Source organism: Meles meles, chromosome 9 (assembly GCF_922984935.1).
Source record: "Meles meles chromosome 9, mMelMel3.1 paternal haplotype, whole genome shotgun sequence".
Classification (NCBI taxonomy): domain Eukaryota; kingdom Metazoa; phylum Chordata; class Mammalia; order Carnivora; family Mustelidae; genus Meles; species Meles meles.
Window position 1 is genome coordinate 72599673 of NC_060074.1, and position 144179 is coordinate 72743851.

Here is a 144179-nt window from a genome sequence, read left to right on the forward strand (position 1 = left end):
ATTTCATAATAAGGCCTGAATTTATTTTATCATTGTCAAGTAAATAGTATAATTTTGAAGGAATCTCAGCCTAAATTTTATCTTGCAGGCATTTTTCAAAAAAGAAAATATTTACATTTAAAATATGAACATTCTGTCAGAGAAAAATGAAATGCAGATAAAATGCCTTGATACTTTAATGTTAATAAAGTATATATTCATGATGACAGCTCTGTGTTTCCTACTTAATATAGGGATATAAAATCTAGAGACATGAAACTGTTTTCATGGTAGTACAGTTTTGCAAGAAAAGTGATTTTATTAGGGCAAACAATATTCGTATCATGCATTAATGTTTTATTTTAAATAATTGTGTGATTATCCTTTTAGTAACATATGGATTCCCTAACACTTCTGTTTTATAACCTCATCCTTAAAACTTTCAGTGGCTTGTTTTCTTGTATTTTCCTTAATTGTGATCTTAAACAGATCTTCAGTTTTAAATCTGTCAGTTGTTCTAATACAGATGCATAAATACATTTACTCCAGTTGGTTATTTATTCAAAGACAGCTTGTTTGTGGATACTGTCAGGACATCTGCATTTTATTGGATCTAATTTTTAGTAATAAAGACCTCCCACATTATAGATTCTTTCCAGTCTAAATTAGCCTGTGTGGGAAGCAAAGGAACCATCAGTCAGGGAGAAAAAGTGAATCCATATGGTGCTGATGAGTCTTGTTTCCCCAGCTACAATGATGAAAGAGTTGAGTATAGACAGTGCCCCCAGCAGATCCCAGTTTCTTTCTCAAAAGCTTTCTAGAACAGGGTTGGTGTCAATCACCAGCCCAGTACCTTTGGGCCAGTCCAGATCATCAGTGTGCTAGGCATCAAGCCATAGACACCTAACTGAAATTTTGAGGGCACACTCTCCTTTGCCTCTCATCTTGCTCTGTTTTTCTTGCATGTATGCCAAGTCCCTGGGTCTTGACATTCTCCTTCCACTTTGGGGCTCACCTTTGCCCTTTGGACTCATTGGATTTTGGATTCCCTGGTCCAATTCTAAGGCCTTTGGTTCAGGTTCCCACATAATCTCTATGATACGGAGAAATCTTAAAAAAATTCTGCAAGTGTCAAAAAGTAGTCAAAAATTTTATTCCAGCTTTTAAAAAGTGACAAACCAAACTTGGTAACAGAACTCCAATAGGTGACAGATCTTCACTTTCACAAGTTATACAAGTTCACTGTGCAGAGAAACAGACGGGAACTGAAAGCTTTTCTTTCAATTGCCTCCCCATATCCTGGAACAGTTCATTTCTCTTGGTCAATATCATTCACGGGGTAAGGAGGAGGAAACTGGGCATATTCTTTACTAACAGTATTATCTCCCTCAGCACAAACAAGAAAAACCTATTATTTCAACCCCTTGTCAACTCTGAACCTCAGCCAGTGAGAAGATACTGTTTCTTTTTCTTTCTTTCTTTCTTTTTTTTTTTATTTGACAGAGAGAGATCACAACTAGGCAGAGAGGCAGGCAGAGAGAGAGGAGGAAGCAGGCTCCCTGCAGAGCAGAGAGCCCGATGTGGGGCTGGAGCCCAGGACCCTGGGATCATGACCTGAGCCGAAGGCAGAGGCTTTAACCCATTGAGCCACCCAGGCGCCCTGAGAAGACACTGCTTCTTAATACATTGCTATATTTATGTTCAGGTACTTTTTTTGGGTAAATTTAAATTAGTTTAACAAATTTCCTAGTTGCAAAGGTGATGCAAATATTGATGATTTATTCTTAAAAATTTTATTATTTAGTGTAGTGGGTAGAATTGTATTCCCCCCCCCCCAAAAAAAGTATGTTCATGTTTCTAATCTCTGGTACCTGTGAATGTAAGCTTATTTGGAAATAGCTTTTGCAGATGAAATCAAGTTAAGATGAGGCCATACTGGATAAGGGTAGACTTTAATCCAGTGACTGGTGTCCTTATAAGAAGAGGGAAATTTGGATACAAACATACTCTGCCACGTGATGATGAAGCCAGAGATTTGAGTTGATGTGTCTATAAGTGAAAGAAGGCTAAAGATTGCTGGCAACTTCCAGAAGCTACAAAGAGTCAGGTAAAAGTTAGAGTCCTTAGGACTTCCAGCCTCTAAAACTGGGAGAGAATAAATTTATTGTTTTTAAGCCATTTAGTTTGTGGTAATCTGTTACGAATTTCTCAGCAGTGAAAGGGGGCCTTGGCTCACCAGATGATCTCTGAAGTAAGTTTCACTTGTAATATTTTATGCCTCTAAATCTGTAACATATCCTTATGTTTCCTCAATTGTATGCTTGTATAAACTGTATAAAAAGTCACTTATGGATTAAATGTCTCCTCCTTTTCCCGCCCCTCTCACCTTCCCCCCAACCCAAAGGGAGAAGTGTGTGAAACTTATTCTGCAAGATGAGCTTCTTTTCGAGTGTCCAGAATTGAAGGGCAAATTATTTCTCAGCTTAGGAGCTTCTCATGCCTCCTCTCTGCCAAACACCTTTGAATAAAGGAATAAAAACTAATGTCTGTCCATGGACTAATCAACCTAGCAGTACAGAGAAACAGAGGAAATTCAACGCAGATTTGAATCTGGGCTTCATCATACTCCCTGAGGAGGCAGTTTAAACTTTCTAAACCTGTTTCCTTATCCATAAAATGGCCATAACAATACCGACTTCTTGGTCGTTGAGAAGAAGACACGAAATAGAATGCTGTATACACTTTTCAAAGGGCTTGGTATGGTGCTGCTTAAACATATTACTTGCTGGGGCGCAGGGGTGGCTCAGGCGGTTAAGTACCCCACTGAGGTCATGATCTCAGTATTGTGAGACCCGGCTCGGCGCCCTTCCTGGCTCTGCAGTAGGGAGTCTGCTCCTCCCCCAGCTCGGGTTCTTGCTCTCCAATAAAGAAAGAATTCTTTAAAAAGGGGGAAAAAAAAACTTGCTTAGAAAATTCTCGCTTACAGAAAGAAGAAAGCGAGAAAATTCTCGCTTAAAGAAAACCTCCAGGATCCCTATTTCCACCCCCCAAGCTGGAGCCTAGAGCGATCGGGAACCAGAGACCCCACCCCGCGACCGCGAAACTGCCGCGAAGAGATTAGGACTCGGGAACCCCCGCGCCAGGGGAGGAGCGCGCCGGTGACGCGGGCGGAAGTGCTCTCTCTCCACTGTCAGCTGCGCCGGAAGTTCCTGGCCAGGCCTGGCGGTAACCTTCTGGTCCTCACCGCTTCCACCGCACCTAGGTGGGCTGTGCGAGTCCGAGCCTCAGCCGGGATCACGCCTGGTAGCCGCAGGAGACGCACGGGTTTCAGAGGAGGACGCCGAGGGCCGAGGGGTGTAGGAACCGCGGGCGCAAGGCCGCCCAGCAGACATGTCTCTAGTGGCGGAAGCCTTCGTCTCGCAGATAGCAGGTACCGCGCGTGGCCTCGGACTGCGGGTGAGGGCGGGGGCGGCGCGGGGCTGTCGCGGGGAACAGCGTGGAGCTTAGGGCTGCAGCTTTGCCTTTTGTGTCATTAGGTGCTGAACGCAGGCCTGGGGATAGAGGCGGGCACGGAGTACCAGCCTCATCTCACGGATAGTAAACTGACGGGGAGACACTTAGCCAAGGTCACACCGTAGGGACAGTGATACCGTCTTCCCCCTCGTGGGCGTACCTTGTGCTGTTGGGTCGGGAGGAGCTAGGGTGCGTGGAGGAGGCCCTGAGTTCGTATGGGGGGGCGTGGCTACAAGGGCCAGGTATTACAAGGCGGAGAGTGGCTGTGGCCTCGGTCGTGGGATCTGACGTTTAAGGTGGTTGTCATTGATGAGTTGCCCTTGTTACTTGATGTCATGTAAGGACCACCGAAGTTCTTGCTTCCTCTCCAAGCAACATAATATTGCTATTTGCCAGATCTGTAGGAATCGCCGAAAAGTCAGTCTCGGTATACTTTTTAGAAGCAACTTTGATTTGATGGACTGAACGTGGCTGATGTAACTAGATTTCTCTTTTTGAGTTATTTACCATAGTGAAAGAAATCAAATATTGTTGAGGAAGTGAGGAGAGTAGACATAGGTATTGTAGGTATAGGTTGATGGGTAATAGCTAATCTTTAAATGGAGTTAATCTTAATTTCTTGCAGGATTTTCAACATGAGTAAAGAGACAGTTACCAGGATAAATAGGTACATTTGAAATAAAGTAGTATTTTGGAAATGGAAAGTACTGAATGTGTAATAAAATTTGCCAAAATGTTTTTCGTAGCACTGCATTTGTGTGAACATACTTTTTTTTTTTTCTTTTTCACTTAAATACATTTTTTCTGGAAGAGAGAGAAGCTCTCACTAGATTATAAGCTTCATGAGAGTAGAGATATACTTGTTTTGGCCCACATTAAATCCGGAACACCTGTTAGTTGGTGCTCAATAAATATTTGTGACCTGAATCAACGAATAATCTTGAGATTTTAAACAGTGATTATTTCTGTTTATGTTAAAAGTTAGATCGTTGACTTAGGAGTGCCTGGGTGACTCAGTGGGTTGAGCCTCTGCCTTTGACTCAGGTCATGATCTCAGGGTTCTGGAATCGAGTCCCGCATTGGGCTCCCTGCTCAGCAGGGAGCCTGCTTCTCCCCCCCCCGCCCCCGGCCTACTTGTGATCTCTCTCTCTGTCAGATAAATAAATAAAATCTTAAAAAAAGTTAGATCATTGATTTAATTTCCATTTCTGCTATGTTAAAAAAAAAATCAACTATTTCACCATTGTAGGCTGATTTTGGTATACTATATGCATATGTCCCAGTGTGTGATTTCTTTTAAAGCAAAAATGATAAATGTCTTTTAAAAAACTTTTGATAAGTTTGGAATTTTATTTCAGTTAGTGAAATTTAAGAATTCCTAGGAATTTTATTTGTATGCCATCTTGGCTATTTGTATTTATTACTCTAGAAGGAGGCATTTAAAGATGAAAAATTCAATAGGTGGTGTTGGGACAACTCCTAAGTTATAACACCATAAGAATAAATTCCAAATGAGTTGAAGATCTAGATGTAAAATAAGGACAAAACCAAAGTGTAATAAAATAATTACGAGAAAGTACAGGCGATAGTTTAATCTTGGGTAGCAGAGGAGGCCTAAGCAAGACACAGAATCTAAAGTTTCTGGGAGAAAAAATTAGCAGATTTGATTGCAGAAAAATTAAAAAGCTTTACATGATAAAACACAGGTTTCCACAAAAATTAATGAAAAAGACAACAGGATCATGAGTAAAGGATAGGAACAAGCAATTCACAAATAGGGAAATGCAGATGGACAATGAAAACATGAAAAGATGCTGTCACTAAAAGTAGACAGAGTTTTCCATTTAGTCAAATGGGCAAAAGTGAATATGAAATTTTCTAGAACTGACAAGAGTATGGGGGAAAAAATCTATCCTCAGACTGCTGGTGAGTCTAAATTATTACTGCTTTTTGAGAACTTAATATAGTAATATTAATTAAAATACTATCCTTTAACCCAGAAACTTTTCAGGGAATTTATCTGATAGGAATACCATTAGAAGTACCTTTATTTCTTATGCTCCACAAATAAGTGAAACCATATGATAATTGACTCTCTCTCCTTGACTTATTTCACTCAGCATAATCTCTTCCAGTCCCGTCCATGTTGATACAAAAGTTGGGTATTCATCCTTTCTGATGGAGGCATAATACTCCGTAGTATATATGGACCACATCTTCCTTATCCTTTCATCCGTTGAAGGGCATCTTGGTTCTTCCCACAGTTTGGTGACTGTGGAGCATAAGAAATAATACGGAGGACATGGGGAGATGGAGAGGAGATGGGAGTTGGGGGGACTTGGAGGGGAAGATGAACCATGAGAGACTGTGGACCCTGAAAAACAATCTGAGGGTTTTGGAGGGGTGGGGGGTGGGAGGTTGGGTGAGCCTGGTGGTGGGTGTTATGGAGGACATGTATTGCATGGAGCAATGGGTGTGGTGCATAAACAATGAATTCTGGAACACTGAAAAGAAATTTAAAAAATAAATAAAAATTTTAAAAAATCCCAAATGGGGAAAAAAAAAAAAAAAGAAATGTTAAAGGGAGTTCTTTAAACGAAATAAAAGGGTGCTAATTAGTAACAATAAAACATTTGGAAGTATAACTTTACAGGTAAAAATAAACTTATAAGAAAGTTCAGAATAATCTAATGTAAAGGTGATGAGTTAATCATTTGTAAGCTAGTATGAAGTCTAAAAGACAAAAATAGTAAAAATATATAATTTCTTAAGGAATACAAAGATATATAAGATGTATATTTTGACATCAAAAACATAAAAGTTTGAGAGGATAAAAGTGTATAGTTTTAGAATATGTTAAAACTGAAGTTTTAATGAATTAAAACAGACTGTTTTTATAAAATAAATAAAAAAACAAAACAAACAACAAAAAAGTACCATTACTTGGGGCGCCTGGGTGGCTCAGTTGCTACGCGTCTGCCTCTGGCTCAGGTCATGATCCCAGGGTCCTGGGATCGAGCCCCACATCAGGCTCTTGGCGGGAAGCCTGCTTCTCCCTCTCCCACTACCCCTGCTTGTGCTTTCTCTATGTCTCTCTCTCTGTCAAATAAATAAAATCTTAAAAAAAAAGTACCATTACTTAAAGCGATATATAGCAGTATTCATTATATCATTAATTTTAGTATTAAAAAACCACAGATGTTCTAAATATATGTCAAATTATAGAATGTCCACATTACTACAAATAATAGAAATGTTAAATATTTTGGCTTGAAATTTATGATTACCTTAAGTAAAAACAAGTTATAGGATAATATATATACTATATGAGCCCATTGTTATTAAATAAATCCTATATAAACTTGTATATGTTTAAGCAAAGAAAAATAGAATTTTCAACTTATTTTAACTAGTAATTTCAGAGTAATAAGGGTAGGGTGTTGGTGGAGGGTAGAGTAGCTGCATTTCTGAATTATTCAAATTGTTATAGTGAGAATATTTTACTTGGGTAGTTTAAATGATTATAATTAAAAAAACTTAAAAGATTGTATTTGGGCAAGCAGTGAAATAAGGGGTGACTAAAATAACAATTTATATGAAACATGTTTGACTTATAAGTGACTATGAGTGTGACTCAGATCAAGCAACTATGCAGAGTGTTTTATTTCTGACAGTGATTTGATTTTCTTGGAAGAGGTCAACCTCAAGAGATTAGAGATTCGTATTTATATAGTCCTATTATAAATACAACAAATAATTGTGAATTGGTTTTTGTAGTTGAGGCTCTCATTTTTAGTGTATTGCTTATTATTTTTCCTTTGAGTGGTTGTGAGCCAACACACTCACATTTCTTTAGAAATGAGATATTTTTTAAGAAACATTTAAAGGCATCTTGCATCTCTCTGTGATATTCTTGAGAGCCCGTCTTTTAGGAAGACATCTCTGAACTCCCCAGCTTAAGGGAACTATTTTTGTCTCTTTACTACCAATGTATTCGCCTCCACGATCCCGCAGTTCTTACTCCTTACTGTACCTTAGTGGCTTACTCTCTTTATTTCCGCTGTTATTTCCTTAGTTCAGGACTTCATCATTTCTCGCTTGGATTACTATAGTGGTGTCTGAATTGGTTTCCATGTGTCTAGTCTGGCTTCTTTCTAATACAATCTCCACACTGCAAGCCTCAGTGGGCTTTTGTTTATGTTAATTTATTATTATTTTTCTAAAATGCAAATGTGGCTCCTCTTGTTTCAACGTCTTCATTAGTTCAGAACTGTCACATGGCATATAAGATCTGTCATAAGTTAGTCCATCTCTCCAGCCTCGTCTCTTGTCATTGTTAAATTCTCACTTTTCTAAACTGTTTTGTAGAGTTCATCTTTGGCACATAGTGTCCTCTTAAGGGACAAATAAGAGTTTGCACATTTTAACCTGTAAGTCTCTTACATTTTTTCCTTTCAAATGAGAACGGTTCTTTTTCTCTTTTTTTCTGGTTGTAATTATGATACATGGCCATTATAGACAATGAAGTAATCCAAAAGAATCTGAAGAGTAAAACAGCTATCACCTAAAATCTAACACCCAGATTAAGACTTTAAAGTTTTATCATCATCGTTAAAACTTTGGTGAGTAGAGCTAACTTGTTCTTTGCCCCTAAAAAAAACAACAACACATAAATAATACAAAACGTACATATTTTTTTGTAACCTATTTTGTTGTATAACATTGAGATGTGTTTCCTTGTCTGATGGAAGTACACATCATCATTTGCAGTGGTTACATAGTATTTCATTGTAATGAAGCAATCATAATTTATTTATCTACTCTTATTTTGGTGGTTTTTAGTGTGTTACATTAGTTTAGCCAGAGAAGCAGAAACTGGAGGATCTTGAGCTCTAGCTCTAGCTTTGTATCTATGTCTCTCTCTCCACACACACACACACACACACACACACACACACACACGGAATTGGCTTGTGGTGTTGCGGGGGTTGGCCAACCAAGGACCACGTCCACAGAGTAGGCAGCCAGGAAGGGGAGATCGAAGAGGAAGAGGCACATGTAGCAGGTGCTGCTTGCAGTGTATGAACTCATAGGCCCTCTGTTAAAAAAGACTTCCAACAGATTAAATCTGGCACACCCAGGATAATCTCCATTTAGATGAATGTAAAGTCAACTCTTTAGGGACTTCAGCAAAATCCCTTCACGGCAGCATCTAAATTAGTGTTTGGATAACTGGGAGAAGGTATTTATGAGCTACAAAATGGCTGTTGCTTCTCTTGTCCTCCCAGAGCCTGCTAGAGAATGTCCCTGTAGCTCACTATAACCAGAAACAGGAGAAAGGGAATTCTGGCAGCTGTAGTTCAGTCTAGGCAAGCTGATAGATCCTAAAGCCATCCCTGGTATGTATTATTTTTCTCTGATATGAGCAGTGCTTGCATAGACATATTTGTGGATCTACTGCGTAGTTTCTTTGATAAATTTCCTAAACTGGAAGAGGATTTTGAGTTGTTGTTATTTAATAATATGGAAAGGAAGGGTAAATTGTGATTTTGAATTTTCTTTTTAATTTTTGAATTAATAGCTTGGATCTTTAGATGATGATATGCTTGATTTAGAACTTTGAGGAAGGATAAAAATAATCCTGAGTATTGAATCATTAAAAAAATTTTTTTTTATGATTTTATTTATTTATTTGATAGAGAGGGACAGAGAGAGAGAGGGAACACAAGCACGGGGAGTGGGAGAGGGAGAAGCAGGGTTCCTGCTGAGCAGGGAGCCTGATGCTGGCTCGATCCCAGAACCCTGGGATTACAACCCAAGCCGAAGGCAGACGCTTAACGACTGAGCCACTCAGGCGCTACCAAAACACCCATTTTATTTATTTTAATAGTAACCCATTTTTAATATTTTAATAATAACCCATTATTTATTGTCAGGGAGAGAGAGCACAAGCAGGGGGAGTGGCAGAGGCAGAGAGAGAAACAGACTCCCTGTTGAGCAAGGAGCCCAGTGTGACATCCCAAGATGCTGAGATCATGACCTGAGCCAAAGGCATCCGCTTAACTGACTGAGCCACCCAGGCACCCTCAAAATTTTTTATAACAGCCTGTGTATTTTATATTTTCATTTGCTTGTTTTTTTTTTTTAATGGCAAGTTTTTCCAGTACATTACATGAGATTTTTATTTATCTTTTTAATTTTTTAGTCACTGGGGTATGTACCCTAGGGGAGGGTGGAATATCCCCTTTGGGTCGTGTGAGCACATGTGGAGCAGTCACTGTAGCCAAAAAGGATGGGATACTGTGGTGGACAAGCCTGACCCCCTTGTTTATCCCTGTGCTAGGAGTGGCTCCAGGCTTTAGGGCTCCACAGAGGCCCCAGACACACACAAAAGGAGAGAGAGGTGTTGAGCACCAAACAGCAGAAATCTCCCTCTCACTTTTTTTGTTGTTGTTGTTTGTTTTGCTTTTATTTTTAAGTATTCTCTATACCCATCATGGGGCCCAAACCTCCAATCCCTAAGATCAAGAGTCACCTGGTCCTCTGACTGAGCCAGCCAGGTGCCCATCAGTCATTTCTTTCATCTTGCTTTTTCACTTCTGGTGGACTATGGAGTAAGTGAGACCTGGCTACTTACTACATATGTGATCTTTATTTTATTTGTAAAATGGCAAAGATAATTTTATATATTTTAAAGATGATGAGAAAAGATACTAGTGCTTAGCCTTGTGTCTGACACACTGTAAGCACTCCATAAGTGTTCATTAATGTCATTTTTAGCTGTTTACCTTGTTAGTTTTTCTCTTTTACCACTCCCTAATAGAGTGAGTGGTGGTCTGTTTATTAGACATTGCCAAAACATTTTAGCCTTAAAAGCTTAGCTGATAATTATCTAGTTACTGATAATAAGAGTAAGCATCCCTTTTGGAGCCACCGTTCTAGATGATTTAGATATAAAATCGCTAATATTAACAATTTGATCCTGTTTGATAGATATTATTCTTATTTTATAGGTGAGGAAATTGAAGCTTAGGTAATAGAACATAAAGTTTAGGAACTGGGCCATAGGAGTAAGACAAAATTGAGTTCTAAATTCACCTCTGCCTCTTGTTCTGTGATTTTGGGCAGACTGTCTGGGCCACAGTTTCCTTATTTGTAAAAGGGGTAAGATTTTTTTTTTTAAATTTTATTTATTTATTTGACAGAGAGAGATCACAAGTAGGCAGAGAGGCGGGCAGAGAGAGAGAGAGAGAGAGAGAGAGAAGCATGCTCCCTGCTGAGCAGAGACCCCCCCCAATGCGGGGCTCGATCCCAGGATCCTGGGATCATGACCGGAGCTGAAGGCAGAGGCTTTAACCCACTGAGCCACCCAGGTGCCCCGGGGGTAAGATGTTTTATAACATGTTTCATGCATCTAGTTTACTGGTACGTGGTAGTTTCTGTTACCACTTTCATTGCCTGAGGGCCTTTGAGGTTGTTATATTTGTAATGTTACTCTTTTTGCTATTTTGGACAGCAAAAGTCCAAAAGTGTCTTTATTTCTAGTAACTCTATACCATTTTTCTGAATGACCTTATTACTTCCCCAGTACCTTGCTATACTTGAAGCATATCAGTTAATTTCATCATACTGTAATTATTAATCTTTTGAAATCAGTACAATATCTGTTCTGTTCTTTCTTTAGAAGCTCAGTAAACTATATAAAGCGTAAAAAAAAAAGACTTGCAATATTTCATTTATCTCATTGTGGGCATGTGGGTGCTTAATTATTTAAATATATTAATAACGTCATTCTAGGAGTAGCATTAATTTATATTATGATCTGGAAAAGTAGTTTTTTTATTAAAAAATTTTTTTTTTTAAGGGCGCCTGGGTGGCTCAGTGGGCTAAGCCTCTGCCTTTGGCTCAGGTCATGATCTCAGGGTCCTGGGATCGAGCCCTGAGTAGGGCTGTCTGCTCAGCAGGGAGCCTGCTTCCCTTCCTCTCTCTCTGCCTGCCTCTCTGCCTACTTGTGAACTCTGTCTATCAAATGAATAAATAAAATCTTAAAAAAAAAAAGATGTTTATAACATTTTGTTTTTATATCATCAATAAAGTATTTTTGATTTCATCCCTCTTCATGTTAAATACTAGGAAATGTAGGCTTTTTTTATTTATGAGAGAGAGAGACAGAGAGAGAGAGAGAGATTTACTTAAGAAAGAGAGCATGGGGTGGGGAAGGGTGGGGCAGAAAGAACGGGAGAGAGAGAGAGAATCCTAATCATCCTTGCATTTAGCACAGAGCCCAGGTCAGGGCTCAGTCTCACAGTCCTGAGATCATGACCTGAGCCAAAATCAAGAGTCGGACATTTAACTGATGGAGCCAGCCGGGCACCCCGGAAATGTAGACTTGAAAAGCAGTTCGGAAAGGTACCAGAAGCTCAAAGAAGTGGAAAACATAGTTTAAAAGTCCTTTGTAAAGTAGAAGTGATGCTGTTGCTCACAAGGTTTATTGAGAACGCAGAGAGTGATAGAGCTATTATATCTGATAGAGCTCTTATAACCGCATGCCTGACTATCTAATGATGATGATTGTAGCAGAAAATTGAAAAAATACAATGCAGGGAGCCCCTGGGTGGCTCAGTGGGTTAAGCTTCTATCTTTGGCTCAGGTCATGATCTCAGGTTGCTGGGATCGAGTCCCGCATCAGGCTCTCTGCTCAGCGGGGAGCCGGCCTCTCTCTCTCTCTCTCTCTCTTTCTCTCTCTCGCCTGCCTCTCTGCCAACTTGTGAGCTGTCTCTGTCAAATAAATAAATAAAATCTTTAAGAAAAAAGAAAAAATACAATGCATTCAATTCTTGTTCTTGAAAATAAAGATATGTTGTTTGTTTTACTTAGTATTCTGAGGATTCTCCAGGATTGAGGAAGGCACTGAGGAATTATTGAGGTTACTGAACTGGCCATCACATTCAGAGAATCTTCTTTCATTTATCTTTGTCATGTGAATGGTCTCATACTGTTGTGCTTATCACTTGGCACATGTAAAGGGGATATCGAAGGGACAGATGGAAAAGCAAAGCCAAAGATAAAATAGGTTCTACTTCAGAGTAAAGGCAAAGTACAATTTATTGAGAGCAATGTGGCTTATTTTATTTTATCATACTTAAATTTGTGAATAGGTTGGAAACTGAATTCTTAGAGGCAGCGTTTTGTTGCCTTTTAAAAAACTTTGATATGATGCCTTTTAAAAAACTTTCAAGTCAGAAAAATTTGAAAGTTTCTGATTCTGAAGTAGTCCATAGTTAATCATAATGTGAGTTTTAATTTTCTTATATGCTTTATTAACACTCCGTACTCTGAAATGTCATGATTTTTAGCTTTTAATTTAAAAGATTTGGTGATGGGTATCCCATAAAGATTTGCTAGTCTTATTTCTGTGAAGACTTTTGAGTTATTAACGTTAGCTCAAGCCTTCCATATTTGAGTGAAAATTGAAAGAAAATATCATCAAACTTATTTAACATTTTTCAAACGTTTTTGAATTTTCTTGATAAGCAGTTATCAGATGGACTGAAGATACCAAATGGAGATGAGCTATTAAATTCAGGCTTCTCATTTTTTGTTCAAAGACAAAAATTATAATATTCAGCAAATGCAGTTACAGACATTTATGTGTAGAAGTATTTGCCTTGCCAGTAAGAGAAATGCATGTTTTAATTTTTTATTGCTTTGTAAATGATCCCTCTATTCTTGAACACTCTTCTTATTTTTGTACGCTCTATAAATGAATCATGGTTTTGAACTTTTCTACATCAGTAATAAAAATGAGATTTGATTGGTTAGTGATAAAGAGGTTTCTTTTCATAAAAACAATCATTTTGTCATGGCAATTCCCATTAACTGTAACTGCGTTAACAAAATAGAAACTGTAAAAAGCATTTCATTGTACTTATACACTTAGCTGTGTTTTTGTGCTGATTATATATTTTTATCTTTAAGAACTTTTAAAAGCCAAAGAAGTTTCTTCATGACTTAATCCGCATTTGGATTTTCAAAAAAGTTTGTTGGGTATATATAATTCCAGGGGAGAAGTATCCTTAGATATTGTCTTGGAATTGGCCCCGTGTCATATTCTATTACCTAGACAAACTAGAACACTGACTAGAACTTCATACAAATAAATTATATCATTTGTTAGACAGGAAGAGGGGCTTAATTATTCCAGCATTTATTTCTGTAAGCTAATATTGGCAGCTGATGCGTTAATGATTTGGCCTTTTGTTGACCTCCTTTTCTTTTGATCATTAGTCTTTACATTATAGGGGAATGTTTTGGCATCATGAATGATAAGCTTCTGATTTCTTTTTGATAAATTTGAAAAAGATATGTGTTAATAAGAATGTAAAAATAAAAGCTACTTACTTTTTTTCATTAGACATTGTTATAATTGTAATTTTTTTTTAGGATTTTATTTATTTATTTGACAGACAGATCACAAGTAGGCAGAGAGGCAGGCAGAGAGAGAAAGGGAGAAGCAGGCTACCTGCTGAGCAGAGAACCCAACACGGGGCTCGATCCCAGGACCCTGAGACCATGATCTGAACTGAAAGCAGAGGCTGAGCCACCCAGGCACCCCATAATTGTAGTTTTTACTGTCCATCAGTTGAACATCCTAGTTTGGCTAGTCGATGAGAACTGGTTATATAATGTTAACTTCTTATGTGATAATTTATATTTATTTCTTAGTTGAAACTGTGAATTCTTTTTTTTTTTTTTTTTTTTTGAGATTGTGAATTATTCTTTTTTCTTGCTTGAGAGAGAGAGAGAGAAAACAAGCACAAGCAGGTAGGGGGGAAGGATAGAGGGAAAGGGAGAAGTAGACGCCCCACTGAACAGGGAGCCCGACCTACGGACCTACCAGGGCTGGATGCCAGGACCTGAGCTGAAAGCAGATGCTTAACTGACTGAGCCACTTGTGAATTAGTCTTGATGTATTTTCTTCTCAGACAGATTTCTTCTTTTTGTCATATATACTTGTACTGATTTTCCATACTGTCATTTTGTGGCTGTTTGGAGAAGGTAAAATAATTTTGATATTAAATATTTCAAAAGGGAGATAATGTTCTAGAAATGATAGAGTGCAATTTAAGGGCACGTGTAAAGTATTTCATTATTTACTGTTTTGGATTATCTTTGTATCATAGGTAAATGGCTTTACTGGTCTGCTTTTTATAAAAAGATAGTAAGCGGGGCGCCTGGCTGGCTCACTGGGTTAAGGCCTCTGCCTTCAGCTCAGGTCATGATCTCAGGGTCCTGGGATCGAGTCCCACATCGGGCTCTCTGCTCAGCAGGGACCCTGCTTCTTCCTCTCTCTCTGCCTTCCTCTCTGCCTGCCTGTGATCTCTGTCTGTCAAATAAATAAATAAAATCTTTAAAAAAAAAAAAAAAGATAGTAAGCTTTGAGTTTAGCCAGCATAATTACATCATTTTTTTTCTTGGATTCTTTTTTGCCTCATTTCCTGAATAATGTAGCAACTACCAACAGAACAGAGTTTCTGATGGAGGTAAGCCATTGTAGTCACTGGGTTCCAAATTCTGGGGACTGGAGGTCAGGGAGCCGTGATGTGGTCAGGAAGTTGGAGAGTGAGATTTCAGGAAGGTATATTTCCTTTAGAGGGAGGGTGGAAATGTCAAAATCTATGCCTGAAGTAGTAAATGGAATTTATAAATATAACATGGTCAGGAGTCAGTTTGCTAGCTGATTTAGATGGAATTCTGAGGCTTTGCTCAAATGGCTTAATATTTAGTTCTGTATTTAATGATAGATCTGTGACTAAAGTAAGTGTCCAAACTGTAACTGTTCAGTTACTATTGTAGTATACAGATCACACCGTGACTTAGGGATGTGTAACAGCCATTTTATTATGTTCATGGATCCTGTGGGTTAGTTCAGACAGATCACAGGAGAGATGGCTTGCTTCTACTTCATAATGTCTGGATCCTCACCTGGAAGGACTCTAAGGCTAGGGATCCAACAATTGAGGGCTGGAAACATCTGGAAGCATCTTCACTCGCACTTCTAAGAATTGCTGACAAAGAACTCAGCTGTGGTTGTCTTCTGGAATATTTATGTATGGCCTTTCCATGTGGCCTGGGCTTCTTGGAGCCTAGGAGCCTCAGAGTAGTCAGACATTTTACTTAGTGCTCTAAAGGCATGTGTTCATGGCCTACCAAAGGAGAAGATACATCACCTTTTATGACCTTGCCTTGGAAGTCTTGAAGCATCATTTCTGCCATATTCTGTTGGTCACAACAGTTACAGGTCTGCCCAGATTCAAGGGGAGGGGATTTAACTTCACCTCTTAATGGGCGGATGGGGTAGGTGGGGTGTTGGTGAAGTTCTAGAAGAACTTGTAGGACAGGTTATATTGTTGTGGCCATTTTTAAGAATGTAATACGCCACAGTGGACAAGGTGGTAATATACTGGTGCAGAGGGGTCACCTGAGTCTGTTTTAATTAGATCTGGGAATGGAGTAGTCCTGTTTACATAGTTCTAAACAAGATGGGGTGTATGAGAGGTGGGTGTAGGTAGAATGGTGTGTAAAGGTGGTAGGGTGTTACTGCACATTACAATATATTATCTGTGGAGCTCTCTAAAAACAAGCCATGCCTGTATTGTAAGGCATTTCTCAAACCTCATGCACACACTTGCACACCCTTTTTTCTCACCAAAAGCCTGTTACATGTGAAGGTCGAGGGCAGCTCTAGGACAAGTACATATATATATGTACTTGTGTGTGTGTGTGTGTGTATATATATATATATATATATATAATATACACATAATATATATATTTTTAGATTTTTAAAAAAATTTATTTGACAGAGAGAGAAATCACAAGTAGGCAGAGAGGAGGCAGGCAGATAGAGAGGGGGAAGCAGGCTCCCTGCTGAACAGGGAACCTGATGCGGGGCTGGATCCCAGGACCCTGAGATCATGACCTGAGCCAAAGGCAGAGGCTTAACCCACTGAGCCACCCAGGCGCCCTAGGACAAGTATATTTTTAAAACACTCCATAGATGATTGGGCTGTGTACCTCTTGTTAGGAGCCATTAAGCAATTTGGAGAGAAAGTGAGTTTATGAGTTTCCACTGTTGAATGTAGCACATATTATTGAGATGTTATCATTCCTTAATTTGCTTTGATGGTTTTATTTCCAGAGTTACAGCAATTATTTGTGGTCAGATATCTTTCAGGCTTTAGATAGCAAAAGACCTACTTGATTTCCTGCAGAATATATTTATTTGTTGATTACCTAATTTGTGCTAGGTCCCCTGCTAGGTGCTGAGTTACCTAGAAGAGTAAAACAATTCTTGCCTTTGATGAACTTACATTCTTTTGTAGGGCACATCCATTGAAATGGATAATTTCAATATAAAGTGGTGTATTTAATAGAAATGGTAATTCAGGAAGTCTTTCCTGAGCATGTTTTGTCCTTTCTCAAACTGAATTGGGATGTTCGATTTTTAGTAAACATCTCAGCTCCTCTCCCTGCCCCTCACCTTCTATCTGGCCCACTTCTGATTATATTTTGGACGAGTTCAGATTTTATCTCTTCTTGTGAATTCTTTCTTTGTCTTCCTCAGGCAGAATATGTACTTTTGGTTTGACACAAATGTAATAGTAATTATTGATAGATTTTGTAAGCTAGAGACTATATAAGGCGCTTACATGATTTATCAAATTTTATCCTTCCAACAGCCTTACAAGGTAGGTAATATTTCCCCTTTTCACAGGTGAAGTAATTGAGGCAAGAGTAGGTTAAGCAACTTGGTTAAGATCACTCTGATAGGGACACCTGGGTGGCTCAGTTGGTTAGGCCTGGGGTCCTGGGGTCCTGGGATCGAGTCCCTCATCGGGCTCCTTGCTTGTAAGGGAGCCTGCTTCCTCCTCTCTCTCTGCCTGCCTCTCTGCCTGCTTGTGTGTACTCTCTCTGTCTGACAAACAAATAAAATCTTAAAAAAAAAAAAGATCACTCCAATAATAAGCTGTAGAGTTGGGAGGGGAATTCAGATATGTCTGACTTTAAGACCTATGTTTTTCCTACACTAACTGTATTCGTTACTGCATTAAAATCATTTTTTAAAAAGATTTTTATTTATTTATTTTAGCAGTGGAGAGAGAGCAAGCGTGTATCTGTGCACATGGGGAAGGGGAGTGGAGGGGCAAAGGGGGAGAGAGAGGGAGACAAGCGGACTCTGAGCTGAGTGACTCTGAGCATGGAGCCTGTCACGGGGCTTGATCTCAGAACCCTGAGATCCATGACCTAAGCTTAAACCAAGGCTTGAATGCTTAACGGACTGAGCCAATCAGGTGCCCTCACTTACCTATTCAAAGTGGTTATATGTATCTCCGTCACTTGTTCTTCTCTCCCCAACCCCTTCTCCATGCTCTCTTCCCCCTTACCCACTCAACAAAGTTAGATCCGAGAGAGCAGTGATAGTTTTATGTTCATATTTGTCTTTTCATCATGTTTTGGTAGTTTGGTAGTTTATAAAAACCTACGTTTGTTTAGTTAAACGCATTTAATATGTATTTTCCCTGTCTGGGGATTTCCTATCTCTGCACTCTTCTTCATGAAGAGATTCTTTGATGGTTGGGCTATGTTATCTTTTTTCTTGGGTTTTGTTTGTTTGTTTGCTTGTTCTTGTATTTTGTTTTTGTTTTTGGGGAATCTTGCAGTTTTGCCAAGATTTTAGAAGGTATAATGACACACTAAATCCTCTGTCAGATCATTTGTTTCATAGCTAGCTGAAAGGGAGGGAGAAGGAATGGAAAGGGGTTGGAAAGGAATGATTACCTAGCTTGATGTGAGAGACTGAGTATGTGGAGAGTACTGAGAGTAGTAAGCACATAGTAGATATTTAAAAACATAGGTGCTATTACTACAGTGATTGTGTTTGATTTAAAGTAGTGGGAGAATTGTTCTTTAGTTTGAGGGACATCTATTTTCCATTTTCTAGGATTAGATTTGGGGAACTATTATACCTTGAATATTAACATTGTTAACATTGTTGAGGTCTGATACCTGTGTGGGGTTGTCTTCTCTGATTTTTTTTTTTTTTTGGCCAGAAATTGCACTTTTCATCATAACCAGCTGTTTTTGTATAGTTCTGCTGTTGGTCTCATACTCATCTCCATTTCTGAGAAAAGTTCAGACATGGTGTCAGTGTTTCTTCTTTATGAATTTCAGATTGCCATTTTTTAGAAGAGAATTCAAATTTTGAGTCCTGGCTACCAACTTCGTATCTATTCATAATCACACGTAGTTGGCCTGCTTTCTATTGGAAGTTAATGAAAAATGGCTGATTATTTTTATAATGTGACAAAGTCTAAACTTGACCATTTGAGAAGATGATGTGTACTTACTAAGAAAGGATGTAAGGTTTTAAATTTAACTTGTATTCGCTTTAGCCTCAGTTATTGGCTTGTTGTTGCTGTGAATTAGTTTTCTTGACCCTAGTTAACCTCCAGAAGTTTGTTAGTTTTATGAAATTGATCCTTGAATGCCATTTTGAAATTGATTTCCAGTTTCACATAGATAGGTTTAGGATGGCTCATGTCAAGCCTCATAATGACTAACTTAATTTTACTTCCTTTATTGATTACATCTAATGGGAAAACTATCATTTAACCACTTTGATTCCAAAAAAAGTGAGGCCTTCATTCATTAATCTTAAAGGTTTACTCTGGAATACTATAAAATTGCAACATGCCACTAAGACATGCTTTAACACATGGCTTTAAGCCATATGTGCAAATATTTAAGTAGAATAAGATGGACAAAAATCTTCTTGAATAAATTAAACCACACAGGCCCTCACTACCACATTCTCTGAGGCAAATGAATGAAAGCGGTGAAAAGAACTTAAATCTTCTATCAGGTATATTCTTTGTCCCAGCAACAGTCTTTTTTTGCGGTATTTACAGACCATCTGCTTCAGATTTACGGGAGTGCTTGTGGCATGTTTGGATTCTTGGTCCTCATCTCTACACTATCAGAATCTCAGAGTTTAGAATTTGGTAGAAATATACATAACTTTATGAAGTTCCATAGATGATTCTTATTAAGGGTTGAGAACTACTGTTGTAGGATGATTTTAATTACTTTAATTCTAATAATTAGTTATTATTGATTTGTTTATCTGTGTAAGAGGTTTATTTTTTTAACTTTTTAAAAAAATATTTGTTTATTTGACAGTCAGAGATCACAAGTTGGGGGGCAGGCAGAGAGAGAAGAGGGAAACAGGCTCCCCACTGAGCAGAGAGCCCCATGCAGGCCTCGATTCTAGGACCCTGGGATCATGACCTGAGCCGAAGGCAGAGGCTCAACCCACTGAGCCACCCAGGCGCCCCTGTGTAAGAGGTTTAAATGTCTAAGAGGTTAGCTGGTGATAGCTGTGTGTTCACTGACTGGAGCCAGCCTACCTGGGGTCAGACCCTGGCTCTTGTTACTTACTAATACTTACTAACACTGTGACTTATGTAAATTCCTTATGCTTGTGCTTCTGTTTTCTTACTGTAAAATAGGCATAATAATAATAGTGTCTACCTCATAAAGTTATGAAATAGTTAACATGTCAAGCACTTAAGTGCACAATAAACACAGTAAGAGAGCTTAAATTTTCTATTTACCTCAACTTTATTGAGGTGTAGTTAACATACGCTTTTAAAGTATATAATTCAGTGATTTTTTTAGGATATTTACAGAGTTGTGATTATTACCACAAATTGTAGAACATTTCCATCACTCCCAAAAGAAGTCCCTTGCCCATTTACAGTCACTTCTGTTCCCAGCCTGAAACAACTGTTACTCTACTTTCTATCTTTGTAGATTTGCCTATTCTGAACATGCCATATAAATGGAATAATACAATTTGTTTTCCTTAGCGACTGGTTTCTTTCACTGAGCCTAATGCTTTTGAAGTTCATACCTGTTATAGCAGGTATCAATAGTTGGTTCTTTTTATTCTGTTGTATAGATATACCACATTTTGTTCATTCATTCGTCAATAGTTGGTCATTTGGGTTGTTTCCACTTTTTGACTATTGTTAAAAATGGTGGTATGAACATTCATGTACAAGTCTTCCCATGGATATATGTTTTTGTCATACTCTACTCCTGGATGAATACCTAGTAGAATTGCTGAGTCATATGGTAATTCTGTGTTTAACATTTTGAGAAACTGCCAGACTTTTTATTTTCCTCCAAGCAGTGTGTGAGTTCCAAATTCTCTACGTCTTTTAAACACTTTTATTTTCTGTCCTGTAGCCGTTCTGTGGGTATGAAGTAGTATCTCATTATTGTAATTTTGACTTATATTTGACTGATGATATTAGACTCACATTGACTAATGACTAATGATACTGAGTATGTTTTCATGTGCTTGTTGGTTATTCATAGATCTCCTTTGGAGAAAAGTCTGTTCAAATCCTATGCTTATTAAAAATTGTGTTATTTGTCTTTAATTATTGAGTTGTAATAGTTTTTTCTGTATTCTGGGTATAAGATTTATGAGTCTTGGGGAATCTCAGCTGTTATCACTGTCATCACCATATCATTGTTTACCTAGATAGAAGTTTAGGTAGTGTTTGACCAGAAGAAGATAGATTCTCATTATTTTCTAGTTTCATTCAGGGCCTAACGTTGGGAGGGGGAATGTTCTGCCCTCTGCTAGTTTTCTTGAATTTTCAATTTGTTTGCTTTCTGTCTTCCGCTTTCTGAGTGGCAGGTTATTAGAACTGATTTGCCTTGCATAGTAATTCTACTCTGTCATGCATTCATGTACCCTCACTTTGGGTCATTTTAATTGTTCCTATAAAAGGGATCCCAGAGTGTTCCTTGACCCCTTACACCATGTGAGAACTGAAGTCAGAAGTCAGAGACTCACAAGAGGGCCTTCACCAGAGCCTGACCATGCTGGCATCCTGATCTCAGACTTCAGTCTCCAGAACTGTGAGAAAGAAATTTCTGTTGCTTGTAAGCCACCCAGTCTGTGGTATTTTATTATTGCAGCCCAAATGAACTAAGACAGTAGTCTTACCACCACTTACAGAAAGCTTACCTGCCAGTGTTTTTAAGCTTATGGAAGTGTCACCATGACATTACACTTCAGTTCTCCAACGTGAGCCATTTTTTGACATGAACATTGATATCAGACTATTGAGGTGATGGGAGAATGGTTTTAAACTCCATTTGTGGGAAGAGTCACTTCCTGCTTATACATTCTGTGTAATATCTTTAAATATCATCCCCTATGATGAAACAGTAGCTCAGGGGACATTGCTATTTAATACTTTATTGGTCTGTATTTTCTTGGATACAGTGTTATCTTTGAATTGTACTATAGTCTGCAGGTTGAATTGCTTTAACTCTAACACATAGTTCTTAAAATTCTAGTTTTGATAAAGTCCCATGCCATCATATTGAAAATCTACACATCTTAGAAATCCATTTTAAATGAAAGCTTTATATCATAACTGCCTAAAACTTGATAGGTGTCTGTGTTGATATCATGGAGATTATCAGCATAGTAATTATGTCAAACTAGTAAACATTTCCTTCTTTTCTCTATGTATCTTGTAGTAACTTTTTCGTGTTTGTGAGCTGCCAAATGCTTTTGGAATATTTCGTTATCTCAGTAGTATTGCTTTTATACCTTTGGCAGAAAGTCATCCAAATTTGGGTTTAGGTTATACATGTTTCTTATTCCATTTGTATAACACTGTCTAAATAGTCTTAGGAAGCTGAAGAGATGACATCTATGAGCTTTTGGAATGTAGTTGCCTAAGGATACACTGGCTTTGACTTCATTAGTGCACAAATGATAGGGTTGTGTAGAGTTATTATAGCATTAATCAAGTTGATGGATTGGAAATATGACAGTACTGAAGCAGCATGTAATATTAGTGCCTATTATTCTACAAATTATGTCTTCACCTACATTCATATGCCAGAAGAGTCATGTTGTGCATTAAGAATGCAGAACTTAAAAAACAACAACAGAGGGCACTTCTTTCCATGGCCCTTCTCTTGTCCTCTTAGATTAGATCATCAAAAAATAGACTTTGGAATTAGACTTCTTTATTAGGTCATAGCACTTTCATACTATAGAATACTCTGTATTGAATGGCATAGATTATCTGACCCTCGAATCACCGAATTTGATACTTGAAAGAATATTGCAGGTAAAATGTAGCATGTTTAGGGACGTAGGCCTATATATATGTGAATTTATGGGCCAGTAGTTATTTCTTTATAAGTTGTAATGGACTAGTAGATTTTTTTGTTGTTGTTGTTATATTGTATTGGTTAGTAAAACTTAAAAATAGTGGGTACCTTAAAAATAATTAAATGAGAAGCAAATATGCATTTTCGGGGGCTGTGGGTAATATTTTACCCTGTGTGCATTTCTAACACTAATTTATTTACTTATGCTTTCGTTTATTTTATCTTACAGCTTTCAAAAGTCAAATTTTTAATTTAAAAAATTTTAATTTTAATTTTTAAAAATTTTATTTATTTTATTTTAAAAAAAGGTTTACCCATTTATTTGAGAGAGAGAGTGTGTGTATGTACACGCATCAGTAGGGGGAAGGATAGGGGAGAGAACCTTCAAGCAGACTCCCTATTGAATGCAGAACCCCACATGGGGCTCCATCTCATGATCCATGAGATCATGATCTGAGCCCAAACCAAGAGTCAGACACTTAACTGAATGAGCCACCCAGGCACCCCGCTCTCTTTTTTAGCTTTGTTCTTCTCCAGCTTAAACAGGAGTGGAGAAAAATGTCTTTGAAAGTGTAAAAACACTCATTTGGATGAAAAAACTCCTGTTCCACTGAAGACTGAAAATTTAGGAGGCATCTGTTTGCTTTTGGTAAAAAGACACTGAATGTAAAATAACCATGGCAATTTTGCCTTTGCAGAATTGGAAAATAGGTAAAAGGCTAAGTAGGTAAGACAACAGAGTTTGTCAGATAGAAACCTAGCTATGAGGTGCTCTGAGCTTTATTTCTAGATGTTCTTTTATTTATATCTATAAAGTAGGAATTTTTTTAAATAAAAATAATAAAAAGTTTCATGGGTCTTTCACTGAGGAATGAGAAGTCATTCTAATTTGAAATAATGGATTAATGTGTGTCACTAAGTACCTTAGAGTAAGTTATGGTTGTGTTTTGGAAATGAAGAGTAGTTTCTTATTATGAAAGAGTTTCTGAAAGGTGGGTAGTTTTACTTTGAAACTCTTGAAATAAAGATATTAGCTTTAAATGATACTTAAAAAATCAAATCTAACTTAATTTGTATTTCATATTTTAGTATATATTACTGTAAATGCCACATTCAGTTTGGAGCACTTGGGAAGCCAAGTCTTTAATAAATAATCTCAGGACCATAGGATTTTTCACATTCTAAGGACTTATTGTTTAGAAAGAGAGATAAGATATTGACATAATAATAGAATAGAGTAGAAAGTAATATATGATATAAGACAAGTACAAACTGCTGTGGACAGTATAGATAAAAAAGAAATTAGATTTGTTCAGTTCAAAAGCCTTCTTGATGTAGGTGGCATTTAACCTTGGTGTTGAAAAAGGTATAGGATTTGGGTCTGTGGTGGTGCCTGGAGTATTCTGGACAGACGGGAAGAAGTTCAGCAAAGTCACAAAGGTGAGAAAATATGAAGTATGTAGGGGAAATTTTAGGTAGGATAGGAGGGTCTTGTTGTATCCCCCCCCCCCATTAATTTGTGTGTGTTCTTTCCAACCTTTTCTCATCAAAAAAGATGATTCACTAGAATAGAGGATGACTCATCTTTAAGGGTGTGTGAATGGCTGGGTTCCCTGCTCAAATGTCAGATAAGTAGTTATTTAATTAGAGCAGTGTTTTTCAAAGTGGAGTGGGGTGTGTATCCTCTGTGTTACATAAGATAATCCTTTGAAATACAAGAAGAAAGTCCTAGACCTTGGATTTCAATTTATTTTTTAACTTTTTTTTTTTAAGATGTTATTTATTTATTTGACAGAGACATATCACAGGTAGGCAGAGAGGCAGGTGGAGAGAGAGGGGGAAGCAGGCTCCCTGCCAAGCAGAGAGCCCAATGCAGGGCTCAATCCCAGGACCCTGAGATCATGACCTGAGCTGAAGGCAGAGCCTCAGCCCACTGAGCCACCCAGGCACCCCTAACTATTTTCTTTTTTAATGTATGCTTTATAATGTGCATGATTTGTTAGCTTAGAAGTACTGACCATATGATATCTAAATCTATCTGGGCATGAATGCCCAAATGTTTTACTGATGGGGATGTTAGATTTTAAGAAGTGATGGTGCCTGGGTTAGAATTGTAGGCTGTGGAAAGGGGAGTACTGAGATGACATGTCAGGTAAGTCAAGGCCTGGGGTTAGTCTTAGGAGGGCTGCAACAGTAATATCAAGTGGGAACTGTACATTTGATAGGAAGCAAAGAAACACATTTCTAGGTTTAGGGTCAGTGAAGGGGTAAATTTATGGAATTAGATTCTGCCAACAATTTAGGCAGCTGTTTGATATTTTTATATTTGTGTTATTGGTTGTAGTGTTTAAGTTTTCCTGGTCAAGTTTCCCTTTTTTGGCCGTGTTTTGTAATTTCCTTATCTTCTCTACTGCATTCTAAGCCTAAACAGTACAAAGTAATAATGGTACTAATAGTGGTAATAATAAAAACATTTATTCAGTCAACATTTACTGATTAGGTACTAATTCTGGGGATGAAATGGTAAGCAAAGACAAAACTGAACACTGGATTCATGGTGTTTATGTTCTTTAGGGGAGATAAACAATCAGCTAGTTCTCAAACCCGTGTAAAACTGTTGTCTGTGTTAAGTGGTACAAGGGACAGTGCATGCTGTCAAGCTTGTGAAGAGAGTGTTTGAACTATTCAGGGAGGGTCAATAAGGCTTCCCTGAGGACAGGACCGGCTACAGAATGTATAGGATCCGGTGCAGAATGATGACATGAAGCCCCTGTTCTAAAGAATTCCAAGACTAATGGCAGAACGTGAAACTGAGTGTGGAGCCCTTCTAAGCACTGGCCCTGTGCAGTTGCTCAGGTAGCATGTCCAGGAAACCGGCCCAACATCTCAGCATGTTTGAGCTGAGACACTGCAGGGGTGGGAGATAGCTCTAGGTCAGAGGATACAGCACAAATTTATCTCTGCGGCAGGAAGGAACATGGTGCATCCAGAAACTGACTGAAGGCTAGTGTGACTGGAGTGTAGAAGTAGGCGGAGGGGAGTTTTGATGAGGCCAGAAGGCCAGAGAGGTAGAGAGGGAGGGGTGTAAGGCCAAGTTGAGGAATCTGATCTCTATTACAAGAGCCACACCAACTGTTGATGGGTGGGAAGCATAAAATTTACTTTTGATGTGCTAATAATACCAGTATCTTGCACCTTGACAACATTGCACAGTAGTCTCTCTCGGTCCCCAATCTTACCAAACTTTTTTTTACAGAAAATTTGAGTTTCACCTTCTATATGTATTCCAAGGCTAGTCTTTCCCAAAGGCAAGTTTAAAAAGGCACTTCATACTGGGGGTGTTTTTGGTGGTAGAAATTGAAAATAGCATAGATGAGTCCTGAAATTTTATTCACTATTGAATTAGTTTATGGTCTAAAACATTTTAGGTCAATGGAAGTAAAACTAGTAAGGGATAAAAAATGTTTTAATATTGTTTAAGATGTTTCTTTTGAAATGCTACAGATTTTTTTTTTTTAAAGATTTTATTTATTTGACACAGAGAGAGGTCACAAGTAGGCAGAGAGGCAGGCACAGAGAGATGGGGAAGCAGACCCCCCCTGAGCAGAGAGCCCGATGCAGGGCTCCATCCCAGGACCCTGAGATCATGACCTGAGCTGAAGGCAGAGGCTTTAACCCACTGAGCCACCCAGGTGCCACGAAATGCTACAGATTTTTAAGGTCTGTTGTTAACACTATAATTATAAGTTCTTAATCTCCCTCTCTTTTTCACATGGCAGGAGAAAGGGGTGGATATTGACTTGCCTAACCTTGGGAAAGAGGAATAGGGAAGCAGTTGCATTTTTGGACTTTGTCTTTCCTGTAATAGTGTTCTCAGTAAAGAAAACTTCAGTTAATATTATCCAAACCAAGAAATAGAAATAGAAATGTTCTTTGTCATGTGTGGATAATAGTGTTCATGATTCATGGATTTACTTATGAAGGCAGTTAATAGAGTTCATTTCCTGGAAAGATACTTGCATGGTTGGTTTGTAGATCCATTTCCATGCCACACAACTTAGGATTTTCACTTTTGGCACTCTATTGAATAATACTCTCGCTATTTCTTCTCCCATGTCATATTTAAAATGTAATTATTTGAGCTGGTTCATGTAGGGGATGCACTTAAATCAGTGATGTTTGTATACTTTGAGCTGCTCATGGGTGAGATAGGTAGTTGATCATTCTTTGCATACTCTACCATTTCTTGCCTCCTGGTCCATGGATACACTGGCATGCCATGCTGCTAAACTGATACACACACACACACACACACACACATAATTGTATCAACCCAGTTCCTTCTCTTTTTATTTATTTATTTATTTTTTAAAAATTTTTTAAAAAATAATTTATTTATTTGACAGAAATCACAACTAGGCACAGAGGCAGGCAGAGAGAGGAGGAAGCAGGCTCCCCGCGGAGCAGAGAGCCCGATGTGGGGCTCGATCCCAGGACCCTGGGATCATGACCTGAGCAGAGGCAGAGGCTTTAACCCACTGAGCCACCCAGGCGCCCCTTCCTTCTCTTTTTAAATGATAGGTTCTATTTGTGAAGATAACCTCAGATGTTTTGGCAGATTTACTTTTCAAGAATTTATTTTTGACAGTAATTTCTGAGTTGAATATATTTTGTATTCTGGATCAAGGAAAACAGCCCCCTCCCACCTAGTTTCCATCTTTAGATTCTGTTAATAACAGAAATTTTAGTATTTGTAGGCAACTTCTCTTTTTGTGATCAGGTAGTAGGTCTCAAGGTTTCTTTATTTTCACATATGTCTGTTGTAATAGGTCTGGAGAATCCGTGATAATAAATTAACTTTTCCATGGAACACATAAATTGCTGCCCATATGAAACTCTGCGACATTGCTGAGTAGTAAAGTAGCTTCTGATTAATCAGAGAATACTTAAATTATATTGAGCAGATGCTTAATGCTAAGTGTATGTTATTCATTGTTTTGAAAACTCGTAATCCATGTCTAGTACATACAAAACCTAACTAACTGAAGTTAAAATTACTACAGTATTTAATTAGAACACCCCATTGCTTTAACAAAGTTAATAATACTAGGTTCAGTAAAACTTAGGTTAGCCAGAATATTTAGGGAACAGAGTGGTAGGTTTAATCAAATATCCCCCATCTTTCTTTCTACACACAATTAACATATGCAAAACAGAGTGGTAGGTTTAATCAAATATCCCCCATCTTTCTTTCTACACACAATTAACATATGCAAAACATGCTACAAGCATACATAGATGGGACACATCTGTGCCCCCAAGAAACTTAGTTTCAGTATCTTTGAAATTTTTGTTAATTTTATTCTTATGCTTTATTGCTTTCATTAGATTTAGATGCATATAATTGAATCTTTTTTTTTTTTTAAGATTTTATTTATTTGACACAGAGAGAGAGATTACAAGTAGGCAGAGGGCAGAAAGAGGGCAGAAGCAGGCTCCCTGACCAGCAGAGAACCCGATGCGGGGCTTGATCCCAGGACCCCGAGATCATGACCTGAGGCAAAGGCAGAGGCTTAATCCGCTGAGCCACCTAGGCACCCCTATAATTGAATCTTTTTAAAATTAATTGAATCTTCAATGATGTAGGATTTTACAACAAATGAAACTCATTGTATTGTTTCTCATATAGATGTAAACGTTATAGGTGTGCTGACCATACAGTTTAGCCTAAAAGGTTATTTTTTAGTAATTTGCTGATGTCAGCTTGTTTTTGTTTCCTTAACTTCTATTTTAAAAAACTATGTTACACAGGTTAACTGGGTTCTTAGTAAAATTCTGCTTTGTTAAAAGTTTACAGTATCACATAACATTTAGTTTTATTGCCTTTTTGGTATATGAATTGAAACTCAGTAGTTTTTGTTTATGTGTATAATATTATGAGCAATAGCATACAAAACGATGTATGGTGCATTATTTGCTCGAGGTTTTCATGGTATCCCTAAATACAAGTCTAATTTTGCATAGCCCGAACCAAATGAAAAGTGGCATTTATAATTTATAATAATATGATTTTGTTCCTTTTCATTCTGAAGTATGAGTTAAAGCAAATTAAAGGGTTCCTCCCCCGCACTCCCTGGACTGTTCAATGCATCTCAACAAGAGGTTAAGGGTTATGGTTAAGCCTGGCTCCAGGCCTAAAATTAGTTTTACTAGCTTTATTTTACATTGTAGGTACTTACTGGTTCATCGTGCTCTTTGACTTTGTTTTTGTGGAGTGGTGGTGGTGGGTTCAAGGTAACGGAATGTTCTGTAATACAACACGGTCCTTCTGTATGTTTAAATACTACCAGCTTATAAAGAAAGATGCATAGCCTGAAAGAGATATATTTGATTCTTTCATATAGTGTTACTTGTTTGAAAGTTTACTTTGTTAAAGTTTATAGTAAAGTACTGTTTCACTTTTTTTGATAGTGAATCAAATTCAGTATCTTATTTTTTAAAAGATTGATTTATTTATTTAAGTAATCTCTGCACCGAAGTGGGGCTTGAACTCACAACCCCGAGATCAGGAGTCACATGTTTTCCTGACTGAACCAGCCAGGCACCCTCAAATTAAGTATCTTGTAAGTAACATTTTGGAGTGTCTGTGTTTGGAGGCTAAAGGAATAGTAGCATATAGGCTGTTTTGGTTTTTAAATTTTCACTTTTGATTGGACAGGATGTCTTCCACCTCTTCTCTGTTGAAATTACAACAGCAGCACAACTCCCTACCAAATAATAAACCAAACAGGCATTTAAAAGAAGTTATCTAACCTACTTATACACGATACCATACAACCTAACGTGGTGTGATTGGTTGCCATATTTAAAGTAACCTTGGCAATTGACTTTGATTAAATGCTCTAGGCAAATCTTTGTGGGGTTATTGATACATTTTTGCTTTATGTACCTAATTATCACTGCCTTGTTTCCATAGCTGCAGAGCCTTGGCCTGAAAATGCTACCTTGTATCAGCAACTAAAAGGTAGGTACTTGTTCACAATTAAAAACGGCTCATATAAAAAAAAAGGCTCATATAAAAATATATCTAGGGGTGCTTGGGTGGCTCAGTCCATTAAGCATCTGCCTTCAGCTCAGGTCATGGATCTCAGGGTCCTAGGATGGAGCCCTGCATTAGGCTCCTTTGCTTAGTAGTGAGTTTGCTTGCTTCTCCCTCTCCCTCTGCGCCCCCACCCCTGCCTTGTGCTCTCTGTTGCAAATCTATAAATAAAATCTTTTAAAAAAAAATATTGTTACCAGAAAAACCACAACCCCTCAACATCATTTACTTCGGAGAGAACATAAAGAAGGGATTCTCTTGTGCAATTTGTTTACGAGATTTTGCCTAAACTTGAATCTGCCAGTGTAAACCAACTATTCATGGCCTATAAGGTCCTTAGTTTATTATTGACTCATTATATTGGCTGCTGTAGGCAATGTAAAATGATGTGGCTGCAGGAGCAGTTGGCAGATTTACTGCACCAGTAGCTGACACAGCAGATTTTTGAAGTCCTGTGGTAAAGTGGGCTCTCAGTGAAAAGGAACTGTTAAAATGTATAGGCTAGGATGGTTCAGGCTCCCTCTAGCAGCTCTTCATATATCATCAGATCACATTATGGACCCCATTTGGGGGCTCAGCAGCCTGCTGCAGTTGTCAGAAGACTGCAAAGTAATGAAGACTAATAGGCAGCGGCTCTAGTCTTCTAAGCATGGAATTTTTATTGCAGCAAACTTGTCATCTTTCTTTTGTGTGACAGATCTAGACACACTGTGCAATATTAACTGCAAGCTGGTTTTATATGATTTTGAATGCTTTTAACTAGAGGAGTTTGAGCACATACTATTTTACTTAATTTTAATGAAAAGAGGAGGAATAATATTTCTTGAAAAGTTGAAAAATGAATTTGTTTTTAAGTGAGTGATTTTAATTAAATATTGTTGATAAAATACAAAAAATGATCAAATAGTTTTAGAGGAAATAGTCTATGTTATGTACATATTGTGATAATTTAATCAAAAATTATGATTACCCAATTGTATTGATAGAGAACTTCATAGTTCCTGTGGTGAAAATCTATACCTTTTATTTTTAAAAATAGGAATAGTGTTTTAAAATAAAAATATTTACAAGTATATTTTGCTTGTTTAGCAGTCTCACTTTTGACTCAGACTTTTCCTTGTATTTTCACAGGGGAGCAAATTTTGCTTTCTGACAATGCAGCTTCTCTTGCTGTGCAGGTAAATATGCAAATAATGTAATAATTTTCACTTTGAGTTACAACTATTTTTTTTTCTCTGGGCAGTCTGTGATGTTATATATTTATGATCTTTCTGTGTGATTTACCATTATCAATATAACATCTTTTCTGTGAAGTGTGATTTTATCATGTAATATTTTCAGTTATTGTCAGTATATAAAATAAAAGTCTTCATTCTTTTGTTTAAAATCACTTAATATGCTAGATTATTCTCTTAATAGTTTAGCTTTTGGCTAGATACAATGGTATTGATTATTTGTGGTGATATGTTCATTTATGGACACAGTTACTAACTTATTTGTAAAGATTTATTTACCACATATTTTTAAGCATCGTTCTTTCACTGGGCTCATTCTAGTCGAATCCATTTGTTAATCTTAAAGCAGATATTCTCTTCTCTAGCTGTTTCTTATATATTTATTGATTACATTAGTGTCTCTTATTCCCAAACCACTTATTGAATGCAATAGCTCTTCACATTGTATATCACAGTTGTGTAATCCAAAAAACGGTTAGTGGTCCTGTAAACTTTAAACTGCACCACAGGAAGAATAGAATACCTGGGGATTATTTGCTTTAAAAACTAAAAAACACTGTATATTAACTAACAGGAATTAAATTAAAAACTTAAAAAATAAATAAATAAACCAAGCCCTTATAGATACTGCTTACAGGGCTCTGTATAACCTTCACTGATTCTATTTCCCTCTCTCTTCTCTTTCATTATCCTGAATTTGCTTATCATATGATGGGACTACAGATAACTTATGCATACAAAAAAAAGAACAAAAATAACTAGTATTGTAGATTGCTTTTTTAATTCATGTAAATTTAACAAATTGTATATGTTGTTTGATTGTGTTTTTGGTACTTGACTGTTTTTTATATTTGTCCATATTGATAGATATACCTCTGATTTATCATTCATCATTTATCAAAAATTATTTTATCATTTTTATTCATGTCTGTTATCCCACTGTATGAATACACCACAATTTACTAAAGAAAAAGGGAGAGAAATGCCTATGGAGATTATAGAATTAAAGTTATTCAAACATTTTGCATATGTAGCTGTTATTTATTTAGTTAGCTTACATAGTTTGAATCACAAAGAGGATTTTGTTGTGCAGCACTAAAAGATAACTTAAAAGAGAAACTAAGACATGTGGCATTTTGGAGATGGGATGATGAGCTTCTGGAGGACAGAAAGAAAGGCAAGAGAAAAGCTTGTGAGCTTTTGCTATGTTCTAGGCATGATGGTAAGCACTTGGTCATCTCACATTTTGTATTCAACTTGATATTCTCTGCATTTGGTTACTATGTCTGATAGCATGTCATTTAGTATATCTTTGCTTTCATTAAGGCAGGGAAAGAAGGAAAAGATGAAAAGATGGAATGAAGAAATGTATTTGGACAATAATTTATTCATATGAGTATGAGTATCTTTCTTTCTTTTGGATTTATTTTAAAGATTTTATTTACTTATTTATTTGTCAGACAGAGAGAGCACAAGCAGGCAGAGGCAGAGAGAAGCAGGCTCCCCACTGACAAGGAGCTGGATGTGGGACTTGATCCCAGGACCCTGGGATCATGACCTGAAAGCCGAAGATTGTGGCTTAACCGACTGAGCCACCCAGGCATTCCGTCTTTAGGATTTATTTTAAATCTTTTTACCAAAAATGTAAATTACATATATTTTATTTATTTACCCTTGTTTTATCTTCATTTTTAAAAATATTTTATTATTTATTTAAGAGAGTGAGAGGGAGAGCACAGAGGGAGAGGGAGAAGCAGACTCTCACTGAGCAGAGAACCTGACGGGATTTGAATGATCCTAGGACCCTAAGATCATGACCTGAGCTGAAGGCAGATGCTTAACCAGCTGAGCCACCCAGGCACCCCCACCCCTTATTTTATCTTTAGATACTACTATTACAACTTGTGTATTTTTTTCTTACATTAACTTTTGAAAATCAGAAATTCTCAGTTGATTTTATGCAAGAAATGTGGACTTTATACTGCCATTAATCTTTTCTTTTTCTTTTTTTGGTGAGGGTGAATTTAAATTTAGCTTTCAGATACTAATAATAAATTGCGTAGCATATCAGGTGTACTAGGTAAATGTTTGTTGAGTGAAAGATTTATAAGTATGGTAAAAGCAATTTCACCGAACTGAACGCACAAGCAAATTATTTGCTGTGTATAAAATAGTATTTTTCAATGTTTATCTTTGAAAAAAATAACTTCATAGCACAGTGAATATGTTCATTGATGCACTAATTCTTAACCCTTTTTAAATTGCCATTTTTGGGATGACTCTTTCAGGACCTCATGAAAACTGTAAACCATTTCTCCAGAAAACATTCCAGCACGCACACATGAAATAGACACATACCTCAGCTATTCTGCATATGGTTTCAGGGGGTTTACTGATCGCCTTGCTGAAGCTGTTTGGGGATCCGCTGTGAAAAATTATTGAAGTCATTTTCACCAATTATAAGGTATTTTGAGAAGGAATAGAGCAGTGGTTCATAACTGAAGGAGATTTCTACCCGACAGAAGACATTTGACAGTGTTCAGACATTTCTGGTTGTCATAACTGTTGGGGAGGGTGCTGTTGGCATCTACAGCATAAAGCCCTGGGATGCTGTTAAACAGCTTTCAGTGCACAGGACGGTCCCTCCACAACAAAGAATTACCCTGCCCCAAAGGTAAATAGTGTCAATGTTGAGAAGCCCTGGAATGAACTAGTTTTTAGTACAAACCGAGATCTCAGTATGTTACCATTAAAATAATAATAATAATAATAATAATAATAGTAATAATAGTAATAATAATAATGTTTTAAGTAATCTCGGGAAGGGAAGAAAAATTAGTGTTTTTATGGTTCCTATTAATTTACTTTCTCTCCATGGCTTCTCAAAATATAGTTGTAATTAATAGTAAAACCAGAAAAAAAGAGAACCTTTTAAAATGCAGAATTTGCTTAACCATTTCAATTTTTTTGTTATCCTACATATGTCACTTAGATGATAAATTAACCAGCATATATTAAAAATTCTTAGTTTTCTTCAATATTCTTTGACTTGACAGCTGATAGTAGCCATGACTATAAATGTGACTTTTCTAGATATCTGATGTAAACTTTATGGAGTAATTTTCTTCTATATAGTGGACCAGTATCCGTTTAGAAGAATCAGTTAAATGTGTAAAATTGATCAAAACAATGTGACAGGTATCCATAAACTGGATATTTTCTAGAAGATACCAGATATCAGGCATCAGATATTTTAATAGTCTGCCAGTTAAGCCACCAGGAAATTTAAATTTTACCTACAGCATAGACTTGGCATTTATTATAGTCCTGAACTAAGTGGTTAGATCTTTTTGATTAAAGAAACTCTTATAATTTCAGTTTAAAGGAAAATAAATTTTTTTTACCATGGCTGTTATTTCCTCTTAGGTTTCTTTTTTCCTCCTCATCCACAAAGTACTGGTATTAACTAGAAGTGTTTGTCTGGTCATGTAACAGTCCTGTATGTTGAATAGAGTGAAGTATTAGTATAGCATATTCCCCTGGTTCTCATGAGCAGTGTGTGTGCGTGTATGTATAGTGGTATGTGCATACATGTATAAGCAGTCTTTGTGTGTGTGTAATTGGGAAAAGAACTTGGATAATCTCTGTTACTGAACAGGCAAATCCACAGAAAAAGTGTGTTAGTGGTTGCCAGGAGCTGAGGAGAGGTAGAAATAGAAAGTGAGAGGTATTGGGAATAATGTAATGGGTACAGGGTTTCTTTTTGAGGTGATGAATATGTTCTAAAATTAGACAGTGGTGATAGTTGCACAATTTTATAAATATACTAAAAATTGAATTGGACATTTAAATAAAAGAATGAATTGTATGGTGTATAAATTATATGTCTATAAATCAGTTATTTTTTTTTTTTTAAGATTGATTTTATTTATTTGACAGATTTCAAGCAGGCAGAGAGGCAGGCAGAGAGAGAGAAGGAAGTAGGTTCCCTGCTGAGCAGAGAGCCCGATGTGGGGCTTGATCTTAGGACTCTGAAATCATGACCTGAGCCAAAGGCAGAGGCTTAACCCACTGAGCCACCCAGGCGCCCCTCAGTTATTCTTTTTAATTAAAAAATAATAATTCTTTGTTACTACTTTCACCTCCTAAACCTGAACTATTGTCTAACAGATATGTAATATATATAACGTTGGCCACATACATAGTTAAAAATTTTGGGGTCAGCTGGGTGGCTCAGTGAGTGGCTGAGCTGAGTGGCTCAGAAGCTGAAGCTTCTGCCTTCAGCTCAGGTCATGATCTCAGGGTCTTGGGATAGAGCCCCACATCAGGCTCTCTGCTCAGCCTGCTTATCCCTCTCTGCCTGCTGCTCTGTTTACTTGTGATCTCTCTCTCTCTCTCAAATAAATACATAAAATTAAAAAAAAATTTGTAGTAGTCCTATTAAAAAATGTAAGAAGAAACCGATGAAATGAATTTTAATCATGTTTTATTTAACCCATTGTATCCAAATGTTATTTTAACATGTGAACAGTACAAAATTGATTAATGGGATGTTTTACCTTTTTATATTAAGTTCAAAATATGTGTATTTTACACCTAGAGCACATCTTAATTTGCACTAGCCACATTTCAGGTACTCAGTAGCCACATGTAGCTACTTGTATTGAACAGCACATGTCTAGAGATATAGTATGAGCCAATACATATGAACTCCTCTGCAATTTTTCTGAGTAAAATGTCTTATTTTCTTCAAGAAGTTTATGACTTTGGGGTGCCTGGGTGGCTCAGTAGTTTAAGCCGCTGCCTTCGGCTCAGGTCATGATCTTAGGGTCCTGGGATCGAGTCCCATCCACATCGGGCTCTCTGCTCGGCAGGGAGCCTGCTTCCCTCTCACTCTCTCTGCCTGCCTCTCTGCCTACTTATGATCTCTCTCTGTCAAAAAAAAAAAGAAGTTTATGACTTTACTGATTTGGTATATGCTGTCTTTTATAGCAGCTTCCACAAATGAAATGGGAGTTGGTCTCTTCCAAATACAGCATACCGTAAACATTACTCTTTGTTCTTCCTCTGTAAAATGGAGATATAAAGAAGCTATTTTATTGGATGTCATGAGGATTGGATGTGTTAATATATATAAAGTACTTAGAAAAGTACTTGGCACAATGTAAATGTGCAATGAATGTTGGTTATTATTTCCTTCTCTCTTATTCATTGACGGAAGTGTGTATAATCAGTGTCAGCAGGAGGAATGGAAGCTTGCAGGCTTTATAATGCCTGAACACCTGGGAGTAATTAAAATAAATGTTAAGTTTAAGAATTTTTTTGGAGGGGTGGCTCAGTCAGTTAAGCATCCAACTCTCAGTTTTGACTCAGGTCATGATCTTGGGGTCCTGAGCAGAGTTGCACAGTGCAAGTGTGCTGAGCCCATGATCTTGGGGTCCTGGCATGGAGCCCTGTGTCAGGCTCTGCACTCAGTGCCCAAGTCTGCTTGTCTCTCTCCCTACCCCTCTGCTCCTCTGCTCCTCCCCCAACTCGTATCCTCTCTCAAATAAATAAATAAAATCTTTAAAAAAGAAGTTGGTGGGAGGGACATATTTGAATTTGTGTGAACATTATTAATTTTTGTAATCATTCACGCCATACCTAAAAAAATGTCAATATTGAATGCTTTAATTCAAAGTATTTTTTTAAAAAAAATTCTGAATAGGATTTGTTTTAAAAGTGAGTTTTTATTGAAGACTTTTATTTAAGGCATTCTACGGAGAGCTTTTATATGAAGTATCTCATTTAATTCTTACCATAACCCTGGAAGGGACTATTATGAACCTTATTTTAGAGATATGGGAACTGGAACTGAGCTTTGCCCAAGGTCATAGAGCCCACAGACTGTGGAGGTAAACAGACAGTAATGATTGAGTACCTATCATGTGCTCATTACTATGCTAAGCACTTTATTCCTATTAACTCATTTAATCCTTAAAACAACTTGAAGTTTAGGTGCTATTATAATCCACATTCTGCAGGTAGTGTTAGTAAGAACAGCAATAATAACTGAAACTAAAATGTACACAGCACTTACTCCATGTGCCAGGTCTTGTTAAATGTACCTTACATGTCATAGATAATTTTCACACACAGCCCCTCTAGGAGGTGGGAAGTAGTAGTAGTCCCAGTTTACAAAGTAGCAAGTTAAAGTGGAGAGGTTCTCAAACTTACATGGGTGTACTTGGCAGAGCTGGAATGCAAACCCAGGGAGTCTAGAGTCAAGAATTCATGCTTATAACACTTTGTTGCATATCAGTTTAGTCCAGGGACACAGATCTTTGAATTTTTATTCAAAAATAAGTGGACATTTAAATTCAAAAATCATTTCTGACATTTCCTAGCAAGTTGTATCTTCAAATTTATAGATTACTTTAAGACGTGAAAGATAAATGTGTCTCAGCTTTTGGATCTCTGAAATATGATAAAGGCAGTCTTACCTAAGTTTTCAGTTATTGTGAAGCTCAAGTTAGATAATAAATGAGAAATGCTTTTGAAAAAAGTGAAAGCAGTAGAAATAGCATTAGAAATACAAGATGATGTTGAATGCTGAATTAGTGCCTATATACATATTTTATGAATGCATATAATAAAATTGTTACTTTCTAGTAAGTTTTAGAAAGGATATTGTTTATTATAGGAAGTCAACTTACAAAGAAACCTGTTTTCCTTTTTTTGTATGGCTTAGTCTTTTGCAAAAGTCTGAATTTACTTTTAGAAAGTGTCTTGAACTGATGATAATTATTAGAATGCTGCATACAAGAGAATGCTACCTTTTACTTACTCAGTTTTTATACTCACTTCCAGTAAGAATAACATTTAAGCTCAGATTAAGGGAAATATCATCATTCTACTTAATATTCTCATTTTCCCCTTCTCGTGAATGAATACTCTGTCTTTAAAAATGAAAGGGCAGACAACAAAAAAACCATTTTTTTCTGTTGAATATGTTGTATCATTTAAAAAAGTCAGCATTTTTATAGGCCCTATTAATTCTGGGCCATGAACACTTACATGTCACATCTGCTGATAAATTGTTAGCTGACCCTTGCTTTTTTCCTTTTAGCAAATGATGCTTTTTAGGTAGACGTATTAATTAGCAGTTAAATGATAATATCCTCTTGTAGTGATGGGGAAGAGCAGGAGAGAGGAGGAACTCTTTCTCCTTCGGACGGTGAGTCACTTGTGCCACTGGAGAAATAACAGTGCTTATGAAAATACAGCCGCTGTAAACATGTCTTGTCATTGAGGTGGCTGCTGTGGACAGCTTACCTTGAGAATTGTAGAGGAAATGATTTTGAATTTTCAGTTTGGTTGGATACCTTTTTTTCTTTAAACAAGTTATTCATGGTTGTCTGCAGTTTTTTTTTAAGTGTCTGTTCAAACCTGATAAAAATCCAAGTAGGATGCCGCCAGTGTATATGTCTTAATAGAGAATTAAGAGACTACTCTTTTATGAAAAAAATTTTTAAATTGACATAGCTTTAAGTTTCATAGACTATAAAAGTTTTTTGAGGTTTTTTTCATCTCTTCACTTTGATCATCCTCTGCAAAATGATGCTTCTGTATTTACTTTCAGGAATAGAAGAAGGAAAGGAGCGTTTAGTGGCAGAGAAATTTAGGGAATATTTATTACATAGGAGACTTATAAAATCTTTTCAGTATTTTAGTAAAATGAAAAAAAATGGAGGCTGTAGGATGTTTTCTTGATAGCACTGAATTGAAAGTCTTCAGATTGACTGTCTTCTGTCATCTTTTGTATGCCAGCAGTATTAAAGAATTTTGGTGATTTATGCTTATAAAACTTGGAAGGATTTAAATACTTAGAAGATGATCTTCAGAAAAGATAATTTAAATCAAGATAATTAAAATTGAACTGAAATTGCAAACAATTTAACAGATTAAAAACATTTTCAGCATCAGTATTAATTCCTCGACATAAATGGTGTGGTATATACAAAACATTTAAATTTGTGTTACAGGATTTGTGAAAATGAAGCATATTCAAAATAGAATTTTGTGACTATTAGAGTTGTCATTTTTAGTGAATAGTGAAATAAAATGGTTTTGGAGGATAATGGTTTGCTAACATAAGTATCTAGTTAACATAGCAAAAATACACTTTGCTGCAGTCAGAAGAAATTTCAACTTAGAATATCAACCATATACTTTTCTGCTTAGAAAGTAAATAGTGAGCAGGATTTTAAAATTTGTTGCTGTTAAACAGAACAATGAAGACATAGCAGTAGGATGAAAAAATGACAGTCTATTTTTTATACAGAAAAGGACTAGAATTCTTCATTATTAGATATACAGTATCAGCATAATCGATCTAGCAGCATTATATTTGAGCTGAAAATACACTTAAATTTGAGGCCATACACTAGCCTGTGTGAACAAAACATCTTTCATATAGTTCTAAGATGAAATTACCCTTGAATGAATAGCATCTTCATTTATCTTCAAACCTCTTCTGTGCTCTTAGTGTATCTACTCTTTCAACATTCCACAACAAGAATTACATTACACCATTATACAAGAGTACTTCTGCAGTGTGAAATAGATTGGTTTGGAAAATGAACCTGGCTTTGCTATAAATTACATTCTCAGGTACAAAGGAATTTGTTATTTTGTTTAAAATAGTCACAAATATAATTAAGGTCTTAATTTATGTTAAACTACAAATATGGCTATTACTTTAACTGGATTAGGAACTTAATCTGTCACTTCAGGAATGATACCTAACACTTTTCATTTGTAACCTTAGATACATTATTTCAATTACAGTGTCTGCAGCTGTTTGATATAAAAAAATGAATCATTTTATAGGTAGATTTGTTCATGGTTTTTAATTTTAAAACATGCTTCTTCAGTAAGGTGAAAAATAATTCTTTGGTTGTCGTCACAGATTTTCTTTTGTGTCCTGGTAAAATGAGATATAAATTAAAATTCAGAACCATTTTCATTTTGTGCCCTGAAAATGGTATTGCATGCTTTAGAATAGTCCTTAGTGAATTCTTATGTGAAATATTTCAAATTTAATTATGAGATGAATAGAAGCTTTGTCCTAAAGAAGAAAACCCAAGGTCTGCTGTCTAAGGATAGCTTTACATGGTTAGGCTGAAAATTGCTTGTTCCCTATTAGAATTTGGATAACTTTGTTAATGGGATCTACATACTTTAGAAGCTATGTTTACAATCCCTTAAATTCCATACTATTACTCCGTGTGAAGCATTTAATCTTTTAAACATTCAAGAACAATTCTTGAAAATTTTGTAGTATTTTTATATTTTCATTGGCAAGCAATGTTGATTTTATTGCTTAAATGCAAAAGATTTCTTATGTATTTAACTTGTAAGACAAGTAAATGTTCATTTTGTTTTTGGAATAAAGAAGAGGAAAGAAGATAGTTGGTGCTGTTTATTGGTAAATAAATGATCCAGTATTGAGTTACTATTAGTTTATCAAAATGAATATGTTTTATATCCCTGCCACCTGCTGTTTAGCTTATCTTAAGAATTTAAAATTTGTTGGAGTTTTTTGTTGTTGTTATTTTTCTCAGTTGGGAATATTTATCTGTAAATAATTAAACAATCATTTATAAGAGCTCAAAAAAAGTAGTTTCCTTTCTTTACTCCCAAACTGTTCATTATTGAGTACCAAATATCTGACTGGTATTGCTTTAGGTTCTTGGATTATATGAATTGGTCTCTGTGACTGTTTCATAGTTCCTGATATTTAGTATTGACCTTACAGCTTACTTTGATTTACATTTAATTCTAAAAGGGAGAGCTTGTACCTTTGCTTATTCTGGTTATCTTTTTTTGTTGCTTTCCTTCTGAACTTGATTTTTTTTCTACAGCTGTCAGATGTTGATGTATCTAAAGTTGAGTCAGATATTCCAAAAGTAGTTATCAGGTGAGAGTTGTGTTAAGGGAGATCTGTTCTCTGATGTGATCTGTCTCATTTGTGCTCTTACTAGCATTTCATGTTTTTGATACCAAATTTGCTCTATTCGAAGCTATTTATGCTCATTGAATTGTGTTTCTGATAATTTTTTAAGTTAAATTCCTGTTGCTATTTTTCTAAAACAATATCTGCTTATTGATGTATGTCATTTTATTGATTTTTAAAAATCTGAATTTAACAGGAATTACATCTAACTTTTTAATGCAGTGAGCTTTGGTTCTATAAAATAACAAAATACTAATCTTTCTTGTAGCTTACAAGTTTTCTACAAATTTAGGTATGTTTTCATTTATTATTGTGAATATCCGTGGCTTAGTCATTGAGCAAATGTTACATGAGAACCTATAGTATGCTGAGGAGAAAGTAGTGAATAAGATGGAGGTGGTTAGTGTGTGCTAACAGAGCTTACAGTCTGGAGACCTTTTATCAGTTCATTTATCAGTTTCATCAGTATGTGTGACTTTGAAACATTATTCAGAAAGTAAAAATTTGTTAATATCAAAACATCTTGGGGCGCCTGGGTGGCTCAGTGGGTTAAAGCCTCTGCCTTCGGCTCAGGTCATGATCTCAGGGTCCTGGGATCGAGCCCTGCATCGGGCTCTCTGCTCCGCAGGGAGCCTGCTTCCTCCTCTCTCTCTGCCTGCCTCTCTGCCTGCTTGTGATTTCTGTCTGTCAAATCAATAAAATATTAAAAAAAAAAAATCTTTATTCACTTGTTTTTGCCTTGTTTAAAATGTTGTATATAAGGTACATACTGTGATCATAGAAATCATATTATTTATTCTTTAAACAAGTACTTTTGGTTATGTTCCCTTATCCTTTTAATATCTATTTAGGGATTTTTTTAATCTTATGCCCAATTTTACTGTTTTTGATTATAAAGGAAAATTACTTACCTTTTTCTCTTAAGGAGGTGTTAAAGGGTAGTAAGTGAAGTCACCTTTCTTTTGAAATCACCAAGGTTAGTCTTTCTTCCTTTGCAGATGGGTGGGTACATGAGTATTTATTACTAATATTATTACTGTTAATCTTAATAATATATTTATTGAACAACCATGTGCCAGATAGTATATAAGATGTTTTACACATTAGTACTTCAATTAATCTGCCTAATTAATTGTCTTCACTTTAGAAATGAGAAAGCTTATGAGGTAAAGGAACTTTCTCAAGCTAACAGTCAGTCAGCAAGATTCTGCCCAGAGATGTCTCACTGGGAGACTTAAGTCTTACTGTTCTGTTCTGACTCTTAATATTGAAAAAGGGAGGGGTGCCTGGGTGTCTCCATCAGTTAAGCATCTGCCTTCGGCTCGGATCTTGATCCCAGGGTCGTGGGATGGAGCCCCACATCAGGCTCCCTGCTCAGCAGTGTGTCTCCTTCTCCTTCTCCCTCTCCATCCGTGTGCTCACTCTGTCTCTCTTTCTCTCTCTCAAACAAATAAATCTATAAAAAAATAAAAAAAATTGATAAAGAGGATTTGTATTCTTCTACTTCTCCTTCTCTTCCTCCTCCTTCTTCTCCTTCTCTTCCTTCTTCTTCTCCTCCTTCTCCTCCTCCTCCTTTTCCTCCTTCCTTCTCCTCCTCCGTCGTTGTCGTCATCATCATCTTCTTCTTCTTTTTTTTTTTTTTTTTTAAGTAGGCTCCATGCCCATCTTGGAGCCCAACACAGGGCTTGAACTCACAACCCTGAGATCAAGACCTGATTTGAAATCAAGTGTCAGACGCTTAGCCACCCAAGTGCCCCCAAGGATTTCCATTTTTCAAAAGACATTCTAGTATTCTACTTAAACAGCATGTTTCTTTTTCTTTTCTTTTTTAAAAAGATTTTATTTATTTATTTGACAGACGGAGATCACAAGTAGGCAGAGAGACAGGCAGAGAGGGAGGGGGGTAAGCAGGCTTCCTGCTGAGCAGAGAGCCCAATGTGGGGCTCGATCCCAGGACCCTGGGATCATGCCCTGACCCGACGGGAGAGGCTTTAACCCACAGAGCCACCCAGGTGCCCCAACAGCATGTTTCTTAAGTCTATATTCTCTTAGGATCTATTAGATTATGCTAGGGACTTAACCAGGGACAATTAAAGAGTGGGAATATGCTGGGTCACCCAGTCTTAAGAGTAATGTATGGTGTGTATGAGTCAGCAACAGAAACTCGCTCTACTCTAAATGATGGTAAAGACAGAATCTCAGTGAGATGTGTAGCATTCTCCCTGTGCAAATAATGTAGTGACCAGGCCAGGCTTGTTGTTAGCTGGCTGTGTTTCTCTTCAACCAGGGTTGAGCCCTTCTCATCATTTTATGAACTGAATATTTTTATTTACTTCTTTGTTCATTTGTTTTTTGGTTAACATAATGCAATTCAAACAAGATGTGTGGTATTTCAAGGTTTTTAATGTTATAGATTCTATTTTCTTTCTCCTGTTAGCATGATATTTATTGTTTTTATAAAAGAAATTGATGATTTTTGGCTTTAAATATTTTATTTACTTAATTGACATGAAGAGAGAGCACAACAACCAAGGAGAGTGGCAGACAGAGGGAGAGGGAGAAACAGGCTCCTGACTGCAAGGAACCCAATGAGGGACTCCATCCCAGGACCCTGGGAGCACAACCTGAGCCAAAGACAGACGCCTAATGAATGAGCCACCCAGGCGCCCTGAGTTTTTGGCTTTGAGTTTAATCTCAGGGGCACCTGGGTGGCTTATTTATTAGGCGTCTGCCTTTGGCTCAAGTCCATGATCCCAGGGTCCTGGGATTGAGCCCTGTTTTGGGCTCCCTGCTCAGCAGGGAGCCTCCCTCTCCCATTCCCTCTGCTTGTGTTCCCTCTCTGTCAAAATAGATAAAATCTTTTAAAAAATTTCAATTAATTAAATTAAATTAATTAAAAACTTAATTTCAATTAAGTTTGCCCCTCCAGATTCTTTCTATGATATTTTTAGTATATTTCTTTGGAAATAAAGACTTGAAGAAACTAGATATGCATAATTTTTGAGACGTTTTGTTTTATTGGATTTCTTACTAATATTATTGTTTACCTTATCTTAATTATAAGATCTCCATGCTTATTTTAAATATCCTGAATATTGGACCATATGCTCAGATTTTAAAGGACTCTTAGTGACAATGGCTTCTATTTGTGTTACTTCTCAGTATATTTTCAGAAGATAATACTACTGTTACTGGATGGCTTCTCATTGCTTCTTCTTTGACTGCGTGTTAAATTGACATTTTAGTTTTTTTGTTTATTTTTTTATTTTAAAAAATGTAATTTTTTTTTTTAATGAGAGAGAGAGTGGAGTGGCAGAGGGAAAGGGAGAGGGAGAATCTCAAGTAGACTTCACACCCAGTGCAGAGCCTGATATAGGGCTTGACCTCAGAACCCTGCGATCATGAGCTGACCTGATATCAAGAGTCAGATATTTAACTGGTTGAGTGATCTAGATGCCCGTTTTATTGTTGTTTAATTATTATTTGAGGGGGAAAGAGAGAGAGCATGAGAGAAGGGAGTAGAGTCAGAGGGAGAGGCAGACTCACTGCTGAGCAGAGAGCCCTATGGACTCAATCCTGGCACTCCAGGATCATGACCTGAGCCGAAGGCAGATGTTTAATAGACTGAGCTACCCAGGTGCCTCCTTGTTTTTGTTTTTAATTGAAGTATCGCTGACAGATAATGGTACATTAATTTCAGGTATACAACATAGTGATTCCACAACTCTATACATTAAGTTATGCTCACCGTAAGTATAGGTATCATTCAGTACCATTGACTATATATTCCCTGTGTTGTACCTTTTATCCCTGTGACCTGTGCATTCCATAAGTGGAAACCTGTATCTCCTGCTTTTCTTCACCCAACTTCCCCCACCCCACTCTCCTCCCCTCTGGCAACCATCAGTTTTGTTTTCTGTATATATGGGTCTTTTTGTTTTTTTGTTTGTTCATTTGTTTTGTTTTTTAGAGTCTGCATATAAGTGATCGCATTCTTTTTTATGGCTGAGTAATAGTCCATGTTATGTGTGTCTTTGTGTTTGTGTGTACACACTACATCTTCTTTATCCATTCATATATAAGTGGATACTTGGGTTGCCTTCATATCTTTGCTATTATAAATAATGTAGCAGTGAAATAGGTGTACAGATATCTTTCTGAATCAGTGTTTTTGTTTTCTTTAGATAAATGTCCAGTAATGGAATTACAGGATCATATGGTATTTCTATTTTTAGTTTTTTGAGGAACCTCCATGATGCTGTTGTCCGTAATGTTTGCACCATTTTCATTCATACCAGCAGTACATGAGAGTTCCCTTTTCTCCATATCCTCACCAACACTTTTTAATTTCTTGTCTTTTTGATACTAGCCATTCTGACAGGTGTAAGGTGATAAATCTCACTGTGGTTTTGATATACATTTCCCTGATGACTTCATGTGTCTGTTGGCCATTTTTATGATGTCTTTGGAAGAATATCTATTCAAGTCCTGTGCTCACTTTTTTTTTAAGGTTTATTAATTTATTTATTTTAGAGCAGGTGTGTGCACAAGTGGGGGGAGAGGCAGAGGGAAAGGGAGATAGAGGGAACCCCAAGCAGACTCCCTGCAGAGTGCAGAGCCCAACATGGGTCTCCCTCTCACAACCCTGAGATCATGACCTGAGACAAAATTGAGTCAGACACTTAACTGAGTGAGCCACTCAAGTTCCCCTTCTGCTCACTTTTTAACCAGATTATTTGGGTGTTTTTTTGGTGTTAACTTATGTCAGTTCTTTTATGTTTTGGATATGGACTTTTCAGTTTTTAAACTTGGTGCGCTATAGATGGAGGGGACAGAAGAGATCAAAGAAGATAACTCTTCTTGGTTGTGTTTTTATTCTGCATAATAATTATGGCTCTCCCCCTTCTTTTTTTTAAGATATTATTTATTTATTTGACAGAGATACAGTGAGATCGGGAACACAAGCAGGGGAAATGGGAGAGGGAGAAGCAGGTTCCTCACTGAGCAGGGAGCCTGATAAAGGGCTGTATCCCAGGACTCCAGGATCATGAGCTGAAGGCAGACGCGTAATGACTGAGCCACTCAGGCTCTCCTACCTCTCTCCTTTTCTTAACATCTCAATATTGCCATACTTGCAGGAGAATATTGCCAAAGATTACACTAATTTGTAGGTACTTTTGTCAACTCTTCCACAAAAGAAATGGAGATGGCCTTTAAGGTTGGGCTTCTCAACATTTGAGTAGAGTTGCTTACATGGTTTCAAAACATACAACGGTGCCTTAGTGACCAGGTCTTTGAAAAGAGAGCAGAGTTGCTGCTAAGTGATATTAGAGAAGTCCCTATTAAAGACTCCCAAGTCTTTTGGGAAGAGACCACCAAAACCTGCTCATCCCACAGTTTTTCCTATTTTGGTAAATGGCAGTTCCATCATTCTGGTTGTTTATGTCAGAAGCTTTGAGCCATCTTTGGAGTCCTCTCTTTTTCCTGTATTCGCATCCAGTTGTCAGCAAAACCTTTTGGCCCTAGCTTAAAAATACAGCCAGAATCTGACTTCTTGTTCCCTTTAGCACTCTTGTCTTGATCCAGGCCACCATTATCTTGCCTGGATTGTTGCAGAATTCTAACTAGTGCTCCTGCTTCTCTTCTTCTACTCTACAGTCTAATCTCTATATAGTTGCTTGTAATCCTTTAAAATGTCAGATTCTTGCAGTCTTCAGCCCAGCACCTTCCTAAGATTGTTCGTCTCACTCAAAGTAAAGGTCAGAATCCTTAAAATTATCTGTAAGTCCTACATGATCTCCTGGTTATCTTTGATGTCATCACTTAACCACTCACTTCCTTAATCTGCATTGTCAGACTGGTCTTATTCCTCAGACACACCAGTTGATGCATAAGACTGCATCAGCTCTGTTGAACTTAGACTGCTCTTCTCTTAGATAAGATACATGGCTTGCTCCCTAACTTTCTTAAGGTTTATGCTCAAATGTTTCCTTACTGGTGAGCCCTTATCTGACCACTCTGCATATAACAGCAAGACCTTTGTACTGCTTTGTACGAAGGGATCATAGCAGGAATCACTATATATATTTTCTATTTTATTTGCTTGTCTTCTTTCTCCATTGGAATGTAAACTCCATAAAGGCCTAGACTTCATGTTCACTGCTCTGTTCTCAGTGCCTAGAACAGTTGTAATACATAGTAGCTGCTTACTGTATCAAGTATGTGGATGAATGCATAAATGCTTTCCATCCATTCTTCTACATCATCAGAATTGTGTCTTCCCATCCAGTTAGTTCACAAGAAGCTATGCATTGGGCCAAATAAATTAGCCTTTTGCAGGATTTACTGAGTTTGTTTTAATGTTTTGCTCCAGGGCTTTGGAAGAAAATACAAAAAGCAGTTCTGCATTTGGCATATGTTGTCTCATGTCAATCAGTAGCCCTTACAGAAGATTCCAGATGAGAAATGTCTTTTGGAGTTCAGTATGAGAAGTTCAGTTGAGGAGTGACCCCATTCTTTTTTGAAGACTACAAATATTCTATTGATGGAGTCACCGCAGTTTATACAATCAGTCTCTTATTCATGGGTATTAGGCTACTGTTATTATTATTGGAAGTGTAAATATTATAACTATAATAGGGCTTAGGCATGAATATTGTTACATATATCTTATAAAATATTATGTGAAGATGTTCATCTGTTTCTAGCAGTACAATTGTAGGGACAAAGGATATGTATATTTAGGATTTTTGTAGCTGTTGCCAAACTAACATGGGGTTAGACTGCATTGATTTATACTCCAAGCACTGGTTGAGTATTAGTTTTGTGTTTTGAAATTTGACTAAGCAGTTTTTAAAAAAATGTTTTTATTATCAGAAGTTTTGTTGCTTCATTAAGAAAATTCACATAGGAAAATTAGACATCTTTAGTCTTCGTTTTCTGATTTGATATATTTTCAGATTTTCATGTTTGTTCATTTATTGAGCTGATCATCATTATCTGGCACATAACTGTGTATTAAAATAGTAAATGCTAGTTTTAGAAGACAGAGGTATCTGAAAGGAGAAGCAAGAAGCATCAGAAGCTTGCCACCATGTTACTGAAAGATTGTTATAATAGGATCCCTGTCTGTATTCCTGATATCCTATTATCTACAACATTTGAAAGGGTTTTCCCGACATTTAAACTGCTAGTTTTATTATCTAATCAAAGCAGTGGCATTATTTACAATAACAACTTTTGAATCTAGGATTTAAAGTATTTGTAAGGGTTGAGTAGACTGGTGACAGATTGTTCTTGTTCTTTATACTTTTGGCTTTCGTTTTATTTATGTACAAATAAAATTTATTTTTCAAAATCATTTTTTACAAAAAAATTCTGAGCCATGGTTCCCAGAAGATATGATTCAGAAGTAATTACTGAACAAATAGAATTTAGAATCTTCATGTAGTATCATAGGTGTCATCTTTTGGGATTGTTTCTAGAATTTCTCTGATTTAAAAGTTCTCAATGAATGCTCTTTCTAAAGCATTCAGAGTCAAGAAAAATTTATAATCCTTTTGTAGTTACTTTTTTCCTTTCTCCTAATAATAGTTGGTGACATTATATATTCTTTTTATTTTTATTTTATTTTTTTAAAGATTTTATTTATTTATTTGACAGACAGAGATCACAAGTAGGCAGAGAGGCAGGCAGAGAGAGAGGGAAGCAGGCTTCTTGCTGAGGAGAGAGCCCGATGCGGGACTCAATCCCAGGACCCCAGGATTGTGACTTGAGCTGAAGGCAGAGGCTTTACCCCACTGAGCCACCCAGGTGCCCCTATATATCCTTTTTAGCTTGGGGTTAGGAATTTTAGAATCAAATTTGCTACCTTACTAATAGACATTTGAGTTGTTCCCAGTATTTGATTATTATGGATCAAACTCTATGAGTATTGTTGTACATATATGTTAATTACTATATGCCTTTTTGGGGAGTATAGTTCTGGGCATGGAATTATTGGTTGTTGGGTGGGCATATGCTTAGTAGTAATTACCAAACAGTGTCAAGATGGTTGGATTAATTTATACTCCCACCTGTAATATATGAGAGGCTCGTCACACACACACACACACACACACACACACACACACACACACACACACAGACACACACAGTCTACTGACCCACCCTGACCCCATCCCCAAATCTGGATACCCAGAGACAACCAATTTTCAATTATTTTAGCTGTATTATTTTTCCAGGTATTTACCTCTGTATTTTTAAGGTGCTTGTGTTACTATTACATTTAAAAATTTTAAAGTATCCATTGTATTCCACTATGAAATTCTCCTCTTACAACTCACCTTTCTCTCCTTCCCCATCTTCACAACTGTGTTCTCACTTTTTTTGTTAGATTAATACTAATATTTAGTATTTACATTATAATTAGAATGTAAATATTGATCTCAGTTGAGTAGCTCGGTGTACTATGCACATAATCTTTCTGTGTGCTTTCCCCCCCCTCAGGTTAGTAATTGTTTTATTTAATTCATTTGGGTAGTTTCTTTCATAAACTTTGATTGAACTATAATGCTCTCCCTCACAATGGTCAAATGCATCAGATACTTTTTTTTCTTTTTTCTCAGAAATACTGCCTTTGAAGCTTCTGTTCCTTCTACTCTAATTGGAGCAGTTCCTTCCTCTGCTGGCCTCAGAGCTGTTTTCTTATGACTGCTATTTACCATCATCCAGGGAATTCTTTTTGCTTTTTTTTTACGTTGGATCCCTTATTCTCTGGATCCCTATTCTTTCCCACTCCCTTCCCTCCCTTGGTTTATTTTTATTTTGTGCAGCACATTCTTCATTAGCTTTCTGAGAAAGGGTACATGGGAAATAAAAATTTAAAGACCTTGCTTATATGATACTGTTTTTATTCTTTCTTCATATTTGATTAATAACCTTGGCCTCATATAGAATTTTAGGTTGGCAAGATTTTTTTCTTAGCATTTTGAAGGCCTTATATTACCATTGAGCTTTCAGAGTTGCTTTTGAGACATGAATGTCATGTATTTGCTCAGTCCTGTGTATGCTTCACTTTTTATTTTTCTTTTTCCTGTTTCTTTTCTTTCCTTTCTCTCCCTTCTTTCCTCCCTCCTTTCGTTTCTGCCTTCCTATATGCTGTGATCAGATTCCTTAAACTCCTCATATGTTTGTGTATTCCCATATTAAAATAGGCATATCTGTTGTACCTACCTCTTGGGCAAAGCTCTTATGCAAGTACCTGGCACAGGATCGTAAGTGCTCAGTAAATATTAACCATTATAATTTTTCTTTGAAGTTGTCTTTTCTCTGCAATTTTTCTTTCCTGTCAGTTCCCTTTTTTTGCCTTATTTTGGCTCTAAGTTTTATGTTCGAGGCTTTCCTCAACTATCTGTTGGTCTGTACTAACAATTTATATTTACGAGTGAGGGGCTAAAAAGCTGATGGGGAGATGAGGGAACTTTTTGACATGCCGGCTTCACTGTGGACTGATTGCATAGTGAGCTGCTCTTTTTGTTGGCTCCTCCACCCCGGCCTAAACTGTCAGCATTTGTAGGACTTTTCCACAGTTACCTCTGGTGTCTTGGAGGGACTTAATTTGGTTGCCAGTGTGTGGGAGCCAAGGGGGAGAAGGGTGCTGTGGGTCTCTTCAATGTGTGCACTCTCCCTTAACCCTTTTCAGTGTGACAGCCCCACCACACCCACCCAGTGCCCTCTGCTATGCTTGAGACTTGGTCGGGAGTCTCTCTGGTTCTGTTTTTTCAGAAAATGAACCTTCTTTGTCTCCTGCCAGGTTGGGGGCAGGCTAGTTGTGTGATGCTTATACAAACTTTTAGCCACTCCTCTTATTTTTAGCCCTTTACCTCATCTCCACCTTCTGTGGTACTTGGTGCCTCCAGTTTTGGAATCTCCTAGTTTCTGTGATGTGGACGCATTGATTTTTTTTCTCTGCATACTCATAGGTTTCAGCTTCCTCTGCCCTGCTAAGTCTGTTCTCCATTCGACAGAAATGGGCAGACATCTCTAGTCTGCTTTGGTCACCTCTTGCCCTTCTTTGTGTCATTCTGGGTTTATTAGTTTTCTATTTCTTCACTGTTATTTTAGTAGAGGTTGTGTTTTTTTTTTTTTTTAAGATTTATTTGTATATTTGAGAGAGAGAGAGCACATGAGAGAATTGTGTGTGTGGTGGGGGAAAGGGGCAGAGGGAGAGAGAGAATCTCAAACAGACTCCCCGAGGAGTGCAGAGCCTGATGTGGGGCTGTATCTCATGACCTCAAGACCATGACTTAGGCCGAAATTAAGAGTCAGATGCTCAACTGACTGAGCCACCCAGGTGCCCTTATTTTAGTAGAATTTTTGAAAGATTGCAGAGGTAAATGTGTAACTTCAGTTCTTCGTGTTTAACTGGTTATCCATGATCTGGTATTACTCTTTTTTTTTTTTTAAGGAAATAAAAAAATGTGTCAACATCCCTTCAATGAGTTTTTTATGCATTTCATTAATTTATTAATGAAATTTAATTAATTATTTTATGCATTTCATTAATTTATTCAATATGTTGAAACTACATCACGCTTATTAAATTTAAGGGTACTGGGTACTATGTTCTATGTGTATGTATCTAAGTTTAAAAAATTCCTTACCTTTCAAAGAATAAATGTATTTATTGACTCTAGTTTTAATTTATTCGTTCTTAAATTTTTAGTTTTCACAGGTTAATAAATTTATCTGACCATTTTAGCAGTTGGAGTTGCTCAGCCAAGTAAACCCTATATTTGTTCTTTGTAAAATTGAAAATATTATGGTGCTTAATGCGTCACTGTCATCAAAAGTTGATGGATCTCTTGCAGAGTTTGTGGACACTCTATCTAATATTGTGCAGATTATTTTTATAATATTTAGCCTGGTCACTTTCAGATGATGTCAGCCTGTCTTGCTAAGATGTCTTTTATGCACTGATTATCATGGCTGTAGATCCATGTTGTCTAATAGAACTTCCTGCAATGATGTAAATGTTGTTACTTGTATTGTCCAATAAACACAGTAACCATTAGCCACATGGGGCTATAGAGCACTTGAAATATGGCTAATGTGACTGGGAAACTGAATTAAAAATTTTATTCAATTTTAATTTATTTAAGTTTAAGTTAAATAACCACAGGTGACTGGTAGCTACCGTATTGGACAGCACAGTTCTAGATTCTGATAGTATGTGCTAAGTTTTTGGCACAAATTATTGTATATTTTTGATCACTTGAATTAGTTTGGAATAAAGTATCCAGCCGAAGAAAAGGAGTTAGCAGAGTTATCCTAAATTTGCTTATTATAATTAGAACTACATTTTTTCTTTGGATTTACATAAGAATAAAAATATGAAGACTGCAATTTCAGAACTGAAAATAAAATGTGTTTTAGGTTGGTGTATCATGCTGTTTTATTTGGGGGCTGATAAGAGATGGAAAGTGAAAGTTGAAATTATTATTTTGGTACCTCTCAGGAATTTTCTTCCATCCTACAAAAGAAAGAAGTACTGTTTGACTCAGAGCCTGGTTTGGATTTAACATTTTTTATATCCTCAAAGACAGTCATAATAGTGTTCTGTTTTGCATTTTTAATGTTTGAATGAAAATATTGTGTTTGTGATATCCTACTTCTTTGTGAACTAACTGCAGGTTAATACATAAATTTCTTTTGAATCTGGGATTGTAGTAAATGTAAAATTAATCTTTGGCTAACTAGAATTATGCCATTAATTGAGGTCTGTGGTGAGTTTAGTGTTGCTAAATTGGTCAAATGCAATCAATTGTATTTTATTAAAGTGAAAAATTCACAGGACTGGAAACAAGGCTTTGATTGCAGAACATTACCATTTTGCTTAATATTTTTTAGTGAAATACAGCTTTTTGGAATAGTGGTTAGTACAGTTACCACTGTACATTTAGCTTAGCAAAATATACAATATTTAATATTCTTATAGTAGTATAATTGTTGACTAACAAGGGAATATTATCAGACATTTTAGAAGATAATATTAAGTAGTTCTTTCAGATTCTTTTTGTTCTTCTCTGAAGGCCTCAGTCTACTTTTATTCCTTCATTCTCAGAATGTGATTTCTTCTCCAATTTCATAGAATGTGAATATTCTTTCATTTTCTTGTCCTTCTTGCTTATCAGCTTGCAGTCATTACTGATCCAACCACCCCTTGTGTTAGAGTGGGAAAGGTGTCCTGTTTTCTAACAAAAGACCAGATACCTATACCTGTGCTCTTAAAATCCCTTTGTACCTTCTCATGGATCTTGTATGCCTGTTACCCTCCCTCTTTTTTGTCATTTCAGTGTTTCTGGTGTGTTTTTTTCTTTTCTGTTTATGTTTTAACAAGTTCAGCCTTTCTTCATCACCAGGTACAGATATATACATCGTAGAAGCAAGACCCTTCTAATCCCTTCTTCCTTTTTTTGAAAGAGCTGCTGATACTTCTTGTCTCTAATTCTTTCATTCCTAGCAATCTGTGTTTTCATAAGCCTTCCACGTGATTTTGATCCTAGTCTATACTTGTGGATCAGTCAAGTAGTTCACTGTCATTGTTATAATTTGGGAGCACAGGTTATAGTATTTAGAAGACAGCGTACACTTACACAGAGAAGAATCAACTCTTGGTTGAGGTGGTCTTTAAAGCTAGAAGCAGTAGTTTTTGGTGAATTAGTTAGAATTCGGTTTGGTTATGAGTTCTAGAAAACCCCAAATACCAGAGACTTGAAAAGATAGAAGTTATTTTTCTAAATTATTTATTTATTTGCCAGAGAGAGAGAGAGCGCGCGCGCACACCAGTAGGTAGAGCAGTGGGCAGAGGGAGAAGCAGGCTCCCGGCTGAGCAGGGAGCCCAACGTGGGACTCGATCCCAGGCCCCTGGGATCATGACCTGAGCTGAAGACAGGCACTTAACTGGCTGAGCCACCCAGGTGTCCCTAGAAGTTATTTCTTCTTATTCGCACAGGTAATCAGGTTCAATGACTCCGATGATTCTCGAGGAACTAGGCTTCTTCACTCTTGTTGCTCTGCCATCTTCAACTCTCAGCTTCTATTTCATAGTTCAGTCTGACTGCTGTGGCTATAGTCATCCTTTTTCATATTCTGGTGAGCAGAAAGGGAAAAAAGAGGAGAGGCCATATCGCTTCCTTAAAGAAACTTCTAGCAGTGGCCCAGAACTTTAAGGCCCTTTGGCCGGAATTTAGACATTGGTCACATCCAGTTGTAAGCTTATTTCAGATAGCCATGTGTGAAGATATAATTCATGGTTTTTAAAAGGGATTGCATAGGGGCGCCTGGGTGGCTCAGTGGATTAAGCCGCTGCCTTAGGCTCAGGTCATGATCTCAGGGTCCTGTGATTGAGCCCTACATCGGGCTCTCTGCTCCGCAGGGAGCCTGCTTCCTCCTCTCTCTCTGCCTGCCTCTCTGCCTACTTGTGATCTCTCTCTCTGTCAAATAAATAAATAAAAAATCTTTAAAAAAAAAAAAAAAGGGATTGCATAACAGTCCATAATTTGGATTCACCATAAATGACTTCCTTATTGTTAGACATTTAAGTTGCTTATAAGATTTTTTTACTATAACATAGTACAAATCAACAACTTAATGTGTTTAAAAAATGAATTAGTGGGCATAAAAACTACATTAGAATCCTGAGTATTATAGGAGAGAACTTGGAAGTAGCAGAAATAACATTTTGAGAGTTTTTCTTTGAGAAAGTAAAGATCCTGTAAAGAATAGTGGAATTGAGGAATACTTTATAAAATTTGAACTTTAGTCATCCTTAAAGAAAATTAAATCAATATTTAGTATTGATTGCTGGCTTACACAAACTAATGTGGTAAAATAAGTGTAGATAATTTACATTTTTTTTTCTTAAGAGTGTATAAATGCATTAAGTGTCAAGCATTTACTGGTGTCTAAATTATTGATTTTTTTTTTTTTTGGTACTGAAATGACGTTTTGTTTTGTTTGTAATACAGATCTTTCACTTTAAATCGTTTCATTCTTTTCTAATAAAATGTTATTGTATGAGATTTTATTTAAATTTAGGAATAAATAAATAAAAAGTTGTGTTCAATTTATATATACTTTCACTAGGCTAACTATACTTCTCTTGATTTGCAGGCCTTTTTGCAAATGTGTAATCTGCCTGTCAAAGTGGTTTGTAGGGCAAATGCAGAATATATGTCTCCATCTGGTAAGTTTTTAAAAATTCTGTTAATATTCTGCATTGATAAAATTGTAGTGCTGGTCCAGTTTGTACCTACTATTTTAGAAGTCCCATTTTTGTTGTTTACCCTTGGAATAATTTTCCCATGGTTTTGTAAAGTAGCAGTTGTAAACTTGATAGTCTTTGGGTGGACATGGCTATCGTTTCAACTCTGTGGTGTTAGTTGGTTACTGGAAAGTTACAGAAATTGTTTTAAGTAGTAAATAGTAAGAAAATACATAATCTCAGATATCCCCAGTTTTATTTACATAGGACCGTTTCCACTTCAGAAAACCAATTTTGATTATAATGAATCCATTCGTTATTATCCACACTTCTCTAAACTATGTTCTCCTATAATAGAGGGAAGAAGAGAGATTGTGGAATAATTAAATTTACTTGTCAAAGACCTTAAGTTCATCTCTGAATGCTTTTGGTTTGTAATGACTTCTTTTTGTTTAATTTTTATTTCAACAGGTTTTAAGATATCTATTAAGCTTTTAGCCTTTTTCCTATTTTTCATAATCAGTATTGCCCTTTCTGTGTGTCATATATTGTAGATTAAGGTAAAGTTTTAAATAAATATAGTTCAGATAATTTTAAACATCAAAATATAGTGCCACAAAGCTGATAAATAAATGTTAACTAGAATTGGTATGGATTATAATTATGGTTCTGCTGGTCCAATAATAACACAGAATCACACCTTTAATGGGTAAATCCATTGAGTATAAATGATTGGTATAAATGTGTTACCTTGCTTTTTAGGGAGACATTTTATCTCACTCTGAAAATAACTTAGAAATGATTTGTATAAAACATTTTTTTTTCTTTTCATCTTAGTTTCTTAAAGGTGGTAGTAATTGTCAAAAGCTGTGAGGACAGCCTCCATACACACTGAAAAGTCTACATTCATACATCTATACTTATAGATGTATGAATGTACATTCTAAAACATCTCCATAAAAGAATTTCTAGACTTGTAAACATAGACATATTTTAGATTGTTGCAGGCCATTAGTTGACTAATTTTCTGTTAATTTTGAATGTAGATTTTATAAACTTTCTGAATTCTGGTGAGATGAATCATATTGGGTTCTATCTTTATCCTTTATGTAGTCATACAAAAAGAGTGTAGCTACATGTAAAAAAGTTGATAATCTAATACTAAAGTTGGTATCTTTGGCAAATGAGGAGAAGCCCTAGAGTTAATCCACCTGTTTCCTAAAACAAATATACTAAGTACCACACAGGTAGATATCTTTTTATAGACTCTGTGAAAGGCAAATAACTATTATAGAGGCTACAGAACATAAACACACACATGCAGACATACATTCATAGGAGTCTCCTGTAGGTAGATGAAAGTGGCACTTTCTGTTAAGGCATTTAAATTTTATCATAACTCTCTTTCATCATATGATTGGGGGGATCAGGGGAATGTTTTATTTGTTTGCTTGATCTTATTGTAGTAGATTTTTAAAGCAGAGAACATCGTGGAATAATCAGAAATCAAGTCACTCTTAGCTAAGAGTTAGAAAATTTTTACTCTAATCCTTTTGTGACCTTGTCACATATTGACAATTTCCTTGGGAAATTTCACTTTTCTTTTTTGAGCTTCAGTGACTTCATCTGTAATATGTGGTGGTTGGACTAGATGGTATTTGGGCTCTTTTTATTTCAATATTTTCTGAATCACAGACTTCTTTGCTTTCTTCTTGCTTCCTTTAAGTCCTAAAAAATGATTATTCTGCCTAAAATAAGAAATAGGGCCCTCTGTTTGTTTTTTTAAATTATCTCCAATTGGTACCAGAGAATAAATATCTCACAGTGCTTTTCTTGATACCTGCAATAATAAGGATATAACATTGGCTCCACTTTAAGTCAGGCGAGTGACAAAAACGTTATTCACTTCTAATTTGTTGCCTTGATGTTTATATATTTCTTTATATTTAGGAATACATGAGTACTCATTTGACTACCCACACTGCTTTCCTGCTTCAGGATCTACAGTACTGAAAGTATTTTTAAAAAGAGAAAATACAAACTCCTTCTTCCAAGAATGCCAGACTGGATATTGAAAATGAGAAATACATTTTCCTTTCAAAATATTATAACCTAAAAATAGCCGTCAGTCTAGGCATTTATCCATGCATAGTTTTCATTCTCAGATCATTTTATCTCGGAGGACTGTACTATTTCTAGCATTAGAGTACGTACAAAGATTTTATCTCAAGTTAAAAAACATTATGGCCTAATACCCAGATAAGTTCTTTTCTTTTCTGCAAGATTTATAAAGCAGTAGAAGAAAGGAATGTGGAATTCAGTGTTTTTATATTGGTAACATGGAAATGTCTTCTAAATGTATAGTTGAGTTGTTGTTTCCCTGAAGGCCTGCTTGCCTTTCGTAACGCGTGTTATCCTAGGGATTTAGATGAAGCCTTGTTGGTACTGTAGGCCTCATCCATTACCCTTGGTCTGAGTGGGGCAGAGAAGAGTGAATCTGTTCAAAAGGACCACGAATCAGCCTACTGTTAGTGTGAACTCTATTTGACCTAGGTCTGATAGCAAGCTTCATCCTCTAGTTTTAGGGGTGAACTTTATTGCTATTTGGAGACTTATTTTGTTATCATCTCTGATAATTTCATCAACTATTGGTCTTTCTAAAAATGAAATCCCACTTTTTAAATGTGACATTTATTTAGAGAAGCCAGTTTATAAGCATGCTTCTTATTTCCCCCCCCCCAAATGTGTCTGGGAACATACTTTGTGTTATAATTCATAAACTAGCGTATCTTCAAAGATTGCTAATTCTTTTAATTCCTAATTTTTTTTGAGTCGAAGACATTTATTATTGTACCATTATGTGCTTAAAATATTGAACTTAATGGGTATCTGAGATTTAAAAGTGTATGTAAAAAGAAGTCATCTTCTTAAATGTAGTTTAAAATATAGATTGATTCATTGTACTCTGAAGAGAAAGTCCAATTACATTTCTTTCAAATCTGTCAATGGTCGTGAACCAGTGTTCTGCCTTGATTCATCTAATTTCCATAATTAATATTTACTGCTATATTATATAACAATTTGTTAGTGTTAGTTCTGAAAAGCTAATATTGTGATCAGTTGTTATATACAAGTGAGAACTCTAGAAATGAATCTCCTTTTTCTTTTAAAATTAGTAATCATTTAAGTTTATGGAATTTAATGTACACATTTAATTAAAATTTTCAAAAGTTATAGGGTTACAAAATCAGTATATTAATAAAACACATTCTGTTTTTGTATTAATTTACTGAAAGTGTCTTCATACATTTTTTTCCCCTCAACAGGTAAAGTACCTTTTATTCATGTAGGAAATCAAGTAGTATCAGAACTTGGTCCAATAGTCCAATTCGTTAAAGCCAAGGTAATAAAAAAGATATTAAATATATTTGATCACAGCTAAAAAATTTAAATTTTAAAAATTTATTTATTTATTTATTTATTTTAGATCACGGTTAGTCTTAAATAAGTCATTCATCATTCTTTAGTGTGTCTTTATATTTATATTGATTTTAACCTAGTTTTTAAAAAAATGCCAATATAAACTAGTAGGGAAATATTTCTAAAGTATAAGTTTTTTCCTCCATAATGTAAATCAATGGCAAAAGATGTAATTTGATCTTTACAAAATGGTAGATAATTTTCTGACTTGCAGTTAATGAGAGTTTTGGTCATAAATGAAAATTTAGGTTGTTGTAAAATGTCAGGTTAACCTTTGAGAAGAGAGATACAAGGATATATTTAAAAGTTGAACGTATTAATATATACATTTGAGTTCAGTTTAGGTTTTTTTTTTTTTAAGATTTTATTTATTTATTTGACAGAGAGAGATCACAAGCAGGCAGAGAGGCAGGCATAGAGAGAGAGAGGGAAGCAGGCTCCCCGCTGAGCAGAGAGCCTGACGCGGGACTCGATCCCAGGACCCTGAGATCATGACCTGAGCTGAAGGCAGCGGCTTAACCCACTGAGCCACCCAGGCGCCCCCAGTTTAGGTTTTAATAGTTATAAAGGACAACCCCCATTAACATTTTGGGGAACATCCTTCTGGACTTTTCTCTTTGCATATGCAGAAAAATGTAGATCATGCTATTATGTGTTATTTTGTAACCTGCTTTTTAAAATCATAAATATGTTTGGAAATTCTTCCATGTTAATGACCATAGAAATATATTATCCTTTTAAGTTGTTGTATAGTATATTATTATATGGATGTATTATAATTTATTTACTTAAGCCTTTATTGATGGACATATAAATTGTTGTCAGTGTTTGACTCTTATTATGTGTCAAGATAAATATTCTTCTACAGACACCTTTGTACACTTGTCAGATTATCTCCTTTGGATAAATTCCTAAGAGTGATGCTGAAATTATTAAAAGATACTCATTTTTAAAAATCTTACCACAGATGGCTGGATTGAACTAAAGGGTTATACCATTCTATGGATCTACTAATTATTATATTAGAATTTTTAAAATCAGTGTCTATTTCCATATATATTTACTAACATTTTCTTTCCACCTTTGACCACTTTATAAGCAACACATGTCAATCTTTTGGCATTTGTTTTATTACTAATAAGGTTAGTCTCTTAAAAAAAATAAGGTTTACTGACCATTCTGTTTTCTTCTTTTGTGAAATGATAATATAATTTTGTCCATTGAAAGATACATTTTTATAGTGGCATATAAATACTGCTTATTAATATTTTGTAGTGATAGATTATTAACTTTTTTCATGTATAATTTTAGAGATATTTCAGAAGTTTATTAGACATTTATAGTAAAAACATTGATGTAGTAAAAACATTTATATTCACTCAGTAGTAAGATAACTGAAAGTTTTCGTCTATTTAATATGATGCTCTTTTAAATTTTTTTTAAATTCCCTTTAGGGCCATTCTCTTAGTGATGGGCTGGATGAAGTCCAAAAAGCAGAAATGAAAGCCTACATGGAATTAGTCAACAATATGCTGTTGACTGCAGAGGTATAATAGAAGATAACAGGCCTTGAAAAGAAACTTTCCTCTTACAGACGATCATCTTTCTTATGGGTTATTTCAGAGTTATTGAGAAATAGGAATATAGTCAAGCAATTCTAGGGCTAGGATGGTTACTGAAATTATTTGGTTATTATGTTCGAACAAGTTGTCTGACATTTTCAGGTCTAGTTTTTCTGTTTGTAAAAAGGAGTGATTCTTGTCCACTCATTATTTCACTTTTGGCCTTGGGAGGTTTACTTAATAATATCTCTAAAATAGTTTAATGGTATTTAGAGATTTACTACTTTATGAATAGGAAATGCTTTTATTAAGTATTATCATTAATTAAATTTAATAATTCTGTATAGCAATATTAGCCAGAGGAGGGAAAACTCTCATATATGTGACTTTTATGAAGTTGGCTTATAAAAAATCACTATGGCAAGAAATAATTTTCTTTATCCATTTTCTTTTTGGTATTCTAAAGTTTTAGTGACTGTTCTTTTGTTCCTAGTTGTATCTTCAGTGGTGTGATGAAGCTACAGTTGGGGAGGTGAGTGGTTCTGCAGCATTTATCTTAATTAAAATTTAATGAGAAAACACTTTTGCTCAGAATCGTAAGTCCCTGCTCATAAATGAAACATTGTGGTTTATACCATTAGTGATATAGTTTTTCACTTACTTTAATTTTGCTTGCACATACATTTTAGGGAAGCTATGTGTCATTGTTTGATGTAACTGGTTGCAAAGTACATAAAAGTTTATATATTTTTAAAGGGAATGGTTTGAAATTTTAATTTTTTAGATTGCAAGCTATGTATTTTTTTCAGAGTGCTGTATTTGTGTTCTGAACATATATTTTCCTAAGAATTCTGTTTGTAAAAACAGGCTTTGTTTTTAGGATCATGTTTGTCACAAAATCTTTTTGCTCTAGATCACTCATGCCAGATACGGCTCTCCTTACCCTTGGCCTCTGAATCATATTTTGGCTTATCAGAAACAGTGGGAAGTCAAACGTAAGATGAAAGCTATTGGATGGGGTAACAAGACTCTGGACCAGGTGAATCCAGATAATTCAGATTGAAGTAGGGGTTGCCTCAACTTTAATGCATTAAGAAATTCATGTTTTATATTTATAATTTATATATTTTATATGTAATTTAAAAAATAATTTTGTATACAATTATATATTATATATAATATATTTTATATTATATAAAATTATATATTATATATTTATATATAATTTTAATATATAATTTATATATTTTATATATAATTTATATGTATTTATAATTTATATTATATTTATATTAAATGCATGTTATATTTAGTCTTTAAAAATCTCAGCACAATAAAAAAATTAGGAAAACATTTACTCTTATTTTTTTCTGACATGAAGTGGGTTTTATTTGTTTTATAAAAATCATACATGCTTATTATAAAACAAACTATCTAATACAGAAAAGTTCAAAAAGGAAATAGAAATTGCTTGAGATCCTATCATCTAGAAATTGCCACTGCTAACTTTTTGGAAAACATTCTTCTAGATGTCTCTGAATAACATTTTCCTTAAATGGGATCTTATTATACCTGCCACTCTGTAATCTAATTTTTTTCTATTCACCAATATATTGTGGGCATCTATGTCAATAAATATAGATCTGCAGCATCAGGGCTTTAAAAAACCCTGTTAAATACAGCTCTTAATATATCTGTTTGTTTTAAATTTATTGAAATAGCAAAATTAAAAAAATATATAGCTTTTCAAGGTCATGAGATTGAACTAATTCAATGATTAATAATGTTTCTTTTCCAAGGCTACTTGGAGTCCTAGCCAGCCAGTTTACTTCTGTGTGCCACTGACCACACTGGGGATTGGGGAAATGAATAGGGATCGAGTAAATAAAATCCATCTCCACTAGTGGGAAAACAGCTCAAATGCTTTCACTCATGGTGGGTCAGCAGCAGTGTCATCGTTATGAAGCAGCTTTTTTAAAATATGTAAAGTCATTTGAAGCTGTGGATTCAGGAAAATATTTTTTTGTAGGGGGTAGAGTTGTGAGGTAGAAACTTTCTTAATAGTAACCCTTATACGGAACTTAAATGTGCTTGTGTTTAAAGGAAGTTTTCTCTCAAAGTTTCTTATTTCTTATATAGAAAGTATTACTTATGTTCTATATGTGTTCTATAATCTGATTCTAAATATATGATAAAGGTTACCTAAATTTACATTTTTGTTATAAGCTGTGATACAAATTAAGTTTTAGACATTGTTTTGCTAATTTAAATATTTTCCTTTGGGTCTATTGCCTATGTTAGGTCTTAGAAGATGTAGACCAGTGCTGTCAGGCGCTTTCTCAAAGACTGGGAACACAACCATATTTCTTCAATAAGCAGTAAGAAACTTTGTCTTTTTTGATTTAGTTTCTTTTCTATATTGTTAGGTTATAAACTTATTTTGCCATAGAGGAATTATTTTATCAAGAAATATTTTTGATAAGATTTTGTTTTCTTTTTCATTTTTGCCCTCATTAAACATTTACTTAGTACTTCTTGGTTATCAGGCACAGCTCTAGGCTCTGGGATACTAAAATTTCTGAAATGCAGTCCTCGCCATTAAAAGTTCTTAAGGGCAGATGTGTAAACCAGTCATTATTTTATGATGTGATAGAGGTACTACTATCTATGTCTATGGTGCTGTGTATGGAACTACATTATCTTAACAAAATTCCACACTTGGAAAATGCTGTTAAAACATGAAGTCTAACCATACTTGCTTAGACAGGATGATACCCCTGGGGACCAAAAAAGTGAATAAAACTAAACAGTTATCAATTTTGTTAGATGGACACTGTTATGAACTTATCTTTTAAAAGTTAATGAAAACTTTTATAAAGCACAGAAATTAGTACGAAGGATATGGATTAAATGTATATGTACATATATCTAAGTTGAATAATTCATTAAGACAATTATTTTGTAATCTGGAAAAGAATATCTAATTATAGGCAAAGAAGGAATTTCCCTTTTTAAAAAAAAAGTTACAGTTTTAATATATTATTATTAATATTTAATATATTATTTAATATATCATCCTGTGATCCAGTTTAAGATGGGTTTAAATTAACATTTTTTTTTAAGATTTTTGTTTATTTATTTGGCAGACAGAGATCACAAGTAGGCAGAGAGGCAGGCAGAGAGAGAGGGGGGAAACAGACTTCCCGCTGAGTAGAGAACCTGATACAGGACTTGATCCCAGGATCTTGTGATTATGACCTGAGCTGAAGGCAGAGGCTTTTTAACCCACTGAGCCACCCAGGCACCCTAAATTAACATTTTAATCTTAATGTTTTACTTAGAAATTCTAGCCTTTTCTTGGCTCTGTAGTAAAAATTTTCCTTTTTAGATTAATATTTTTTTAAAAGGTTTATTTGCTATTATTTCATCTTTATAGGCATTCACCTTCTGTAACCATATCATACATCTTTTGGTAGAGATATTAATATTAGTACCAAAAATGACAATGACGATAGCTTGAAACATTTATTTTATCAATGTATACTACATATAACTGAAATTTGGGGTCTTGATCACTGAAGCACAAAGGTCATAGAATTCAAACCATGAAATCCTGGTAGGTAAAGCTTCTCCAGCTATGTTCCTAGTTCTGGTGATGTCTGCTATGCAGAGTCTAATTGTTTATTCTCTAACACAAAAGAAATGTATCTACATATTAGTGCCAAGTCATTCCTTTTTCTTGGTGATACAGGAATTCTTAGGGCTTGAAAAGCCTAGAAGAGGTGTGTTTTATCCTATGAAGTACATCATTGTGTGTTAGGAGTTAGTTTTGTTATGTATGCTATCTTCATGGGAGGCCAGAAGAATATATCTGACTTATTTTTCTCATTTAAACTCAGTGTCAAAGACTTCACTCATAACCAGGTATCATTCAGCATGTGATTTAGTGGAAATATCAAAACAGATTTTTTTTCTTATAAGATGACAGTTATATTTAAGCTCATAATGAGAAACTGAACATTTAGAACAAGCATAAAACCAAAGATTTGCTATGAAAGAACTGTATTAAGATATAGGTTTTTGAAATAATTTTACCTTGTATGAGACTTACATAAATATTTTCCTCTAATGACTGAAAAATAGATTTCATTTTTTAATTTTAGTTTTATCCCATTGTCTAATTAGTAGCAAACCATAATTATGAGAAAGTCGTTTGTATTTTTACTTTAATGTGACAGAATTTTTCTCATTTTTTTATCTGTCAGGAATCATTACTTTGTGAGATACTGTACTTTAGTGACTAGAGCTCTGGCTTAAGTCTAGATAATGTAGTATTGGATTCCAGATCAGTGGCCCTGAATTGTTTTCTTGGCTCAGATATATATACCAGACCTCGGCAAGTTACTTTATTTCCCTGTGTATCTGTCCCTTACCCTCTAAAAGTAGAATAAATTTTTCTCCTAGCTAACCTCCTGGAGATGTTGAGAGGACTCATGGAAGAAACCCAGTAGTTTTACTTGATGATTCAAGGGGAATGGGTAAATGAGGGAGATCCTGCATCAAGAATAGGAATTGGGAAAAGAGGACAAAGAAGAAAAATGGTGGAAAGAAAAAATTAGAAAAATGAAAGAAATCAGAATAAGATAGATACGAACACCGGTGTTAAGGAAGAAGTAAAACTGTCACTATTTGCAGATGACATGATAATATATATAGAAAATCGTAAAGACCCCATCAGAAACTATTAGAACTCATAAATGAATTCAGTAAAGTTGTAGGATACAAAATTAATATATAGAAATCTGTTGCATTTCTGTACACCAACAGACTAACAGAGAAATTAAGAATTTACAGTTGCAACAAAAAGAATGAAAATACCAAGGAATAAATTTAACCAGAGAGGTGAAAAACCTGTACTATGAAAACTAAAAGACATTGATGAAAGAAATTTAATATGACGTAAATGAAAAGATATAACATGCTCATGGATTTGAAGAATTAATATTGTTAAAATGTTCATACTACCCAAAGTAATTTACAGATTGAATGCAATCTGAACTAGAACAAATATATCCAAAGTATGTTTGGAATCACAAAAAACCTCAAATAGCCGAAGCAATCTTGAGAAATAACACAGCTGAAAATATAATAACCCCAGATTTTAAAATATACTACTAATCTATAGTAATCAAAACACTATGGTACATGTCATGGGAAAAAGTAGAGTATAGGGAATATAGTCAGTAATACTGTAATAATGTTGCATGGTGACTCTGGTTATTGTGGTGAGCATTGAGTAATTGTATAGAGTGGTTGAATCAGTATGTTGTACATCTGAAGCTAATCTAGCATTGTGTATCAATTATACTTTTTTTTTTAAAGGTTTTATTTACTTATTTGACAGATCACAAATAGGCAGAAAGGCAGGCAGAGAGAGAGGGGGAAGCAGGCTCCCTACTGAGCAGAGCTGATGCGGGGCTCAGTCCCAGGACCCTGAGATCACGACCTAAGCTGAAGGCAGAGGCTTAACCCATTGAGCCACCCAGGTTCCCCTCAATTATACTTTAATAATTTTAAAATTTAAATTTTAAAATACTTTAATAATTTTAAAAATTACCACTTGAGGGGCACCTGGGTGGCTCAGTGGTTAAAGCCTCTGCCTTCGGCTCAGGTCATGATCCCAGAGTCCTGGGATCGAGCCCTGCACCGGGCTCTCTGCTCAGCGGGGAGCCTGCTTCCCTTTCTTTCTGCCTGCCTCTCTGCCTACTTATGATCTCTGTCTGTCAAATAAATGAATAAATAAATCTTTAAAAAAAGAATCACCACTTGAGAAAATTGAGTAATTTGTTGCTCAAATTGAAATTGCTCAAAATTTCAAACACAAAAAGATAAAAGAGACTGATGGCAAAGGACTTGATTTACAAACTTGAATGACAGTCCTAAGATCAATGATTGGTATATAAAGAGGGACTATGTAAATTACTCCTAGTAGTATGAAGACATGGCAAGTTTTTGTTTGTTTGTTTGTTTATTTGTTTATTTACAGCATAACAGTGTTCATTGTTTTGGCATCACACCCAGTGCTCCATGCAGTATGTGCCCTCCCTATTACCCACCACCTGGTTCCTCAACCTTCCCCCCCACCCCCGTCCCTTCAAAACCCTCTGGTTGTTTTTCAGAGTCCATAGTCTCTCATGGTTCATCTCCCCTTCCAGGTTCCCTCAACTCCCTCTCCTCTCCATCTCCCCATGTCCTCCATGTTATTTGTTATGCTCCACAAATAAGTGAGACCATAAAGACATGGCAAGTTAATAGTGGTAAGGAAAGGAAAAATTACTGAACAGAGACAATATTAATGTTTTTGAAACTAGATTGACTATAAAAAGTATCAGAAAGAAAGAAATAGACAATCATAATAAAGCTAAAAAGTTGAGTATAGAAAAATTTTAAATGGGAAAGATTAGGAAAACATTTACATTTTATAGTATTTTTATTTTGATATTCAAATGAAAGAACAGTAGATAGCTGATGGATATTAGCTGGATCTTTTGGTATAATCATTTCATAACACATGTAAATCACACCCAACTGTGCTGTATACCTTAAACTTACACAGTGATACTTGTCAATTATTTCTCAATAAAACTAGGGAAAAAAAGAATAGTGATAGACATTGAAAATGTGGAAAGAATGATAATGTAGGATAAGACAACACATTTCTTAGGTTCTTAAAAATATATTTATGATCCTGGAGTATTTTTCTAATAAAAGGTCTATAAAGATAGATGTAATATATATATGAAAGATCTTAAAAGTCTTAGGAGGAGAGTTGCTATCAGTATTAAAATTTCAACCCACTACTTAGTAAGCATAAGAATGGAAATGTTAGTTCTCTCTTTATGTGGTATAGGAAAGTAATTAAAAACTGGATGTTAATCAAGATCTTGGCTTGATTAAACAATTCAGTACAAATATTGGGCAAAGTGTGTGTTTTTTTGTTCTTGTCTCACATGAATTGCAAGTATTTTTCGGAGTTTATTGCTTTTTTAAAAAAAAAATCAGGTTTATTATATTTATACATGCTAATATTGACACCATTTTATGTTTATAGCTCTGAGTTTTAGTAATGGTGTGCAGTTGTGGAACCACTACCAGAAGTGTACTTTTTAAAAAGAAAGAATTATAGGAATGGGTTATTTATATGTTTTATATATATATGTATAAATATAAGTAATTGCTGAAATTTGTAAGGATTACAAAAAATATGCATTAGAAGTTGTGTATGTGTGTGTCATTTGATTTAGTATATTGTGTTATACTTCCTGTTCGGTGTTCTAAAGTAACTTGCCACCCAGTTGTTGTCTTTATGTAACATGAGAGCCATGGCTTTATGCTCATTACCCATATAATTCAGCATCTTTGGAGTTACATGGATGTATGTTTGCAGCAAGTAACATTTTGACTGCTTCAGGGTTACTTTTAGACTACTATAGTTTGAATATACACTTACACTTGAACTCCTTCAGATCCTTCATTTAATGATATAGGATGCCCATCTATATTACTGAAAGTTGCATCAGGAAATGAATTCACTTTTTTTAAAAGATTTTTATTTATTTATTTGACAGACAGAGATCACAAGTAGGCAGAGAGGCAGGCAGAGAGGGTGGTGGGAGGAGAAGCAGGCTCCCTGCTGAACAGAGAGCCTGATGTGGGGCTCGATCCCAGGACCCTGGGATCATGACCTGAGCTGAAGGCAGAGGCTTTAACCCACTGGGCCACCTAGGCACCCCAAATTCACTTTTTTAATGATCTAATTCAAGAAGCAAAGAGTAGTTAACCCTACACAAAAATTAGGGAAAAAAAAATTCTAAATTGGTGAGATAAAGCTACACCTTTTAAGGAATATACTTGGGGACATGGAAGAGTTAGTGTTTCTGTCACTTCTCACGAAGTGCCTCTACATTTATCCACCTTCTACATCTCTGGTTCTTCTCAGAATCCATTTGTTATTGATCCTTCATTTGTAATGATACTATTCATGGTGCTATTTAGTCCAAGGACACTTGTGATTTTTTTTTAACTATCCTGTTGGCTACCCTCTTAAAATGACCATTGACTGCACATCTGACTTTGATTAATAATTCTTCATGAATGTGTCAAAAAAGGGAAGGTTTTGGGCGCCTGGGTGGCTCAGTGGGTTGGGCCTCTGCCTTCGGTTCGGGTCATGATCTCAGGGTCCTGGGATTGAGTTCCGCATCGGGCTCTCTGCTCGGCAAGGAGCCTGCTTCCTCCTCTCTCTCTCTGCCTGCCTCTCTGCCTACTTGTAATTTCTCTCTGTCAAATAAATAAAATCCTTAAAAAAAAATTAAAAAAAAAGGGAAGGTTTTGAAAGAATGTTAATAACTACTATTGAAAAATTAAATATTCTACATACCACAGGCAGGATGCTTTCTCTGTTTGCATTGAGCAAATACTGATTCAGTTCCTTTCATCCTTTTCTAAGAAGTGGGGATATAAAAGATGTATGCAGTGTCACCTCTAAAGAGCTTAGAGTTTAATGATGGGAAACAGTTAAGTGGACACAGTTACAGTGTGGTATGAGAAATGCATCACCTTTTTATTGATTCATTCAGAACATACTTATTAAGAACCCTGCTTTGTCTCAGGCATTGTTCCAAGTATTAGGGACACAGCAGGAAACAAGTAGAGAAGATCCTGGTAGAGGGAGACAGACAATTAACAAATATTAGATAGTATTAAGTGCTGCATGGAGAAATCAGATAGGATCACATGGTAATAAGTGACTCTATGTCCACTTTAGTTTGGGTGTTCTGATGTGACATTTAAGCCTTGTTCTGAAAAACAAGAAGGAGCCAGCAATGTGGAGTCAAGGGAAAAGTCTTCCAGGCAGCAGGAATAATTGGGTCAAGGCCCTAAGATTGGCTTGAGTTTGTTAGGCTCAAATGGAGGAGGCAAGACCAATATTGGTTGTGTGTTGACAGTGGTGGGAGATGAGACTGAAGAGAGAAACAGGGACGAGGTCATCTAGGCTTTCTATGCTTCAGGAAAGGAGTTTGGCATATTAGTGTTGAGTGGAATGGTTATTCATTAGAATAGTTTATGCTTGGAGTGGCATGGTCTGGTGACATTTAAAAAAAATCACTCTGGCTACTATGTGGACAATAAAGAGAAGCAGGAAGGCATGTTAGGAGGCTGTTGTAGTGGTCTAGGTGAGAGATGACCATGGCTGGGAGTTGATGATAAATGATAGTAATCAGGACTTATTTGGCAGTCCTGTCTCTCAACACTTGCTAATGTAATTGAGAGGATAAGAGAAAGAGAAGACTCAAGAGTACCTGCGGAAAAAACCCTGAGATTTTTGGCTGAAATAGCTGAGTGGATAATGGTGCCTTTTATTTTGGGAATATGGGATGAGCAAGTTTGAGATGTTTAATCAACATTCAAGTAGAGATGTGTTTTTTGTTTGTTTTTGTTTTTGTTTTTTTAAGATTTTATTTCTTTATTTGAGAGAGGGAGAGGGCATAAGTAGGCAGAGCGGCAGGCAGAGAGAGAGGGAAAAGCAAACTCCCCATCGAGCAGGGAGCCAGATGCGGGACTGGATCCCACGACCCTGGGATCATGACCTGAGCCGAAGGCAGCCACTCAACTGACTGAGCCACCCAGGCACCCCTCAAGTAGAGATGTTATGTAGACATTCAAATGTATGATTCTGGACTTTAGGAGAGGGACTGGGATTGGAGATAAATTATTGGGCAATTAGTGGCATAAAGACGTATTTAAAGCCATGCAACAGGATGAGGTCTTTCATTATTAGTGATTAAGACCACATAGGTAGTAAGTGGCAGTTAGGATTCAAACTTAGATTTGAGGGACCCCCAAACTGTCCTTCCAAACTAGATTACTGAAACATACTTTCACGTTTAGGTAGGCTAACACATATTTTCTTAAAAATTTTATCACTATGGGGGGCGCCTGGATGGCTCAGTGGATTAAGCCGCTGCCTTCGGCTCAGGTCATGATCTCAGGGTCCTGGGATCGAGCCCCACATCGGGCTCTCTGCTCCACAGGGAGCCTGCTTCCTCCTCTCTCTCTGCCTGCCTCTGCCTGCTTGTGATCTCTCTCCCCGTCAAATAAATAACTAAAATCTTTAAAAAAAAAAAAAAAAAAAAATTTTATCACTATGGGACTGATAGCAATAATAGTTCATAATTACAGTGATATTTTCTTTCTTCAGTAGTATTTTAATATTATTGGCAATTATCTTAATATAATGTAATTTAGTGATGCCTCATCTATAGACCATTAGTAGTGAGGTAGATAAATTTCAATTTTTTGTTACTAACACATAATTAAAGGAAAAAAAACCCTAGAAATATTTTTGTTGAAGATGTCTTTACTTCTCCTTCAGAAAGCTAGATTATTGGGGCACCTGGGTGGCTCTCGGTTATGTGACTGCTTTTGGCTCAGTCATGATCTCATGGGTCCTGAGATTGAACTCCTCATTGGGCTCTGAGCTCAGAGGGGAGTCTGCTTGAGATTCTCTCCTCTTCATTTCCCATCCTCTTCCCCATCTCAAAAAAATAAATAAATAAATAAATTATTTTAAAAGTGGTAAAGTTAAAATTAAATCATGTTGCTAATACGTTATTTGGGTAGTCAAGTGTCATTTGTCCCAGCACCGCAGTGAAATCCTCTGGTTTGATATCATTTTGGTTTTGCTTCTATTAAAACACTTAAAAAATTGTGTTGTAATTTATATTTTGTGTCCATGTCTTAGGATTTCTTTCACGTTCTTACATCTCTATCATCTAAGCACAGTTCCTGGCACGTTGGAGACCTACTGTATTTATGTAGTGAATAAATTAATGAATAAAATAAATATGATCAGTTACACCAATATTACTTTAATGCATTACCACTTTAAAAAGCAAGTCACACAAGTAGCAAATTATCATTTAAAAGGGTTTTCCCCGTATCTTACAACAGAAACTCCAAGTTGAAAACAAAATAAATTCTATCAAGTTGAGGTGGATTTATTTATGTGACTTTTTCTTTTAAACAGAGGAATAAAAATGTTTTAAAAAGTAGTGTATATTCTGCCATACAAGTTAAATGCTATTCATGTTACTTTCATTTCTACTTTTGTTTTAGGCCTACTGAACTAGATGCACTGGTATTTGGCCATTTGTATACCATTCTTACCACACAGTTGACCAATGATGAACTTTCTGAGAAGGTGAAAAACTATAGCAACCTCCTTGCCTTCTGTAGAAGAATTGAACAGCACTATTTTGAAGATCGTGGTAAAGGCAGCTCATCTATCAGATCATCTTAGAGATAATGTCTTAATTTAGTCATTATTTTTAAAAAAAACTTAACTCGAACTATGTTACTTGAAAGTTACAGTAAGTAATGGTATCAGAATTTTAAAACCAAAAACACTGCTTTTTGAAACCTCAGAATAAATTCTGTAATGCATCCTGTACATGTACTTTATACTGTTAAAATAATTCTGAATGATTTCACTTGATATGTTGTACTCGATATCTTGAAATTTTTGTTTTCTTGAAACGTATGCATATAAAAATAAAGCTCAAAGAACTATATGGCTGGTATATTTACTTCTGTTTGATCTTTCTGAAGCCACTCTGAACTTTTATACATGGAATAAACTGTCTTTTCTAAGGCAGATAATTTGTGTTCCATACTTTTAAGATGACTTTAATAGATACATGGTGAACCTGGGCATGGGAAAATTGTTCTTTACAAGTATGCACTTAGAAAATGTAAATAATTGCAAAGCAGTTAAATCCTGGAACAGATTACCATTTAAGAGCATTCTTCATATTTAAAACTAATTGAATTTGTAAACATTTCATCAGAGCAGCTATATTTTTATATTTGGTAAAGGGATAGTTTCAGAGACCTTATTTTTTTGAGTCAAGAACATTTTAATAATATTTTATTTCTCTTGTGAGAATTTTTGTATAAGCACTAAGGATCATATATTTTGTCCCTTTCAAATTTTTAAATATTTTATATAAAACCAAGGATACTTTAAAGAAATGTGAAAATCATGTCATTTAAAAAAAATCTAGAATAATAGTACTTTTATATTTTCTTTTTATGTAACATCAGGCATTTTTACCTCATTTAATCCTTACTAAGACACTATGATGGATAATATTCCCAGTTTACAGAGGAAGGGATGGTAGACAGAAAGCATAGTGTCTTGCCCAAGGTCATAGAGCTAGCAAGTAGTAGAGTCGGAATTCAAACACTGGCAGTCTGGCATCTGTTTGGCTTTTAGTGAATACTATATTTTTTGTTATGATTATAGATTTATACCATATAAGGGATATATTAGGTTCACCTTAGTCTAAATCCCATATAAACTTTGGGTAATCTCTTGGACTATAGTGCTATTTATATAGCTTTCCTAAACTAATTAGTTTTGTAATATGTATTATTAAAAAATGCCAGGTTACCTGTGTTTTTGCAGAACTCTTATGATGGGTTGGGGGGGGTAAATATATTTTTGTATATTTGTTTTGTCCTTAATGATGCCTTTTTCTTTTTATAGTAATATTCATTTAATTGAACCCAAACCATTTGTACTTCAGTATATAAAATCTAGACTTTTTTCTTTGAGTTTTTTGAATATTAAGATATTCCATCAAAATAAGTTGTATTTTTATCTTTACTATTTGGCTGTATTCTTATTTTAAAATGAGGAACATTGGGAGGTAATGGTTATTTATTCCAATTGAGTTATTTACTCTTCCTTAAGACTTACTTTATTTATGGGTCACTCTGGGAGGTCTTGTTTTTCTCTAGCGGTAGAGTGAATCACCATCAAAACAATGCATTAGAAAGTAGAAACCTTGATTATCCCATTATGGTGATTCAGTTACTTCCTTTTATCTTTTAAATTTGGGTCCACAAAGCCAATTCATAGTAGCTAAAAATGATCACTGAAAAGCTAGTTTGCTGTCTAAAAAGTTAAATGTTGTTTTAATGCCAAAATACTTAACGTGTGTACTGAATTTGAGAATAACTAGCATGATCCTTTATTTGAATGAAAATTTATTTATTTATTTATTTATTTATCTATCTGTTTATTTATTTGACAGAGAGAGAGACAGCAAGAGAGGGAACACAAGCAAGGGGAGTGGGAGAGGGAGAAGCAGCCTTCCTGCCTAGCAGGGAGCCAGATGCCGGGCTGGATCCCAGGACCTCAGAATCACCACCTAAGAGATGCTTAGTGACTGAGCCACCCAGGCGCCCCTATTTAAACTAAAATTTTAAATCATGAGTAATGAGAAAGTTTTAAATCAAGGTAAAGACAGTCCACAGTGTCATTTGATGACTTCTGAATGATGTGCATTATTGGGTTTAGCATATCTTCTATGAAACCCTTTAGAACAACTTGTTACTTTTCAGTTGACTATTGGATAGGTAGACATTGTATTAATTCATTAGGAACCCAAATCCAGGAAAGGTAGTATAAAATGTCAATCTGAGAGATTCGCTTAATACATCTTGACTTTTTTTTTTTTTTTTAAGATTTTATTTATTTACTTGAGAGAGAGCAGAATAGGGGCAGAGGGAGAGGGGGAAGCAGACTCTCCACTGAGCAGGGGGCTAGACATGGGATCCCATCACGGGGTCCTGGGATCATGAGCTGAGTCCAGGAAGGCAGCCACTTAGTAGACTGAGCCACCTAGTTGCCCCCATCTTGATACTTCTTTGGTGAACAGGTAGTATTTTTCTTACTGTTGTGTATGATTGTCATTTAATGGGGATGGGTAGAATGTAGCTGTACATTGAGATATTTCAAGATACTGTATTCTAAAGTGAAACTTAATAACTTTTTTGAACTTACTTTAACTTACTGGGTTTTTTTTGTTTTTTTTTTTTAAAGATTTTATTTATTTATTTGACAGAGAGATCACAAGTAGACAGAGAGGCAGGCAGAAAGAGAGGGGAAAGCAGGCTCCCTGCCGAGAAGAGAGCCCGATGCGGGACTCGATCCCAGGACCCTGAGATCATGACCCGGGCCATAGGCAGCGGCTTAACCCACTGAGCCACCCAGGCGCCCTTAACTTACTGTTTTAAAGTATTATATAACCAGTTGTTATGAGCTAATTTATATATTTTATTGAGTCTTAGAAGGAAATGTTAAAAAGGTTGATGATACCTAGACTGATATAAATATTTTCCTAATCTGTTTTTAAGTTCCTAAGAATTGGGATTGGATTTCTAGCTGTAGGTTTTGTTTTTTCCTTATGTTTTTGTCAAATTACAGTAATTGAGTTTGTGATAAAACTGTAGTAGATTCTTTGGGATTTTCTATTTTGACAGTCCTGTGTTCTGTGACTAGGAATAGTTTTATTTAATTCTTTCTAATCCATATGACTTTTGCTTGTATTGTTTTATTTTATTTGTTGCTTTTGCCTACAGCTCTGACTAGGACCTCTAGTATAGTTCTGACAGGAGTAGTGAGAATGGACATCTTTGCCTTATTCATGATCTTAGGGGGAAAGTATTCAGTCCACTATTAAGTGTGACTGTAGGCTTTTTTAGATGCCCTTTATTAGGTTGAGAAGGTTTTTTTCTGTTTCTAGTTTGTAGAGAGTTTGTGTATTTGTGTTTAAATCATGAATGAATGGCATATTTTATCAAAGGCTTTTTCTGTACACATTGAGATGATCATTTTTTTTTTCTTTAGTGTGTGGAAATGAAGAGTTCCATTAACTGATTTTGAAATGTTGCATCAGCTTTATTTTCCTGGGGTAAATCCCATAGGATGTGATTTCCTAGATGTTGTTAAGGATTTTTATGTCTATATTCATGAGAAATGTTGGTCTCCAGTTATCTTGTAATAACTTGGTTTCAGTATCCTGTTAATGCTGGCCCCATTAAATGAGTCAGGATGTATTCCTTCCTCCTAGAAGAGTTTTTGTTTGTATTATTTCTTCCTTAAGTGTTTGGTAGAATTTACCAATGCAGGTGTCTAGGCTTAGAGATTTCTTTGTTGGAAGATTTTAAACTTAAAATTTTAACTTATTTAGTTATTTAGGTTTATGTTATATTTTTATTTTTATATATATAATATATAATAATATATATTATATATTTAGGTATATGTTTCCTCTTGAGTGTGCTTCGGTATGTTGTGTGCCTTTCCAAGGAACTTACCTTTTTTCTCCACATTGTTGAATTTATGGCCATAGAGTTTTTGGTTTTCCATTATCTTTTTAATGTCTATAGCATCTGTAGTGATGTCCCTTCTTTCCTTCTTCATATTTGTAATCTCTTTTTCTTAGTCTGGTTAGAGATTTATCAGTTTAATGATTGTTTTTCCAGAAATCCAGCTTTTGGCTTCATTGATTTTTAGCCTTTTTATATCCTTTTATTCAAAATGTTTTACTTATAAACAACTTAGAATTGGATCTTGGATTACTGACAGTTTCTGTCTTTTAACTGATGTGTTTAACGTGTTAACATTTAAAGTAATTATTAATGTAGGTGGATTCAAACATGTTGTATTGCCAGGGACTTTTTATTTGTTCTACTTGCTCCATGTTTATTTTAACTCTTCTTTTGGACTTTTTTTTTTTTTTTTAATGAGGCCATTTTATCTCTACTGTTGGCATATTACTTACACATTAAAGTTTTATTATGCTGGTTACCCAGAGTTTACAATGTATTTTTTTAATCAGAGCCTATGTTCAAGTAATGTATACTAACTTTACTCCCAGTCTGTGGCTTGTCTTTTCATATTCTCAGTGATGTTTTTAGAAAAGCAGAAATTTTTAATTTTGATGAAGTCCAGTTTCTCAAATTTTTCTTTTATGGATTATGCTTTTGTTGTCATATCTAAGAAATCTTTACCTAATGCAAAGTCCTAAAGATTTACTTCTGTTTTCTTTTCGAAGTTTTATTGTTTTAGCTCTTATATCATTAAATTCTGTGTTCTGTATTGAGTTAATTTTAGTGGAATGAAGTAAGAGTCTAAATTGGGTTTTTTTTGCATATGGATATACAATTGCTTTTGTCTGGCACCTTTTGTTCCATGTGAGAAACAGGGAAGAAGGATCCAGGTGGGGCTTTTGTGCCTTTACTGCAAGGGATCACAAGGGACACTTTCTTGATTCCCACCATGTCTCCAGTTTTTTGTTTTGTTTTGTTTTGTTTTTTTTTTTGGGTAAACTTCCTGTGAGGTCCTTGGACAAGAGCCTATGAGTGAATGTGAATTCTTCTTTTGTTTTTGGCCCCAAGGGTTTTAATGGTCTTTTGTGAGGCCACACTCAGCTTTTAGCCATTAATTAGAAATTTTAGCTCAGTTCTTACCGTTGACCAGTATTTTTAAAGTGAACAAATGCTTTTGTATCTTCTCTTTTTAGACTGGGTTAGTTGGCCCTGCAGTCTCAGCTCTCTGCTGGTCAAGAACTGGGGTGAATTTGTAGGTGGTTCATCATTATTCTAAGGATGGGAGCAATGCTCTTTTCATCTTTCTGCATTCTAAAAGTGAAAATCTGGAAATCTAGACTGCTTTTTAGTCTTGAGATAAATGCTCATTTAGAATTAAAAGTGATAAATTCTTAAAGAGGTTTTATTACGTAAAATTTTAAACATGCAAAAAGGAGAGAAAAAAATAAAAACTCCTATGTACCTATGAGCCACTCCCTTGCCTCAGTTGCTACCAACTGAGGGTCGTCTATAATCCCGTTCTTTTTTATTTGCTTTATTTACTTAATATATGTTGTACATAAGTTCATAGATGTTTGCTTTTTAGGATGTAATATACAAATGTGTTCCTTTTTGTTACTACTGTTGCTATATAGATCATCTCCACACCTTGGTTTAAAAATAGAACATTTACTAGTATCTGGACGACCTCTATATGACACTATTTTCACCTGATCCCAGCTCTTTACCCTACCCTAATTGGAGGTTGCCACTCTCCTGAGTTTTGTGTTAATCACTCCCTTGATTTAATTTTGTTGCTTTTGGTCTTTCTATAAATGAAATCATACTATATGCATTGTTCTGTTTTGCTTCTTTCATACAATATTTTCTATTTCTTCTATTTAGCGGTGGTTAATTATACAGTTATTTTATTTGCGAGTGTAACATCTGATTTTTCTGTTCTCCTGTCAGTTGACATTTGGTTGTGTCCAAAGTTTTGCTGCTATAAAAAAATGCTGCTTGTGAACAATCCTGTACATATGTCCTGGTATAAACGTGCAACAATTTTTCCAGAGCATGTACATAGGAGTCCAGTTTCTGGGTTGTCAAGTAATGTATATATTTAACTTTACAAGGTAATTCCAAATTGTTTTCATAAATATTGTGTCAGTTTGCAGTTTATACTTCTCTTTTTGCCAACATTTGGAACTATGAGACACTTTTTTAAAATATGGTTATCATTTGTACTTTTTTTTTTTTTAAAGATTTATTTATTTGGACAGAGAGCACAAGCAGGGGGAGCTGCAGACAGATGGAGAGGGAGAAGCAGGCTCCCCGCTGAGCAGGGAGCCCAATGTGGGGCTGGGAGCCCAATCTGGAGCTTGAACCCAGGAGCCTGGGGTCATGACCTGAGCCTAAGGCAGACGCTTAACCAACAGAGCCACCCAGGTGCCCCTATAATTTGTATTTTCAAGATTACCAATTGGCTTTGTATAAATTTATATGTTTATTGGCCAATGCCTTTTCTGTGTGTGTGATATGACTACTTAATTTGGCTTTGCCTGTTTTTCTGTTGGGTCGTTTGCCTGTTCTTAGTAATTTATGGGAGTCTTATTTGTATTACAGATATTAATGCCTACTTGGTTGTAAGTGCTACAAATATTTACTCCTAGTTTGTGGTTTGTCTTTTCAGTCCATTTGTGGTGTGTTCTAATTTATAGAAGTTCTTAAGTTTTATGCATGTGAAGTGTTGTTCTGTCTTTTTCTTTATGATTCGAGTTTTTTTGTCCCTTGTTTATAAAAAAGGAAACTCTTCTAAATCCTTATGTATAATTCAGGGTTCAGTTTTAGTGTCCCATCGTTTGTGAAAATAACACCTTATTATTTTCCATGGGAGGTGCACCTTAAGCCCTTGAGGCTGACTTATTTTCTGTAGTTTAACTTATCAGGTGGACACAGTCTTGAGGAACGATATTGTTATGGTGGATCTGAATGTCATAGAGCCAATAACTGGAAACTAAATGCGTTGTGTGATATTGAGTAAAATATTTCTATGTATTTTAGAAACTTAGTGTTTCACCTGTAAGTTTTGCCTACTTTATTCACTTAGGGAAGACCTAAAAAAAAAAAAAAAAAAAAAAAACTGTATGTCAAAGTAACAGGCAAAGAACACTGTGTGTAATGCCTAAGTAAGCACATTCACTTTACTTTTCATTGAAATTTGTAAAGGAAGACAATGGGAAATCAGATATGTTGAGAAAGATATAATTTTCACCTGCATAGCCCACCTCTATAAAAGTTCAGGGAAAAAGTCAAGTTCTTCAGGTACTGGTTGGCATGAAGAATTGTCCTACAAAGGACTAAACTCTGTTTACTTGATTCCTGTGTTCTTGCAAGGCATTTTTTTTTAAATTTATTTGTTTATTTTTATTTGCTTATTTACAGCATAACAGTGTTCATTGTTTTGGCATCACACCCAGTGCTCCATGCAGTACGTGCCCTCCCTATTACCCACCACCTGGTTCCTCAACCTCCCACCCCCCCCCCACCCCGCCGCCCCTTCATAACCCTCTGGTTGTTTTTCAGAGTCCATAGTCTCTTATGGTTCATCTCCCCTTCCAGTTTCCCTCAACTCCCTCTCCTCTCCATCTCCCCATGTCCTCCATGTTATTTGTTATGCTCCACAAATAAGTGAGACCATATGATACTTGACTCTCTCTGCTTGACTTATTTCGCTCAGCATAATTTCTTCCAGTCCCGTCCATGTTGCTACAAAAGTTGGGTATTCGTCCTTTCTGATGGAGGCATAATACTCCATTGTGTATATGGACCACATCTTCCTTATCCATTCATCCGTTGAAGGGCATCTTGGTTCTTTCCACAGTTTGGCGACCGTAGCCATTGCTGCAATAAACATTGGGGTACAAATGGCCCTTCTTTTCACTACATCTGTATCTTTGGGGTAAATACCCAGCAGTGCAATTGCAGGGTCATAGGGAAGCTCTATTTTTAATTTCTTCAGGAATCTCCACACTGTTCTCCAAAGTGGCTGCACTAACTTGCATTCCCACCAACAGTGTAAGGGGGTTCCCCTTTCTCCACATCCTCTCCAGCACACGTTGTTTCCTGTCTTGCTAATTTTGGCCATTCTAACTGGTGTTAGGTGGTATCTCAATGTTGTTTTAATTTGAATCTCCCTGATGGCTAGTGATGATGAACATTTTTTCATGTGTCTGATAGCCATTTGTATGTCTTCGTTGGAGAAGTGTCTGTTCATATCTTCTGCCCATTTTTTGATATGATTATCTGTTTTGTGTGTGTTGAGTTTGAGAAGTTCTTTGTAGATCCTGGATATCAACCTTTTGTCTGTACTGTCATTTACAAATATCTTCTCCCATTCAGTGGGTTGCCTCTTTGTTTTGTTGACTGTTTCCTTTGCTGTGCAGAAGCTTTTGATCTTGATGAAGTCCCAAAAGTTCATTTTTGCTTTTGTTTCCTTGGCCTTTGGAGACTTATCTTGAAAGAAGTTGCTGTGGCTGATATCGAAGAGGTTACTGCCTATGTTCTCCTCCAGGATTCTGATAGATTCCTGTCTCACGTTGAGGTCTTTTATCCATTTCGAGTTTATCTTTGTGAACGGTGTAAGAGAATGGTCGAGTTTCATTCTTCTACATATCGCTGTCCAGTTTTCCCAGCACCATTTATTGAAGAGACTGTCTTTTTTCCATTGAATATTTTTTCCTGTTTTGTCGAAGATTATTTGACCATAGAGTTGAGGGTCCATATCTGGGCTCTCTACTCTGTTCCACTGGTCTATGTGTCTGTTTTTATGCCAGTACCACGCTGTCATGGTGATCACAGCTTTGTAGTAAAGCTTGAAATCGGGTAACGTGATGCTGCCAGTTTTGTTTTTGTTTTTCAACATTTCCTTAGCAATTCGGGGTCTCTTCTGACTCCATACAAATTTTAGGATTATTTGCTCCAGCTCTTTGAAAAATATCGGTGGAATTTTGATCGGAATGGCATTAAAAGTATAGATTGCTCTAGGCAGTATAGACATTTTAACAATGTTTATTCTTCCAATCCAAGAGCATGGAACAGTCTTCCATCTTTTTGTGTCTTCTTCAATTTCTTTCATGAGTGTTCTGTAGTTCCTAGAGTACAGGTCCTTTACTTCTTTGGTTAGGTTTATGCCCAGGTATCTTATGGTTCTTGGTGCTATAGTAAATGGAATCGATTCTCTAATTTCCCTTTCTGTATTTTCATTGTTAGTGTATAAGAAAGCCACTGATTTCTGTACATTGACTTTGTATCCTGCCACATTACTGAATTGCTGTATGAGTTCTAGTAGTTTGGGGGTGGAGTCTTTGGGGTTTTCCATATAAAGAATCATGTCATCTGCGAAGAGAGAGAGTTTGACTTCTTCCTTGCCAATTTGGATAGCTTTTATTTCTCTTTGTTGTCTGATTGCCGTTGCTAGAACTTCTAATACTATGTTGAACAAGAGTGGTGAGAGTGGGCATCCTTGTCGTGTTCCTGATCTCAACGGGAAGGCTGCAAGCTTTTTCCCATTGAGGATGATATTTGCTGTGGGTCTTTCATAGATAGATTTTATGAAGTTCAGGAATGTTCCCTCTATCCCTATACTTTGAAGCGTTTTCATCAGGAACGGATGCTGGATTTTGTCAAATGCTTTTTCTGCATCAATTGAGAGGACCATGTGGTTCTTCTCTCTTCTCTTATTGATGTGTTCTATCACACTGATTGATTTGCGAATGTTGAACCAACCTTGCAACCCAGGGATGAATCCCACCTGGTCATGGTGGATAATCTTTTGAATGTGCTGCTGGATCCTGCTTGCTAGGATCTTGTTGAGAATCTTTGCATCCATATTCATCAGTGATATTGGTCTGAAATTCTCCTTTTTGGTAGGGTCTTTGCCTGGTTTGGGGATCAGGGTAATGCTGGCTTCATAAAAAGAGTCTGGAAGTTTTCCTTCTGCTTCAGTTTTTTGGAACAGCTTCAGGAGAATTGGTGTTATTTCTTCTTTGAAAGTTTGGTAGAATTCCCCAGGGAATCTGTCAGGTCCTGGGCTCTTGTTTTTTGGGAGGTTTTTGATCACTGCTTCAATCTCATTACTAGATATCGGTCTATTCAGGTTGTCAATTTCTTCCTGGTTCAATTTTGGGAGTTTGTAGCTTTCCAGGAATGCATCCATTTCATCTAGGTTGCTTAGCTTATTGGCATATAACTGTTGGTAATAATTTCTGATGATTGTTTCTATTTCCTTGGTGTTAGTTGTGATCTCTCCCTTTTCATTCATAATTTTATTAATTTGGGCTTTCTCTCTTTTCTTTTGGATTAGTGTGGCCAATGGTTTATCGATCTTATTGATTCTTTCAAAAAACCAGCTTCTAGTTTCATTGATACGTTCTACTGTATCTCTCGTTTCTACCTCATTGATCTCTGCTCTAATCTTGATTATTTCCCTTCTTGCATGTGGAGTTGGTTTGATTTGTTGTTGATTCTCCAGTTCTTTAAGGTGTAGAGACAGCTGGTGTATTCTGGATTTTTCAATGTTTTTGAGGGAGGCTTGGATGGCTATGTATTTCCCCCTTAGAACCGCCTTTTGTATGCAGACTTTCTATTAGTCCTGTTTCTAGTTGGGAAATCCTGTGCTTGGCTATGATTTGTAATCCTGTATTCAAAATCACTCTGATTCAACTTTTTCTAGAGAATAGACTTCTAGAATTCTGGCAAGTTAGGACTAGGGTATCATCTAAGCATGCTGGCTGGGGAAGGGAGTCCGTTGTATATGACCGCTGTGGAATATATAGAATTGTATCAATCCTTCTGTTTTCAGTTCACCTACAGGCCTACCTCCAGAGGTATTAAGTGCCTCCAATTCCTATGCCTCTCAGGGTTCTGTGGTGCAAATATATTTGCTCCACTGCTGGCTTTAGTTTCTGGTTATTGTTGTTTGTTTGTTTTTGAGTCTGCTGAGACAGTTCTGACTTCTTTACAGCTTTCCAAGCTTCCACAATTTTATTACTGTTACCTCCTCACCTGTTTCTTTTAATCCTTGTGAGTGAATGCTTTTTCACAAATTATTTAATTAGCATTTCAGTGGCAATTTGGAAGGGAATAACGGCAAGAGCCTCTGCTGAATCTAACCATGTTTAAATAGAAATTTCTATTTTCTGAACGTTTTGATTGTCCTTCCTCTGTTAGACTTGCTTGCTCTTTCTTCTCTGGTTTCCAAAAGAGAGTTCTCTGAGGCTCAAAAAAAAAAAAAATATGTCCTTCCTTTTCTTTGCTGTTTACTCTGAAGACATCATACATACAATTGCTCTTAGGCTGCATACCTCAAGCCTGTATCTCCAATCTTGTTTGTCATCTAAACTCATATTTCCATCAAAACTCTTAGTTCCATATTTCCATCAGCCCAGAATGACAGAGATGAGGACAAAGCAGTTAGGTTCCAGGTGCAGAATTTAGGGAGACACTCCCTCTCAGGGTCATGTGACCTGAGACGTGAGAGTGAGCACCTTCTTAAATTTTGCATCCTCGATCCTTGTTATACTACCCTAATCCCAGCCCTGCCACCCTGTACTTGTGGCCAGGTTGGTTATCTCATTGTCACCCAACCTACTGATGTCCAGTGCCAAGTTCATTAACATTCTATTCACAATCCTTCTCTCTTCCCTCATCTGTATTTCCTGTCTTTGTCAATAGCACCACCAATCTACTTGTCAGACCCAGTCGCTCCTTTGCCAATTCCTTTATTGTCTGACTCAATGTTTTATTTATTTGTCCTTCAAAATATATTTTTCATCTATCCCAACAGGGATTTTAGCTCTTGAAGCCTCGAACAAAAACTTTGCCTACACCAAAATTCCTTATTGTTTTCATCACTTATCTCCTAAAATCTTTAGTTCTTTTTCCCACCCATTTACATATAAAGCACCTACTGTACTTCCACAGTCATCTATTATCTGACTTCACGCTGATGAATTCATCTCTCTTTTAAGGTTCAATACAAGTCACAGCTCTGTGGAGTTTTCAGTCACTACTCATGGCTGACCGGTCTGTTTAGTTTCTTCCTTTCTGTTCCTTTAGTCCTCATTGTCAATTTCACACTGAAACATACACTGACATGTGGCAGTCCGTGCCTCATGGCCGTTTCCTACTCCTTGGTCCAAAGCTAACTTCATCATCTTCCCATTCACAATCCACCTCTCAGCCAAATTCATTTGTCTGCCCCTGATATTCTCACTTAAAAGTCTATCAATTTTTCCTGTGAAACATATCTCAGGTTTTCATGCCTGCCTCCTCACCTAAATGGTCAGCTCCTGAAAGGTAAGGTGCATGTGTTAACCTGGCTTCTTATAACATCTAAGCAAAGAGAAGGCCCTCAAATTTTCCTTGATAAGTAAGAAAAGCTCCTTTAATATTTTACACAATAGCTCCCCATGAGAACGGAGGACTAATTTGTCCTTCTCTTAAAAGAATGTCATTTCAAAAGCAAAGGATATTGCAAGCTTATCCCAATCCAAGATCCATATCACCATTAAGTATATCTTTAAAAATATTTGTGTAATTAGGTAAGACATTTTAAACCGAGTGTTTAAATTGTCTGACATGCCTACAGTATAGTTGTTCAAATATATTTATGATTACTATGATTTTTAGGAAGCTAGAACTTCATATAAAAGTTCATACAATATAACTTTCTAAACACCATGAAACACAGCCTTCTAGAATACACTTGGTCCAGTAATGGCTCTGCAGACCATCTCTACTTCCCAGCTTCTCTCCTTGATAAAGGTCTATGGTTTCATCACTAATAACAGAGATTTGAAAGCAAAGTAAAGGCAAGCAATAATTGTAATGATTCTGTGATAAATTTTTCAGCCTTTGAAGAATACTTCACCTGGTATCTTATTCAATTATTTCAAACAGCAACAAATCTCTGCAAAACATCAAACTACCAGTTACTTGAGAAATGAGAAATTCAATTAGGAAATGGTAGTGGGGTTGACAATGCTTCTTTGGGAAGATGTGAAGTTTGAATTTAGGACTGAGTCTCGAAGGACCTAGCCTCTGTGAGCAGTTTATGAGGGCAGAGTGTCCCAGATTGTGGCAGGGTTCCTGGTTGTTCAGGCCTGGACTCAACATGGCTTGATTCTCCAGTGGAGTCTTACTGTGTTTGTGGTGGTGATCCAGTCACTCATGGGATCCCTGCCTCTGTGTTCACTGAGTTCCCAGCACCTCCCCACGGTCACTAACAGAGATCTGCTGGTTGGCCTTAGAGCTGCTCTAAATTAACTGTGCCCATGAACCAACTGGGATCTTAATGTGCAGCTACTGATCAGGAGGGTCTGGGTTGGCAGAAGCTCCAAATGGTGCTAGTGCTGCTCATCTGAAGAACATTCTTTAAGTAGTAAGGATATAGGAATATTCAGAAGAACTTGTCATTCTCCATGGTGTTATTTTTACAAGTTAAAATGCTACAGACATGCCAATCTTCCTTACACTGAGTTGACACGATCTCTCACTGACAATTACAGACCCATGATTCTGGACTTGATTTCCATCTCCTAGCGTCCCAGTGGGTACGTTGTTCTCCCATCGGAGAAGCAGGCAATGCATACAGCATGTTTTCCTTGAACTCACAGGATCTGTGCTGATTAGACCTCTTGGGAGCCAAGGGAACTATTCACAACCCCTCAGGGTCCTGCTCACTTGGGGACTTGGGGTGTTTCTAATGCCACCCAGCTCTGAGTAATCGGATATTTATTTTTAAGAGTGCTGCTCTGAAGTCCTTAGCTTTGACGAACATTCAGGGGTCCCACTGCCGGCTGGCAAGGCTGCCTGTGGACTCCAGGACTCTGATTTATGGGGCTTCTCCCCTGCCTGTTCAGCAGGGAGTCACTTGCCAGATACTCAAATAGAAATATGACTCTGGGTGGTGATAAACATTCTGAGAAGAGGGCATGAAATGTGACTGAGAAAGGAACTGAAAAAGAAAATAACATTTTATTCACTGAGCTACACTTGGCGTCTATCTCTGTGAGATAGATGGTGAATGTCCCTCCTTCGGGTGGTAGATACAGAAGCATGAAGCTCTGGGTTACGGAGGGCAGGCTGAGCAGATTTTCACAGGCTGCTTTTGCCTGGCAGTTCAGAAGGATTGACTTGTTTTAAGATGGGGATATCTACCTTTACAAATGGATTTTGTTTAATTTTGGGTAACCTATTTATTTTCCAGAACCATGTTGAGTTGCCATTTGTTTGAGCTGAAAACATTGGATCTGAACAGATATTTGTCTGTATTTGCCTATTTGAGAGGACTGGCCTCTGTGAAATTTGACATGATAGCTCAGATTAGTTTTTGCAGCTATCTAATCACTGGATTAAAGAGGATTTTAAGATCAGACCAAACAAGGGAGGACTGAATTAATTGAGCATAGGCTTTAATCTCTGGTTCTAAAAATGTGGGCTCCAGACCAGCAGTATCAGTTTACCTTGGAACCAAATAGAAGTGCAAATTCCTTTTTTTAAAAAAAGACTATTTATTACAGAGAGAGATAGAGAGAGAGGGAACACAAACACAGGGGAGCTGGAGAGGGAGAAGCAGGCTCCCCACTGAACAGAGAGCCTGATATGGGGCTTGATCTGCTGGGATCATGACCTGAGCCAAAGGCAGATGTCCAATGACTGAGCCACCCAAGCGCCCCTAGAAATGCAGATTCTTAAGCTCCACTCCAGACCTACCGAATCAGGAATCCATGTGTTTATCTCCCCCACCCCGGAGATCCACCTGTATTTTTATTATGTATTTACCCCCAACCATTTATAGAAGACTTTAAGGTAAAAAGTAAAAGATCTCCCCAGTCCCCAGCCTTACTCTCCCAAGTGCTTCATCTTTTGCAAAAATAGCTGAGTTTATTTAACTCTTAATTTTGAAATAACTATAGATTTATAACAAGTTGCATAAAGAAATATACAGGGAGGTCTATGTACCCTTCACCTACTTTCTGCCAATGCCAGCATCTTGTAATAGCAGAATACAATGTCAAGACCAGGAAATTGACATTGGCACAGAGCTTATTCGGGGTTCCCCGGTTTTACATAAACCTGTGTGTGTGTGTGTGTGTGTGTAGCTCCTGGCAACTTTATCACATGCATAGATTCTAGTAACCATCATCACAATCAAGGTACAGAAATGTTCCATCGTTACAAGGTCTCTTGTGTTATCTCTTTGTAGCTATACCTGCTTCCTTCCCCTCCACTCCCATCCTTAACCACTGACAACCATTACTCTGTTCATTTCTGTAATTTTGTTATCTCAATTTTCTTTGTTATTTGTAAGTTTATATTTGTTATATAAATAAAATCTCATACTTTGGAGGTTGGCCTTTTTTTTTAAGACTTACTATAATTCTCTGAGATTCATTCAAGTTGTCACGTGAATCAATAGTTTCTTCCTGTTTAGTGGCTAAAGAGTAGTCCATGATAAGGACGTCCCACAGCTGGCTTAACCATTCACTCATGGAAGAACATCTGGGTAGTTTCCAGTTTTTGACTAATATGAATAATGCTGTTATAAACATTCTTGTACAGGTTTTTGTGTGAACACAAGTTTTTATTTCTCTGGGCTAAATGCCCAAGAGTGTATTTACTGGGTCATAGTGTAGTTTCATACTTAGTTTAAGAAAAAAATCCTGTGAAATTGCTTTCCAGAGTGGTTGTATCATTTTATATTCATAACAGCAATGTATAAGATCAATCCAGTTTCTGGCCATTGCTTTTAGTTTTATTCATGTACTCTGAAATGTATATAGTAATATCTTATTATGGTTTTAATTTGCATTTTCCTAATAGTGAATTATTTTGAACATCTTTCCATGTGCTTGCATGTCATCTGTGTATTTTTTTGTGAAATGCTGGTTTGCATCTTTTCCTATTTTCTAGTTGGATTGTTTGATTTTTACAATTGAGTTTCAGAGTCCTTCAGATATATGATTCATAAATATTTTCTCCCAGTCTGTAGCTAATTTTTTTTCTTTAATCTTCTTAGCAGGCTCTTTTGCAGAGCAAAATTTTCAAGTTGTAATGAGGTGTGATTTATCAGCTTTCCCTTTTATGAATTGTGGTCTTCAGGCCAAGTCTAGGAGCTCTTCTCTTAACTCTGGGTCCCAAAGATTTCCTCTTACTTTTTTTTTTTCTTAAAGTTTTACAATTTTCCATTTAAGACTGTGATCCTTTCTAAGTTAACTATGTTGAATAAAAGCAGTAACAGAGGACACTTTTACCTTGTTCCCAGTCCTATGGAGAAGGCATCTAGTCTCTCACCATCAAGTATGATGTTAGCTGTAGATGTTCTTACAAGATGAAAAAGTTCTCCTCTAAGCCTATCTTGAGTGTTTATCTTGAATGAGTATTGAATTTTGGCAAATGCTTTTCCTTCCTCAGTTAGTATGATATGATTTTTCTTCATTAACCTGTTAACTTGTTGGATTACATTGTTTGATTTCTGATTAAGGGACCAGATTTGCATACCTGGAATAAATTTCACTTAGTAGTGATATATAATTATTTTCATACATTACTGGATTCCATTTGCTAAAATTTTATTGGGAATTTTTGTGTCTAAGTTCATGAGAGATATTTGTTTTTAGGTTTTTTGTTGTTTGCTTTTGTCTAACATGAATCAGACATTAATTTTATGTACTCTTTCTCCGAGTTTTTGTCTCGTAGAATGAGTTGTTCCCCCCTCTTCTATTCTCCAAAAAAGACTGTGTAAAATTCATGTTAATTCTTCATTAAATGTCTGGTGGAATTCTTCAGTGAAACTATCCAAGCCCAGAACAGTTTTGGGAGGACTTCTACTTATGAGGACTTCTTTTATGAGTTTAATTTCTTTAATGGTCAAAGATTATTCAGATTATCTATATCATCTTGGTTGGTAGTTGGTAGTTTGTGATTTTCTAGTGTGATTGGTACATTTCTTCCAAGTTATCAAATTTATGAGTGTAATATTATTTGTAGTACACCCTTATTATGATTATAATGACTGTACCATATAGATTGAAGTATATGTCATTCCTGATATTAGTGGTTTATATCTACTCTCTGTCTTTATCAGTCTTGCTATAAGTTTATTAACTTTTTTGCTTTTAAAAAGGGGTTTTTTAAAAATTGATCTCCTCTATTATTTTCTTATTTTCAATTTTATTGATTTTTTCTCTTTATTATATCCTTTCTTCTTTTTGCTTTGGATTTATTTTGATCTTTTCCTGTTTCTTGAGGCAATAACTTGCTTTATTGGTTTGAGTTTTTTTCTCTTTTCTAATATAAACATGTTTTTTTCTCAGTACTGCTTTAGTTGTGTCCCACAAATTTATTATGTTGTATTTTCACATTCAGTTTAGTGCTATGAATTTTTAAGATTTTTTCTGAGATTTCTTTTTTACTCATGGATTATTTGGAAGTGTGCTATTTTATTTCCAAGTGTTTTGAGATTTATCAGTTAACCCTCTGTTATTAATTTCTAGCTTGATTCCATTATGGTCAAAGAACATACATGTACGATTGCTCTTCTTTTAAATTTGTTGAAATTTGTTTTATGTATATGTTCCATGGCGACTTGAAAAGAATGTGTATTCAGCGCTTGTTGGGTGGAATTAGATCCTGTTGGTTGATGGTGTTCTTCAGATCTTTACATCTTTGCTGATTTTCTGTCTAGCAGTTCTTTTAATTGCTGAGAGGAGTACTGAAGTTCCCAGCTGCAATTATGGCAGTCTGTATTTGAACAAGCCTTCCAGATGGTTCCGATCATGCTGAAGTTTGGGAACATGTACCTTTAACTCTTTGTGAGTTTCAACTTCATGAAAGAAATCACTTAGAATGTAGAGAAAATGTAAGTTGTTTCATGACGTCGAAACTCCCTAGCTGTGGCCCTTTCTTCCAATCTATCTTACTGACCACCACTAGGTATATTCTCCCCCCAAAATTTCTCATCATATCTCTTCCAGGGAAACCTTCAATGATTCTTTACTGCCCTTGAGTGAAGCCATCCTCTGTGGTCTCTATTCTCCATCAAACTAGATGAGTCATAATATAAAAAATGTATATTTTACCTACATATAAAAAATACATATTTGTCTTTGTTCCTGTTTCTGGCACAGAGCTCATAAAAGCCTTGGAATTTTGTAAGTATTGAGAGTGGCAAATGTGTCTTTTGTTATGTTAATGAGGTGACTTTTTGGATGGCACCTAAAGTTGAAAGCTGGTTGCCAGGAGAACTAACCAAGTGATTTTAAGATGGGAATTTTTAATCCCACTCACTTGACCTCTTGTGGGGGGAGATCATCTGGACTTTGAATCTGTCCCCAAGGACCAGCAATTTAATCAACATTGCCTATGTAATGAAGCCTCCAAAATAACACAAAAGGGAGAAGGTTTGGAGACTTTATGGGTTGGTGTACACACAGAGATGAGAATCGTGTGCTGGGAGACAGCTTGGAAACTCCATGCCCCTTCCCACATGACTTACCCTGAATTATATCCTTTCTTTTGTTTGTTTTTTAAGATTTTATTTATTTATTTGACAGAGAGAGAGAGATCACAAGTAGGCAGAGAGGCAAGCAGAGAGAGAGGGGGAAGCAGGCTCCCTGCAGAGCAGAGAGCCTGATTCAGGGCTTGATCCCAGGACCCTGAGTTCATGACCTAAGCCGAAGGCAAGGGCTTAACACACTGAGCCACCCAGGTGCTCTGAATTATATCCTTTTATAATAAAGTGGAGATCCAGTAAGTAAAACACTTCTCTGAATTCTGTGAGCCACTCTAGCAAATTAATTGAACGCAAGGAAGTGGCTGTTGGAACCTCCAATCTATACCCAGTGGGTCAGAAGCACAGATGTGGCATCTGAGGTGGAGGGTAGTCTTGTGGGACTGAGACCTTAACCTGTGGAATCCAATGCTATCTCCAGGTAGATAGTGTCAGAATTGAGTTGAATTGATGGACACTCAACTGTTAACTGAGAATTGCTTGGTAGGGTAGGAACCCTGCAGCCTTCTGCACCATATTGGAGTTGGGTCCCAGAACCATTTTAAAAATCTTACATCCACCCTGTGCCTTCCTTCCTCCGAGTTTTCTTATGCAGTTTGTTTTTACCTGGGATGTCCTCCATCCATACTTAAATCTGTTGAAATTTTCCTTGTCTTTCTGACCATCCCAAATAACACCTTCTTCATGAAGACTTTTTTAAATATCTGAACAATATATAATTTCTCCCTTTTTGAAATCTTTAAGGGAGTTTATTTCTCTCTTTCCAATTTTTCACATAATCCTTCTTTAAATTAGTTGGGATTTTATCTTCTCTCTCTTGCTAGGTTGAAAGTTTATTGAAGAAAGGACTCCATCCTTGTATTTTCTGTAGTATCTCTTGGATGGTTCCTTAAAAATACTTCAGAAGTATTTGCTAAATTGAGTTTCTTGGACAGTTAATGGCACTTAATGGTCCATTGCTTTGTTCCTCTGAAATTAAACATTTCCAAAAGAGTTAAGAGTTTTCCCTTTTTAAAACCTAAAAGTAAAATATTTTTCAATGAAAGAGAATTCATTGTAAATTTATAATGCATTTGAAGTGGACTTGAAATATATTTTGAGTAGTGGTAGCATAAAAAGATACATAGAAATATTATATTGTAGTCAATGTTCATAGTGATTCTAAGTGTGTCTGTCTGTACCCCTCTTTTCCATTCCTATTGCTATTCTCAAGGGCTGGTTCTAGTGATTTATTCTATGGATTATTGCAGTGTTTCTCAAGCCTGCCCCGCCATAAGGGTAGCCTAGGAAACTCACTAAGATGCAGATTTCTTAGCCTCACTCCAGAGCTTGAAAGAATGATCAAGAATCTATATTTTTACCAAACATTCTATTTGATTCTAATGAATCAGGCCATTCATTGCCTTCTAATAGTTACAATTTCTCATCTCCCCAGTCCATGGTTCATCTGTCATGTTACTTAATTATCAGTTAAACTGCAAACTATTGTCATTAAAGATTTGTAATTGAGGGGATAGTGTCTCTGAATGCCTGATTTTCTAAATGAAAGGAACCGTCATAGTGGTCTAATATATTTATTAATTCTAGAATGCTTTAGTATCCTCAATATGAGTATGAAAAATCCCATTCCTTTCCTCTGCCCAGAATAAAATATAGGATATTATGAGAGCAAAAGAAAAGAATTTTTACAGTGTAATATAGAAATATAGCAGAAAACAATACGGTACTGCCTTGTCTGTGTTTTAGGGCAAACTGAAGAACTGATACAAAATGATTTTAGGAGCTTCTGGGAACGTGATGGATAGACTGACTCAACACATTTGATGCTTTATAGTATAAAACATCTAACTACTTGCAAATAGTATGAAGAAAATTTATTCCAAGTCTTCTAATGTCTACATACGTTGACATGCAATTGCCAAATAGCAACTTTGAGTACCATAAAGCATAATAACAACATTACCATCTTACCTTTTGAGTCTAAAGAGACTTTAGGAAGTATCTCATTTAGGGGTATCTGGGTAGCTCAGTGGATTAGGCATCTGACTCTTGGTTTCAGCTCAGGTCATGATCTCAAGGTTGTGAGATCAAGCCTCGGGATCAGTATGGAGTGTGCTCGAGCCTCTCTCTGTCCCTCCTGCTGTGCTCTCACTAGAATATATAAATAAAATCTTTTTTTTTAAGTATCTAATTTAATCTTGCATTTTATTTTATTATTTTAAAGATTTTATTTATTTGAGAGAGAGAAAGAGTACAGAGGGAGAGTGAGAGGGAGAAGCAGCCTCCCCTGGGATCATGACCTGAGCCAAAGGCAGACACTTAACTGACTGAGCCACACAGGTGCCCCAATCTTACATTTTAAAATGTAATTTTGAAAGTTGAGCTATTATAGCATGAAAGACACTCTTATAAATGTTTTGAACTTATAGCATCATTTAATCTCATTACCTCTGAGATAGTTCAGTATTACTGTTTGCAGGTAAGGAAACAGGATAAGAGGTTAAGTAGTTGGCCCAACATCACACTGCTCATGGGGGAGGGTGGATTTGAGCCTGCATAGTCTGACTCCAAAAATCTACTCTTTTTTTGGTTGTTGTTACAGAAATCTACTCTTTTGAGTGCCACCCTCTGCTAAGGAAATAAGACACAAGTACCCTGAGGCAAGTCACTTCTCCCCAGTAAAATTCAACTCTCTTGCTTTCTAACACAATATTCTTTCTACCTCACCAGGCTACATAAAAACACATCAGATAAATTGGTGATTTCTTTTGGACCCCTTACTGTTATCCGTAGGAATGTGTTGCATTCATAGTTACAGAAAAGTAAATACTTTTTACTAATAGTCTCGGGAAAATCTTCCAAAGTTTGCCTGAATTTCAAGTCTACAGTCTTTCAGCACCACAGAGACAGATAAATAACTTAGTGCGACCATTACATTAATGAAAATATAAGAACACTACATTAACCCAAACACATATCATCACTTAAGCGTTATCTTATGTTTCGCATAAGAAACATATGTTACAGGATGAATTATGTCCCCATCCCAATCCATATTTTGAAGTCCTAATCTCCAGTATCTCAGAATGTGACTGAGACCACAGGGCCTTTAAGAAAATAATTAAGGTAAAATGAGGTCATATAGGTAGACTCTAATCCAATATGACTGGTGTCCTTAAAAAAGAGGAAATTAGGGTCACGTGAGGACACAGAGAGAAGGGGGCCATCTGCACGCCAAGGAGACAGGTCTCAGGAAAAGCCACACCTGCTGACACTTCGATCTTAGGCTTCCAGCCTCTGCAACAGAGCAAAAATAAATTTCTGTTATTTAAACCACCCAGTCTATGGTAGTTTTTTATGGCAGCCCCAAAAAACTCCTACAGGATAATTGTGAGAGCCCGTGAAGTCCCGGGAACATGGATACTTGAGAAAACCCTTCATTAAAGGGTTCTTTGTTTACTAACTGCTTTGCACAGAGCCATTAGCACAAAGCCTTGTCCACGGTACAAACTGTCAGAGGTGGTGCCCCCTGTGTACCACTCATCTCCCTTCACAGGAAGTTTAATTTGAATTTTCTCTGCTAAGGACTCCAGAAACATCTCCTCATTTTTGCTCACCTCTTCGATCACCAACTTCTTTAAACCCAGGACAAATATAGTAACCAAAGTAACCCTGACCATCCTCCTGGCTTTGCATGTCTTTAGCCAAGGTTCCAGACTGAAATGTAGCAGCAAGACGGAAAGGGCGGGAGTTCGGCCTTCACCTGAAGCCTGTGGCACAATCCGTAGTTAGGCCATTTTACCTCGAAGTTGTCTGCTTGGAGGAAAATTTCTGTTCTGCAATACTTGGTGGTGATAAATTAAAAGAGAGAGCCAGAGAGAGAGAGAAACATACTTTTAGAACATGGGATTTGGAAAGCTCTAGCAATTATAAGGGACACAGAGGAAACTGTACTCTTTGCCCTGATGCTTCCACAATGAGGGACCGTGACAAGTGTTCTTGGGGAAAAACATGCTTTGAAGGGTTACTCTTCTATGTGGAACTTTCGAATTTAAAATCCTACTCGAACATACACATTATTTGTCAGTTTATCTTAAAACTTCATTGCATGCCCTATATCTCTTCCTCCAAACTCAAAGGAATATTAAAAGTTTTCTCTTTTAGGTCTTTTGTTGCAAAACAGCATGAGCAAAAGAATATCACTTTTCTGTTGGAATGAAATATGTGTATGGGCGAAGGAAAGGAGCCTGGATACCCTGCACATTTACTTCTCAGTCTTGTCAAAAATATCAATACATAAGAATAAAAAACAATCCTGCCAAATACTCAACCACCAGGGAATTCCTCAAGTAGAGTTATACGGGGGCCAAGAGCTAGTTGTCAATTTTGATAGAATGTAAAAAATTTTAGTGCCTTTAGATCCCAAAAGCACCAGGAAATGGCAAACATGACAACCGTAATAACAAGGAAAAAAAAGAAAGAAAGAAAGAAAAAGACAATTCTGACATGTTCCAGGATTTCTAATTGTGTCAGATTTTTAAATAAGTTTTGGTGTCTTTAAGTCCATAAAGTATTAGGAAGTGGTGAAAAAAAAACACAAACACAAGAATACAATAAGAACAAAATTTGAAATGATGTGGGAGTTCTAATCGTGTCAGATTTTATATGATTTTTAGTTTTCTCTAGTAGATAATACAATTCACTAAATATGATCATATGTTGGTTGGATGGAAGACTGAGAAGGAAATGTGTATTTTTAAGCACATTGCTATAGTTATCGTTTTCCAAGAGCATACAAGGAAGTGCAGTATTACGAAGCAAAAGTAAGATGATTTTTTGAAAAGATTTTACTTACCTATTTGAGAGAAAGAGCACAAGTCGTCCGGGGTTTGGAGGGGGAGAGAGGCAGAGTGAGAAGCAGGCTCCCCAGTGAGCAGGGAGCCAGACCTGGGGCTCGATCCCAGGACCCCAGGATCATGACCTGAGCCAAAGGCAGATGCTCAACCAACTGAGCCACCCAGGCACCCCAATTTCTTTTTTAACCAGTGAGTTTTGTATGAAACAATGCTGCTGGCAGCAATAATAATGTGAACATAAAACTTTGTCTAACATTTCTGACAAATTCTTGGTTGTCCAGTAGAAGACATCTGCATATTTCTGAAATCTTGTAAGTTGCTGTGTCCGTTTTTCTCGAAGAATTGTCCCACTGAGGGTGGAGGTATTTTTTTAATGCTTCTCTTCTACGGCTGATTGCTCTGTCGATAATCACCAGACAGCTTCCCCAAATGAGCAATGCAGCATTGAATCCTAAACCAAAACCTTGTCTTCCTGCCCAGAGGGTGGGGGTGGGGGGTGAGCTGTGAAGTAGAAGGTGGAGGGCACAAGTGGCAGACGGAACATGATCGGGGGCTGCTTTCTCCCTCAGACTCAATAACACTCTGGAAGTGGTAGCTTACCCTGTTGAAAAGGGTGTGAAACTTTCAGAACAACAAAGTCAAATAGATGGCAAGGCTTGGGGGATTTGTAAAGGGATACGGACTTTTCTAGGGCAGATTACCAGGTCATCAGTTCAAATGCAGCTGTGCTCAGCCATTACTAAAATGATTGCCCACGAGGGCTTCCTAGGCCAGCTGAGGAGTCAGGCAGGTCCTCTTGGTTGCCTGGTAGACAGCTGGGCAGCTGAAAGCCCAGCAAGGAGGACCACCATATCAGCAGGCACTGGGGAAATTCGAACTCTCCAGAACTCCCCCGGTCTGCTGAGCCCTGCTGCCAGCCATCTGCTTTCTTAACACCTCCCCAGGGTTCTGCAGGCCCATGACGTGTGCTGAGGGAAAGCATGTCCTGAGACTGTGTGAACTGCATCAGTTCTATGAGCCCGGGGGAAAACGTTTCATGCCTGAATGCAGCTGCCGGGAGTCGTGCTGGTGCCGGGAAGCTGGGGACTCAGCTTCCGGGTTCAACTCTGTGTCTGAAAAATTCACATAGCTCTGACTTCCCTCTAGGGCCCTGTCCAACCTGCAAGGGCCAGGATGGACCCCAGGGAGTTACCGCTAGGAGAATCATGACACAGTCCTTTGATTTGGCTTGGTGGCAATAAAATTTGCAGAAAGGTACGTACCAGGCTCAGAGGAAGTCCAATTCTATGACACAGTGCCACAGTGTTGGGACCCAGTACCCAGGACTCAGCTTCCCACGAAATAAAGAACAGAAAAGTCATCACATCCGGGGTCAGGTTAGGATTCTGCTGTTTCAACAAGCCCTGTGTAGAGGCAGGTCATGGCCACCTGGTCCGCCTGAGCTGGAAAAACTGACAAGTCAGATGTTACCTTTCTGTGACCTCCCTGCCCTCCACTTACCATCTAGGACCTGGCAGAGATGCTAGGGGCTGACAGGAGGCAGCTGTGGTCGGGTCTGGTGTTCTACGATCCTGGGTTGCGGTCCTGGATCTGCCCAAGAATCATCCTGGCTAATCCCATAATCTCTTAAGAAACTCAGTTTCCCCATCGATAAACATGAAACATTGCACTAGGAGGGCTTCTGGAGTATGATGTGGTCTCCAAGGTGCTATCTTGAAATAGTTTGAATTCCTCTGAAGCCGGCGATTATCAAAATATAAATCACAGTGACTGAGGCCACTGATAGTCATTAGAGCACGTGGCTCACAGTGAATGAATACAATCTGCTCGTTCTGGAGTAAACTGGGGACATGTCTATAAGTTGAGAAAGCAAAAACCGCAATGACGTTTAGGATTGTTTTTGTTAAATGCACGCCTTCAACAAAGCCCGCCCTGAAAATAGAGGGGCTGCATGAGGAGGAGAAACACGGGTGTGGTTTTCTACATAAATTTTTTCCTAACATTTTATTTACTGCATCCATTATTTTTTCAACGGCTAAAAACAGCTTTCCAAACAGCTTTTATCTTTAAATTTACTTTATGGAGGTAGTCACGCTGCCTTTAGAAAAAACTTTATTAGGCTGCACTTACTACATTATCTAGAAAATAATCCGTTTATATGCCTATAGATCTACCTTCCCCCAAAACCACACAGAACACAAAATATAGATGTCTGGTTTTGTCAGTCCCTATAAATAAAGGAGGCAGAGACAGTAAATATAGAAAGGGAGCATGTTACATTACCATAACACACCAGAAACCCAAGGTGAGGATAAAAGTGCTATTTATCAACCCACCGAGAGCTATGATTCTATGGATTTTCATGTCTTTGGCGTTACTGGAGCTCAGATAATTCCAGAATTTGATTCTTTATCTTATAACTTCATTTTTGGAAAGCATTTTAGTAAAACTGAGAAATAGACTCGGGACGGTAAGAGCATGATGAGGAAGAAAGATAAATGGGAGGATCATTGAAGAATCTCCACGCCAAATAGCAACAGAAGGCGCGGAAAGGTTCAGACTCAAAGGGAATCCTAAGTGTCAAGATACTTATCATCTCCACAGCGGTGGACTTGTTTGCAGCCCTTAGTCTGGTGACACCACCAGATTTCTGTCTAGTATCTTTCCAAGAATGCCGTTCTGCTCAGGAATGCCTTCGTCTGATTTTAAACTATGACTTTAATGCAAATAAAACTGCAGTCTGAATGACAATATTTGCATTAACTGTATGTCTTTCACCTTAAAGGAGTATTCCTCTCACTCCCCGTTTCTGGTTTTTTTCTTATGCACGCGTGCATGTATTTACATTTAGGTATCTATCTTTGTAGAAAACGTAATCATGGCTTCTTAACATTAAAGTAAAGCAGAACATTATTGAATATGAAGAATATAGCCCGCCTGCCTTCCTCCCACCCTTCCTTTCTTCTTTCCTTCTTTTTCTCGTTTTAACTCAAAACCTTTCAAAAAGTAGTCTGGGTTTCTAAGGTTGGTGAGAGACAGAGAAGTATGTCTACCATGTACTGAAACCTGTCCTATTCTAGGCACTGTGCTGTGTGCTTTTAATGCTTCATCTCATTACCCGTCACACCAGGCTCTGAGGTCAGTACTGATCTCCCTAGAGCACAGATGAGGTGACTTGCACAAGGTCATAGAGCTGGGGGTTAAGTGACACCTGAAATGGGTAGCAAGGTGAGGAATTTATACTCCAAAGTTTAAAGGAAAAGTAGCTTCTTTATTTAAGAAGAAAGGATCTTGTATTGTTCTTGAGACACTACTCAGCTGCTCCTGGGGGGGAAAAATCTTTTTGTCAATTAAGGGGAACTAGAAAGAGAATGAGTTAGACCGGAATAGAGTGCTTGAAATGAGAAGAGACAAAGCCACCTCAGCACAGGAGACTTACACATAACAAAGAACGTCATAGTCCCACGCATTTCAGTCCTAGTGCGCGAGTGCTGACTTGGGTACCGGGGCGATCCTGGTTGTACACTGTGGGCAGGACTTCCTGGGAGAAAGAGTCCCTCCTGCCCTCCATTCTCCCCTACTCAAGCTCCCAGGCTAATGGGAGGCCCAAAGCACCCTGTGCTTCTCACTTGCAGAACCGAGCACCCTTCTAGTCACTTCTTCCACAGCTGTCTTCCCAGGTGGGTCGGAGGCTCTGGGAGTGCTGGGACAATGTCTCTCCTTCACCATTCAGCAGCCTGCCCGCAGGACCTGAGACACTGCAGCCAGAGGCCGTGGCCTTGGTTAACTGCCTCCACTTCTCTTCCAATCCTGACCACCAGCCTTACACTCACGGCCATCCTATTCTACCCCACCAAAGCTAGTCCTTTGCTCCTCCCTGGGACCATTTACAGGCAATTCTGGGGTCTTGGGGAGCTGGAGCATGGCTTAGAGAAGGTGGAATGTCCAGAACCAGCTCTGTAGATCGTGAGGCCCAGGGTGGGGTAGCGGTTGCCAGGGCCTAAGGGGGACATTGCTAACACTTAAGAAACACCGTTGAATGAATGATTAATGATGAATATGCTGAAACAAAGCCACAGAGAGATAGCACTAAGCTGACCTCTTGGGGGCCTTGAACACCAAGAGGCTTCCCAGGAGGGGAGGGCAGTCTGAGGGGGGCTATGCTAGACCCTGGAAGAAACACTCACTGTGGCTTGTGGAACTCCTACTGTTATTTTCATTATTTCCTACAACCTTTAAGGCATTCATTGCCAAGATATTTCCATCTACCTGGAAATAAAGAGATAATCACAGGCCTTCTCAGAAATGACTCAAACCAATGGAAGTTGGACACCCTGAGAAATGACCCGGACCTTCAGGTTCTCTCCTTCTTTGTCACTAGTTGTTTCTAGATCCCCGTGGCACTTCTAACTCATTCCCAACAGTATACATAAAGTACCAATTACAAGTGAAATTACAAGCAGGGTAAATTCCTGCCGGGGTCCTGTTTACCCACCAGGTTCTATGGGATAGAGGCCAATTAAACAAATATAAAACCCAAACCAAATTTTGCCAGATGAAAACAAAACGAGATCATCTCTCTTACAACTAGACCAATGCCATCTGCAGTTTCGATGGTCACATTCTGGGACCGTGTGAAGACGGGGAGTGCGGATAGAATCTTCATGAAGCAGTAGAGGGAAGGCGTGAGATGAACCACAGCTCCATTGGTTTCCCTCGATTCTTTTATCTTAAGAACACAAGAATGATTCTGAGAAATTAGAATGCACCTCACCTATAGAAGAAAAGCAAAAAATGTTGTATATTCAATAGGCAGGAACTCCATTAGAAAAAGAATTGACAATTACTTTAGAAGTCAGGAAGCCAATTTTAAAATCAATACATTGCTTGAGAAGGATAACATGATGTAGTGTCAAAGTAGGAAGCATTATCAAAGCTACATTTACTTTGCATCGGTCCTTAAGTAGCCGTGGTCAAAGCCGAAACATCAACGAAAAGGGGAGTGGGAAAGCAGAGTTACAACCTGACCTAGATCTTCACACTGACTAACCAAACCTTACGATACCACACGGAGCCAAAAATCGGGTTTGAACTGTGCTTGTACTTATGTTTGCTTGATTTAACTTCACTGTAAAAGAATATCTCCATCCAGGGGAGCCTGGGTGGCTCAGTCGTTAAGCATCTGCCTTGGCCTCAGATCATAAATCCAGGGTCCTAGGATGGAGCCCGCATGGGGCTCCCTGCTCAATGGCAAGCCTGCTTCTCCCTCTCTCACTCCCCCTGCTTGTGTTCCCTTTCTCACTCTGGCTCTCTCTGCCAAATAAATAAATAAAATCTTAAAAAAAAAAAAAAAAAGAATATCTCCATCCAGACCCCACCCCCAGCCCCAGAATAAACAGCGTAACTACAAACAGGAACCACCACAGCATTGGGTCCCCTGCGTCCCACTCAGATTGTTGGTGGCATTGCAAAACACAATCTGAATGCTATTAAAGGGGAAGTGGAAAACAAAGGAAGATTGCAAGTAAATTACATGAAACAAATTTTCATCATCTCTGCTTCAGTTTGTGAGAAATTCAGTGTCAGCCACATATGTACATCATTGGAGAATAATTTCAGCTTATTCAGCTGATGGGGCAGAAATCTATTGAGTCTGTGGAGCAATTAACTGTAATTTGCAGGATCCTTATCATGTTAGAGAAGATGCTCAGTAAAGTAAGAGCCCACGGCTGCAATGGAATCAGGAGGGAATGAAGTTCCTTGTTTTCAGTGTTTGGTAGAAAGCCTTTTCCCATTCGTTTTAAATTACTAAGAAAAGCAAACATTTTGGTAAATGCTTCAGAGAGATTTATAGGTGACTCTAAATGCAATCTACTTGGTGACTGACTCAATTTTAATTCCTTTGGTTCTTGGTTGCAGAAAGGCCAACGTTGTTACCACTTGCCTGGTCAAAGGTTACGCTTCCTGCCCTCCATCAACCCAGCCCGGACATCTGAGTGTTTTTAGATACTAGTCAGGTCGCCTTCCAAGGGGAATCACTCACGCTGACCATCTGATTAAGGGGCCTCTGTAATGAATCCTGCTACCAGGTATGCAATTAGCCAGGCTCTAGCTTTCCTGGTTTAATGAAATGCGTGTTAGCTGCTCATCTGCGTAAGACCTCAGTAAGCGAAGGCTTCCGGGAGCTGGGATGCTCAATCGCCATCCTTCCTGTTTTAAATTTAAATTTCAATTACATTTAATGACGCTTTGTGTATGTGTATGTGTATAATACAAAGTTTTTGTGCCCAGGCTGCGGGGAGTTAGGAAACCCAGAGTGCGATTTTGGGTCATTGCTTCTCTGAGGAGGTTTCCACACACCCAGCTTTAATCATGCACTTGTAGTTCTCCATGAATGCCCTTGGCCATGTTGCGAGCATGCTTTCCCTGAGGTCTCCAGTAACGGAGGAAGCCTGACTGAGAGCTCACGAGAGCCAAGCCCTGTCTTAAGGTCTGGCAAAGTCTGGTACAGACTGGCAGTTATTCTTTTTCATACATGAAGAAACAGAGGTGCCGAGAAGGGGCTTGTCTAAGCTACAGAGTGGCAGAGCCGGAATCTGGACCCAGGCAGCCTAGAATCTGTGCAAGTAGCCACATTCCAGATGCACAAAATTGGGTCAGAACCAAATGGTGAAGTCCTGAAAAGTCATTCTGGGAGCTCCAAAATCCTCTTTCCGCCTCTTTGCCAGAAGCCCCTTCTCCTGGCCCTCCAACGTTAACACGCTAGACTCTAGCCACCACTCCCACTCAGAGCAGAGATCCGCCAGCTTAAACTCAGGACCATCTCCTAAACTCACGATGTGCCCTGAGGGGGTCCCTCTCATAGGTGTTCGCTTGTCAGGCGGCCAGTCCAACTCCTGTCTCCTGGCTCCCGTAATTAGTTCAGGAATGGGATCACAACCCAAAGTGGTCCCCCTCCCCCCAAAAGTCTGGGTTTTTTGTTTGTTTGTTTGTTTTTGTTTTTGTTTTTTTGTTTTTTGTTTTTTTGAGGCCTAGAGAAAGGAGGCTGATTTTTCATGATGGACTTGAACCTTGTGGGGGCAGGCACGACTGGACAATGATGGACCTCATGGAGCCCGAGAAGGGACTCAACAATGGAAGGAAAGCAGAGCCAGCCCAAGAGCCAGAGCAGGCTACATCCTGGAGGTGTCTTCGAGCTCCATCCCGGTTGGATCTAACACGGGTTATACCCCGGACTTCTCGGCTGGGACCCATTTAATTCCCTTTCTGCTCAAGTAATTTGCATTGGGTTTTCTGACACTTGCCTCCTTCTGTTTCTGGACAATTTTTGAATTCTAGTTAGAAAGTAAAATCATTTTATTTTCATCTGACAAGAATAAAAACATTGTCCAGTGGCAGTGAGAAACCACTGTGACCCTTCAGAGAAGCAGAGGGTGGGATGGGAGGTTTGGCAGAACTGGCTGAGAGGCCAGGGAATTAATGTGGAAAAGCTACAACACTGGCATTTACTTTCTCATTTAGTCCCCCTGGTGATCTTGCAAAGAAGGTAGCATTATCTTCAGTTCCCAGATGAGGGGACTGAGGCACCCCTGTGGGTAGTTAATGTCACCCATTTTATACTGTTTGCAAATGGCCTTCCCTTGCAAACAGGTAAATCTGTTTCACAGTGTAAAAACAGTGTAAATCTGCAGTATAAATCTGCAAACAGTGTAGATCTGGCCTTCAAACCCAGGCCCCTATGGCTCTGAAGGCCACAGCTGACCTCCTGTCGCTCCGGATTGTAACACAAAGTGCTGTGTGCAGTGAGGACACGGGACCCCGAGATTGTCCAAGGTGTCCCTTGTTGGTATGCCCTGGACATCTTCAAAGCACTCAACACACTGTCATTTGCTGAGTCCAGTGGCTAAGGTGGTAGATGTTATCTCTAGATCTTAGAGGTGGTCTGCTCTCATCAGGGTGGATAGGAGCTGGGCAAATGCTTTGGTTGTGCAGAATGAGGAAAGTTGGGCATGAAGATGTGTGTATTCAAAACATTCACTTTCTATGGCCAGTGAGGAGGAGACACTGTGGGTTCAGCATGGCTTGTTTGTTTGTGTTTTGGCCTGGGATGAGTCTGACAGACCACTGTTACCACGGTAATGAGTGCGTAGAGCACTCTGGTAAATTGAGGAAGGAAGAGAAAGTTGATAGTGAGACAAATATTTGTTGAACAACATTTTAAATGCACCATGAGTATAGTTATATACTAAGTGCTTTTAAGAGTATTAAACAAAAGGGAAAGTTATTGAGGAAGCCAAGAGACACAAAATCAGGGACAAGAACACAAAATCAGCACATGAACAAGAGAATATAGAAATGCATGTACGCATATGTTCATAGTATGTCATGGATGACAAGCATTACCATGGGTTCAGTGGGGCTGGCCAAAAGCAACTTTTTAGATCTTTCTCTCTCTCTTTTTTTAAAAAGATTCATCTAGTCACTTGAGAGGGAGAAAGATGAAGAGAGAGAGAGAGAGAGGAAGAGAGAGAATCCCAAGCGGACTCCACCCTAAGTGCAGAGCCCGACCTGGGGGTTCAGTCCCACGACCCTGAGATCAGCCCTCTGAGATCACTACCCCAGCCAAAACCAAGAGTTGGTCACCCAACCGACTGAGCCACCGAGCTGCCCCAGTTTTTTGGATCTCTTAATTTTGAGTTAAGCTTCTAAGAATTAACCTGATAAGTGGTGGTGGGTGGGGGGGAAGATATATATTGGTGACAGCAACATGGTGGTCGAATGGAAGTGTCACTTTTTCTGCTGGGCCAGAGGAAGGCATGGCTGTGTTCCTGAAGTAGGGGCAATGGAAAGTGGGTTTGGATTTGCACTGATTTACCCTGTACCTATATGAAGAGCTGGGCGGGAAAGGAGCCCTGTCATAAGCTGTGAAATACGGAGAAGGTGAATCCAAAGAAAGGGGGATGACTTTTCTGGCTCCATTGCCCAAGGACAGTGTGTTATACTGGGATGTGAATCAGACCCGGTCTTATTCATCTTCCTTTAGGGTCTAGAACTCTGGGAGGATTGATACGTATTTATTGAATGAGTAAGTGAAGGCAGGAGGGAAGAAGCAAAGGATGGAAGGAAGGAAACCTAACCAAACTGCTTCAGAAGCAGGGGCAAGATAATAGGTATTGATCAACAGCCGGAAACAATGGAGAGTTCAAGAAGATTGAATGGAGGAGAGCTATTTTTCTTCACAAAAGTGAAGAAGTCATTAACTACGTGGGAATTGTGGTTTCTTTTTGTGGTGGCACTGGTGGGAATCCAACTGGAGAGGATGGATCTTTTTGACTGAGTTGGATGGCCTGGTTATTCCCAGTCTCCTGCTTCCCCGGCCAATCAATACTCATGTCCTTAATGCTCCCTGGCTTCCCCTTTCACAGAAAGAAGACACATCATGAGCTGGATTCCAGGGGCCTTGTTCCCGCATAGAGGAATTTGCTTTTGTGTGAGAGTTCCTTGGTGTGGAGTGCCCAAGTAGTTTCTCCCTGCTTCCCGGTCCCATCAGTTACTGCCCTCACCTACTTACATACCATCTTTGGCTGACTTGCCTTCTCTCTTCAAAGGGTATTTTGCTTTTCTTCAGACATTTTCTAATACACCCGAACAAATCAATTAAAATTTGAAAAAGTCATCTCGTGGTTTTCCAACAGACTCTGTGACTTTATAGAGGTTGAATCTCTTCGTGTACACATACTAAATCAAAGACTCTCCCCTCATCTTTCTTCGTTCCTCCCAATGCAGGAAATTGTTCTGGTAAGTGGAGCCCTTCCCCCATGAATGCCCGGCCTGGCCTCAGCACCAGAGTCTTCTGATCCTTCCCCAAGCTGATGGGTCTGTGTGCAGGGCTCTGCACTGCTCCAGTGATCCCAGGAAATGGAATTCCTTTCCCAAGCTGGAGCCCCCGAATTTACCTCTTTCTTCTTGCATTACTTCATAGATAGATAATCTGAGTTAATTCCTTCAGGGTTCATACGCATTTAGCCTTTGCCTCTTAATTCTGCTGCCGTTCTCCAGTTCAATACCCAAGGCAAATTTCCTAAGCTCATTCCAGCGTGGATCCTTATTTTCTTTCATTAAGATAGAGTTGCATTAACCTAAGGTTTCTTTAGGGAAAGTTCTTATGAATATATATTTTCTTCTGTATTCAGCAGTTGACTGTCATTCTTTAAAATGCCAAATCCTTTCCCTTTCTTTTTTTTAAGATTTTATTTATTTATTTGAGAGGGAGACAGTGAGAAAGAGAGCATGAGCGAGGAGAAAGTCAAAGGGAGAAGCAGACTCCCTGTGGAGCTGGGAGCCCGATTCGGGACTTGATCCCGGGAGTCCGGGATCATGACCTGAGCTGAAGGCAGTCGCTTAACCGACTGAGCCACCCAGGTGCCCCTATAACACAATTTTAGTTTGGGTCTTATTTAGCCTTTTCTCAGTATTGAAGACGTTCAAGCTATGGGTTCAAAAATTGATTGATTTAAACAAAGCCTCTTCCACCAGTGGCAGGGCCTAAAATGCCAAATCCTTTCTAATTGAGCTTTCCAAGATGAACCTTTGCTTTCTATTTCTTCTAGCTCACTTTTCAGAAAGAACCTTTCCAGTGTTTAGGGGTAAGGATGCTTCAACCAAGGAGTAAAAATACCAGTTTTCCCTTTTCCTTGTCTTTTGGGAAATCAAATGATTTGGCAAAGGAACATCCTCAGGGCTGCCAAGAAACAGCTACTTCTATAAATCAGTTCATTAGGCCCTTAATTTCTGCGACATTTGTCTTCCTGACTTAATTGTAAACTTTGAAAGTGGGGGCTGGTTCTTCTTTTCTTTCCCTTCTCCTCCACACTCTGAGCTACCTTCAGAATTTGGGGCCTCCCCGTCATGAGGGTGCACTCCACATGTGCAGGGACTCCCAGGTTGAGGTGTTAATTTTGTGGCTGCTTTAGCTGTCCTAGTCCTAGTCCTAGGACTAGTCCTGCCTTATGTCCTAGTCCTGCCTTATGATGCCTAGAATGGGAAGATACGTACAGTTCTGAGGTGCGAAAACAGAGCTTGTCAGCACATTTTGGTATTTTGTAATGATTGTGCAAGGTTTGTGTCTGAGCCATGCTTGAAACGTCAGTAACCACAGTAGCTAATCACCTGTGCCTCTGTGAGCTGACGTGACGGCGCTGATGGCCACAGCTGAACAATAGGGACGAGCGCATTCCAGTACAGGAATGAATGGGCTTTAACGCGCTGTTATTGTTGCTGGCAGCGGGACTATATAAGGTAGAACCCAAGAAGTCCCAAGCAATAAAAAGCACATTGCTTCATGCCCCTGTGACAGTCCAAGTGAAATGACACGCCAGCTTGGGTAAATGCCCAAGAATAACACAGAGCAGCTCTTCACCCCTTGAGGACCCCGGCTGTTAATGTCATAAAAAAATTGCCACTGAGACCGTTAGAATGGAGTAGTGACAACGGCTGTTGAAGCATCCCATCCCAGGTCTTCCCTTGCTGTGGATGAGAGGGTGGTTTCCTAGAGATCATTCTCTGGGAAAAACTGGTTTAAAAAAATGAATATGCTGTGTCTTTATTACACCACATTACTGTCTTTATGTCAACGCATTCGTTCAATCAGTAAGTGTTTATTGAGTTCCTACTATGTGCTGACTACCCTTCTAGGCTCTCAGGATGGTAGGTCAGTAAGGCAAACAACTACTCCTTCCGTGGCAAAATTTAGATTCCCAGGGGAGACTGACGAATGGTAACTGTAGCAAACCATGAACTGCATTTTATTTTAGAAGGTGAGAAATGTCCTGGGAAAAGAAAAGGTCAAGCAGGTTCAAGGGAATTAGAAGTGTGAGAAGAGCAGTTGGAGAGGACGAGTAGGGTTCACAATTTTAAAGAAAGTGGACAGAGGAGACGTCATGGGATAGGCGATATTTAAGCAAACAATCAGAGGGAAGGGAGCTAGCCATGCGAAAAGGAAAAATCAAAATCCAGCTGGATCTCTCCCTGACATCCCCCTTACACTTAAAGTCTTTCAAAGTTTTCCCTCAGCTCCTGCAGGAAGGTCTAAACCCTTTCACAAGATCTCATGGAAGATAATGTCTTTTTCTCTCAAAACTTATCTCGTTTTTCTCTTTCCCCAGCCCTTACATGACTCCAGCCACACTGGTTGGCCATCTGTGCCTTCGAGAACCCACTCTCTGCCGCCAAAGCCCGCGCTTCCTGGAGGTTCATCGTGGCTGACTTCTCCATGTTCTCTCACCCTACAGGTCTCAGCTGAAATGTTGTCTTCTCAGAGAGGCCTTTCTGTTCTCAGGAAATCTAAAGTGGCCAACCCCCAGTGACGCTATCATATCGCCCTGTTGATCTGATCATAATCTGACATCTTGTTTTTATATTGTTTCCTTATGTTAACTGTCTTTCTCCTTTGAAGTGTAAGAACCATGCAAGGACGGTACACATGGGAAATGACATTACCCATCTTATTCCTTATTTTATCTCTAAAATTTAGTACATAGCAAGCACCCCCAAGCATTTGTCAAGTGAACAAATGCATACATGTCTGGCCGTGTGAAGCCTGAAGACCTATGGGTCTGTAGAAATTTAAGTCTTATCCAATACTCACCAGCCCGCCTATCCCCACCATCACACATGCGCACGCACAAGATATAAAGAACACATGGTCCTGCATGCAGGGGAATCAGTCTGCACCCATCTGCTCTCTCCTACCAAGGGACACACCATTAGTCAGACCTGAGGTGGGTAATGGGTTTACAGATAGACCAACCTCAGGACATACGTACTGTAAGTGACTGATACGATCGCTGTTTCATAGAATGCTTGCTCCATAGTAGATTAAATTAGAGAATGAAACAATCACTCATTGTTATTTCAGAGACTATCAACCCATCATCCATCCATCCATCATTCATCCATCTATCTATCTATCTATCTATCTATCTATCTATGGGAAGGACTCTGAACTAGACTCTTGTCAATGCTTGGAGTTGTTCCCAACAAAACCAAGAATAAGTGGACATCAGCACAATCAGGTACGTGGCCTCATTAAAGAGCCTATAGTTATGAAGCCACAGGTGCTACCATCTGCTCAATTTCCACTGTTTTCAACACAGCTGTTCTCGGTAATACGCTTTGCTCTTTGGAAATGAAGTGAAAGAAACAAAGAAAAGTAAAAGATGGCGGGGGGAGGGATTTCCTTGCATTTCCTTTCTTAAGGTTTCTTTAGAAAACAAATCGAATGTGACTGGTCCACAGAAGGTGTTCTACTAGCAGAGAGTCTGTGGGGTTAGAGGATGTGAGTACTTTAAAGACTTTCCATAAATGTTGTTTAAGGATTGCATGGATGGGTGGGTGAATAAATGAAATAAAGATGGCAGATATGCTTTATTTGGGAGGCAGCCTATTGTAATAGGAAACTCTAGGGCTTATGATTGCTTCATGACATGCCCAGTACTGGAAGAATTCACGGGAATTAGCATAACCTCTGAAGAAGACCACTGCGTTTTTAAAAAACATGTGAAAAATCAACTTTCATCTGTAGGTTCAAATAAGAATGGTATGTCTAATTTTTCACCTATCTACTAGCAAAGATAGAAAGTAACAATTGTCACAGTAAGGGTGTTGTGAGATAAACCTTCTCAGTCACCGCTGGCGTGAACCCATACAATGTTCCCTGAAGAGAATTGGTAAAATGTGGTAAGAGTCTTAAAATTTCTCATGCCTTTATTAAAATTATTTATCTTTTTTTTTAAAAAGATTTTATTTATTATTTATTTGACAGAGAGAGAGAGAGAGACAGATCACAAGTAGGCAGAGAGGCAGGCAGAGGAGGAGGAGGAAGCAGGCTCCCTGCTGAGCAGAGAGCCAGATGCGGGGCTCAATCCAAGGACCCTGAGATCATGACCTGAGCCAAAGGCAGAGGCTTAACCCACTGAGCCATCCAGGCGCCCCATAAAATTACTTATCTTTTAATTGATTTTCTTGCTGAGGATTATTTGTGTATAAAGAGGTTTATAATGGTGCTTTCTGTAATAGTGAAAAACTGTAACATTTAAGTGTATATTAGAATGGTTACCTACACGTATGGAACATGTGTATAAGAGTGTATTATGCTACCATTAAAACTCATGAGCATGAGGTAATGTGAAACAAAAAAAAAACAGGATATGAAATTATATATGGACTATGAATTCAACCATGAGAAAGAAAATATGCTAGAAAACCACTGGAAATAAATTGGTGAAAATATTGAGTGATTGCCTCTGGATGGTAGAATTACAGATTTTTTTCCTCTAAATAATGTTTTCCCCCTACCTTTCTATATCTTCACCCACAAGTATGGGCTATTTTGATCCTAGTAAAAAAGGTCTTCATAAAAACTCTGGAGGAACTAAATTCCAATTTAGGCTCCACAATGTCATGTTGGTGTGTTATATTGGTATGATGTTTGGTAAGTTATTCACGGTTTCTAAGCCTCAATTTATTATCAGAAAAATGGGGAAGACAACTTCCAGCTTGCAGGGTTGCTGGGATGCCTAACCAAGATGCTCTGTTTAAGGAGGCCGGCAGAATTGCTGGCATGTGCTAGAGAGTAAATAGTACTTATAATAATTGTGGCTCTAGCATTCCAGGTGATGGGGACCTAGTTGAAGTATTTTTTCTCTTTACCTGACCAGTTAATCTGTTATTTTTATTGCACACTTCAACATGCTACAGAAAAAAAGATAAAGAATTATTTAATGTTAAACTCTAGTTAATTACATATATGCCTTTTTTGATACTTTTCAATGTAACACCTAAATTTCACCTAATATCATCAGTAAACAGAATAATTTATGATCTATTTAACATTTTGGGTCTCACTGAAACATTTCTTGCATACAGTTTTACATATATCAGTATTATTTAATGGCTACTTAGAATCTATGATAGCAACAATACACCAAAGTTTACTTATCCACTTTCTAATTGTGGGATTTTTTTTTTCTGACTTAAAAGAATGGAATTGCTAGAAATATCTTTGTATGAGTAGATTTTTTCTTTTAAATATTTTCTTGGGCATATGCTACTCAAATGAGTTACTGTGTTAAAAGACCGATTATAGAGGGGTTGTATTCTTCTAGACACCTTTTTAAAAAGACTAATATGCAATGCTACTGGTATGAGGGTACATGCAATTAAACACTTATGTGCTAATATAATAGCACGAACTAGGTCATGGTTCTTCAGTTTGCATTTTTAATATTAGGAAATCTGAATATTATTTGAAGCACTGACTTTTATTTGTATCTTCTTATCTGTTTTCTGTCCTTTTGTAAAATTTTTTAGTAAAAAGTAGAAAGCATTATGGATTTGCTTCCACTCTAAAAATATTAAGCATTTCATTCATGTGTAATCAAATAAGTTTATTACATCTTATCTTTTGTTTTCTTTCTATTTGGGATACATTTTTCATCTTCCCTTTAGTTGCTCTCATATACCTTGTTTCTCAATTGCTATAAAGTTCCTTTGTACTCCTATTGGGATGAGAATTGTAGTCTTTTTATTTTTACTTTTTTATTGTTTTATCATATGTAAAGTGAATTTAATTTCTTTTTCCATGTGGCTTTCCAGCTGATCTTTCTACCAGCAGTTATTAAATATTAATTTCTTTCCAATCGATTTATTAGTCTTAGTTCAAGTTTCTATTCAGCAATGTAGACTATTTAGAAACATTGCTTAATACGGCCAGAGTATTTCCATAGGAAGTTTTTTAATACTGGGAAGATAACTTGATCACCAGAAATTCCTATTTTATATACGAAACAGGAAATTATTTCCCAAGGCTCTAAAGTGATCATTTGAAAGGAGAAAGACAAGTTTGGATGTAGCAGAAAAGCTACAGTTCCAACCAGGTTATCCTTAGAGATAGCCAGCATTGTATGTAATCTGTTGTATAAAGTTTGCATGTAATCTATTTTTTATGTAGTTTTAAAAATGCATAATTTATAGATTATTTTCAGATTATTACATGACTTTAATGACAGAGTTTGCACTATTGATAATAAAGGAACCTTTGATAGCTCCTAATTTCTTATCAGATAAGTGAAAGCTCCGTATTTGGCATCACATCATTGAGGTCCAACTTCTCTGTCTCCTTGGACATCCCCACTGCCGTCCTCACGTCCATCATTCCTGGCCCTGGTGCCTCTCCCGTTTGTATCTTGTCCAAGAACCCCTTCCAGACAGGGTCCCTATGTTACTTAAGATACTGTTTTGGATACTTTAACAGAGACACTTTAATTGTGACTGGAACAAAGGGGAAGCTCTGTTTCTAGTTCACGTAAAAGTCTGAGCTGGTGGACAGGCTCCAAGTAGGCTGTGCTGTTCCATTGGGTCATAGAGCCCAAACGCTTTCTATTCTGTTGCTCTGCCATCCTCTGGCATTTGTCCCTGTCCGCATGCTCTAAGCAGGCTACTAACACCTGCATCTCAGCCCACGGTAAGGGCTAAAGTAGCCAATAGATAATCAGGAGCTTCTTTTTAAGCATGTAATCCAGAAATTGCAACCATCACTTCTCCTCCCTTCAGAATTTAGTAACATGGTCCCAATCAGCAGGAAGAGAGGCGGGAAATAGACTCTCTAGTGACCTTGTGCTCATTTGAAACCTGAAGTGGAGGTAGGGAACAAGGAGTGTATCCTATTAGGAAAAAGATGGAGAGAATGGACGATGGGGCTTTCTCTTTCTCTGTGATGTCTTTCCTGAGCAACTTAGGCAGAATTAGTTTTTCTGTCCTCTGGGTCCCTTATTTATGATAGACAATTTTGTGCATTGCTCTCTCCCTTGAGTCTCTGGTCTCCTTGAGGTCAAACGTAATGTTTCCTTCTTGAGATTTACTTTCTTATTTGATACTTATATAGATACTACATTTATTTTTCAGTGTCAGACATTATCTATCACAGTGACTTCTCACTTGGAAGATAAAGCTGTAACCCTTTCACCTTCCTCCCATAACACACACCCTTCCTAGGTCCTCGTCCACTCAGTATTGTTATACAGTGATTTTATCTACATCCATGTTTGGGTTGTGTTTAAATAATTACAACTATGTAGATGCTATTCATGCACGTGGTATGATTAGTAACTTTGTCTATCTTGCCCAATATTTTGTTTCCCCTAGAGTTGCGTAATTGTTTGTGTAAGAAAATTACTATAATTTAATATCCATGTCCTTATCACCGAATTCAATCCAATCTTTGCCAAAACTGCACAGATCTCTTTGCAATATGTTCAAACACCTTAAGCATGAATTGCATCTTCTTGAAAAGAACAAACCTTCTGACGTGCTCCAGTTGAGACCGTTTTCTAGGATTTTCATTGCAGTTCAAGTCTGCTGTATGGATATACCCCTAAATGTTTTTGGTTATTCACCCATACCGCTAAAATTTTTTTGAGCGTTCACTCTGCTATATGTATATACTCAGTATATTTGTACACAGCACTATCTTTTACATGTTATAACATAACACAAACTTCTAGAAGTGAAGAAAAAGATAATGAAAGAAATGAAGAAAAAAGATAATGGCGCCCGGGTGACTCAGTTGGTTGAGCGACTGCCTTCAGCTCAGGTCATGATCCTGGAGTCCCCAGCTGGAGTCCCACATTGGGCTGCCTGCTCAGCGAGGGTCTGCTTCTTCTGCTTCTTCTTCTGACCTTCCCCCTCTCATGCTCGGTCTCTCTCATATAAATAAATAAATAAAATCTTAAAAAAGTAAGGATAACCTACTTTCTTTTTGCATTCCAGGGCATCATCTGGGTAAGTCTGTGAGTATACGTACTTGGGGGTTGTTATACTCTGCCACTTGGATGTGCATTGCCACTTGGCTATACCTCATAGTGTTTCCAAGTTGATTCCTTCTCTTTCCTCTAATTTCAGATCCTTCTGCTTGGTTTTCTCTGCATTAAATCAGGTTTTTTTCACTCAGTTAGACCAGATTAGTAAATTGGTTTCACTCATCTCTTTCTTAATCCCTCCAAACAGTCTCCAACCCAAAAATATTTCTTGGATTCATCAGTAGGTTGCCCATCATGACCTCTTTGTATACATAGTCTATTCACATTTACTAGATTTTGGATCAACTATGAAAAATTGTATTTTTTCCAGGAGGTCATCTGTTTTCTTCAGGTTTGCAAATGTGTCACTCTAAGTTTCATGTAATATGCTATGATAGTCCTTTTAGCCTCTCCAGAGGCTAAAATTATTATTATGTTAATAATTATGCCTGTTATTATGCCTCCTTTTTCACATTCCTAATATTACTGTCTTGTTCTTTTTTCTTTAATCAAGCTTGGGAGGGATTTACCTATTCTATTAGTCTTTTCAAAGAACTAGTTTTCAAATTTATGTGGTTCTGTTTTCTCTTCTGCTAATTTCAGCTTTAATTCCCCTAAGGTATAGTTTAGGTCACGTTACTCCTTTCTTGGTAAGCCCTCAGTGGTTCCCCATGGCCTTCATGGCCTTCTAAATTAAGTATGCACTCTTCAGACAGGTTTTCTTGGCTGTTAGGAGATATGTATTGAATGGAGCTCTTTCTCCATTGCCAGAAAAGGAGAGCTATAGTTGTGTGGGGAAGAAAACCATGTCTGCACACCAGTCCGTAATCTGTTTAGCTATGTTATACAACTCCTTTTATGTTTAACATCAGGGGCAGATCCCTGACCTTTGGCAAGGTTGTGAAATAGACCTTGCTTTCCTGAAAGTTGGGGATATAAATAATATTTATATATAAGGTCTGCAATACCATAGGATCAGTTTCATGAGCTGTAATTAAATAGGACTCTTGCTATAAATTCTTTAGTTCTTGATGGCATGCAACAGCTGGTGACCTTAGTTTTTTAATAGTGTTTTCAGGGGAGGAGGAAAGAAAAAGAGAGGGTCATTAATATGGTCTAGCCTCTGAGATTTTTGTGAATATTTTGATCTAGTACATACCACCACTCACTAAGTGAAAGACATCTGTTTCTTCTGTCTGCAGCAATTGGTATTAGCATTGAAAGTAGCCTGACTTCAGGGATCATCTCACTCATGGTCTATCCATTTGCTCAATGGAGGCAGTATTTATCAATTTTGGTGGACCTAACCAATTGAGCTGATCTTTTCTTTTACTCCTCCCAGAGTAGCAATCTCAAAAGCAGAATTAACTGATTGATCTGAGATCTCCTATTACTTTCTACGAGAAAAAAACCAGCATTGGCCGCCAAAAATTTGTCCTAGTCAGGAGAGCGTGGCGGGGGGCCTTGTGAGTTTTCCTGAACGTGTCGCATGAGAAGGCCACGGCCATGATCACTTCCTCGAAGCTGTTCTGCACTGATTGTGTTTTAAGGCTCATTATGAATTGCCAGACATGGCAGGTAAGCAGCGGGCTAAGACACTGAGGAGATTTATTGACATGAATGTGATAGAAAGCATGTATGAATTCATGTGTAATTTGTACCTGAAGGTTTTATGGGTGATAGATTGTTCTGTGGTAATTTTGGAAGATGGCTATGTGGGGGAAAGTGCTTCACTAGTAAAGAATATGGAGATAAAATATTAGTTAAGTATTAATTTTAAACTTGAAAAATTAAATATTTTTATTCAATTTGTTTCTGATCACAAAATTTATAGAAATTTGGGATAAAAATTCAGGTACAAAAAGATGAAAATAAAATTCATCCAAATTCCAGAGAAAATCACTCTTAATATTTTATTTATGTCCTTATAATCTCCTTTTCCTAGCCACAAGCCAACTTAACAAAAGTGTGTGTTTTATTAGAAAAACTCTTTAATGACATGCTACAACAGCTTAAAAAATTGGTTGCAAACTTTTTGATATTCCTTTCCTTGTTTTCTCGCCTTGTACCTGAGCAGACTTGTGACTCACTTGTAACCAACAGAACGTGGCTAAAGAGACTCTAGGTGACTTCGGAGGCTAAGTGAGAAAAGTTATTCAGCTTCCGCCTTGTTCTTTCTAACACATGTGCTGGAGCCCCGAGCAATCAGGCAAAAAGTTCAACTTGCTGTACAGGAGTGCAAGCCATCCAAAGACACCATGTGTGAGCTTTGCAGCCAACAGCCTCCAAACTCACCTCGCAGCTGCCCGACATCTTGGATATCCAGTCCAGGTGAGGCTTCCGGGGACTGCGCTTTCAACCTACTGCAATTGCTGGGGAGACCTCAAGCAAAAACTGCTTGAGCCCTTCTCAAATTCCTGACCTACAAGTTTTTGAGAAAAAAAATGGAGCAATTCGTGCACTTTGTTATGTATGTGATAGTAACCAGAACCAAGCTTAAAACAAAGAAATGAATTTAGCAGCATACTGTGAACTCTTCAGATTCATTCCATTTCCTTCTGCATCATTTTAATGTTTTCATAGTATTTTTACTATATGTAAATAAGGTACAGTTTTTAAGTTAATCCCCCTGTGTTGAATATTAGTTTACCTTCTGGCTAAGCCTTTTGGCTATGTCTTTGGACATATCTATTATTTCTTAAGGTAACTTAATAATAGTCAAAATTAGAAGTGCCAAAGTTATTGTTTGTAGTGCCTTTTTTTTTAAAAGATTTTATCCATCTATTTGACAGACAGAGATCACAAGTAGGCAGAGAGGCAGGCAGGAGGTGAGGGGGAGAAGCAGGCTCCCCACCAAGCAGAGAGCCCGATGTGGGACTTGATCCCAGGACCCTGGGATCATGACCTGAGCTGAAGACAGCAGCTTAACTGACTGAGCCACCCAGGCGCCCTGTTTTTTGTGCCTTTAACAAATATCCTTTCCCAACAGAGTCTCCACATCTGCACAGAAACACACACACACATACCCACAAACATGAGGAATTAAGGAAAGAGCACTGGTTTCAGAATCAGTAGTCTTGAGTTTCACCTCTTTCCACAACTTGCACGACCCTGAGCCAATCACTTAAACTTTCTGGGCCTCATTTTAACCCTCTGTAAACTGGGGATAACAATACTAACCTCAAAGGCGTTTTTATGAAAATTAATTGAAGTACAGTATTAAAGTGCCAAGCACAGACCAGTCATTTAAAATGCTAACCATTGTTCTTCCAATGACTTCCTGAGAGCCAAGGAATCATCTCTAGATGTCTTTTTTCCTACTCTTCCCAACCTACTGGGTGATTCTGCTTCTTTCTCATACTGAGCCTGGCTCCTGTCCTTTGAGACTTTACATATAGCTAGTTGATCAGTCTTGCGAGGGCTACTCGCTAAAGGTGTTACTTCTCCTGGTGAGTGGATGTGGTTTTGTTTTGTTTTGTCTTTTTAAGAGTGGATGTTTTTTTAAAAGGTGAGTCGTGCAAGCATAGGTATGTTGAAGACCCATGAGTGGAGTCCCTGATGCTAGGAGCTAGGATGCCTGGTAACTGAGGCACAGAGGGAGCGGATGTTCCCAGGGAGGAAGGCCGTCCTATCATCACACTCTTCAAACCACATGCCTCAGGCAGTCCCAGTCATGAGAGGGGCCTTGTTCCTAGGTAGCCTACGTGGGACAGCTGGCCTTCCTTCTAAATAAGAGAGAAGTGCAAAAACAAAAACATGCAGACCGTTCTTTCACATTGTTTGAATTACTTTGGGGACATACCACGTGAGCTCTGAAAAGTGTGTGAAAGAAAAAGTGGTCACAGATGTGGAGCAGGATCTGGGTGGCGGCTCCCACCCTACCCCCACCCCCCTGTCTGAGGCCTGATGGGCTCCGCATAGCCAAGAGGGGCCGCTGTTCACAAGTGCTGTCCGCAGACCTGCAGCAGGTGGGTGAGTGGGAAGGACGGAGGTGAAGGTTTTCCAAGCCATTTCTATTTCTCTATCCATTTTAAAAATTCTCTGTCATTCCAGAAATCTGGATGAGTTGAGGACTAAAAAAGGAAAGCTTTTCTGCATCTTCAGCTTTACTAACGCCTTTATATGGGAACCAGGCCTTGGCTGGAAAGATGTTTACTTTCCAAAAATTTCGACAGTCTTATTGTAAATATGCGATTATGCAACCGCCGTAGAACCTTCTTCAGAGACAGGGGCTAGGCAAGATGTTTTCACAAAAAAAATGAAAAAATAAATTGTTTTCATTTTGGGTATTTCCTTTTAATCATTGTCTACATACCCATGTAATAAGGTCACATGCTTCCTCATAACATAATCAGGCAAAAATATATAGCTTTTTGATTATTTGAGACCAATTTGGTCTTCCTCGTAAATCCTCACTTATGTCTCGGGAGCAGGAAAAAAATGTTAAAAACTAGATTTTTGCTAACTGGTAAATTTACTCTGTGGCAAACAGTCTTTAAACAGTCTTTACAGATGCTCGCATGCTTTAGATAAAATGGGCTCCACTCAGGTCTGCCCCTACCGTCGTCTCAGAGGGTTCTTGGTGTGTGAAGATGAGGTGGAAGGGGATATAGATCCTTGTAGCTTTAGTGCTTCCCTTGGGATCTTTATTTGTCCCTGTTGTAAAATTGTTGGGAAGGTGACCACTGAGGTGGGATGGATTTCAAAGTGAGTGTTGGCTGGCAGCTGTGAGGGAGGCCTGTTGCTGATGTAGGCTTCAGTCTGTATGGCCGAGGCTGGAGGCCCCCCTAGGAACTTGGAGTCCCTCACCTTGACTCTCATGGCACTGTGGGTTCCTTGAGTCCGTGTCACATGCTACTTCTGGTCCCTGGACTAGTTCTTCCATTTTATTTCTCGCCCTGGTGGGCCCCAGGCTGGTTCTCAGCAGCTACCATCTGTGTCCACTTCAGGGACCTATGAGAACTTCTGGGTCCTATCCAAGCCACGTAGACTCCAGGGCGGCCCAGGAAAGCCCTCCTTTCACTACCAACACCCTGCTCCAGAGTTTATATGATGCGGCAGCTTCTGGTTTGGTGTGGGCCAACCTCCTCCCAGAGTCCAAATACCAGGTGGGGCCAAAACCCTCCTCCCTTCAGAAATAAGATCTCTGTAATATGGGGAGTCCGTTAATCCCCAACCTCCTCCCCATCCTTGATGAACATCACCCAGATCTCATTCACGAGCCCTCTGACTCCTTTTTTAGTCCTCAACTCATCCAGATTTCTGGAATGACAGAGAATTTTAAAAATGGATAGAGAAATAGGGTGCCTGGATGGCTCAGTGGGTTAAGCCTCTGCCTTCGGCTCAGGTCATGATCCCAGAGTCCTGGGATCGAGTCCCGCATCGGGCTCTCTGCTTGTCAGGGAGCCTGCTTCCTCCTCTCTCTCTCTCTCTGCCTACTTGTGATCTCTCTCCTTCAAATATATAAATAAAATCTTTTAAAAAAATGGATAGAGAAATAGACTCAAGGCCTGAGTCTTGTCTGCAAGTGTGTCTGAAACCTGCAGGGGAATCCTTCCTTACTCCTTCCTAGCTTCTGGTGATTTGCTGGAGATCTTTGGCATTCTTTGGCTTAGAGACTTCATTCATATCCTTCATCTTCATGTGGCATTCTCCCGCTATCTCTTCACATGTCTTCTCCCTGTGCATCTCTGTGCCTGGGTCCACATTTCCCCCTGTTAAAAAGGAACAGTCATATTGGCTTAAGGCCCATCCTAAGGACTTCATCTTAACTCGACTACATCTGCAGAGACCACATTTGTAAATAAGATCATATTCTGAGGTACTAGGGGTTAGAACGTTAACGTAACATTTTCGGGGGGGGGTGGATACAATCCAATACACAACAAACATTGAGGCTGTTTCCAGGTTTTTGTGATGAGTGGCAATGGTGATAATATTGTTACAGATAAAGCTGTAATACATATCAAATGCATAACATTTTAATTCTATTGAAATAGAAGACTAAAATTTTAACGGGATAAGGAGGAATTGGAAATAAAATTTTTTAACTTAAATTATTGATTTCCGTTTCTCATTATTCACAAGTCTTTAATTGATACTATAAAGAGAAGTAGAACAGAAAGAGTTCAGAGCTTGAAATTCAGTTCATTCATAAATAATAGGCCCAGAATGAAATGGACATTGTCCAGTAGTTAATAAGGCATCATGGGCAAAATAAAGTCTTAAGAAATCTAACTTTTAACTAAGCATTAATCCTGTTCTAAAAGAGTTGTTTTGAGAATCATGTTGCCTTGCAATGTGCAGTAAAGTTTTTCCAGATATTTTTCCATAGAAAATAATTGGTAGTCATATTTTCAACGTGTTTTAAAGTTGTAACACTGCCACAGGCTTCCAAAAGGAAGAAACTTCTTTTTTTTTTTTTTAAAGATTTTATTTATTTATTTGACAGAGAGAGATCGCAAGTAGGCAGAGAGGCAGGGAGAGAGAGAGAGAGGAGGAAGCAGGCTCCCCGCTGAGCAGAGAGCCTGACGTGGGGCTCAATCCCAGGACCCTGGGATCATGACCTGAGCTGAAGGCAGAGGCTTTAACCCACTGAGCCACCCAGGCGCCCCAAAAGGAAGAAACTTCTGTTCTGGAAAGATTTTTCTGAAGAAATAAGATCTCTATGACATGGAGGAAGTCCCTTGATCCTCAATCTCATCCATCTTAGACAGACTCCTCCAGACCTCACGTACTAGGCCTCCGACTCAAGGCCCGAGTCTCACCTGCGTGTGTGTTTCTGTCCTGGGACTCCTGATTGAATCCTGCTATTTGGTTGTCTTTCTCCTGGTTTAGTTTCACTAATAGAATTCAGGTAGACTGTTCTTTGAGGAGGCCTGAGATTCTTGGCAAATCTTGGGCCTAAAATTCTTTAATACAGACCAGCTTTTACAACTCTGAGTCTTCCAGATCCTTACTACAGCACCACTGTTTTTCCATTGGTAAATGCTTCCTCTTTTCTAGTAGTTTTGGTACCATGATTAGTGGGAAGGTTCAAAATAGGAGGAAGTTAACGTTATCCTGCTTTTCTTGGGTTTCAGGCAATGAGTCGCGGTGTTCACAGACTCTTATTTCATACTTAAACTTGGATGTAGGCATTGTTATTCCCATATACAGTTGAGGAAATGGGGGTCAGCGAAAATAAAAATATTATAATGAGTGGCAAGTGCGTAGCAAAATCTGAATTTAAGCCTAACTCTGGCAGGTGTTCTATTTTACGTGCCCTTTCTATCTCACCATCATTCCTCCCAGGAAAAGAGTGTGGACTTCTCACAGAGGAATACTCCTAAAGCAAGCCTGGGCATATCTGTGCCTGGGTTTGGGCTGAGGAATCATTAGGCAAATCAAGGTAGGTCTAGAGAAGTAAGATCTCAACTGGAAGCAATTTTGCCCCCCAGGGGGCATTTGGTGAAGTCTGGAGATATTTTGGGGTGTCACAACTGGGGAAATGGGTGCAACTGACATCAAGTGGGAGGAGGCCAGATGTGCTGATAACTATCCTACACAGCACACGCATTGATACTATAAAGAGAATTAGAGCTTGGAATCAGTTCCTACATAAACAATAGGCTCGGATGAGAGTAATATTGCCCAATAAATAACAAGACACAACAAAGCCCCTACAATGAAGAATTATCTGTTCTGAAATACTCATAGTGCTGAGGGTGGGAAACCTGGTCTAGAGGAATGGCTTCTTTCTCATCCTGGCTTTTCCAAAGGGCCGTGAACTTGGGCATATCACTTTGCTTCTCTCTGTCTCAATGTTTTCTTTCTTTCTGATTTATTTGAGAGGGAGAGCAGAGGGAAGGCCAGAGGGAGAGAATCTCCAGCAGACTCCCTGCTGAGTTAGGAGCCCAATGCAGGGCTCCACGTGGGGCTCCATTTGGGGCTGGATCTCGCAACCCTGCGATTGTGACCCTGAGGTCATGACCTGAGTGAAAACCAAGAGTCAGTTGCTTAACCGACTGAGCCTCCCTGGAGCCCCACCGCCTCAATGTTCTCAACTGGAAAGTCGGTTTGCAGAGCTACATGAACTCTATGATTCTAAGGTTTATTAAAGAAGGTAAATAAAAATACCCATGTCTGAGAAAAACAAAAATGGCAGATTCTGTTCTTCATGCAATCTGGGCAAGGATTAAGGTATACGAGAATTGTAGTTAAAGGCTCTGTTTACACTGAAATGAACTAATAGGAAATTGCCACCTATTTTTTTGCCCCAATTATTATTGGGTGAGCTGTTCTCTTTTTCTAGCCAGCTGCTTAAATTTATCCTGCTATCCTTGGCCTGCAAGCAGGGCCTACATCTCCACATGGATATTACTATTTTCTGAGAATAATTTCTGTCTATCATTCGACATTAGTTTTCTGTTGTATCATTTGAAGGGTCTTGAATCTTCTCAGAGAGTGAAAGGATTTTTTAAAAAGATTTTATTTATTTTTTTGACAGACAGTGATCACAAGTAGGCAGAGAGGGCAGACAGGGGTTGGCGGGGGGAAGCAGTCTCCCCACTGAGCAGGGAGCATGATGTGGGGATTGATCCCAGGACCCTGAGATCATGACCTGAGCTGAAGGCAGAGGCTTAACCCACTGAGCCACCCAGGCGCCCCAAAAGGATTTTTATTTTTAAAAATGAGTTGGGGGGCACTTGGGTGACTCAGTCTTTAAGCATCTGCCTTTGGCTCAGGTCATGATCCCAGTGTCCTGGGATAGAGCCCCTCATCAGGCTCCTACTCAGCAGGAAGCCTGCTTCTCCCTCTTCCCCTCCCCCTGCTTGTGTTCCCTCTCTCACTCTCTCTCTGTGTGTGTCAAATAAGTAAATAAAATCTTTAAAAAAATGAGTTGGATTTTCATAAAAGTTTGACTATTACAATAAGTTCTTTCAAATATGCAATGCAAAGTTGGCTAAGAAGAGTTTCGAAAGCACATCAGAAGACAGAACTGCTGGGGTTTTGTGCCTAGACACAAAAATCCCAAATCAGCTTAGAGTTGTTGCGCTAGTCTACAATCAGTGCTGAGAACAGTATATACCACGCGGGTTATGGGCAGCTTTTTTTTTTTTTTAATTTTCAATAATATATATTATTTCCATAATAGCACATGGAACTTAGTGGCTGGAATATTAATACTAACTAAAAAACATCTAGTTTCTTTTGCTTAGAAAGGAAGATAGATGATTCTTTTCTAAGAACACTAAATAGGAAATACTAGGTAATGTTTTCCCATGCCCCAGTAATAAGATATATAATAGGATTTGGTAAAAAGAAAATTTGCTTTTGGTTTGACCGCAAATATCCAAACTAAATCACATGGCTGCCAGTCAACACAGAAATCAGTTTATGTGAGGAAAAAAAAAAACCAAACACTTTCAACAATCATGGCCTTGGCTTTTTCTTCTTCTTCTCTTTTTTTTTTTTTTCTGAATTTGTTTTTCCCTAAGATCTGAAAGTGCAGAGCACAGATTTACTAGCAGGCTTGGTATTGGCAATAGATGGACATAATACTCTGGAGGGTTTAATTGCCAAAATTCTTTTTTAGATGTCATTATTTAAAATGTCATTTTATTTTATTTATCATTTTATGTCATTTAGTCATTATTTAATGGCTTGTGCTAAGGTAGTGTTCTACATGTTTATCTTGAACTAACAGATGTCTCGACCAGTAGAAACCAGGCTGTGGTAGGTTTCCTTGTTATTAATCTAAAACAAGGCCCAAGAAGAAAGGCCCAGTGAGACCATTTATTAATAGTAATCAAGTGTTTCATGTACTGTGAGGTAAAAGAAAAAAGATTAAGTCCGGTATCTGGGAAGTATACTGGCTTTGCAGTCAGAGACAACTAGATTCAAATCCCCACTCACTCCGCCAGTGCTGGTATGTGAGGCTGGACAAACTCTTTAAGGTTATTTATTTATTTATTTAATCTTATTTCATTTTTTTAACTTAATTTATTTTTTAAAGATTTTATTTATTTATTAGAAAGAGAGAGAAAGCAAGCAAGCAAGTGCATGAGTTGGGAGAAAGGCAGAAAGAAAGGGAGAGGGAAGCAGATTCCCTACTAAGCGCAGACCCTGAGATCAGGACCTGAGCTGAAGGCAGACACATAACTGACTGACCCCCCCAAGGGAGCCCATTTATTTATTTATTTATTTTTACCCTCAGTTTTCTTATCTGCAAAATAGGGATATTACCCTCCTTATCGAGTTTTTTTAAATATGACTTAAATAAAACAGAATATATAAACTGCCTAACTTGAAACCGGTGCTTAATAAATATCAGTGTCCCTTGCACATTCATACCTGCTCATAGTTCATCCTATCCTCCTCCACCATTTATATTACACTCGGAAAGATAAGGCTGATGCCGAGTGCCACGCGGGGGATGTGATTGGTGTCCTGAGGACCCGGTATTCTGGAAAGGGAGAGGTTGCTTTAGCCTAGTGAACCAAGAAGAAAAATAATCTTCATGGTGACTAATATTAAACATCCCTCCATCCTCTCTTGTTGTGGCACCTCTACCCCCTCCCAGTTAAGGATTATGTGAGTGTCCCCAGGGGATCACACACAACTCTGGTACTGCCCTTCTCACCCTCCACTGCGTGTGCGTGCGTGCGCGTGCACCTGCATGCGTGCGCGTGCCCTTTCCTTATCCCTTCCTGCATCCTTGGGCCTGCCTGCATGGAGCACGGAGAAAATGAATGTCCTGGAGTGAATGAATGAATGAATGAATGAACGAACAAATGAACATTTGAGCCGGGCTGAGGAGACTGTGCATGTTTGGAAATATCTAAGGAAGAAGCGTGCATTTCAGGATGCGGTGGACACCTGGACCAGCTTTCTGTTCCCTATTCAAGGTGTATTTTTAGTAAAACTGTGTTTGTCATACTTTGTGATTTAGTCTAGGCAAGTGGTTAAGTAGACGCTGTAATGACTGATGAATTTTTCTTTGAGCTCAGGCCCATGAGGTGAAGCAGGTCAGAGTACATTTCACTAAGATTCCACCAGAATCCTCCCTATGGTATAGAAGACCTGAGCAGAATCCAGCTCTGCCGCTACAGATTTGGGACCCGAGGCTGCAGAGAATACCAACCTCCTGGCAAGACCGTAATGCTGGTCAGGATGGTCAGAAGAGGGATCTAGCTCTTCAGCTTAGAACCGACACCACCGTTTGCTTTTTATGAGTCATTGTTCTGGCTGTGTTTATTTATGGCTGACGGACTGACTGGTCAGAAGAGCTCACTAAAGGCTTCTCAACCACCCGCTAGGCCACTGGCTCCTATAAAAAAACACACCGATTCTTTGTCATTGACTCAGCCATTTCCTTCAGCTACAAAGTCATAGCATGTATGTATTTGAAAGTGTGCAGGAATGACATGTTGAGAAATCCAGTTGTTACAGGGATAAACTGGTTTACCCTGAAGCTACTGAGGCTTAAGGTTCTGGGCTTCTCTCTTGTATAATCCTGGATGAGGCAGGGCCCCTGGAGGGGCGAGCAATGTGTTCCCAAGATCATATGTTCTTGTAACATTTCCAAAAGTTCAATATTTTTGTATTATTTTTCTTGAAAAAAGACCTCCACATAACACTTTCTCCAGATTGTATAAGCTTCAAGTCTCAGAAAACCTGGATCTGCTCCTGATTAGGAATAGCTATTTTTCCAAATTCTAATTGCTTAAAAAAAGAACATGTAAAAATACTCCTTGTGTCAGAAGTGGCTAATGGCCCCCTGGTTTCCACTTCCTCTCCCCACCTTCAGTAACGTTTCCCCTCTTAAATTTTCAGTGGGCGCTTGTCCCCTCAGTTAGAAAGTGCATTTCCCATCTTCCCTTGCAGTAGTTATGGTCATATGACTGAATTTGGGCCAATAGGAGGTAAACCAAAGTGAGACGGTACAGATTCTCAGTCTTAAAATATAAGCTGCTTGCCCCGAACTTTGCTCTTTCTCACTTGCTGGGAATGGTGATTTCAGAAGGTGCATGTGAGGGAGAGTAGCACTACCTTTCCTTTCCTGGACTGCTTATTCCAGACTCCTAAGTTTGCGAGAATTTAAGTCATGTAACTTTTGAGTCCCTTAATTATGGCAATTTTGACTATACTGTAATTCATTAATTTCCTGTCTTCTCTCTTAAAAAAAAAAAACTAAGAAACCCAGCTCAGCAAGGATTTATCTCTCATTACTCCGGATCCTATGAACTAAAATCCAGTTTTACTAAGATAGGCAAAGTTTTAGAAAGTCCTTATCTATAGAGTCACTCAAGTTCTATTGGCCTAATATGGTAAAGAGCACCTGACAGGCAGTTAGATGATAATTTTACCATTTATAAGTTTACAGGTATGGGGCATCCTTGTCTGTGGGCCTTGGCATCCTTGTCTGTGTACTGTGAGTAATTTTGATTTCATCAGGGTCTTGGGAAGGTCAAGTAAGTCCACGTGTGAGATATCACTTTAGGTGAGTGTTTATTATTTTGCTTTACTTATATCCCGTCTTATTCCCAGAAATGATCTGGCAAATTTGATAATAACACAAACCTACTGGGGTTTTTGTTTGTTTGGTGAGGATTAGAGATAATCTGTGCAAAGTACTTAGCATTAGCCTAGCACATTGTTAGCACAGTGTAAGTGGTAATTTACCATCAGAAAGTCAGTAAGTGTTAAGTGAATGATAGCTTTTTACAATTAATAGAAAGGTGCCATTAATAATAATGTATGCCAAATGTTTTGAAACTGTAAAACCGCACAAACATCAGGTGTTATTTTGTTGTTGGGTCTATCCTGGAAAAAAAACATGCACTCACCACTGGCAGATAAAAGAGCCAACGTCACTAGGGGGTGCTTACAGCAACCTAGTCTAGAGTGCTGTCAGCGTAAGGAAGGGTGGCAGCTCAGCGCGTGGTGCCCTCCCCCGACCTGTCTGAGCTTTCCTCCCAAGCCCCTGACCGCATCTGATTGGCCCAGGGGAGGCAGTCTAGATCCAACTGGGCCAATCACATGCCCTATCCTGAGAGACTGAAGGTCGGTGCGTCCAGCCAGGGGCTCTGATGGTGACCCCGCCAGTCCAGCCTGGGACCCGCCATTCAGTTTTCTCAGCCCAGGTTGTCCCAGTATCCTTCCCACCACCTCTTTCTTGACTTCCATTAGCCAGAGTCTGGTTCTTTGCCTTGTGTCCAAAGAAACCTTGACGGATACCTACAGGAAAACAGTGTTTGCTTTTCTCAAGTCTTTTGTTACATGTTTCTGAGATTTGTATAAAGGACAAAAAGTGTGAGGGTTTACTAATAAAGCTGAACAAAACTAGGGAGATAATATGAAACAGAACCCTTCTGGAGATTTTATTCAGCTTCCTTCAAATTACTTACTTGGCAGGTACAAACTGAAGAAAAATATTAAAGCCAGTTAGAAATGTTTTTTCTTATCAAATTATAAAACTATCTGGAACTAAATAGAACCACGTTAAGGCTAAATTAATTCATTTTGTGTAAAGAAGATACACAAAGAAATGATTAAATACACCATGTTTTGCAGGATCTTTAATTAAGATCACAATGCAGGGGAACCTTGACCCAATTGTAGCAAGGTAGGAGTCCCCAGAACCTTCCTCTAACACTCTTCTGAGAAGCAGGGGTTTGGTGCGCTGCAGGCTTGTTTTACCCTCAAAGGGTACATTATTGCTAATGTACCAAATGTGCTAATTCTAAGGCAGTTTTTGCTTTAAGGCTGTCCCCAAGCACTAACTCCTGAGAATTGTCTGTCTATGCTGCTTGTAAAACTGCCATGGAGTGAGTTTTGGAACGTAAACAATTACATGGGTAATATATGTGGGACTAGACTACTGTAAACGTAAAAATTCTATTTACCTTCAATAGGATAAAATAGAACATGTCCATTGTCCAGGTCATGCTTTAGTCCCATTGCCTTCATTTTATAGGGATTTTTCCCCCCAAAGAAATCCCTCCCGACCATAATAAAAACCTCATTGATCCTTTCTTTGGAGACATTCATAACCAGGTCTTTGATGAAATGCCCTATAATGGTTCTAAATGAGGCGTATTGAACTGGTTTGTCAATTCTTTGCAGGAACAGCGGCAGTGCTAATATTAAACATGAGGTAAACAGTTCTTATGGAAAGTATTGTGGAAACACTGCAGTTCTGGCCTTTTAAAGCCATGGTTTTATATTTTAGATGCTTTAAATGTAGTTTGAAAAATCTCAACACTCTATTAAGTCATAGAACTAACAAGGTCGTTCAGTTGTAAGCCTAGCTAACAAGGTCTGGCTTTCTGTGAAGGGTTCTGTTGGCTGCTTCATTTCACTGGTCCACTTTCACAGCTCCTCAAGCAGTACTCACTCATTTGTTCGCTCATCCAACTACTGTTTATTAAATGCCTCTGCGAGCATATATGCAAACATACAGACAACTTAACTTCATACCACAAGGCAAACACGCAAGTGGTTTTCCAAGGTTCACAGCAGGGACTCCAAACTACAAGACCTGTTTCGGGGCACGTGGGTGTCTCAGTGAGCTGAGCATCCCACTCTTGGTCTTTGGCTCAGGTCAGGATCTCAGGGTTAGGAGATGTGGCCTGCGTAGGGCTCCATGCTCAGCACGGGGTCTGCTTAGGCTTCCCTCTCCCTCTGCCTTCCCCCACCCCCCACCCCACAACTCTCTCTGTATCACACACATAAATAAATGTCTTAAAAAAGAAAAGAAAAGAAAAGAAAAGAAACGTTTCTACTGGATCACTTGTGCTCATTCACAGGGTGAGCTCCGAACTCCACCCCTGGGGAGGAAAAGTGTTCCCGGAGAGAACATAATGTGGCATCTCTTAGCTTTAAACTCAGCTTCAAATATGTCTTTGTTTCCAAAGGGTGCCGCTCCTAAGGGCAGTGCGCGTAGCTATTTATGACACTCATGGGCCTCCCCCTGCATTGCTGGCCACGATCTTTAACGCTTGCTAAATAAAGAAGTCCCCGCTGCTGCTCGCGCTGGAGAACATTACAAATGTGGCTTCATGAGAAACAGCTCCAGTGAGAACGGGTGCGTGCGGCGGGAACACTTCACGGGCTTAGTCTGGGCGCGCATTTGAAACCCAGTTTCGTTTTCTCTGGGCCTGGCGGTGCAATGCCTTGCCGTGTCTCTGATTGGTAGCTGCTGCAAGTGTCTTTCGTGTCTCACTTCTTCCTGCCCTCTGGGGCCTCCCTGAGTGACTTTGATGCTTGCAAATCCCAGGGCTTATTTTTTTCAAGTCAGGACATCCCAAACATATCCTCTAAGTTTGGTTTTAAAAAAAAAAAAAACAACAAACAAAAAACCTGTCTAGCTGTTTTGGTATGGTGTGATGACAGCAGAAAGATAGAAACTTAACTTTAGATTTATGGAACAAAGATGAGGCATGGTAGTGCACTACGGAGAATGTCTGTGGGTTCAAAATGAGTTCAAGTGTGTGGCAACAAGGCTCTTTTCGCTTCTGATGTCCGTGCAGGAATTTAGATGCCGTGAATTTCATAACATCAGCTTGGTTTCGGGTGCCTAGTTCAGTGCCCCTCCCCCAGCCCCACCATATGGGATCTGAGGCCCCGTGAATATCCCTCATTTTGTCTTCTCCTTGTCTGTCCCCACTGTTCACATGAAAGCTATTTTCTGCAGGAGGGGCATCCTGCCCTGAGGAGAAAAACAGCATCTCTAACCGACTTTGGCTTTTTCACACACTTTTCCAAAACTCTGAGGGACTAGCTCCAAGGGACTAAAGGTAACTTTTTTTTTTTTTTTTAAGACCAGGATTTAAAGGAAAAGCTGCTTTCCCAGCTATCTAACGGGAGCATTTCTTGAGATTTAAAGTTATGATTACATGTGAAAAAGTCTGACCCCACTATGAATTATTAATTAATATCGATGTCTCATCAATCAGGGCAGTGCATTTATAGTTAGATATAAGTTAGAGAAAGTCAGGCACCCTAACTGGCCCTCTGGAGGGAAGTCTACCAAGACCATGCTAGCAGAAGTCCATTCTCCACAAGGTATGGGAAGTATATGTCCCCTCCAGACAGGATTCACTCCGGTGAGGCTCTGGATGGCTTCTGGGCACCATGACAGTTTTCAGGAATTGCAGAACAGAGGAGACCAGTTACCTATTGCTGTGTAAGTCACTGCCCTCAGGCACAGTAGTGTCCCACAAGGGCCATGAATTCGCCCTTGGTTTTGTCATTGGTGCTGCATTCATTCTGGATGGTTCTCTTTCTTGTCTTAACTGAGGTTACCTCTGTGGCTGCCATGGGTTGGTGGGTTGGTAAGAGGCTGGCTGGATGGCTTGACATTTGGACTTCTCTCCACTGGGTCTCTCGTCCTTGAGGAGGCTGTTCTGGGCTTTCTTATGTGGTGATTTGGGTTATCCAAGCAGATGAAAGTGAAAGCTGTAAGATTTCTTGAGGCCTGGGCTTGGAATTCTCACTATGCCACTTCTGCCATATTCTTTCAGTCAGAGAGAATCACAAGGCTGGCCCTAACTCAAGAGGGGGAAAAGGAATTTCTTTCTTAATGGGATGAGCTGCAGAGAATCTGTGGCCCAGGTTAATCGCCTCCAGATGAAAGGAGTCAGGGTTGTAGGCATGGGCTTCTTCCAATTGGACTGCCAGGACTCCTGCTTCCTGTCCAGTGAGAACTCACTCCTGGGAAGGATTTATAGGGAGAGCCCAGGTAACAGTCTCTGTATCTCAGACCCACCCTTGAAAATGAACTTCTACACTTTTATTGCTGGGATTTTTCAAAGATTCAAATCTGATTATATCACTCTCAGACTTACGCCTTAGTGGTTTCCCTCTGTCTGGAGGTCAAAACACTCGTTCTTTAGTATGGCCCATCTGGCCTCACCCCCCTTTCTAGAGGCCTCTCTCATGGTCCTTCCACAAAGAAGTTTCATTCCTTGAAGTTTCCAGTTGCCGGGAGTGCTTTCATGCTTCAGTGAGTTCCTGATGCTTATCTAGAACCATCTCCTCCCTTTCCTTCTCTAGGTCCACTTGCTTTGCTGAGGGTCATATGCCTTATAGAGCTTACTCTGTGGGCAGCCTCAGCCAGCTCAGGTGCCCCTCTCGTCCCCACCCAAGGGCACATAGCACCTTGATATGCCTCCATTATTGTACTCTTCACACTGTGGAAAGCTGGTCTCCTTGACCTTCCCTCCCACCAGACCGCAGGTCCACTGAAGGCAAGAACTGTACCTCATGCTTCTTTGTAGCTCCTAGCCCAGTGCTGGGCACATAATGGGAGCTCAAAAAAGAAGGTGAATGAACAAATAAATTGTAGAGTGAAATCTCTTTGGAATTTATTTCTTACAATTAAAAAAAGATTTTATTTATTTACTGGGTCGGGGGGGAAGAGCAGGGGAAGGGGCAGAGGAAGAAGCAGACTCCCCGCTGAGCAGGGAGCCCAATGTGGGGCTCAAGCCCAGTGTGGACCTCGATCCCGGGACCCCAGGATCATGACCTGAGCCAAAGGCAGATGCTTAAGCAACTGAGCCACCCAGGCATCCCATATTTCTTACTCTTTTTGATAAAAGTTTCCCAGCTGTCCTTTGTGGGGGGTGGGGGGGAGCTGGGATGTACAAATATAGGGATACATATCACAATAGTGTTTTCCACTATTTCTAACTCCCACCAGCACCAGGGTCTCTTGTAGTCCTGACTATCCTTCATGTATTTTGGAATTACATGAGCGTCATCAATGACAAGTCCTGTTTGGGTGAGAAGGAAATCATAAGGAATGGCTCAGAGAATAGCAATGTTAAAATACCATCTTAAAAATTGCCTGGATCCAGGCGCCTGGGTGGCTCAGTTGGTTAAGCGACTGCCTTCAGCTCAGGTCATGATCCTGGAGTCCTGGGATGGAGTCCCACCTTGGGCTCCCTGCTTAGCAGGGAGTTTGCTTCTCCCGCCGACCTCTCTTATGTTCCCTCTTTCTCAAATAAATAAATAAACAAATAATTTTTAAAAAATTGCCTGGATCCATGAGAACCCCAGGAAGACATTGTGCACATGCTGCTTCCCAGCAAGGCATGTGACCACTGGGAAAATCCTACCCTAGACTGTTGTTAAGTAAACCATCATGGTTCCTGCAATTGTTTAAAACACAACTTCGAGGACTGAATATTGTTTCCCTTTCCTTATAGCAAAGACGACCATTCAGCAAAGATGCCTGTGGCCTTTACACACCCATGGAGTTTCGAGGGAAACCACTCTCCCTTCACCACAGACCTTGAACTCAACTCCCCTGGTCACTTACAGAGGCCACCTGGCTCCTCTCACAGCCTCCAGGCAACAAAGGCAGCTCGGGGTGCTCTTTCACCACCCAACAGCTGCTCCAGGAGGAGGTATGGGGAGGAAGAGTCCAGCCAGGGGAAGTGGAACAAAATGAGGGGCAGTTGTAGCCTGAGATGGAGCAAGGAGAGGGAAGGAGGGGGGAAGGCCTACCCTGCTCTGTGGCCTATGTGAGCTTCTCCTCTCTCATTTCTTTATCCTTCCTTGCCCTCTGTCAAAGGCAGAGTTTCCAGCTTTCGCTTGGATAAAGTATTGGCTACCAAGGAGAAGTGTTGGACTTGAAGCTCTGTAAACCTTGCCAAATTTCAGTCCATAACTGACTTTCTAATGGTGCTCTTCATCATTTTTCCTTCCAAAACCCTCAATCAATATTGATTACAGACATGGAAATGTCACTCCAAAAAGATTTGAACTTGCTCCTAGAATGGCCTTCTTGGAGGGAAAATTTCAGTAGATAGTTAACCTTATAAGATACTAAACACTGATGAAATCCTCACATAAAACTGAGTCTAAATGAAATGGAAAGAATTGCAACCTGTTATCCTGTGCCAGGCACTGGGCTAGGTCTTTTCATGCATGATTTCATTTACCTGGACCTCGGCTCTGTGAGGGAGACTCTAGGAATATCCCCAGATGGAGAGACCGAACTTAATGTGACAAAGTTGGTTGAAAAATGCCACATAGATCATGACTGAAAGGGCTGGAAATATCCTAGTGCTATCAACCATTTCACTAAATGAGTACAGAGGGTCAATATACACACACATCTGTCCTCCTCCAGTATGCCCAGTTTTTATCAAGCATCTACCATGAGCCAGGGATTGGACTAGATACCTTACCTAGGTTATTACATGTAATTAAAAGAGCCATTTACTATCTGAATGTGTGTACAACAAAGGGCTCTTCAATATTAAGCACCCAGGCAGAATAACATGGTATGGTAGCTAAGTATCTGGGCTTCGGCTACAGACCTCTTGATTCAAATCCTGCCTAGGCTACTTGCCACTTCTGTTTATTCTAGCAAGTCATTAATTTCTCTGTGCCTCAGTTTACCCTTCTATGACAGCTACCTCAGGAGGCTTAAATGAGTTAACATTTCTAGAATGAATTGGCTTCTAAAATGTGGCTGAGAAGAGAGTCAGGGTGTTACTCACCCTTGTCTGTGCAGGAAGGACCCGTTCCTTGCTTGAGAAAATCTCCAGCAGGAAAAGATTTAAAAGAAAAATGAAAAAAATATAGCTATCAAAATCCACAAGTTTAAAATGAGAATTTTGCCCAAATGTGTCTACAGAGCTGTGAAGTGTAATGAATTAAATTGCCTAAATTTATTTGAAATTGTTCCTTTATATATTCAAAACAGATAAATTATTATTTATTCAAAGGACAAAAAAATGTTATTTAAAATGCTTAAATAGTTACGGCTGGCAACACTGAGCCTGGTTTGAGAGAAAGCCGTTGTCTACTTCTGAATTATTTGCTTCTAAGACATTTTGAGATTGTCTGAAACAGGGCTGATTGTTTTGGCTAATGAGTGGATAATTTATTGTGATTGTTTATGCAGTGCTAGGAGAACACGGGGTGTTGTCTGCACAGACAGAGGCTGTCAAATAATACAGTTGACCCTTGAGAAATGAAATACCAGGAGGCCCTTTTATACTGATGTGCACCATTGACTCAGAGACAGTCTAGGAATTGTGCTCTTTGGATCCTTGTGCTCTTTGGGTCCATCATGAAAGTCAGGCAAGACCAGCTTTAAACTTGGGTAAGTATGTATTCGACCTTCTTCTATTTAATTTCATTGACTTGTCTTCCTTCTTCAGATTTTGCTTTTAATCCTCTCCACAAGAGCCACCTCCCATCAAAATGTCCATTTTCATAAGATGTGGGAGGAAAGCTTCCTAGAGAGGAGTGTCTGCTTTGAAGGAGGAAGCAGAGGGTTAGAGAAATCAAACTGCCAATTATGTGTAAGGTCTGCAGATCCGAGCAAAACTATAAAAAGGAGAGAGTTTACTGCGACAGGGTGCCCCCTGCTGGGGACTCGTTGAATCACGCGGCCATCAGCTCAGAACCCTTAGCTCAGCTCAACCTTGTAACCCAATGCAGCTGCTGGAGAGGGGCCTCCTTCGAGCAACACACTACGCGTCTCAGACTCGCTGCAGATGTTTCTTTATGACCCGTCAAAATGTTTGCTAAATATCATCTGTTAATTTCCCAAACATCCTGGCTCTAGTTCTTTTATGTGAAAACTCAAGATGTTAAAATAGATGATAGCAAAATAAAATATAAAATAAAATACAAACCATGAAGGTGAATTCGACCTGCAACAGCAAATGTGCTGTTAAGTAGGCGTCCAATCTCAAAGGACCTTTCTTCATTTCTCTGTAGTTTCACGACAGACAGACGGGTGAGGGGGTCTGTGACCATCTTAAGTCTTCCGCTTTCGATCGTGAGATTTTAAAAACATCACCATGTGCAGGGAGAGCTACTGGTTTCAACCTCTGTCGTGGTCCCAGTCACTCCCCTCCCCACCCGCAGCAAGCACCTCGAAGCAGGACTTCGATGCAATAGTGTGGGAGGCAGAGTTGCTGTTGTCGGCAACGGCATCCCTTCGTGGGTGAGGTCTGGTGATCTCTCCTCCGAGGCTGGTACCAGGCTCCATTGGAAAAGGAATTCACACTCTTCCTTCAGGAGAACGGTTTGCATTCTAAGATGGGATTCGTGGGTGGGAAATTGCCTAATTCAAAAGAAAGGTTTCCTAGTGGAGATATAGTCATTTAGGGAGATGGAAATTGTGTAGCCCGCCCATTAAATCACACCCCTCTTCTACCCCTCTACGGATAGAGGATCAGTTGCTATGACAATAAACACCCCCTCCACCCCCCGCGCTTGCCCTCAAGACAGTGTAGACTGGTTTCCCCAGGGAAGGGGAAGGGGAGAGAGCTTATGTCTGGAGGCAGGAGGAAGTGGGGAGGAAGTCCCCCCAGGGAGGCCCCGCTCAGGTCCTCACCACACCCACGGGTCCCCTGTGCAGAGGGAAGTGGGGCCAGCTGCCGCTCTGCTCCAGGAAGCTGGGAGCACGCAGCTGGGCTGGGAACCCTTTGTGCTAAGGGAGGTCTGCGCAGACAAGCAGCCGCTGATTATAGGACATTTCATCAGAGCAGCTGCAACTGATCAGCTCCTGACTCAGTGCCTCTCACCCTCTAGAAACTTCCCAAGCTGTGTGCATTGGACTTTATCCGGAAGGCTCGTTTGCTTCTCACCCTCTAGAAACTTCCCAAGCTGTGTGCATTGGACTTTATCCGGAAGGCTCGTTTGCCTTCGGAGTTCTTTTATTTTATTTTTTTTAATATTTTATTAATTTAACAGAGAGAAATCACAACTAGGCAGAGAGGCAGGCAGAGAGAGAGGAGGAAGCAGGCTCACTGCAGAGCAGAGAGCCCGATGTGGGGCTTGATCCCAGCGGGGCTTGATCCCAGGATCCTGGGATCATGACCTGAGCCAAAGGCAGAGGCTTTAACCCACTGAGCCACCCAGGCGCCCCAGCTTTCGGAGTTCTTTTAAAGAGCAAGGCAGCCCTCTGAAAAGTGCATTTTCCAAGCAGCTGTTTGTTAGGCGAGGTGACTGGTTCTCCAAGTGCGTTCCCCTCGCTGGCAGTGTCAGCTTACCTGGGGAATTGATGGAATCGTGAATTCCCGGCCTCATGTTGGACCTACTGAATAAGAAATCTGGAGGTGAGGCCCAGCACTCTGTGTTTTCACAAGCCCTCTGGGTCATTCCCATACATCCCGAAGTCTGAGAACCACGGGAATAGGTGAAGAATTCCTAATTTAGTGAATATGGGAATATATAATGGGAAAGCTCGTTGGTGGGGAAATGGTGATCCAAACCCTCCAATTAAGATGAGGCCAGTGTTAGGTTCTTGATGCATGAAGCCTGTTGGTTTCCTCTCCTTCTGGAATCTAACACATGTCTTTAGTGTCCTGTTGAATCCAAACATGTAGGAATACTGCCCCCAACTTTAACACCACTGTTAGAGGGGATTAGAATGTGTTTAATCATGGTCAGCCTTACAGTGGGGTCTGTGATAGCCCACTGCACGGAAACATTGGACTGCTGAATTGCTGGAGAGCTTTCTTTCTTTCTTTTTTTTAAAGATTTTATTTATTTATTTGACAGATAGAGATCACAAGTAGGCAGAGAAGCAGGCGGAGATAGAGGGGTAAGCAGGCTTTCCACTGAGCGGAGAGTCCGATGCGGGCCTGGATCCCGGAACCCTGGGATCATGACCTGAGCTGAAGGCAGAGGCTTTAACCCACTGAGCCACCCAGGGGCCCCGCTAGAGAGCTTTCTAATGCTCTCTATAAGCTATTCCAAACCAGCTAGAGAAAGGAGAACTTTGGAGTCAGTCCCTGTGATAGTTTTAAGAAGATAATTATGGAATGTAATCGCAATAAACTATTATTAGGAGGCTAGTAATCTTTTTTTTGCAGGACATTGTGACATGCATGTCTCTCTGGTTAGAGGTCGTTTGGTACTTTATCTCTTTACCCTTTTGAAATGTGCTTGACACAGCTCCCTCTTAAGAATCAGGGTTGAGTAATAGCTACCATTGATGGAAAGTTTACTGTCCTCTGAACACATTAGAACATACCAACTCCTTATTGAACTCTTGTCACAACTCCACAGAGTAGGTGCTTTTAATTTCCCCCACTTAACAGTAAAATAAAATTATTTGAATGAGAATTAACTCACCCCAATTCCTCAAGCTAGTAAGTGGTCACCCTGGGATTAGAACCCCAGATGGTGTGGCTTCAGAGGCCATGGGGTTAACCAAACATTCCCTGGCTGAAGCCCTAAGTCAAGGGTGCCCTCTTTCCTGGGTCTCTATAGAGACTACCTGTTCCTCTGTGCCACTGCTGATATTACTACGGATAATTCGCAGAATATTTACATGTGTTGTCTCATTTTATCATCACAACAGACCTATCATGTAGCTAATGGTGTCAAGATCCCCGAGTTACAGATGAGAAAACTGAGGCTCCAGCTAGCCCGGCAGCTTACCTGAAACCACACAGTTAATATGCAGCTGAGCCAAAGATCAGATTGGGAAGTGCAGTCATATTTACTACACTCCATTTTTACACTTAGTGTATCATGGCTTGTACCCAAATTATTCTGTTCATATCTGTGGTTATCAGATATTAATGGCAGACCTTCAGAGTTGTCAATTTTTTCCTTTAAGGCATTCGAAAGGAAACACGATTTAGAACCCTTTAAAAACTTTTTTTTACACTATTTTGTTTTGCAGTACCCAAGTAATATACGCTTATAATAACAAGTCAAGCAATTCAGGAGATTGTTAACTTTTTATAGTCCCCATAGCATCTACCATATTGTCGGGAAAAAAGTAGATGTTTAATAAATAAAGTAGATGTAAATAGATACCGATTGATTTCACATACAGACACTGAGTTCACAAGTGTTCATTCTGCAGCAAGAACTGTGCTGCTGTTGGGGATGCAGCTATGGCCTCCACCCGCACAGAGAACAGGTAATCATGTGAAATGAGTGGGACATAGGAGGAAGGGCGGGCACTGGAGGAGACCAGACCAAGGGGAGGGACCAAAGTTTGAACTTCAATGAAGACCTCTGAAAGAATGACATACTGAGGCAAGACCTAAGTTCCCTCTCTGAACTCTGCTTGCTCATTCCATGATTTTAATTTGGTCTACAAATGAAAACACCCCCTCTTCCTTTTCTTTCCTTTTTTCTCTTCTCTTTTCTTTTCCTTTCTTTCCCTCCTTCCCTCCTTCCCTCTTTCCCTTCCTTTCCTTCCTCCCTTTCCTTTCCTCCCTCCCTTCCTTTCTTCCTTTCAACAAATATTTATTAAGCACTCACTATGTGCCAGGTTTATAATTGGTTCTGGAAGGTTTAAAAAAATAAACAGCTTTGGTGTGTAAACCTGGTGATTCACAGACCTGTACCCCTGGGGCTAATAATATATTATATGTTAATAAAAAATTAAAAAATTAAAAAATAGGGGCGCCTGGGTGGCTCAGTGGGTAAAAGCCTCTGCCATCGGCTCAGGTCATGATCCCAGGGTCCTGGGATTGATCACCGCACTGGGCTCTCTGATCAGCAGGGAGCCTGCTTCCCCCTCTCTCTGCCTGCCTCTCTGCCTACTTGTGATCTCTGTCTGTCAAATAAATAAATAAAATCTTCAAAAAAATTAAAAAGTATATAGCTTTATCGAGATAGAACTCACATACCATATAATTCATCCACTTAAGGTGGTATAATTCAATAGCTTTTAGAACATTCACAGAATTGTGAAACCATCACTATCATCGATTTCAGAACATGTTCACTTCCCCAGCCGGAAATCCCAGAGCCACTGGCAGATATTCTCATTCCCTGCCAAGACCCTGTGCACTAGACAACCACTAATCTACCTATAACTTTGCCTACTGTGGATCCTCTTCTGGTTGCCTATTCTGGAGGGATATTTTATTTGAGTGGAATTGCACAGTGTGGGATCTTTTGTGACTAGTTTCTTTCATGTGTATGTTTCCAAGGTCCATCAGTGCGTGATATGCATCAGTACTTCATTTCTCTTTATTACTGAACAATATTCCATAGTACCACTTTTTATTTGTCCATTCATCAGCTAATAAACATTTGGATCACTTCCACCTTTTAGCTATTATGAATAATGCTGCTCTAAACATACATGAACAAATTTTTGCATGGAAATACACTTTCATTCCTATTTCCCACCTAAGAATAGAATTGCTGAGTCACATGTTTAACCTTTGGAGGAACCGCCAGATTGTTTTCCCAAGTGGCTGCACCATTTTACATTCCTACCAGCAATGTGCGAGGGTTCCACCTTTTCCACATCCTAACCAACATGTATTACTTTTTATGTTTTTTGCTTGGAGCCATCCTAGTGGATGTGAAGTGGTATCTCGCTTGGTTTGGATTTGATGGCTAACCTGGAGAGTTTTGAGCATTGTGGTGACACAATCTGATTTAGGATTTCACAGGATCTGTCCAGCTAAGAATAACCTGTAGAGGGGAGCAGGCGAGCCATTTAGGAGGTTCCTGCAGTAATCCAGGTGGACTAGGGTGGTACTAGAGGCGGTGAGAAGCAATGGGGAGCCTTGGAATCTGCAGAGCTCCCATGTAAGCAGTATGGATTTCCAGATTCTTTACAAGACAAATACACCAGCATTGTCCTCTGGGAAACAAAAGAATGAATGCAAGCAAATGCAGTAGGGAACTGTAGTGTTGGTGATGAGTGTGGCCATGGAGGTCTGTCAGACAGCTGGAGATTGAGACCTGGGTCTCTCAATATGGGTGTGGGTGACTTTAAGCACATTATTTAAGATCTCTATGCCTCAATTCTCTTTTTTTTCCTTTTGAGAGAGAGAGAGAGCAAGCGAGCAGCCGAGCAAGCGCGAGCAAGCACAAGGAGGCGGAGGGGCGGGGCCAGAGGGAGAGAGAATCTTAAGCAGGCTCCACGCCTGACATGGGGCTCGATCTCATGACCCTGGGATCATGACCTGAGTCAAAATCAAGAGTTGGATGGTTAACCAACACCCAGGCACCCCACTATGCCTCAATTCTTACTTACCTGAAAAAAGGAACATTTTTCTAATGCCTCTGGGTTGGTATCAAGGAGGTACTTGGGAGAGCCAAGGGATGATGGTGATTTTTGTGGACCCTGAGAAGAGAGAAGAGTTTGAGAGGGAGTCACTGGCAAAGAAAGAGAAATGCTCTAAAATGTTTGGTTTAGAATCATCTTGGAGGTTCAACAACACACACACACACACACACACACACACACATACTATTGAATGCTTCTTTCCTTCACCTTCTAGAAAATGCAAATCCTTTTTAAAATATTTCATGCTAAAATGTAAGATTACCTTTTTGCAATCCTGGGACATATAATAGTCATATGAATTCATCTAAATAAATTGGCTGGAGGTGTCTATCAATGGACTAGGGGCTGTAACAATCAATGGCTTTGGTCTAACCTTGTACAATGTCACTTAAACATTGTCTTGTCTCCTAAGATCTAGTTGATCAATCAAATTAAGGCTGATGCCTGAAAGGCAAGGCACATTCCCATTCTATGTTGATAGAGTTCTCCCTTTACTGAGTGCCCTCTGTAGCCTGAAGAAGCCAAACACACAAATGGTTCCTGGGCAGGGCAGAGGGATAAGATCTTACTCATCCCACTTGCATTTAGATGGAATTTACCTTTGAGCACAATATCCATTGAGTTCATGATAGCAATTTAAAAATGTCTGCAAGACAGCTTATTCACTTTTCCAGCCAGAAGTTTGTTGCTTTACATTTTCTTCCTGTTTCTAATTTTAACAGTAAAACGTTTTATGTAGTTTCTATACTAGTTGCATGTTTGATTTATCAGACAGCATTAAAAATGTGAAAATGCATATCATTTTAGAGTTACAAAACTAACAACAATGGTCCTGTAAGTCCTATATATCCACCCAGCTCAGAGGAGCAAAATGCATAGACCTGCTTTCTTGATAGGAGTGAGGAGTTTTAAGATGGGAGCCCAAGAATGATCTTACTCTTATCCGCTGAGTAACTTTGACTAGTCCCACTCACTCCAGATTATCCTTATTACTAGGCTGTTTTGAGTTGGGGATGTGATGGAGAAGAAGGGGAGGGATTTGCCCTTTGCTTCAGGAACCCCTCCTTGTAGCACCTGGTATTCTCATAGGTCCAGAGATGCCATGGCTGGTGTTATAGAAACTGGGTAGCTATTCACCAAACCTACTTCCCTTCCTTTTGGGGCACACTATCCACCTTGCCCTTTCTTTCAGTTATATGTGGTCATGGGACTAAGTTTTGGCCATCTGCACGTGAAAGGGTCTATATTTACTCCAAAAATGTGTTGATGATTTAACATTTTGGAAGCTATTATGTTATTCATCATATTAATATGTTGTAAGAGGGGAAAAAAAAACACATGATCTTTTGAAAGATGCCCCAAAAGGATCTGATACAATTCCATATTTATCATGTTTTTTTAAAAAAGTAAACTTAAAATAGAAAACTATTCCTTTAATATGTTAACTGTCGGTAACTGCTGTTTTGTTCATTACTTCACTGTTGATAGCCAACAATCATGGCAAGAACTTGCCTTAAGGCAGCTTATTACTTAGTTACTTAACAACAGCAGTTCTGACCATTGCCATTTACTAAAGCGAAGATTCCAAGAAGGAAAATAGTTCAGCCATTCGAAGTTGGTTTTCTGTTGCCAGAATCTCTGTGAAGAGCCTTGATCCCCCATCATTCCTTGGTTTGACATCAGACACAGGGGCCAAAGCTTAGAGGTCCCGGAGGAGTCCCTGTCTTTCATCAGGAGGCTTAAGCAGAGGAGGCATTCCTTAGCGGGGTGGGAGGTGTGGGGGGTGGGGAGGGTGGGGGGCTGGGGGGTGGGAGTGTAGGAGGGTGGGGGGGATGGGAGGGTAAAGGGGGTGGTGGGCAAAGCCTGAAGGGTTTTCAAGATGTCCGTCCCTCCTGTGGTCCAGGGCTTCTCAGTAGGAGAGGAGCTTCTGGGGCCCAGATCTGTGAAGCATCTCTCCTCCTTCACACTCTCACTCAAATCAATTCACGAAAATGCACTTTTGGGGGATTCATTTAACTTCCTCAATAAACTTTTCCTGCCAGGTTTAAAAAAAAAAAAAGAAGAAGTCCAGATTTCACGCCTGGTAATGAAAATTATGCTTATTTTTAAATCTGGAAGACTGTTTCTGTCGTCCTTGAGTTGCCTAGCGTTTCCATTTATTCAGGCATTGAACGCTCCAAAAGAAGCTTGCTGTATCTGGCAAATGGTACGAAAAGAAACATTAAACTATTAGCACTTTAAAGTACCACTGAGGAATCCTTTTATTCCCTAAATGCAAAGCTTTGCATGAGAATGTGTTTAATAATTAGCTGGTAGACCAGATTACTCAGGAGTCTCTTCTGGTCTCATAAGTAAATAGGATTCTTTGTTGTAATTATTTATTTTCCCGAGAGGCCAGAATGGCTATAATCTTAACTACAAGTTTATCTGTTTCCTCTTTCTAGAATGATTTACTGTGTATACCTAAGAGACAAGGAAACCTCTTTGGGTTTCCCTAGTCTAGGCTTCCAGGAGACATTTCTCTTTTTAAAGGACCCAGGTGTTAAGCCAAATCCCCTGTTTATAGAATGTTAAGGTTATGACACAGTCAATAAAAGCCTGGAAGTGCTGTTACTGCTGACATTGCGCTCCTAACACACGCCTTTGTACCTTTTATTTCTCTTTCACAATAGTGTGGAGTTAAGAAGGGAGTGTAAAACTTAACTTTGAATTTCCTGGCTTTTGTTGGTTTGTTGAGCAATCCTAATGCTATTGAAATTTTCCCCTTTGCTGGGTGGTTGTTTTTCTGGTGTGCAGTTGTGCATTGTATTTTTCCTAAGAATTACAATGGTCTGGACACGTCATATTGGTATGAATGTAAACTGTAGATTGACCTTTGGCATGGTAAGTGGAAGCAGAGGAATATGTGTAAAATGTGTGAATTTATTTGAACCTGACCATGATTTCCAGTGGGGGAGGTGATTTCACGTTTGGAGTTGATTGGGCACCTCTCTCTTTTTTTTCCCTGGCCTTGGGTTGGACCAGCTCAACATGGAATTGCTGTTTTTACATGAAGGCAAACACCAGATGAAAGGTGAGACGTTCTGCCCCTCGTGATGGTACTTTCAAACTTGAGAGCCCACATGGATCCTTAAGGGACAACAGCCACCCCACCAGCTCACTCTTTCTAGTGGATTTTCTGCAAAAAAACAGCTCTGAGCTTGTTCATATGGCAAAAAACACACACACACACAAACAAAAAACAAAAAAAGAGAGAGAGAGAGAGATGTCATTGGCTGATTTTTTCTTTCATTCCTTTTATTTATTAAAAATAATTTATGTTGTTTATTTTTCTCATTGCAAAAGCTACATATGTTCATAGTAGGAAAACTGTTAAGTAAAAAGAGGCAAACAGAGGAATATAAAGCATTACTTAATTAACCACTGCTAACAATTCAGCGTGCTTCTTTGTAGGCATTTTTCTTATGCAAAACGTATGCATATTGTTTTGTAACCTACTTTCTTTCAAACCATAGCCTCAAACACCTTTGCACAACAATGATGTTATCTATTTTTTTATGTTTAATTATAAAAGTAATACATACTTAAACTTTAAAAATTTTGCTAAAGGTTTTAAACTTCGTGTCCTTTCATATATATGCATATAATGTACATACACACATGTACCTTTTTATTTTTCCATTTATATAACAGTCTTTGATTAGGTGAATTATAATTTGAGTAAGTACTTGTCTCTGGTCTTTCCCTTGAACTGTGAATTCTGTGGAACCCTATCAGTTTTATCTCCGCTGTCTCAACCCTTTCCTCAGATGGTGACTGGTAAGTAGTAGGGTTTCAGTAAATAACTGATAAATGAATAAATAAACCTTTACATTGTTTTCAGTTTTTCTCCATCACAAACATTCTTCCACATATAACTTTGGCCACATATATTTTGTAGATTTGGTGTCGTCCTAGAAATAGAATTTAGAGCCATGGACGTGTGCTTTGGAAGGCGAGCTGCCTCAATTTGGATCTTGGTAGGAACATTTAGCAAACTGGAGTGTGCTGAGGCTGGCACAGGAGAGCACTTAGGCACTTTCTTCTCCACTCCAAGTTCAGTGTCCTTATGTTCATAGGTTATTATTGGCCACGGTGGAAGTATTTACACCACAGAAATTGGCAAACACTACAGATCAGGACTTTTTCTATGTTTTATTGTTCTCTCTTTCCTTACTCCCTCCTTTCCTTCCTCTCCCTCTCTTTCTCTCTCTCTCTCTATTGCTGGTTTACAATCTGACCATTGCCATGGCCATAGGAAAGCTACATAATCTCTCCAAGGCTTAATTTTCTCACGTGTAAAATGGGGATAATTAAGATCAACCTCACAGTCAGGGAGATTGCTTGATGGAGCTCTAGGAGGCACCGTTCACAAGGAAGGCTAGGTGAGCTGTGCATTCTGGAATTGTGAGTGTGCAGCCCCACTCACAGAGCAGTTGTGAGGAGTAAATGGTTAATACTTGCAATTGTACAAGCACTTAGCCCAAGTACATACCAAGCAATCATGAAATGCAAGCAATTATTGTATTATGTGATTATAGACATATGTATTACTTTAGATGTTTCCAGATGTTCTCTAAAAGTGTTGTACTAATTTGTGTTCTTGCTACCAGTTTCCTAACTCCTTTGCCATGAGTGAATGTTACTGGTCTTCCCAGTGTAATAAAAATATCTAATTTGGCATTCATTTGCTTTTCGTTGATTATTGTTGAAGCCAGACATCTTTTCTTTTGTTTATCGACCATTGGGTTTCTATGAATTATCCATTTATGCTCCTTGCCTATTCTTCTATTAGCATCTCCTTCTACTTTTCTTCCTCTTCCTTCTTACATCGATCAAATCAAAATTAAATCATAAGAGCTCTTTGAATACTTTTTTCAGTATAAGTGTTACAAACATTTGACTTTACTTATGTGTTTTGTTTGCAAATTTGTAGGCCATAAAAATCATTAATGTTTTATGGGTTTTGTGTCTTCCTTACTAAGATACTCTAAAATTATAAAAATAATCTCAAAAAATCTTAATCATTAGGGCAGGGTCATGTTTGGACAGACATCGAGGTTATTTTCATAGCTATCTATTCTTTATCCATTTGTTTATAACTGTAATTATTGTAATTTAAAACACATATATAACTATTATAAATGCATATAATTCTAAGTAGCTATTTTGCGATTATAAACACCTCCGGTTTAACATTCTTATACCTCTATTTTTGGAC

At 38.4% G+C, this 144179-nt stretch overlaps 1 protein-coding gene across 1 annotated transcript; it reads left to right on the forward strand.

Annotated features, from left to right (window-relative positions):
- Nucleotides 1-3181: 3181 nt before the first annotated feature.
- Nucleotides 3182-72033, forward strand: MTX2 (metaxin 2). Its single transcript, XM_046019840.1, has 10 exons — nt 3182-3409; nt 29741-29788; nt 30995-31041; nt 55271-55343; nt 58688-58764; nt 60296-60388; nt 60897-60935; nt 61317-61442; nt 62705-62781; nt 71579-72033. Exons 1-10 carry the CDS (start codon nt 3370-3372, stop codon nt 71760-71762), a joined length of 804 nt encoding a protein of 267 aa, XP_045875796.1. The 5' UTR covers nt 3182-3369; the 3' UTR covers nt 71763-72033.
- The last annotated feature ends 72146 nt before the right edge of the window (nt 72034-144179 follow it).

What these genes read in the sequence shown, in the direction of transcription:
- MTX2 (XM_046019840.1), top strand. Translation starts at nt 3,370, where the DNA reads ATGTCTCTAGTGGCGGAAGCCTTCGTCTCGCAGATAGCAG. An exon ending in AGAATATATGTCTCCATCTG is followed by an intron (nt 55,344 to 58,687) that starts GTAAGTTTTTAA and finishes TCCCCTCAACAG; the next exon opens with GTAAAGTACCTTTTATTCAT. An exon ending in ATGAAGCTACAGTTGGGGAG is followed by an intron (nt 60,936 to 61,316) that starts GTGAGTGGTTCT and finishes TTTTTGCTCTAG; the next exon opens with ATCACTCATGCCAGATACGG.